General features: G+C 44.7%; 3 protein-coding genes across 4 annotated transcripts in view; all 3 read right to left on the reverse strand.

Moving 5' to 3' along the window:
- Positions 1-6,912: 6,912 nt before the first annotated feature.
- CZIB (CXXC motif containing zinc binding protein) lies at positions 6,913-97,550 on the reverse strand. Its single transcript, XM_088465556.1, has 8 exons — positions 97,460-97,550; positions 92,196-92,279; positions 32,119-32,175; positions 30,745-30,826; positions 29,721-29,752; positions 29,543-29,620; positions 8,256-8,321; positions 6,913-7,081 (listed from the first exon to the last, which is right to left on the reverse strand). The coding sequence occupies exons 1-8, from the start codon at positions 97,541-97,543 to the stop codon at positions 7,004-7,006; spliced, it is 561 nt and encodes a 186-aa protein (XP_088321682.1). The 5' UTR covers positions 97,544-97,550; the 3' UTR covers positions 6,913-7,003.
- A 6,237-nt stretch (positions 97,551-103,787) lies between these two features.
- On the reverse strand, positions 103,788-109,155 carry MAGOH (mago homolog, exon junction complex subunit). Its single transcript, XM_088465559.1, has 5 exons — positions 109,017-109,155; positions 108,378-108,436; positions 107,934-108,044; positions 106,321-106,403; positions 103,788-104,008 (listed from the first exon to the last, which is right to left on the reverse strand). The coding sequence occupies exons 1-5, from the start codon at positions 109,102-109,104 to the stop codon at positions 103,909-103,911; spliced, it is 441 nt and encodes a 146-aa protein (XP_088321685.1). The 5' UTR covers positions 109,105-109,155; the 3' UTR covers positions 103,788-103,908.
- Positions 109,156-128,532: 19,377 nt separating this feature from the next.
- LRP8 (LDL receptor related protein 8) overlaps positions 128,533-144,179 on the reverse strand; it is a 188,166-nt gene continuing 172,519 nt past the window's right edge. For both annotated transcript variants that reach the window (XM_088465558.1, XM_088465557.1), the window contains 3 exons: positions 143,724-143,792; positions 138,640-138,818; positions 128,533-135,453 (listed from right to left, as the gene is read on the reverse strand). In XM_088465558.1, the coding sequence (XP_088321684.1) occupies positions 135,415-135,453; positions 138,640-138,818; positions 143,724-143,792 (287 nt within the window). In that variant the 3' untranslated portion in view covers positions 128,533-135,414. The remainder of the gene's footprint in view (positions 135,454-138,639; positions 138,819-143,723; positions 143,793-144,179) is intronic.

A 144,179-nucleotide genomic window follows, 5' to 3' on the forward strand; every position in this document is an offset into this window, starting at 1 on the left:
TCATTCATGACATCATCACAACGCACAATTCCAGGAATAAATGGGGCACAACCTTACGCAGGAGAACAACAAGTACTGACAATCCCTAATAATAATATAGATAGAACTCAGTATTCACTATGAAGCCCGAGATAATATGCGCAATTACACGGAGGACGCAGCGATTAGAAAAGATACGATGCTGCTTGGAATGCCCCCCCCCCCCCCCCCCCCCCCCCCCCAAACGCCAGTGACATCCTGGTTACCTACCATACGATATAGCATCCGATATATTAGGCTGACGCGCATTGGAACAATATATATCGTACACCGTGTAGTGTGTACGTCCGATCAGTCGTTCCCGTTCATTGAATCGTCACAATGGATGAGCTACACGTCTGATAGGACAATTCAAGGAACGATGCGGTGCTGTTATATGCAGCATGCAATGATACATCACGCCGTCGTACAGCACAAACATTGTATTCTTAAATCGCTCGCCATATAGCACCGTTGTAAGGTGTGTACCTAGCTTTAGGGAAGCCGTGCAGAGGCAGATCCGCACTCTAGAGGTATACAGGACTGTAACGATGCGTTATCACTAGGACTGTGAAACGATTGCATGATTACAATGTCGTAATCGTACCGTCGTTCCCCATCCCCTGCTGTGCCTACACTGAGCAATCAGTCGTACATCCCTGAACATGGCCAATCTGTCGTTATCAGCAGGTTCGGGTTATGATGGATGTCAAAAACGACCCTGGTGGTTTTTTACATGAAGCTGCCCAATTAACAAGCAATTGAACATTAACGATGTCGTTATCATTTCAATCGCTCTGTTTAATTGGGTAGTGGATACGCGCCTTTAGGCACAACGCCTGTGTGACGACCCTAAAGAGGAACCTACAGTACTCATGGCTCACACTGACAGACACTAGATCTATAGTAACCGGTCACCGAATATCAAAGTGTGCAGGAAGTTTCTTATTGAAATGTTTTAATATGACTCTCTGTATTGGATAAATGTAGATTTAGGACATTGGATTAAAAATTAAATTAAAAGAAAAAAGTTATTTGGAATAAAATGTTTGCAAATAATTCTGTCTTGTTCAATTGTAACCTTGGAGAATAAGTCATTCCCTGCGGTGCAGCCCCAGAGACGGAAGCCTGGCCGTAGTTATGTTACCTGCCGGGCCCTGTTATAGTGACTGGAGCATAAGTGGGGACGGGTGTAGCAAGACCTGTGGGGGCCCCCTCCCCAATACAAATTATTTTGCAGTTTTAACCATTTTGAATGGTAGTGCAAATATTACATCATTATCTGCCTACTTAGCGGACATGCAGGATTTAATGAATGGTGATTGGCATGTAGTAAGTATTATGCACAAAATAATATATTTCCTAAAAAATGATATAGTCTACCTAATTTTAAATGATTACAATATATAACATGGAATATAAGACGGCTGTGATTACAATATATAACATGGAGTATAAGACGGCTGTGATTACAATATATAACATGGTGTATAAGACGGCTGTGATTACAATATATAACATGGTATATAAGACGGCTGTGATTACAATATATAACAGTGTATAAGACGGCTGTGATTACGATATATAACAGTGTATAAGACGCCTGTGATTACAATATATAACATGGAATATAAGACGGCTGTGATTACGATATAACATGGTGTATAAGACGGCTGTGATTACAATATATAACGTGGTGTATAAGACGGCTGTGATTACGATATAACGGAGTATAAGACGGCTGTAATTACGATATAACATGGTATATAAGACGGCTGTGATTACGATATAACATGGAATATAAGACGGCTGTGATTACGATATAACACGGTGTATAAGACGGCTGTGATTACGATATAACACGGTATATAAGACGGCTGTGATTACGATATATAACATGGAATATAAGACGCCTGTGATTACAATATATAACATGGAATATAAGACGGCTGTGATTACGATATAACATGGTGTATAAGACGGCTGTGATTACGATATAACGGAGTATAAGACGGCTGTAATTACGATATAACATGGTATATAAGACGGCTATGATTACGATATAACATGGAATATAAGACGGCTGTGATTACGATATAACACGGTGTATAAGACGGCTGTGATTACGATATAACACGGTATATAAGACGGCTGTGATTACGATATATAACATGGAATATAAGACGGCTGTGATTACAATATATAACATGGAATATAAGACGGCTGTGATTACAATATATAACATGGTATATAAGACGGCTGTGATTACAATATATAACATAGTGTATAAGACGGCTGTGATTACGATATAACGGAGTATAAGACGGCTGTAATTACAATATATAACATGGTGTATAAGACGGCTGTGATTACAATATATAACATGGTGTATAAGACGGCTGTGATTACGATATATAACATGGAATATAAGACGGCTGTGATTACAATATATAACATGGAATATAAGACGGCTGTGATTACGATATAACATGGTGTATAAGACGGCTGTGATTACGATATAACGGAGTATAAGACGGCTGTAATTACGATATAACATGGTATATAAGACGGCTATGATTACGATATAACATGGAATATAAGACGGCTGTGATTACGATATAACACGGTGTATAAGACGGCTGTGATTACGATATAACACGGTATATAAGACGGCTGTGATTACGATATATAACATGGATATAAGACGGCTGTGATTACAATATATAACATGGTATATAAGACGGCTGTGATTACAATATATAACATAGTGTATAAGACGGCTGTGATTACGATATAACGGAGTATAAGACGGCTGTGATTACAATATATAACATGGAGTATAAGACGGCTGTGATTACAATATATAACATGGTGTATAAGACGGCTGTGATTACAATATATAACATGGTATATAAGACGGCTGTGATTACAATATATAACAGTGTATAAGACGGCTGTGATTACGATATATAACAGTGTATAAGACGCCTGTGATTACAATATATAACATGGAATATAAGACGGCTGTGATTACGATATAACATGGTGTATAAGACGGCTGTGATTACAATATATAACATGGTATATAAGACGGCTGTGATTACGATATAACGGAGTATAAGACGGCTGTAATTACGATATAACATGGTATATAAGACGGCTGTGATTACGATATAACATGGAATATAAGACGGCTGTGATTACAATATATAACGTGGTGTATAAGACGGCTGTGATTACGATATAACGGAGTATAAGACGGCTGTAATTACGATATAACATGGTATATAAGACGGCTGTGATTACGATATAACATGGAATATAAGACGGCTGTGATTACGATATAACACGGTGTATAAGACGGCTGTGATTACGATATAACACGGTATATAAGACGGCTGTGATTACGATATATAACATGGAATATAAGACGCCTGTGATTACAATATATAACATGGAATATAAGACGGCTGTGATTACGATATAACATGGTGTATAAGACGGCTGTGATTACGATATAACGGAGTATAAGACGGCTGTAATTACGATATAACATGGTATATAAGACGGCTATGATTACGATATAACATGGAATATAAGACGGCTGTGATTACGATATAACACGGTGTATAAGACGGCTGTGATTACGATATAACACGGTATATAAGACGGCTGTGATTACGATATATAACATGGAATATAAGACGGCTGTGATTACAATATATAACATGGTATATAAGACGGCTGTGATTACAATATATAACATAGTGTATAAGACGGCTGTGATTACGATATAACGGAGTATAAGACGGCTGTAATTACAATATATAACATGGTGTATAAGACGGCTGTGATTACAATATATAACATGGTGTATAAGACGGCTGTGATTACGATATATAACATGGAATATAAGACGGCTGTGATTACAATATATAACATGGAATATAAGACGGCTGTGATTACGATATAACATGGTATATAAGACGGCTGTGATTACGATATAACATGGTATATAAGATGGCTGTGATTACGATATATAACAGTGTATAAAACGCCTGTGATTACAATATATAACATGGAATATAAGACGGCTGTGATTACGATATAACATGGTGTATAACACGGCTGTGATTACAATATATAACATGGTGTATAAGACGGCTGTGATTACGATATAACGGAGTATAAGACGGCTGCGATTACGATATATAACATGGAATATAACACGGATGAGATTACGATATATAACATGGTGTATAAGACGGCTGAGATTACGATATAACATGGAATATAAGACGGCTGTGATTACGATATATAACATGGTATATAAGACGGCTGTGATTACGATATATAACATGGAGTATAAGACGGCTGTGATTACGATATAACATGGAATATAAGACGGCTGTGATTACGATATAACACGGTGTATAAGACGGCTGTGATTACAATATATAACATGGTGTATAAGACGGCTGTGATTACGATATATAACATGGTGTATAAGTCGGCTGAGATTACGATATAACATGGAGTATAAGACGGCTGTGATTACAATATATAACATGGTGTATAAGACGGCTGTGATTACGATATATAACATGGAATATAAGACGGCTGTGATTACAATATATAACATGGAATATAAAACGGCTGAGATTACGATATATAACATGGAATATAAAACGGCTGTGATTACAATATATAACATGGTGTATAAGACGGCTGTGATTACAATATATAACATGGTATATAAGACGGCTGTGATTACGATATATAACATGGAGTATAAGACGGCTGTGATTACGATATAACATGGAATATAAGACGGCTGTGATTACGATATATAACATGGAATATAACACGGCTGAGATTACGATATATAACATGGTGTATAAGACGGCTGTGATTACGATATAACATGGAATATAAGACGGCTGTGATTACGATATATAACATGGAATATAACACGGCTGAGATTACGATATATAACATGGTGTATAAGACGGCTGAGATTACGATATAACACGGTATATAAGACGGCTGTGATTACGATATATAACATAGTGTATAAGACGGCTGTGATTACAATATATAACATGGTGTATAAAACGGCTGTGATTACGATATATAACATGGTGTATAAGACGGCTGTGATTACAATATATAACATGGTGTATAAGACGGCTGTGATTACAATATATAACATGGAATATAAGACGGCTGAGATTACGATATATAACATGGAATATAAAACGGCTGTGATTACAATATATAACATGGTGTATAAGACGGCTGTGATTACAATATATAACATGGTATATAAGACGGCTGTGATTACGATATATAACATGGAGTATAAGACGGCTGTGATTACGATATAACATGGAATATAAGACGGCTGTGATTACGATATATAACATGGAATATAACACGGCTGAGATTACGATATATAACATGGTGTATAAGACGGCTGTGATTACGATATAACATGGAATATAAGACGGCTGTGATTACGATATATAACATGGAATATAACACGGCTGAGATTACGATATATAACATGGTGTATAAGACGGCTGAGATTACGATATAACACGGTATATAAGACGGCTGTGATTACGATATATAACATAGTGTATAAGACGGCTGTGATTACAATATATAACATGGTGTATAAAACGGCTGTGATTACGATATATAACATGGTGTATAAGACGGCTGTGATTACAATATATAACATGGTATATAAGACGGCTGTGATTACGATATATAACATGGTATATAAGACGGCTGTGATTACGATATAACATGGAATATAAGACGACTGTGATTACAATATATAACATGGAATATAAGACGGCTGTGATTACGATATAACATGGAATATAAGACGGCTGTGATTACGATATAACGATTACGATATAACATGGTGTATAAGACGGCTGTGATTACGATATAACATGCTGTATAAGACGGCTGTGATTACAATATATAACATGGAATATAAGACGGCTGTGATTACAATATATAACACGGTGTATAAGACGGCTGTGATTACGATATAACATGGTGTATAAGACGGCAGTGATTACGATATAACGATTACGATATAACATGGTATATAAGACGGCTGTGATTATGATATAACATGGTATATAAGACGGCTGTGATTACGATATAACATGGTGTATAAGACGGCTGTGATTATGATATAACATGGTATATAAGACGGTAACGATTACGATATAACACGGTGTATAAGACGGCTGTGATTATGATATAACATGGTATACAAGACGGCTGTGATTACGATATAACATGGTGTATAAGTAGGGGGCGGTTGTGGGCGACGCAACAGTAGGGGGCGGAGGTGGGCCACGCAACAATAGGGGGCGGAGGTGGGTCACGCAACAATAGGGGACGGATGGGGGCCACGCAACAATAGGGGGCGGATGGGGGCCACGCAACAATAGGGGGCGGATGGGGGCCACGCAACAATAGGGGGCGGATGGGGGCCACGCAACAGTAGGGGGTGGATGGGGGCCACGTAACAGTACGGGGCGGATGGGGGCCACGTAACAGTAGGGGGCGGATGGGGGGCCACTTTACAATCAATAGGGGCTGATGGGGGCTACGTTAAATGTAGCAAGTTAAGTCTTGGATCCAGAACAATAACGTAAGATCCCTGTGTAGGAAGAAATGTAACAGAGGTTTATTCTTGCACTGAGGTAAGTAGATTACAGACCATCTTTTACTACTTGGGGAATATACATTTATAGCGGTAAATCCATCCACAGAAATCACAGAATATCATCCGGCTTTATTCCTCTGTGGTTTTATCAGATCTGAATAACGTTTGCGCTGCATGTAAAGGTTCTGTAATGTGCGTAACATCTCTTCCGGCGCTTGGTCTATTATTGCAGCTTTGCGCAGGCCCAAGTCTTTGCATTTAATGGTTTCCCAGCGATTACAGTAACTGCTAACATTTTTTAAACTGATGTGACACCTCGTAGACGCCCACAGACTCCCGCGCCTTCTCATCATAGTCCGTCCAGTCCTGCGGGGACACAAGGTGCGCAGATTAATACATAGTCACTTTATATCCTAGACTCTTCCAGAACCTAATATAATCGTGTGAGACGCGCCTCGCTATAACCAGACATAACACTCATTATACTAAATGTCTTATGTTGGGATTTTTTTTTCCCAATCATTTTATTTCCTCTATCGCTAGAATTGCGATTTCATCCAGAGTCACACAGTTCCCACCAAATCGCAGTGCATGCTGGGATATGTGATGAAACGGCAGCCGGGGAACAGAGGCCGCCACACATCGATATGAATGATCCATTTTCATATAACAACTATTTTTGTTTCTAATATGAAAGTAATTTAGTAAACGGTTTAGTGTGCGAGTTTCTGTTACTTGATAAAAGTTTTAGTTTTGCCACAAGATGCCTCTGCCTCCTCCTGACTACAGAGCTGGTGCTATCACTGCCTCCTCCTGACTACAGAGCTGGTGCTATCACTGCCTCCTCCTGACTACAGAGCTGGTGCTATCACTGCCGCCTCCTCCTGACTACAGAGCTGGTGCTATCACTGCCTCCTCCTGACTACAGAGCTGGTGCTATTACTGCCTCCTCCTGACTACAGAGCTGGTGCTATCACTGCCTCCTCCTGACTACAGAGCTGGTGCTATCACTGCCTCCTCCTGACTACAGAGCTGGTGCTATTACTGCCTCCTCCTGACTACAGAGCTGGTGCTATCACTGCCTCCTCCTGACTACAGAGCTGGTGCTATCACTGCCTCCTCCTGACTACAGAGCTGGTGCTATCACTGCCTCCTCCTGACTACAGAGCTGGTGCTATCACTGCCTCCTCCTGACTACAGAGCTGGTGCTATCACTGCCTCCTCCTGACTACAGAGCTGGTGCTATTACTGCCTCCTCCTGACTACAGAGCTGGTGCTATCACTGCCTCCTCCTGACTACAGAGCTGGTGCTATTACTGCCTCCTCCTGACTACAGAGCTGGTGCTATTGCTGCCTACAGCACATTTATAACACTCCCCTCCCAAAACTCCTGGTTACCCCTCAGAGTAGAGCAGGCCTGTTGATTGCAGGTGTGGCTTAGAGACTGGGCACATTGGGGGGATGTCGACTTGTAGCGTTGGGCGTATTATGGTGTATTCGCACTTTGCTGCCCCCAAGTGGCTGGTCATAAAACACAAACCTTTTCCTGCAGGTTAATGTCGGTGAAGGGAGAACCAGTGTCTGCTCCTTCTGCAGCAAATCCAGCCTGCGGGATAACGGATAATGTATTACACAGGTGCACAATATATAATAACTCCCTTATACACACAGCCCCAAATGTCTATAGCTCAGCTCTCTATATTATTATATATTATACAGTATTATACAAAGCGTCTCAGCAGCGTTACACAGGTGCACAATATATAATAACTCCCTTATACACACACACATAGCCCCAATGTCTATAGCTCAGCTCTCTATATTATTATATATTATACAGTATTATACAAAGCGTCTCAGCAGTGTTACACAGGTGCACAATATATAATAACTCCCTTATACACACATAGCCCCAATGCCTATAGCTCAGCTCTCTATATTATTATATATTATACAGTATTATACAAAGCGTCTCAGCAGTGTTACACAGGTGCACAATATATAATAACTCCCTTATACACACACACAGCCCCAATGTCTATAGCTCAGCTCTCTATATTATTATATATTATACAGTATTATACAAAGCGTCTCAGCAGTGTTACACAGGTGCACAATATATAATAACTCCCTTATACACACACACAGCCCCAATGTATATAGCTCAGCTCTCTATATTATTATATATTATACAGTATTATACAAAGCGTCTCAGCATTGTTACACAGGTGCACAATATATAATAACTCCCTTATACACACACAGCCCCAATGTCTATAGCTCAGCTCTCTATATTATTATATATTATACAGTATTATACAAAGCGTCTCAGCAGTGTTACACAGGTGCACAATATATAATAACTCCCTTATACACACACACACAGCCCCAATGTCTATAGCTCAGCTCTCTATATTATTATATATTATACAGTATTATACAAAGCGTCTCAGCAGTGTTACACAGGTGCACAATATATAATAACTCCCTTATACACACACACACAGCCCCAATGTCTATAGCTCAGCTCTCTATATTATTATATATTATACAGTATTATACAAAGCGTCTCAGCAGTGTTACACAGGTGCACAATATATAATAACTCCCTTATACACACACACACAGCCCCAATGCCTATAGCTCAGCTCTCTATATTATTATATATTATACAGTATTATACAAAGCGTCTCAGCAGCGTTACACAGGTGCACAATATATAATAACTCCCTTATACACACACACAGCCCCAATGTCTATAGCTCAGCTCTCTATATTATTATATATTATACAGTATTATACAAAGCGTCTCAGCAGTGTTACACAGGTGCACAATATATAATAACTCCCTTATACACACACACACAGCCCCAATGCCTATAGCTCAGCTCTCTATATTATTATATATTATACAGTATTATACAAAGCGTCTCAGCAGTGTTACACAGGTGCACAATATATAATAACTCCCTTATACACACACACACAGCCCCAATGCCTATAGCTCAGCTCTCTATATTATTATATATTATACAGTATTATACAAAGTGTCTCAGCAGCGTTACACAGGTGCACAATATATAATAACTCCCTTATACACACATAGCCCCAATGTCTATAGCTCAGCTCTCTATATTATTATATATTATACAGTATTATACAAAGTGTCTCAGCAGTGTTACACAGGTGCACAATATATAATAACTCCCTTATACACACATAGCCCCAATGTCTATAGCTCAGCTCTCTATATTATTATATATTATACAGTATTATACAAAGCGTCTCAGCAGTGTTACACAGGTGCACAATATATAGTAACTCCCTTATACACACACACAGCCCCAATGCCTATAGCTCAGCTCTCTATATTATTATATATTATACAGTATTATACAAAGTGTATCAGCAGTGTTACACAGGTGCACAATATATAATAACTCCCTTATACACACACACACAGCCCCAATGTCTATAGCTCAGCTCTCTATATTATTATATATTATACAGTATTATACAAAGCGTCTCAGCATTGTTACACAGGTGCACAATATATAATAACTCCCTTATACACACACACACAGCCCCAATGTCTATAGCTCAGCTCTCTATATTATTATATATTATACAGTATTATACAAAGCGTCTCAGCATTGTTACACAGGTGCACAATATATAATAACTCCCTTATACACACACAGCCCCAATGTCTATAGCTCAGCTCTCTATATTATTATATATTATACAGTATTATACAAAGCGTCTCAGCAGTGTTACACAGGTGCACAATATATAATAACTCCCTTATACACACACACAGCCCCAATGTCTATAGCTCAGCTCTCTATATTATTATATATTATACAGTATTATACAAAGCGTCTCAGCAGTGTTACACAGGTGCACAATATATAATAACTCCCTTATACACACACACATAGCCCCAATGTCTATAGCTCAGCTCTCTATATTATTATATATTATACAGTATTATACAAAGTGTCTCAGCAGTGTTACACAGGTGCACAATATATAATAACTCCCTTATACACACACACATAGCCCCAATGCCTATAGCTCAGCTCTCTATATTATTATATATTATACAGTATTATACAAAGCGTCTCAGCAGCGTTACACAGGTGCACAATATATAATAACTCCCTTATACACACACACACAGCCCCAATGTCTATAGCTCAGCTCTCTATATTATTATATATTATACAGTATTATACAAAGCGTCTCAGCAGCGTTACACAGGTGCACAATATATAATAACTCCCTTATACACACATAGCCCCAATGCCTATAGCTCAGCTCTCTATATTATTATATATTATACAGTATTATACAAAGCGTCTCAGCAGTGTTACACAGGTGCACAATATATAATAACTCCCTTATACACACACAGCCCCAATGCCTATAGCTCAGCTCTCTATATTATTATATATTATTATATATTATACAAAGCGTCTCAGCAGTGTTACACAGGTGCACAATATATAGTAACTCCCTTATACACACACACACACAGCCCCAATGTCTATAGCTCAGCTCTCTATATTATTATATATTATACAGTATTATACAAAGCGTCTCAGCAGTGTTACACAGGTGCACAATATATAATAACTCCCTTATACACACACACAGCCCCAATGTCTATAGCTCAGCTCTCTATATTATTATATATTATACAGTATTATACAAAACGTCTCAGCAGTGTTACACAGGTGCACAATATATAATAACTCCCTTATACACACACACAGCCCCAATGTCTATAGCTCAGCTCTCTATATTATTATATATTATACAGTATTATACAAAGTGTCTCAGCAGTGTTACACAGGTGCACAATATATAATAACTCCCTTATACACACACACAGCCCCAATGTCTATAGCTCAGCTCTCTATATTATTATATATTATACAGTATTATACAAAGCGTCTCAGCAGTGTTACACAGGTGCACAATATATAATAACTCCCTTATACACACATAGCCCCAATGTCTATAGCTCAGCTCTCTATATTATTATATATTATACAGTATTATACAAAGCGTCTCAGCAGTGTTACACAGGTGCACAATATATAATAACTCCCTTATACACACACACACAGCCCCAATGTCTATAGCTCAGCTCTCTATATTATTATATATATTATACAGTATTATACAAAGCGTCTCAGCAGTGTTACACAGGTGCACAATATATAATAACTCCCTTATACACACACACACACAGCCCCAATGCCTATAGCTCAGCTCTCTATATTATTATATATTATACAGTATTATACAAAGCGTCTCAGCAGTGTTACACAGGTGCACAATATATAATAACTCCCTTATACACACACAGCCCCAATGTCTATAGCTCAGCTCTCTATATTATTATATATTATACAGTATTATACAAAGCGTCTCAGCAGTGTTACACAGGTGCACAATATATAATAACTCCCTTATACACACACACAGCCCCAATGCCTATAGCTCAGCTCTCTATATTATTATATATTATACAGTATTATACAAAGTGTCTCAGCAGTGTTACACAGGTGCACAATATATAATAACTCCCTTATACACACACACACAGCCCCAATGTCTATAGCTCAGCTCTCTATATTATTATATATTATACAGTATTATACAAAGCGTCTCAGCAGTGTTACACAGGTGCACAATATATAATAACTCCCTTATACACACACAGCCCCAATGCCTATAGCTCAGCTCTCTATATTATTATATATTATTATATATTATACAAAGCGTCTCAGCAGTGTTACACAGGTGCACAATATATAATAACTCCCTTATACACACACACAGCCCCAATGTCTATAGCTCAGCTCTCTATATTATTATATATTATACAGTATTATACAAAGCGTCTCAGCAGTGTTACACAGGTGCACAATATATAATAACTCCCTTATACACACACACACACACAGCCCCAATGTCTATAGCTCAGCTCTCTATATTATTATATATTATACAGTATTATACAAAGTGTCTCAGCAGTGTTACACAGGTGCACAATATATAATAACTCCCTTATACACACATAGCCCCAATGTCTATAGCTCAGCTCTCTATATTATTATATATTATTATATATTATACAAAGCGTCTCAGCAGTGTTACACAGGTGCACAATATATAATAACTCCCTTACACACACACAGCCCCAATGTCTATAGCTCAGCTCTCTATATTATTATATATTATACAGTATTATACAAAGCGTCTCAGCAGTGTTACACAGGTGCACAATATATAATAACTCCCTTATACACACACAGCCCCAATGCCTATAGCTCAGCTCTCTATATTATTATATATTATTATATATTATACAAAGCGTCTCAGCAGTGTTACACAGGTGCACAATATATAATAACTCCCTTATACACACACACAGCCCCAATGTCTATAGCTCAGCTCTCTATATTATTATATATTATACAGTATTATACAAAGCGTCTCAGCAGTGTTACACAGGTGCACAATATATAATAACTCCCTTATACACACACACACACACAGCCCCAATGTCTATAGCTCAGCTCTCTATATTATTATATATTATACAGTATTATACAAAGTGTCTCAGCAGTGTTACACAGGTGCACAATATATAATAACTCCCTTATACACACACACAGCCCCAATGTCTATAGCTCAGCTCTCTATATTATTATATATTATACAGTATTATACAAAGCGTCTCAGCAGTGTTACACAGGTGCACAATATATAATAACTCCCTTATACACACACAGCCCCAATGTCTATAGCTCAGCTCTCTATATTATTATATATTATACAGTATTATACAAAGCGTCTCAGCAGTGTTACACAGGTGCACAATATATAGTAACTCCCTTATACACACACACAGCCCCAATGTCTATAGCTCAGCTCTCTATATTATTATATATTATACAGTATTATACAAAGCGTCTCAGCATTGTTACACAGGTGCACAATATATAGTAACTCCCTTATACACACACACACAGCCCCAATGTCTATAGCTCAGCTCTCTATATTATTATATATTATACAGTATTATACAAAGCGTCTCAGCAGTGTTACACAGGTGCACAATATATAATAACTCCCTTATACACACACAGCCCCAATGCCTATAGCTCAGCTCTCTATATTATTATATATTATACAGTATTATACAAAGCGTCTCAGCAGCGTTACACAGATGCACAATATATAATAACTCCCTTATACACACACACACAGCCCCAATGTCTATAGCTCAGCTCTATATTATTATATATATTATACAGTATTATACAAAGCGTCTCAGCAGTGTTACACAGGTGCACAATATATAATAACTCCCTTATACACACACAGCCCCAATGCCTATAGCTCAGCTCTCTATATTATTATATATTATACAGTATTATACAAAGCGTCTCAGCAGTGTTACACAGGTGCACAATATATAATAACTCCCTTATACACACACACACAGCCCCAATGCCTATAGCTCAGCTCTCTATATTATTATATATTATACAGTATTATACAAAGCGTCTCAGCAGTGTTACACAGGTGCACAATATATAGTAACTCCCTTATACACACACAGCCCCAATGTCTATAGCTCAGCTCTCTATATTATTATATATTATACAGTATTATACAAAGCGTCTCAGCAGTGTTACACAGGTGCACAATATATAATAACTCCCTTATACACACACACAGCCCCAATGTCTATAGCTCAGCTCTCTATATTATTATATATTATACAGTATTATACAAAGCGTCTCAGCAGTGTTACACAGGTGCACAATATATAATAACTCCCTTATACACACACACAGCCCCAATGTCTATAGCTCAGCTCTCTATATTATTATATATTATACAGTATTATACAAAGCGTCTCAGCAGTGTTACACAGGTGCACAATATATAATAACTCCCTTATACACACACACACAGCCCCAATGTCTATAGCCCAGCTCTCTATATTATTATATATTATACAGTATTATACAAAGCGTCTCAGCATTGTTACACAGGTGCACAATATATAATAACTCCCTTATACACACATAGCCCCAATGTCTATAGCTCAGCTCTCTATATTATTATATATTATACAGTATTATACAAAGTGTCTCAGCAGTGTTACACAGGTGCACAATATATAATAACTCCCTTATACACACACACAGCCCCAATGTCTATAGCTCAGCTCTCTATATTATTATATATTATACAGTATTATACAAAGCGTCTCAGCAGTGTTACACAGGTGCACAATATATAATAACTCCCTTATACACACATAGCCCCAATGTCTATAGCTCAGCTCTCTATATTATTATATATTATACAGTATTATACAAAGTGTCTCAGCAGTGTTACACAGGTGCACAATATATAGTAACTCCCTTATACACACACACAGCCCCAATGTCTATAGCTCAGCTCTCTATATTATTATATATTATACAGTATTATACAAAGCGTCTCAGCAGTGTTACACAGGTGCACAATATATAATAACTCCCTTATACACACACACACAGCCCCAATGTCTATAGCTCAGCTCTCTATATTATTATATATTATACAGTATTATACAAAGCGTCTCAGCAGTGTTACACAGGTGCACAATATATAATAACTCCCTTATACACACACACAGCCCCAATGTCTATAGCTCAGCTCTCTATATTATTATATATTATACAGTATTATACAAAGTGTCTCAGCAGTGTTACACAGGTGCACAATATATAATAACTCCCTTATACACACACACAGCCCCAATGTCTATAGCTCAGCTCTATATTATTATATATTATACAGTATTATACAAAGCGTCTCAGCAGTGTTACACAGGTGCACAATATATAATAACTCCCTTATACACACACACATAGCCCCAATGCCTATAGCTCAGCTCTCTATATTATTATATATTATACAGTATTATACAAAGCGTCTCAGCAGTGTTACACAGGTGCACAATATATAATAACTCCCTTATACACACACACACAGCCCCAATGTCTATAGCTCAGCTCTCTATATTATTATATATATTATACAGTATTATACAAAGCGTCTCAGCAGTGTTACACAGGTGCACAATATATAATAACTCCCTTATACACACATAGCCCCAATGCCTATAGCTCAGCTCTCTATATTATTATATATTATACAGTATTATACAAAGCGTCTCAGCAGTGTTACACAGGTGCACAATATATAATAACTCCCTTATACACACATAGCCCCAATGCCTATAGCTCAGCTCTCTATATTATTATATATTATACTATATTATACAAAGCGTCTCAGCAGTGTTACACAGGTGCACAATATATAATAACTCCCTTATACACACACACAGCCCCAATGTCTATAGCTCAGCTCTCTATATTATTATATATTATACAGTATTATACAAAGTGTCTCAGCAGTGTTACACAGGTGCACAATATATAATAACTCCCTTATACACACACACAGCCCCAATGTCTATAGCTCAGCTCTCTATATTATTATATATTATACAGTATTATACAAAGCGTCTCAGCATTGTTACACAGGTGCACAATATATAATAACTCCCTTATACACACACACATAGCCCCAATGTCTATAGCTCAGCTCTCTATATTATTATATATTATACAGTATTATACAAAGCGTCTCAGCAGCGTTACACAGGTGCACAATATATAATAACTCCCTTATACACACACACACAGCCCCAATGCCTATAGCTCAGCTCTCTATATTATTATATATTATACAGTATTATACAAAGCGTCTCAGCAGCGTTACACAGGTGCACAATATATAATAACTCCCTTATACACACACACTGCCCCAATGTCTATAGCTCAGCTCTCTATATTATTATATATTATACAGTATTATACAAAGCGTCTCAGCAGTGTTACACAGGTGCACAATATATAATAACTCCCTTATACACACACACAGCCCCAATGTCTATAGCCCAGCTCTCTATATTATTATATATATTATACAGTATTATACAAAGCGTCTCAGCAGTGTTACACAGGTGCACAATATATAATAACTCCCTTATACACACACACAGCCCCAATGTCTATAGCTCAGCTCTCTATATTATTATATATTATACAGTATTATACAAAGCGTCTCAGCAGTGTTACACAGGTGCACAATATATAATAACTCCCTTATACACACACACATAGCCCCAATGCCTATAGCTCAGCTCTCTATATTATTATATATTATACAGTATTATACAAAGCGTCTCAGCAGTGTTACACAGGTGCACAATATATAATAACTCCCTTATACACACACACATAGCCCCAATGTCTATAGCTCAGCTCTCTATATTATTATATATTATACAGTATTATACAAAGCGTCTCAGCAGTGTTACACAGGTGCACAATATATAGTAACTCCCTTATACACACACATAGCCCCAATGCCTATAGCTCAGCTCTCTATATTATTATATATTATACAGTATTATACAAAGCGTCTCAGCAGTGTTACACAGGTGCACAATATATAATAACTCCCTTATACACACACACATAGCCCCAATGTCTATAGCTCAGCTCTCTATATTATTATATATTATACAGTATTATACAAAGAGTCTCAGCAGTGTTACACAGGTGCACAATATATAATAACTCCCTTATACACACATAGCCCCAATGTCTATAGCTCAGCTCTCTATATTATTATATATTATACAGTATTATACAAAGTGTCTCAGCAGCGTTACACAGGTGCACAATATATAATAACTCCCTTATACACACACACACAGCCCCAATGCCTATAGCTCAGCTCTCTATATTATTATATATTATACAGTATTATACAAAGTGTCTCAGCAGTGTTACACAGGTGCACAATATATAATAACTCCCTTATACACACACACACACAGCCCCAATGCCTATAGCTCAGCTCTCTATATTATTATATATTATACAGTATTATACAAAGCGTCTCAGCAGTGTTACACAGACGCACAATATATAATAACTCCCTTATACACACATAGCCCCAATGCCTATAGCTCAGCTCTCTATATTATTATATATTATACAGTATTATACAAAGCGTCTCAGCAGTGTTACACAGGTGCACAATATATAATAACTCCCTTATACACACACACAGCCCCAATGTCTATAGCTCAGCTCTCTATATTATTATATATTATACAGTATTATACAAAGCGTCTCAGCAGTGTTACACAGGTGCACAATATATAATAACTCCCTTATACACACACACACAGCCCCAATGCCTATAGCTCAGCTCTCTATATTATTATATATTATACAGTATTATACAAAGCGTCTCAGCAGTGTTACACAGGTGCACAATATATAATAACTCCCTTATACACACACACAGCCCCAATGTCTATAGCTCAGCTCTCTATATTATTATATATTATACAGTATTATACAAAGCGTCTCAGCAGTGTTACACAGGTGCACAATATATAATAACTCCCTTATACACACACACAGCCCCAATGTCTATAGCTCAGCTCTCTATATTATTATATATTATTATATATTATACAAAGCGTCTCAGCAGTGTTACACAGGTGCACAATATATAGTAACTCCCTTATACACACACAGCCCCAATGTCTATAGCTCAGCTCTCTATATTATTATATATTATACAGTATTATACAAAGCGTCTCAGCAGTGTTACACAGGTGCACAATATATAATAACTCCCTTATACACACACACACAGCCCCAATGTCTATAGCTCAGCTCTCTATATTATTATATATTATACAGTATTATACAAAGCGTCTCAGCAGTGTTACACAGGTGCACAATATATAATAACTCCCTTATACACACACACACAGCCCCAATGTCTATAGCTCAGCTCTCTATATTATTATATATTATACAGTATTATACAAAGTGTCTCAGCAGTGTTACACAGGTGCACAATATATAATAACTCCCTTATACACACACACAGCCCCAATGTCTATAGCTCAGCTCTCTATATTATTATATATTATACAGTATTATACAAAGCGTCTCAGCATTGTTACACAGGTGCACAATATATAATAACTCCCTTATACACACACACACAGCCCCAATGTCTATAGCTCAGCTCTCTATATTATTATATATTATACAGTATTATACAAAGCGTCTCAGCATTGTTACACAGGTGCACAATATATAATAACTCCCTTATACACACACAGCCCCAATGTCTATAGCTCAGCTCTCTATATTATTATATATTATACAGTATTATACAAAGCGTCTCAGCAGTGTTACACAGGTGCACAATATATAATAACTCCCTTATACACACACACAGCCCCAATGTCTATAGCTCAGCTCTCTATATTATTATATATTATACAGTATTATACAAAGCGTCTCAGCAGTGTTACACAGGTGCACAATATATAATAACTCCCTTATACACACACACATAGCCCCAATGTCTATAGCTCAGCTCTCTATATTATTATATATTATACAGTATTATACAAAGTGTCTCAGCAGTGTTACACAGGTGCACAATATATAGTAACTCCCTTATACACACACACACAGCCCCAATGTCTATAGCTCAGCTCTCTATATTATTATATATTATACAGTATTATACAAAGCGTCTCAGCAGTGTTACACAGGTGCACAATATATAATAACTCCCTTATACACACACACACAGCCCCAATGTCTATAGCTCAGCTCTCTATATTATTATATATTATACAGTATTATACAAAGCGTCTCAGCAGTGTTACACAGGTGCACAATATATAATAACTCCCTTATACACACACACACAGCCCCAATGTCTATAGCTCAGCTCTCTATATTATTATATATTATACAGTATTATACAAAGCGTCTCAGCAGCGTTACACAGGTGCACAATATATAATAACTCCCTTATACACACACACATAGCCCCAATGTCTATAGCTCAGCTCTCTATATTATTATATATTATACAGTATTATACAAAGCGTCTCAGCAGTGTTACACAGGTGCACAATATATAATAACTCCCTTATACACACATAGCCCCAATGTCTATAGCTCAGCTCTCTATATTATTATATATTATACAGTATTATACAAAGTGTCTCAGCAGTGTTACACAGGTGCACAATATATAATAACTCCCTTATACACACACACAGCCCCAATGCCTATAGCTCAGCTCTCTATATTATTATATATTATACAGTATTATACAAAGCGTCTCAGCAGTGTTACACAGGTGCACAATATATAATAACTCCCTTATACACACACACACAGCCCCAATGTCTATAGCTCAGCTCTCTATATTATTATATATTATACAGTATTATACAAAGCGTCTCAGCATTGTTACACAGGTGCACAATATATAATAACTCCCTTATACACACACACACAGCCCCAATGCCTATAGCTCAGCTCTCTATATTATTATATATTATACAGTATTATACAAAGTGTCTCAGCAGTGTTACACAGGTGCACAATATATAATAACTCCCTTATACACACACACAGCCCCAATGCCTATAGCTCAGCTCTCTATATTATTATATATTATACAGTATTATACAAAGCGTCTCAGCAGTGTTACACAGGTGCACAATATATAATAACTCCCTTATACACACACAGCCCCAATGTCTATAGCTCAGCTCTCTATATTATTATATATTATTATATATTATACAAAGTGTCTCAGCAGTGTTACACAGGTGCACAATATATAATAACTCCCTTATACACACACATAGCCCCAATGTCTATAGCTCAGCTCTCTATATTATTATATATTATACAGTATTATACAAAGCCTCTCAGCAGTGTTACACAGGTGCACAATATATAATAACTCCCTTATACACACACACAGCCCCAATGTCTATAGCTCAGCTCTCTATATTATTATATATTATTATATATTATACAAAGCGTCTCAGCAGTGTTACACAGGTGCACAATATATAATAACTCCCTTATACACACACAGCCCCAATGTCTATAGCTCAGCTCTCTATATTATTATATATTATACAGTATTATACAAAGCGTCTCAGCATTGTTACACAGGTGCACAATATATAATAACTCCCTTATACACACACAGCCCCAATGTCTATAGCTCAGCTCTCTATATTATTATATATTATACAGTATTATACAAAGCGTCTCAGCATTGTTACACAGGTGCACAATATATAGTAACTCCCTTATACACACACACAGCCCCAATGTCTATAGCTCAGCTCTCTATATTATTATATATTATACAGTATTATACAAAGCGTCTCAGCAGTGTTACACAGGTGCACAATATATAATAACTCCCTTATACACACACACACAGCCCCAATGTCTATAGCTCAGCTCTCTATATTATTATATATTATACAGTATTATACAAAGCGTCTCAGCATTGTTACACAGGTGCACAATATATAATAACTCCCTTATACACACACAGCCCCAATGTCTATAGCTCAGCTCTCTATATTATTATATATTATACAGTATTATACAAAGTGTCTCAGCAGTGTTACACAGGTGCACAATATATAATAACTCCCTTATACACACACACAGCCCCAATGCCTATAGCTCAGCTCTCTATATTATTATATATTATACAGTATTATACAAAGCGTCTCAGCAGTGTTACACAGGTGCACAATATATAATAACTCCCTTATACACACACACACAGCCCCAATGTCTATAGCTCAGCTCTCTATATTATTATATATTATACAGTATTATACAAAGCGTCTCAGCATTGTTACACAGGTGCACAATATATAATAACTCCCTTATACACACACAGCCCCAATGTCTATAGCTCAGCTCTCTATATTATTATATATTATACAGTATTATACAAAGTGTCTCAGCAGTGTTACACAGGTGCACAATATATAATAACTCCCTTATACACACACACAGCCCCAATGTCTATAGCTCAGCTCTCTATATTATTATATATTATTATATATTATACAAAGTGTCTCAGCAGTGTTACACAGGTGCACAATATATAATAACTCCCTTATACACACACATAGCCCCAATGTCTATAGCTCAGCTCTCTATATTATTATATATTATACAGTATTATACAAAGCCTCTCAGCAGTGTTACACAGGTGCACAATATATAATAACTCCCTTATACACACATAGCCCCAATGTCTATAGCTCAGCTCTCTATATTATTATATATATTATACAGTATTATACAAAGCGTCTCAGCAGTGTTATGTTGATTTCTCATTACGGCCGATGGATAAAATTATCACCTTTGTATGGATATCAGGAGCAGCGATCTATTTATACTACAGTCACGTAATGATCCCCACATCTAATGGTCAGATCTCTCCAAGCCCTAAAGGTGTGTACACATTAGACGATATGTCACCTGATCCAGCTGATTGTGCCGACATATCGTCCACATCGGCAATTGTGTGCGCATTCCCGCAGGGTCGTTAATTGCATACATTTGCCTGCGGCTGGTGAACAACATATTGTGCGATGTGTACGGAACCGCACGATACGTCGTCATTCACACTGTGGGTCGGCTGGGTACACAGGTCGCGTAATCTGTACCCAGCGTTACAAAGCTGTGGTTCTGTGCGTCTGTAAATATAAAGAGGGTGGAAAACAGGATAAGAGGGGGATGGGAAGATAGAGAAAGACCACCACCCATGAGCACAATACCTTGGGGCCTGGCTAAATTCAGACGAGGGTCAAAACCATCAAAAGCCAATTCTGAAACCACTTGGAGGAAATCCACCCACACAGGTGAGAACATACAAACTCCCTGAGCAGAACAGGACCCTGGCACCGTGGTGCAGCAATGCTGACCATCCTGCCCTCTGGATGCAGAAAGTGGTATAGACCCAGCAGGTGGTGAGAGAGGGGGTGACAGAACATTACTGGTAGAGAAGCAGCCACGTCATGGAACACAATGGTGGGATCTCGGGATAGTGACAAGCACCAGGAGCTCCTACGTAACAGCCTGGAAACAGAACAGGGATTAATCTCTAATCTAATAATGGGATTAGGGGACAATGTACAGGAGAATAGAGAGATCAGGAGAGGGTCACAGACGCTGCGCTCGTTGCTTCTCCCGCTTCCACCAATAGTGTAACGTGTCCCATGTAATTAGATAATCCTGACATCATGGCCTGCACAGAAACCTCATCATTTAGAGCAGGCATGTCCAACACGCGGCCCACCCCCCCCCACCATGATGGGCTCACCTATATATTATATGCGGCCCACCCCCCCTGCCACGATCGGGCTCACCTATATATTATATGCGGCCCACCCCCCTGCCACGATCGGGCTCACCTATATATTATATGCGGCCCACCCCCCTGCCACGATCGGCTCACCTATATATTATATGCGGCCCACCCCCCTGCCACGATCGGGCTCACCTATATATTATATGCGGCCCACCCGCCTGCCACTTTAGTTAGCTGGCAACGCTGGTCTCTAAAGCGATCAAAAGTCTCTGATCTCTTCAGATGCCAGCGTTCCCAGTGATGCAGCGCAGGGGTGACGGCATGACGTTACCCGCGATGAGAGAAGCCTGCGCCTGGCGCTCTGGATCTAATTAGATCCAGTCAGCGGCAGCATCTACGCGGGATGGTGGGAGTGAAGACGGCGCGGACTGGAGCGTTACCCAGCGGCCATCATGAAGAAAGGTAAGTACTGCACAGGTGAGTGGGGCACAATTGAAGGGGCTCTGCATTAGGGGCATTACTGGGGGCTCTGCATTAGGGGCATTACTGGGGGCTCTGCATTAGGGGCATTACTGGGGGCTCTGCATAAGGGACATTACTGGGGGCTCTGCATAAGGGGCATTATTGGGGGCTCTGCATAAGGGGCATTACTGGGGGCTCTGCATAAGGGGCATTACTGGGGGCTCTGCATTGGTTTTTATTAATAATAAACCTTTAAAAATTGCATATAAGACTTTTTTTTTTTTCGTTGCGACCCCCACACTCTTAAGACCTTGGGCACGAATCTATTCAACGCGATGTAAATAGCGCCGGGAGTGAGCTCCCGGAGCTATTCAATACACCGCGCTGCCAAGTCCGACTAATGATCCAGGGATGAGAGAAGAAATCCAACAAAAGTCCCGGCGCGAGGCTGTTTTCTGCCTATTGCGCCTGGAAATCAGCCTCGCGCCGGGAAGTTAGGTCGGGGAATGCCCGTTATCTCGCCTAAACACCCTTTTTAAGGCGCGAGAATGAGCCTTCCCCGACCTAACATCGCAATGAATTGAATAGCTACGGGAGCTATCTCCCGGCGCTATTTACATCGCGTTGAATAGAATCGTGCCCCTTGAAAACAATAATATTCACGTCATTTAGTTTCTCTGTTACAGCTCATGTGCGAAAATCCCTTCAAACTCAGACGGCGCAGGCGTAATACATGGATCATACGCACAAAGGCGCAGCTGCGATTGAGACGCACCGTATCAGTAACATGTAGGAAAAGTGCCGGGCATTCCTGGGAAGTGGATTAGCGCGCGCACGGAGATGGGGGTAGATGTATTACAGTGGCACGTTAAGTGCCGCTATAACGCTTCCTGCTTCGCCTCTTTACCAAGCGAAGCAGGAAGCACTACCGGTGAGATGCGTGAACATCTCATGGGCCGGAGAGGGCGTCACAGCGTCTCGGTCCAAGTATGGCCTCCTATGTGGGCATTAGAGTGTCTGTGTACAAGTATGGCCTCCTATGTGGGCATTAGAGTGTCTGTGTACAAGTATGGCCTCCTATGTGGGCGTCACAGCGTCTCGGTACAAGTATGGCCTCCTATGTGGGCATTAGAGTGTCTGTGTACAAGTATGGCCTCCGTCACAGCGTCTCGGTACAAGTATGGCCTCCTACGTGGGCGTTCCAGCGTCTGTGTACAAGTATGGCCTCCTATGTGGGCGTCATAGCGTCTGTGTTCAAGTATGGCCTCCTATGTGGGCATTAGAGCGTCTGTGTACAAGTATGGCCTCCTATGTGGGCGTCATAGCGTCTGTGTACAAGTATGGCCTCCTATGTAGGCGTTCCAGCGTCTGTGTACAAGTATGGCCTCCTATGTGGGTGTCACAGTGTCTGTGTACAAGTATGGCCTCCTATGTGGGAATCACAGCGTCTGTGTACAAGTATGGCCTCCTATGTGGGCATTAGAGCGTCTCGGTACTAGTATGGCCTCCTATGTGGGCGTCATAGCGTCTGTGTACAAGTATGGCCTCCTATGTGGGCATTAGAGCGTCTGTGTACAAGTATGGCCTCCTATGTGGGTGTCACAGTGTCTGTGTACAAGTATGGCCTCCTATGTGGGTGTTAGAGCGTCTCGGTACAAGTATGGCCTCCTATGTGGGCGTCATAGCGTCTGTGTACAAGTATGACCTCCTATGTGGGTGTTCCAGCGTCTGTGTACAAGTATGACCTCCTATGTGGGTGTTAGAGCGTCTGTGTACAGTGTATGGCCTCCTATGTGGGCGTCATAGTGTCTGTGTACAAGTATGGCCTCCTATGTGGGCATTAGAGCGTCTGTGTACAAGTATGGCCTCCTATGTGGGCGTCATAGCGTCTGTGTACAAGTATGGCCTCCTATGTGGGCGTCATAGCGTCTGTGTACAAGTATGGCCTCCTATGTGGGCATTAGAGCGTCTGTGTACAAGTATGGCCTCCTATGTGGGCATTAGAGCGTCTGTGTACAAGTATGGCCTCCTATGTGGGCGTCATAGCTTCGGTGTACAAGTATGGCCTCCTATGTGGGCATTAGAGCGACATCCCCATAAAACACATTGGGGGAGATGTATGAAGCCCAGAAGCGGTATCAGTGCACGTTATGTGCGCTGATACCGCTTCTCCCCGATGTATGATCGGGGGTCTGGGCGGTAAATGACAGGGGCACTAGGCTGATTCGATGTGGTCTGCAGCGGGTAGCGCCGGAGCGGGGAGTTAACGCTCCCCCTCTCCGGCCCATGAGATGTTCACACATCTCACCGGTAGTGCTTCCTCACTTGTACCGAGACACTGTGACGCCCACATAGGAGGCCATACTTGTACACAGACATTCTAATGCCCACATAGGTCATACTTGTACCGAGATGCTCTAACACCCACATAGGAGGCCATACTTGTACCGAGACGCTGTGACGCCCACATAGGAGGCCATACTTGTACACAGACGCTCTAATGCCCACATAGGAGGCCATACTTGTACACAGACGCTATGACGCCCACATAGGAGGCCATACTTGTACACAGACGCTCTAATGCCCACATAGGAGGCCATACTTGTACACAGACGCTATGACGCCCACATAGGAGGCCATACTTGTACACAGAACCTGGAACGCCCACATAGGAGGCCATACTTGTACACAGACGCTATGACGCCCACATAGGAGGTCATACTTGTACACAGACACTATGACGCCCACATAGGAGGTCATACTTGTACACAGACACTATAACGCCCACATAGGAGGCCATACTTGTACACAGACGCTATGACGCCCACATAGGAGGCCATACTTGTACACAGACGCTCTAATGCCCACATAGGAGGCCATACTTGTACACAGACGCTGTGACGGAGGCCATACTTGTACACAGACACTCTAATGCCCACATAGGAGGCCATACTTGTACCGAGACGCTGTGACGCCCACATAGGAGGCCATACTTGTACACAGACGCTCTAATGCCCACATAGGAGGCCATACTTGTACACAGACGCTATGACGCCCACATAGGAGGCCATACTTGTACACAGACGCTCTAATGCCCACATAGGAGGCCATACTTGTACACAGACGCTATGACGCCCACATAGGAGGCCATACTTGTACACAGAACCTGGAACGCCCACATAGGAGGCCATACTTGTACACAGACGCTATGACGCCCACATAGGAGGCCATACTTGTACACAGACGCTCTAATGCCCACATAGGAGGCCATACTTGTACACAGACGTTGTGACGCCCACATAGGAGGCCATACTTGAACACAGACACTCTAATGCCCACATAGGAGGCCATACTTGTACCGAAACGCTGTGACGCCCTCTCCGGCCCATGAGATGTTCACGCATCTCACCGGTAGTGCTTCGCTTGGTAAAGAGGCGAAGCAGGAAGCGTTATAGGAGGCCATACTTGTACCGAGACGCTGTGACGCCCACATAGGAGGCCATACTTGTACACAGACGCTCTAACACCCACATAGGAGGGCATACTTGTACACAGACGCTCTAACGCCCACGTAGGAGGCCATACTTGTACCGAGACGCTCTAACGCCCACGTAGGAGGCCATACTTGTACACAGACGCTCTAACACCCACATAGGAGGCCATACTTGTACACAGACGCTGTGATGCCCACATAGGAGGCCATACTTGTACTGAGACGCTGTGACGCCCACATAGGAGGCCATACTTGTACACAGACACTCTAATGCCCACATAGGAGGCCATACTTGTACCGAGACGCTGTGACGCCCACATAGGAGGCCATACTTCTACACAGACACTCTAATGCCCACATAGGAGGCCATACTTGTACCGAAACGCTGTGACGCCCTCTCCGGCCCATGAGATGTTCACGCATCTCACCGGTAGTGCTTCGCTTGGTAAAGAGGCGAAGCAGGAAGCGTTATAGGAGGCCATACTTGTACCGAGACGCTGTGACGCCCACATAGGAGGCCATACTTGTACCGAGATGCTCTAATGCCCACATAGGAGGCCATACTTGTACCGAGATGCTCTAATGCCCACATAGGAGGCCATACTTGTACACAGACGCTCTAATGCCCACATAGGAGGCCATACTTGTACCGAGATGCTCTAATCCCCACATAGGAGGCCATACTTGTACCGAGACGCTCTAACGCCCACATAGGAGGCCATACTTGTACCGAGATGCTCTAATGCCCACCTAGGAGGCCATACTTGTACACAGACGCTGTGATGCCCACATAGGAGGCTATACTTGTACACAGATGCTTTAATGCCCACATAGGAGGCCATACTTGTACACAGACGCTCTAACGCCCACGTAGGAGGCCATACTTGTACACAGACGCTGTGACGCCCACATAGGAGGCCATACTTGTACACAGACGCTCTAACACCCACATAGGAGGCCATACTTGTACCGAGACGCTATAACATCCACATAGGAGGCCATACTTGTACACAGACGCTGTGATGCCCACATAGGAGGCCATACTTGTACCGAGACGCTGTGACGCCCACATAGGAGGCCATACTTGTACACAGACGCTCTAGCACCCACATAGGAGGACATACTTGTACACAGACGCTCTAACACCCACATAGGAGGCCATACTTGTACACAGACGCTCTAACGCCCACGTAGGAGGCCATACTTGTACACAGACGCTGTGATGCCCACATAGGAGGCCATACTTGTACCGAGACGCTGTGACGCCCACATAGGAGGCAATACTTGTACCGAGACGCTGTGACGCCCACATAGGAGGCAATACTTGTACCGAAACGCTGTCACGCCCACATAGGAGGCCATACTTGTACACAGACGCTCTAACGCCCACGTAGGAGGCCATACTTGTACACAGACGCTGTGATGCCCACATAGGAGGCCATACTTGTACCGAGACGCTGTGACGCCCACATAGGAGGCAATACTTGTACCGAGACGCTGTGACGCCCACATAGGAGGCAATACTTGTACCGAAACGCTGTCACGCCCACATAGGAGGCCATACTTGTACCGAGACGCTGTGACGCCCACATAGGAGGCCATACTTGTACACAGACGCTCTAGCACCCACATAGGAGGACATACTTGTACACAGACGCTCTAACACCCACATAGGAGGCCATACTTGTACACAGACGCTCTAACGCCCACGTAGGAGGCCATACTTGTACACAGACGCTGTGATGCCCACATAGGAGGCCATACTTGTACCGAGACGCTGTGACGCCCACATAGGAGGCAATACTTGTACCGAGACGCTGTGACGCCCACATAGGAGGCAATACTTGTACCGAAACGCTGTCACGCCCACATAGGAGGCCATACTTGTACACAGACGCTCTAACACCCACATAGGAGGCCATACTTGTACACAGACGCTCTAACGCCCACGTAGGAGGCCATACTTGTACACAGACGCTGTGATGCCCACATAGGAGGCCATACTTGTACCGAGACGCTGTGACGCCCACATAGGAGGCAATACTTGTACCGAGACGCTGTGACGCCCACATAGGAGGCAATACTTGTACCGAAACGCTGTCACGCCCACATAGGAGGCCATACTTGTACCGAGACGCTGTGACGCCCACATAGGAGGCCATACTTGTACTGAGACGCACCTGTCATAGAGATGGAGCGAGCAATAATGGAGTCTAAAGACCAATCAGTATTACAGCTGACAGTGGAGTCTCAGTCCTTGCACAATCGGTCGCACAGATGTGCACCAGGGAAGGGCGTTTGCATAAGCCACAGATGAGCGACCGGTAATAGACGCTGCGGCGGCCACTCGTGTGTCCTCCTCAGGATCAGGCCCTAAATGCTAATTCTACATCTTATGGCCAAGGTGTAATCATGTGAATATGTGTGATGGCGCCGTCACCCAGCGCTATGCCCACAGAACAGGACGGGTGAGCGCAGCGCAGGGATTTATACTAGAGAATAGTAATCACATCTGCAAACTGTACCTGTGGCTGAAAGTCGATGGGCTCCAGACCGCGGCACTCAAACTCCACAATAGTCTTATAGCGGTCAGTGTCTTCAGCCTGAGGACGACACGGAGAGCGATTATATACAACGCCATAACGGGCACAACGCCCAACCGATGAGAGGGAATGATGCCAGCCCCTCACCCCAGGCACTTACATTGTACGGCTGCAGCGAGGATCTCAGGATATCTGTATGGAAATAGATAGAACGTTTATTACACTGCGGCCTCATCATCATCATCATCATCTCTAAGGCAGAAGCAGGGACCAGAGGCTGGCAGGGCATGCTGGGATTTATAGTTAAACAACGATTAGAGGGGCAGCTTGCAGCTGATCGGTAGGAGGAAACTCATTGCCCAGAATTATTAGTAAATACGTTATCTTACGCTAACAGAGATTTCCTGCAACTGGGTAATACTTGTACAAGTTCCTGGTCACCACAACCAGCGCAGGGAGGAGGAATGAGCGCTCACTGGGCGAGGACGAGGACTCCTTCTATAGGTCAGATAGTGGGGACCTGGGTTACATAGGCTGCGTGCCCGGTGTGAGACCATTCTCATCTCTTATTATTACCAACTCGCTTTCCTAAAGCACAGAGACCAGAGCAGGTTATCAATAGTCCTGGCCAGCACCAGCCTCACTAGTATCTGCCCCCGATCTCCCCCCATCTGAGCCACAAGAGGTCCTGCACCACCGCAGTGTACAATATACAGGCAGTGCATGATGGGGGTTGTAGTTTAGTCATCCAGTAGTGTATACATACAGTGCATGATGGGGGTTGTAGTTTAGTCATCCAGCAGTGTATACAGACAGTGCATGATAGGGGTTGTAGTTAGATATCCAGCAGTGTATACAGTCAGTGCATGATGGGGGTTGTGGTTTAGTCATCCAGCAGTGTATACAGACAGTGCATGATAGGGGTTGTAGTTAGATATCCAGCAGTGTATAGACAGTGCATGATGGGGGTTGTAGTTTAGTCATCCAGCAGTGTATACAGACAGTGCATGATGGGGGTTGTAGTCTTCATATCTGCTCAGAGCGGTCAGGAGGAATACGTATAGCTATCCCGTCAGTATATACCTTATATGCAGTGTCAGCACAAAGCACTGTGTAATAAATCCTGGTGTCATTATATAATAAGTATTATTATGACCTCACTGGTTATGCGATAAGTCACTCACCTATGGAGTTCTCCCGCGAGCACAGCTTACACTTCTGCACCATGCTGGCGCTGCTTCTGCCACCTTTCAGGGGCACACTGTCCTGCGTGATAGGATGGAAATGCCGATCAATAGCCAATCTCAGCATGGTGATGTAGCGCCTGGTTCAGAGGTGGACGCAGTACGGATGTTGGGCGATTTGCTGTCCCGCGTGCATTTGTCGCACCGCGCATGTGTCCGTGCAGAGCGGCAGCTGTAATTTCAGGTGGACGCAGGCATAAGTGTAGTGACAATGTACTGGGCGTTCATGGGCGGAGACATGGCGGTGTATTAGTGTAAGCGCGGCGATGGTCGTGTTATAGGAGTGAGGCGGGCGTGAGAGTAACAGTCATTGCGTATACAGGGCTCAGCCGCTCACATAGGAGGCCGTACACAGGAGGAGAACCTGCGCACACGCAGTATTACAGCGTATACAGGGGCTCAGCCGCTCACATAGGAGGCCGTACACGGGCAGAGAACCTGCGCACACGCAGTATTACAGCGTACACAGGGGCTCAGCCGCTCACATAGGAGGCCATACAAGGGCAGAGAACCTGCGCTCACGCAGTTACAGCGTATACAGGGGCTCGTGCGCTCACATAGGATGCCGTACATGGGAGGAGAACCTGCGCAGATGCAGTATTACAGCGTATACAGGGGCTATTTGGCGTCTCAGTCCTTGCACAAGCGGACGCACACCAGAGAAGGGCTAAAGGCGCAGACAGGCAACCGCCAATAAAAGCAGCTGCGGTACTTCTGCGTCACCTTTGAATGAGGCCCATAAGCTTCAAAGCTCAATATAGCGAGAGCTCCGTCCATGTAACTAACCCCAATCACTAATAGTAATCTCCTGCTGAAGGGTGAGCCTGTGCTATGTCGTGTTCGAGTATGGCGTGTTCGAGTATGGCGTGTTCGAGTATGGAAGTGAAGTGATACGTTACAGTGTCAGCAGCTGTAACTGTGTAACGTAGCGTTTAGCATGCAGATCGTTGTGCAAATAAGACGAATTTGGGTAAAAAGACGCACGTAAAAACCCTCAGCTCCTCCGAGTCACACTGAGCTCCGGCGTTGTGTAGCGCACAGAGGATAGATGTATGTGGGCACATCTGTACGTATTTAGTGTAATAGTGTCATGGGGACATTCTGTTACTGTATCACTGACACCGGGGGCATTCTGTTACTGTGTCACTGACACCGGGGGCATTCTGTTACTGTATCACTGACACCGGGGGACATTCTGTTACTGCGTCACTGACACCGGGGACATTCTGTTACTGCATCACTGACACCGGGGACATTCTGTTACTGCGTCACTGACACCGGGGGGCATTCTATTACTGCGTCACTGATACTCACCATCATAGTGATGTACTGCCACTTGTCCGAGACTTCTCCACAGTTTCCACATTTTAGCTACAAAAAAGAAAAAAATTAAAAATGTCTGAAGATCTTAAGATTAAGTTATGTTATAATAAAGTGATAATGCGTTAGGTCAGCGCCATTCACATACATTATTACGTAGAACACGATGCTGTTAGTATCTCTCCTGAGACCTTTCCATGACACTTCAGATTTATAGTGCATCCGCAAAGTATTCGCAGCGCTTCACTTTTTCCACATTTTGTTATGTTACAGCCTTATTCCAAAATGGAATAAATTCATTTTGTCCTCAAAATTCTACACACAATACCCCATAATGACAACATGTAAAAAGTTTGAGATTTTTGTAAATTTCGTTAAAAAAAAAAAAAAAAAAACACTAAGAAATCACATGTACATAAGTATTCACAGCCTTTGCCATGAAGCTCAAAATTTAGCTCAGGGGCATCATGTTTCCACTGATCATCCTTGAGATGTTCCTACAGCTTAATTGGAGTCCACCTGAGGTAAATTTAGTTGATTGGACATGGTTTTGAAAGGCCTATACCCACATGTCAAAGCACAAACCAAGCATGAAGTCCAAGGAATTGTCTGTAGACCACCGGGATAGGATTGTCTCGAGGCACAAATCTGGGGAAGGGTACAGAAAAATATCTGCTGCTTTGAAGGTCCCAATGAGCACAGTGGCCTCCATCATCCATAAAGTGTAGAAGTTCGTAACCACCAGGACTCTTCCTAGAGTTGGCCGGCTGTCTAAACTGAGCGATCGTGGGAGAAGGGCCCTAGTCAGGGAGGTGACCAAGAACCCGATGGCCACTGTCAGAGCTACAGCATTCCTCTGTGGAGAGAGGAGAACCTTCCAGAAGGACAACCATCTCTGCAGCGATCCAATCAGGCCTGTATGGTAGAGTGGCCAGACGGAAACCACTCCTTAGTAAAAAGCACATGGCAGCCCACCTGGAGTTTGCCAAAATGCACCTGAAGGACTCTCAGACCATGAGAGACAGAATTCTCTGGTCTGATGAGACGAAGACTAAACTCTTTGTTTTTGGAGGGAACCAGGCACCGCTCATCACCAGGCCAATACCATCCCTAGAGGGAAGCATGGTGGTGGCATCATCATGCTGTGGGGATGTTTTTCAGCGGCAGGAACTGGGAGACTAGTCAGGATAAAGGGAAAGATGAATGCAGCAATGTACAGAGACATCCTGGATGAAAACCTGCTCCAGAGCGCTCTTGACCTCAGACTGGGGCGACGGTTCATCTTTCTGCAGGACAACGACCTAAACACACAGCCAAGATATCAAAGGAGTGGCTTCAGGACAACTCTGTGAATGTCCTTGAGTGGCCCAGCCTGAGCCCAGACTTGAATCCAACTGAACATCTCTGGAGAGATCCGAAAATGGTTGTGCACCGACGCTTCCCATCCAACCTGATGGAGCTTGAGAGGTGCTGCTAAGAGGAATGGACGAAACTGCCCAAAGATAGGTGTGCCAAGCTTGTGGCATTATATTCAAAAAGACTTGAGGCTGGAATTGCTGCCAAAGGTGCATCAACAAAGTATTGAGCAAAGGCTGTGAATACTTATGTACATGTGATTTCTTAAAGTTGTTTTTTTTAAATGTAATTAGCAAAAATCACAAAAAAATAAAAGTTTACACGTTGTCATTATCGGGTATTGTGTGTAGAATTTTGAGGACAAAAAACAAGAGATATGGTAAGAACTTACATTAGTTATCTCTGTTTCTACGAAGTCCATAGGGTTGACCTTGGGGTATAGGTTGGGAACCATTTCCGGGCACCACGCAGTTAAAGCTTTTAGCTCCCAGGATGCACTGGGTCCACTCTCCCTATAGCCCCGCCCCCAAGCCAGAGGCACCTCAGTTTGTAAGTAGCCAAAGGCCGAAGGAGGAAAGAAAGAGAGAAGACTGGAACACTCAAGAACCATACTCACAGAGAAGGAGACGGGAAAATGGTGACCAGTAACACAGCCAATATGAAGCCAGGTGCGTCAAGGCAGGTGCCCGGTGGACCCTATGGACTTCGTAGAAATAGAGATAACAAAAGGTAAGTTCTTACCATATCTCTTGTTTTCTACTGCAGGGTCCATAGGGGGTCCACAGGGTTGACTTTGGGGATGTCCCAAAACAGTCCTTATAAGGGTGGGGACGCTCCTGTGCTGAGAGGAGAATCAGTCACCCAAAAGGAAGCATCCTGAGAGCCAAAGAAACCAATGCATAGAACCTTAAAAAGTTGTGGACAGAAGACCATGTGGCCACCTAGCAAGGCAGAGCAGCCGATGCGCCACAGCGAGCCGCCCGCAGCCCGAGTTGAATAAGTATCAACCAGAACAGAAAGGCCTAGCCCTTGAAGGATGGACTGGATACCAGAGAGTGGAGCAATTCCACAGCCGAACCGTACTGACATTGCAGAGATCCGCACTCTCAGAAAGTCCAGGCAGAAGGAGAGACCCCAAGCCAGCTGGAAGGAATGCCAGAACTTCTGGAAATCCTAAACACCGGAGTATCGTAGCGACAGGGACGATACCATAAGAATTATGTATGCCACAGTCTGTGGTAGAACCCAGCAAAAGCTGGTCTACGTGCTCTAAACATTTCAATAATGACAGAGCCAGAGAAGCCTTAGGACCACAGTAGGGACATAGTAAAAGACAAACAAGCCAAGTCCAGGGAAAAAACCAAGGACCCTGAGACAACAGGTCCGGATAGTGAAGAGGCAACAACAGAGAATCGATGGGGAGACTCCGAAAAACTAAGTACCAGTGACGTCTGGGGCAATCTGGAGCCACCAGCAGGAAAGCACCTCCGTCTCGATTGAAAACTTCCGAAGACATCGAGGAAGAAGGGATAACGGAGGACACCGGTACACAAAGTGGAAAGTCTACTTCACTGACAATGCGTCACCGAAGGTAGCTTCAGTACCTGTAGTGCTGGACTCTAACACTGATAGCGTGTGATAGAGTCAGACGGCCATGAGGACCACCTCTGGGAGGCCCCCTCTGCTCACTAGGAGTTGAAATCTCCCTTGGAAAACAGATCAGTCCCCGGGAAGCACATTGTGACGGCTGAGGAAGTCCACTTCCCAATGGAGAACTCCTGGAATGAACACTGCAGAGACGGCCGGGAGGAGACCCTCGGATTATATCAGAACGGGTGACATTCCTGTCATTGCTACCTAACGACCAGTGTCTCCTAGATGGAAGCCACTGTTGTGACACTGTCGGACTGAACCTTTTCAGGTTCACCGTGAAGCATGTGTTAGGCCAGAGTGAAGGCCCAAGACAGCCTAAAGTTCCAACAAGTTAATTGGCAGGGTGGAATCGACAGACTTCCAACTGCCCCGAAACGAATGCGGACCAGACACTGTCCTCCAGAGACTGGCGTCCGTAGCAAAGAATACCCTGGACGAGATGGCCATAGCCACCCAGACAGAGACAGACTCGCCTCCGGAGATAGCATCGTCTGAACAGTGATTCAATGGAAAAACTCGTTCCATCTGGAGAGGAGCAGATTATGGAAAGGCCTGTAATGAGAATATTCCACCCTTCCGAAGGTAGACACTCTGGATTTTAGAACGCGCATTACAGAGTGTATAGACATTTGTCGACTGTGTAGACATCCGCGCACTCGAAGTTGAAGAGTGGAGATCTTGCCTTACCCCAGAAGAATTCTCAGGATTCTGAGAATCCCGCAGGGCTCCCAGATGAAGTATACCCTGTGAGGGATGCAGGGAGGACTTTTGCCCCTTTGATTAACCATTTGAGCCTGTGAAGAAGCAAAGGTTAACGTGACATGGTCGCAAAGTACCTCGGTGATCCTGCTAAGAGCAGGAGGCTGTCCAGATACTGGAGTAGTCGGATACACTGAACAGGTGAACTGTCAGAAAATCCATAAATCTGGGAAACCCCGGTGGGGCTGTGGACCGTCTACAGGGCAGAACCCAAAAATTGGAAGTGTTGCTGGGGCACAGCAAACCTGAGCCAACACTGATGAGAGGGCTCCATATGTACACGTAGGTACGTGTCCTGAATATTCAGAGATACTATAAAGTCCCCAGGTTCCAAACATCGGATGATGGCGCATCGGGGACTCCTCCAGAGTCCAGGCACCTTTAGAAACTGGTTCAGGGATTTGAGACAGAGGATAGGCCAATGAGGACCAGTCGGCCCCTGCCCCAGAAAGAAAGTAGAACAACCAGTCCCTCGCTGAGATAGTGAGGCTGGTCTAAATAGCTCTGCTTACCGCAAAGATATATCTTTCTGGATTTGTAAGGCCCTGATCGGGTCTGCAGAACGACCCATGTAACCACACATGTGATGAGGCCGCCTGAGCAATGAGAGGCCGCACCCGTGAGGGACTACAACTCCTACCCTAGCTCCCTGGTGACTTGACACCAGCACTGGGTGAACTGGGAAAGTCGGAATCCCCCAGATGTAGACCTGTCCCGTCAGGCTGAAAGTTTATCCTTAGGTTCAGAAGCAGGGTCGTCTGGAAGTCCTGGCCTGCTCGGAAGCAGATATGGGGGCCTTTGTGGAGGCCAACAACCTATGAAAAAACAGGCCTTTATGCTGACTCTGAGGACAAAAAGACTTAACAGATTTAGTCTGATTGTAGCGGTAGTAGCTGAAGGCGGTAATCCTGTATTAGTGATACTGCCAATGTTGCTACAAACTTGTCAAGGTCAGGAACAAACAAGATCTTCCCCATAGATGGTGTCTGCACCTCTGCTTTCCCAGAGCGCAGCCATAGGGTATAGCGGCGGATACCGTCGCAGCCGAAACCCTGAAGGTTAGGAAACTAGTATCCAATGTAGGTATTCCCATATATGACAACTGCATATCTTATGTGAGCGACAAAAGACATTTGAACCCCAGACGTGTTGGAGGGGAAAAACATTACAAATGCATCAGCCAATATGCAATAGTATTAACCAACCATGCGATAGCCATGTTAGGATGGGCAACAGCCCCTGAAAGCTAGTATATTGATTTCAGGTAAAGTTACCACCTACGGATCCATAGAATCCGTCCAGGCCGGAATGGGAGGCGTAGTAATGCCTGTAGTCCGACGAGTAACATGCAAATCCAACCCAGGAGGTGATTTCTATTACTGGTGATGACCCTCAGGGAATGGGAAACAGGAGGCCAAATCGCTTTTGTGACTCCTCGTATCTGGCGATAACCAGACTCCCGTCCTGAGATCCACCCGCTGGACAGTAACGAGGATCCCCATGTTAAACTGAGGGTGTATGGTACAGGTACAGGATCGACATTCTCTATAACCAGAATGGACCCGGCTACCAGCCCCAAAGCAGAGATAATACTTGAAATCGGCTCCCCCCATGTGAGAGGGAAAGAGCCCAATACAGCCTCCAGTCCACGGCAGAGCCACCAGGGAAGTAACCACAGGGCGTATATTACGCCATTATGTATTTGGTAGAAAACGACATCCACCAGGGTAGCTGTTGTGGTAATCCCTGCAAGGGGAATGACAGACCGTTGTGGTACTGGAGGTAATTCATGTACTGCGAAAAACACCTGCAAGGAGCGATAGTCTGTGTCACAGGAGTAGAGTGCAAGAAACTGCGAGATACCCTGAGTTGAGAAGGGCAGTATGGAGAAGTAACCCCAAGTGAGGTACAACAATGAGGCCCGCCCAGTGATCCGCAATGGAGAGGATCCTGAGAAACAAACCGCCCAAGGGAGTCGTGTTAGGGCCCGGCACCAGATGGCGCCACACACAGAACCCTTTATGAGTCAAATCCTCCGCACTAACACCTGCAGCACATGACTTACAGGAAAGCAAACATAGGTGCAGTATTGCGCTCTATCTCCTGGTCAGACATATCTGACTAACCATCTCGGCGGAAATATTAAGCAGCGCCATACCGGTCCTGACTGATGCTAAGATTAGCTGCAGGGAGCCATTGTCAGCATATGCAACACACAGTACCACCTAACATATGGCAACATGCAGCACGCAACAGTATGTGACAAACCTCACAAACACTGACAAATTATATTATATATATATATATATAATATATATATATATATATATATATATACACACACATACATACAGTCAGGTCCATAAATATTGGGACATTGACAGAATTTTCATATTTTGGCCTCTATTCACCACCACAATGGCTTTGAAATGAAACAAACAAGATGTGATTTATCTGCAGACTTTCAGATTTCATTTGAGGGTAATTACATCCAAATCAGGTGAACGGTGCAGGAATTACAACGGTTTCTATATGTGCCTCCCACTTTTTAAGGGGCCAAAAGTAATGGGACTATCAACTCAAAAGCTATTTCATGGACAGGTGTGGGCTATTCCCTCATTATTTCATTATCAATTAAGCAGGTAAAAGGTCTGGAGTTGATTCTAGGTGTCACATTTTCATTTGGAATCAGTTGCTGTCGACTCTCAATATGAGATCCAAAGAGCTGTCACTATCAGTGAAGCAAGCCATCATTAGGCTGAGAAATCAAACCAAACCCATCAGAGAGATGGCAAAAACATTAGGTGTGACCAAATCAACTGTTTGGAACATTCTTAAAAAGAAAGAACGCACCGGAGAGCTCAGCAACACCAAAAGACCCGGAAGACCACGGAAAACAACTGTGGTGGATGACAGAAGAATTATTTCCCTGGTGAAGAAAAACCCCTTCACAACAGTTGGCCAAATCAAGAACACTCTCCAGGAGGTAGGTGTATATGTGTCAAAGTCAACAATCAAGAGAAGACTTCACAAGAGTGACTATAGAGGGTTCACCACAAGATGTAAACCATTGGTGAGCCACAAAAACAGGAAGACAAGATTAGAGTTTGCCAAACAACATGTAAAAAAGCCATTACAGTTCTGTAACAACATCCTATGGACAGATGAGACAAAGATCAACTTGTACCAGAGTGATGGGAAGAGAAGAGTATGGAGAAGGAAAGGAACTGCTCATGATCCAAAACATACCACCTCATCAGTGAAGCATGGTGGTGGTAGTGTCATGGCGTGGGCATGTATTGCTGCCAATGGAACTGGTTCCCTTGTATTTATTGATGATGTGACTGCTGCCAAAAGCAGCAGAATTAATTCTGAAGTGTTTCGGGCAATATTATATGCTCATATTCAGTCAAATGCTTCAGAACTCATTGGACAGCGCTTCACAGTGCAGATGGACAATGACCCGAAGCCTACTGCAAAAGCAACCAAAGAGTTTTTTAAGGCTATAAAGTGGAATGTTATGCAATGGCCAAGTCAATCCCCTGACCTGAATCCGATTGAGCATGCATTTCACTTGATGAAGACAAAACTGAAGGGTAAATGCCCCAAGAACAAGCAGGAACTGAAGACATTTGCAGTAGAGGCCTGGCAGAGCATCACCAGGGATGAAACACAGCGTCTGGTGATGTCTATGCGTTCCAGACTTCAGGCTGTAATTGCCTGCAAAGGATTTGCAACAAAGTATTAAAAAGTGAAAGTTAGATTTAGGATTGTTTAGTTTGTCCCATTACTTTTGGCCCCTTAAAAAGTAGGAGGCACATATAGAAACCGTTGTAATTCCTACACCGTTCACCTGATTTGGATGTAATTACCCTCAAATTAAATCTGAAAGTCTGCAGGTAAAGCACAACTTGTTTGTTTCATTTCAAAGCCATTGTGGTGGTGAATAGAGGCCACAATATGAAAATTCTGTCAATGTCCCAATATTTATGGACCTGACTGTATATATATGTGAGGTCTCAGAACCAACCTAAGTACTTTAGCAGCATTAGGGCAGATAGTAAAGAAAAGGGATAGATATACACTGACAGGATAGAGAATAAAGCACAGACAGCCAGCACTAGCATAAGTCACATACAATGCATACATATACATACATTATATATATATATATATATATATATATATATACACACACTCACACACACATTACATATAATATACTGCACTATTACACTGCATTCAACTTACCCAGATTCAGTGTCTGGGAAGGCTACAGCGCTGTGTACACTGACCTGATGGTGAGGTACGCAGGGGGACTGGGCTCACTGCCATCTCCGGAGCTCTGCTGCTGCACATAGAAAATGGCGCCTGGAGATCTCAGAAGAAGCGTGGCCCGCGGAGGAAGCAGCTCAGCGACGCCAGACTATAATACTGAAAGACGCGCTGAGCTGAGGGAAGGAGCTGCTACAACAGGGAAGGCTTGCTACCCTGGCCAGCTATTAACCCCCGGGACACCGGCTCCCTGCGCAGATCGCTAAGTCCCTGATGGTGTAGAGGACACACGGGGTATGGGGGGGCCCGCCGCCACTGCCGGTGCCTCCGGTCTGTCCCCAGAGACCGGAGGCATCGGACTGCATTGGAAATGCACGGACCTTACCTGCTCCCCGTGGATCCGGCAGCAGTCCTGGGCGCCCGCAGAGTCCGGTTAGTACAGACTCTGGGGTCCCGCTGAGATCCCCATATCTGTACTGGCGTCTTAGCGCTGGCGGGGTGATGGAGTGGTATCTTGGACGTCCTATGGACAGTCCGACGCTGCCGCTCAGAAGAGTAAAAAGTAAAAATAAAAACTTTGAACTAAAAAAATTTAAATAAAGCCTAAGGGCTGCTAATCAGCCCCCCTGCGATAACGGTGACCCGACTCGAGCCGGGCACCAACTTAAACTGAGGTGCATCTGGCTTGGGGGTGGGGTTATAGGGAGAGTGGACCCAGTGCATCCTGGGAGCTAAAAGCTTTAACTGCGTGGTGCCCGGATTTTAGTTCCCAAACCTATACCCCAAGTTCAACCCTGTAGACCCCCTATGGACCCTGAAGTAGAAATGAATTTATTCCATTTTGAAATAAGGCTGTAACATAACAAAATGTGGAAAAAGTGAAGCGCTGTGAATACTTTCTGGACGCACTGTAAGTTATGGAACATTTTGTGGAACAGATGTGGTTTAGGTGCCGTGGTTACTGAGAATACAGCCTGCGCAATTAATTAACCCCATGCCGTTACCATATATCAGCAGCATTCTCACAACACAAATGGCCTAAACACCAGCTTTATGCTTGAACGCCATTAGGCTGGTTGGTGGATGATAACTACCACCATTGTCATAGTGCTAGCTCAATTATATTATAACAAGCGACCCGCCCCAGCTTCACACCGCAGCAATTTTGAATTTACGGCGATTGTCCAGTGTAACCAAGGTCTTATAAGATTGCCATGTAGATGACATTAGTCGTTTTTCCTCCTGACGTAAACACGAAAAGATTTAGTTATAACGTGGGACACAAAAGGTCCACGTAACGTTGTCCATGAGAAATCAGTCTCCATTACTGTACATCACTTCCAGCAACGTTACTGGTCTGTCCCTGCGCTTTATTTATGTCATACCAAGCCGACCGGGAATTGGACGTATTTGAAACTAAAGAATCATTTTTCACATAAAGGAAATAGAAACGGTAATAAAAGAGGAAAAAGTGAAAGTATCAGTAAAAAGGTCCATTGTTGTGATATTTCTATAATAGTTTAGGCAGCAACAGCCAAGAAAACGCTCGGACGTTCGTTTTTTCATTCACTTGTTTCACTAATATCATCACTGCTCTGCTCCCCTGTGTCATACATTACTGTGATCTACACCTAATCCTTCCCCCCACACATGCTCTATACACTAGTGACATCTACATCACTAATATCATCACTGCTCTGCTCCCCTGTGTCATACATTACTGTGTCCTACACCTAATCCTTCCTCCACACATGCTCTATACACTAGTGACATCTACATCACTAATATCATCACTGCTCTGCTCCTTTGTGTCATACATTACTGTGTCCTACACCTAATCCTTCCTCCACACATGCTCTATACACTAGTGCCAGCTACATCACTAATATCATCACTGCTCTGCTCCCTTGTGTCATACATTACTGTGTCCTACACCTAATCCTTCCCCCACACATGCTCTATATACTAGTGACAGCTACATCACTAATATCATCACTGCTCTGCTCCCTTGTGTCATACATTACTGTGTCCTACACCTAATCCTTCCTCCACACATGCTCTATATACTAGTGACAGCTACATCACTAATATCATCACTGGTCTGCTCCCTTGTGTCATACATTACTGTGTCCTACACCTAATCCTTCCTCCACACATACTCTATACACTAGTGACAGCTACATCACTAATATCATCACTGCTCTGCTCCCTTGTGTCATACATTACTGTGTCCTACACCTAATCCTTCCTCCACACATGCTCTATACACTAGTGACATCTACATCACTAATATCATCACTGCTCTGCTCCCTTGTGTCATACATTACTGTGTCATACACCTAATCCTTCCTCCACACATGCTCTATACACTAGTGACAGCTGTATCACTAATATCATCACTGCTCTGCTCCCTTGTGTCATACATTACTGTGTCCTACAGCTAATCCTTCCTCCACACAAGCTCTATACACCAGTGACATCTACATCACTAATATCATCACTGCTCTGCTCCCTTGTGTCATACATTACTGTGTCCTACACCTAATCCTTCCTCCACACATGCTCTATACACTAGTGACAGCTGTATCACTAATATCATCACTGCTCTGCTCCCTTGTGTCATACATTACTGTGTCCTACACCTAATCCTTCCTCCACACATGCTCTTTACACTAGTGACAGCTGTATCACTAATATCATCACTGCTCTGCTCCCTTGTGTCATACATTACTGTGTCCTACACCTAATCCTTCCTCCACACATGCTCTATACACTAGTGACATCTACATCACTAATATCATCACTGCTCTGCTCCCTTGTGTCATACATTACTGTGTCCTACACCTAATCCTTCCCCCACACATGCTCTATACACTAGTGACACCTACATCACTAATATCATCACTGCTCTGCTCCCTTGTGTCATACATTACTGTGTCCTACACCTAATCCTTCCTCCACACATGCTCTATACACTAGTGACAGCTACATCACTAATATCATCACTGCTCTGCTCCCTTGTGTCATACATTACTGTGTCCTACACCTAATCCTTCCCCCACACATGCTCTATACACTAGTGACAGCTACATCACTAATATCATCACTGCTCTGCTTCTTTGTGTCATACATTACTGTGTCCTACACCTAATCCTTCCCCCACACATGCTTTATACACTAGTGACAGCTCCATCACTAATATCATCACTGCTCTGCTCCCTTGTGTCATACATTACTGTGTCCTACACCTAATCCTTCCTCCACACATGCTCTATACACTAGTGACATCTCCATCACTAATATCATCACTGCTCTGCTCCCTTGTGTCATACATTACTGTGTCCTACACCTAATCCTTCCTCCACACAAGCTCTATACACCAGTGACATCTACATCACTAATATCATCACTGCTCTGCTCCCTTGTGTCATACATTACTGTGTCCTACACCTAATCCTTCCTCCACACATGCTCTATACACTAGTGACAGCTGTATCACTAATATCATCACTGCTCTGCTCCCTTGTGTCATACATTACTGTGTCCTACAGCTAATCCTTCCTCCACACAAGCTCTATACACCAGTGACATCTACATCACTAATATCATCACTGCTCTGCTCCCTTGTGTCATACATTACTGTGTCCTACACCTAATCCTTCCTCCACACATGCTCTATACACTAGTGACAGCTGTATCACTAATATCATCACTGCTCTGCTCCCTTGTGTCATACATTACTGTGTCCTACACCTAATCCTTCCTCCACACATGCTCTTTACACTAGTGACAGCTGTATCACTAATATCATCACTGCTCTGCTCCCTTGTGTCATACATTACTGTGTCCTACACCTAATCCTTCCTCCACACATGCTCTATACACTAGTGACATCTACATCACTAATATCATCACTGCTCTGCTCCCTTGTGTCATACATTACTGTGTCCTACACCTAATCCTTCCCCCACACATGCTCTATACACTAGTGACACCTACATCACTAATATCATCACTGCTCTGCTCCCTTGTGTCATACATTACTGTGTCCTACACCTAATCCTTCCTCCACACATGCTCTATACACTAGTGACAGCTACATCACTAATATCATCACTGCTCTGCTCCCTTGTGTCATACATTACTGTGTACTACACCTAATCCTTCCTCCACACATGCTCTATACACTAGTGACAGCTACATCACTAATATCATCACTGCTCTGCTCCCTTGTGTCATACATTACTGTGTCCTACACCTAATCCTTCCCCCACACATGCTCTATACACTAGTGACAGCTACATCACTAATATCATCACTGCTCTGCTTCTTTGTGTCATACATTACTGTGTCCTACACCTAATCCTTCCCCCACACATGCTTTATACACTAGTGACAGCTCCATCACTAATATCATCACTGCTCTGCTCCCTTGTGTCATACATTACTGTGTCCTACACCTAATCCTTCCTCCACAAATGCTCTATACACTAGTGACACCTACATCACTAATATCATCACTGCTCTGCTCCTTTGTGTCATACATTACTGTGTCCTACACCTAATCCTTCCCCCACACATGCTCTATATACTAGTGACAGCTACATCACTAATATCATCACTGGTCTGCTCCCTTGTGTCATACATTACTGTGTCCTACACCTAATCCTTCCTCCACACATACTCTATACACTAGTGATAGCTGTATCACTAATATCATCACTGCTCTGCTCCCTTGTGTCATACATTACTGTGTCCTACACCTAATCCTTCCTCCACACATGCTCTATACACTAGTGACAGCTGTATCACTAATATCATCACTGCTCTGCTTCCTTGTGTCATACATTACTGTGTCCTACACCTAATCCTTCCTCCACACATACTCTATACACTAGTGACATCTACATCACTAATATCATCACTGCTCTGCTCCTTTGTGTCATACATTACTGTGTCCTACACCTAATCCTTCCCCCACACATGCTCTATATACTAGTGACAGCTACATCACTAATATCATCACTGCTCTGCTCCTTTGTGTCATACATTACTGTGTCCTACAGCTAATCCTTCCTCCACACAAGCTCTATACACTAGTGACAGCTACATCACTAATATCATCACTGCTCTGCTCCCTTGTGTCATACATTACTGTGTCCTACACCTAATCCTTCCTCCACACATGCTCTATACACTAGTGACACCTACATCACTAATATCATCACTGCTCTGCTCCCTTGTGTCATACATTACTGTGTCCTACACCTAATCCTTCCTCCACACATACTCTATACACTAGTGACATCTACATCACTAATATCATCACTGCTCTGCTCCTTTGTGTCATACATTACTGTGTCCTACACCTAATCCTTCCCCCACACATGCTCTATATACTAGTGACAGCTACATCACTAATATCATCACTGGTCTGCTCCCTTGTGTCATACATTACTGTGTCATACACCTAATCCTTCCTCCACACATGCTCTATACACTAGTGACAGCTACATCACTAATATCATCACTGCTCTGCTCCCTTGTGTCATACATTACTGTGATCTACACCTAATCCTTCCCCCCACACATGCTCTATACACTAGTGACACCTACATCACTAATATCATCACTGCTCTGCTCCCTTGTGTCATACATTACTGTGTCCTACACCTAATCCTTCCTCCACACATGCTCTATACACTAGTGACAGCTACATCACTAATATCATCACTGCTCTGCTCCCTTGTGTCATACATTACTGTGTCCTACACCTAATCCTTCCTCCACACATGCTCTATACACTAGTGACAGCTACATCACTAATATCATCACTGCTCTGCTCCCTTGTGTCATACATTACTGTGTCCTACACCTAATCCTTCCCCCACACATGCTCTATACACTAGTGACAGCTACATCACTAATATCATCACTGCTCTGCTCCCTTGTGTCATACATTACTGTGTCCTACACCTAATCCTTCCTCCACACATGCTCTATACACTAGTGACAGCTATATCACTAATATCATCACTGCTCTGCTCCCTTGTGTCATACATTACTGTGTCCTACACCTAATCCTTCCCCCACACATGCTCTATACACTAGTGACATCTACATCACTAATATCATCACTGCTCTGCTCCCTTGTGTCATACATTACTGTGTCCTACACCTAATCCTTCCTCCACACAAGCTCTATACACCAGTGACATCTACATCACTAATATCATCACTGCTCTGCTCCCTTGTGTCATACATTACTGTGTCCTACACCTAATCCTTCCTCCACACATACTCTATACACTAGTGACAGCTACATCACTAATATCATCACTGCTCTGCTCCCTTGTGTCATACATTACTGTGTCCTACACCTAATCCTTCCTCCACACATGCTCTATACACTAGTGACATCTACATCACTAATATCATCACTGCTCTGCTCCTTTGTGTCATACATTACTGTGTCCTACACCTAATCCTTCCTCCACACATGCTCTATACACTAGTGACAGCTGTATCACTAATATCATCACTGCTCTGCTCCCTTGTGTCATACATTACTGTGTCCTACAGCTAATCCTTCCTCCACACAAGCTCTATACACCAGTGACATCTACATCACTAATATCATCACTGCTCTGCTCCCTTGTGTCATACATTACTGTGTCCTACACCTAATCCTTCCTCCACACATGCTCTATACACTAGTGACAGCTGTATCACTAATATCATCACTGCTCTGCTCCCTTGTGTCATACATTACTGTGTCCTACACCTAATCCTTCCTCCACACATGCTCTTTACACTAGTGACAGCTGTATCACTAATATCATCACTGCTCTGCTCCCTTGTGTCATACATTACTGTGTCCTACACCTAATCCTTCCTCCACACATGCTCTATACACTAGTGACATCTACATCACTAATATCATCACTGCTCTGCTCCCTTGTGTCATACATTACTGTGTCCTACACCTAATCCTTCCCCCACACATGCTCTATACACTAGTGACACCTACATCACTAATATCATCACTGCTCTGCTCCCTTGTGTCATACATTACTGTGTCCTACACCTAATCCTTCCTCCACACATGCTCTATACACTAGTGACAGCTACATCACTAATATCATCACTGCTCTGCTCCCTTGTGTCATACATTACTGTGTCCTACACCTAATCCTTCCCCCACACATGCTCTATACACTAGTGACAGCTACATCACTAATATCATCACTGCTCTGCTTCTTTGTGTCATACATTACTGTGTCCTACACCTAATCCTTCCCCCACACATGCTTTATACACTAGTGACAGCTCCATCACTAATATCATCACTGCTCTGCTCCCTTGTGTCATACATTACTGTGTCCTACACCTAATCCTTTCTCCACACATGCTCTATACACTAGTGACATCTCCATCACTAATATCATCACTGCTCTGCTCCCTTGTGTCATACATTACTGTGTCCTACACCTAATCCTTCCTCCACACAAGCTCTATACACCAGTGACATCTACATCACTAATATCATCACTGCTCTGCTCCCTTGTGTCATACATTACTGTGTCCTACACCTAATCCTTCCTCCACACATGCTCTATACACTAGTGACAGCTGTATCACTAATATCATCACTGCTCTGCTCCCTTGTGTCATACATTACTGTGTCCTACAGCTAATCCTTCCTCCACACAAGCTCTATACACCAGTGACATCTACATCACTAATATCATCACTGCTCTGCTCCCTTGTGTCATACATTACTGTGTCCTACACCTAATCCTTCCTCCACACATGCTCTATACACTAGTGACAGCTGTATCACTAATATCATCACTGCTCTGCTCCCTTGTGTCATACATTACTGTGTCCTACACCTAATCCTTCCTCCACACATGCTCTTTACACTAGTGACAGCTGTATCACTAATATCATCACTGCTCTGCTCCCTTGTGTCATACATTACTGTGTCCTACACCTAATCCTTCCTCCACACATGCTCTATACACTAGTGACATCTACATCACTAATATCATCACTGCTCTGCTCCCTTGTGTCATACATTACTGTGTCCTACACCTAATCCTTCCCCCACACATGCTCTATACACTAGTGACACCTACATCACTAATATCATCACTGCTCTGCTCCCTTGTGTCATACATTACTGTGTCCTACACCTAATCCTTCCTCCACACATGCTCTATACACTAGTGACAGCTACATCACTAATATCATCACTGCTCTGCTCCCTTGTGTCATACATTACTGTGTACTACACCTAATCCTTCCTCCACACATGCTCTATACACTAGTGACAGCTACATCACTAATATCATCACTGCTCTGCTCCCTTGTGTCATACATTACTGTGTCCTACACCTAATCCTTCCCCCACACATGCTCTATACACTAGTGACAGCTACATCACTAATATCATCACTGCTCTGCTTCTTTGTGTCATACATTACTGTGTCCTACACCTAATCCTTCCCCCACACATGCTTTATACACTAGTGACAGCTCCATCACTAATATCATCACTGCTCTGCTCCCTTGTGTCATACATTACTGTGTCCTACACCTAATCCTTCCTCCACAAATGCTCTATACACTAGTGACACCTACATCACTAATATCATCACTGCTCTGCTCCTTTGTGTCATACATTACTGTGTCCTACACCTAATCCTTCCCCCACACATGCTCTATATACTAGTGACAGCTACATCACTAATATCATCACTGGTCTGCTCCCTTGTGTCATACATTACTGTGTCCTACACCTAATCCTTCCTCCACACATACTCTATACACTAGTGATAGCTGTATCACTAATATCATCACTGCTCTGCTCCCTTGTGTCATACATTACTGTGTCCTACACCTAATCCTTCCTCCACACATGCTCTATACACTAGTGACAGCTGTATCACTAATATCATCACTGCTCTGCTTCCTTGTGTCATACATTACTGTGTCCTACACCTAATCCTTCCTCCACACATACTCTATACACTAGTGACATCTACATCACTAATATCATCACTGCTCTGCTCCTTTGTGTCATACATTACTGTGTCCTACACCTAATCCTTCCCCCACACATGCTCTATATACTAGTGACAGCTACATCACTAATATCATCACTGCTCTGCTCCTTTGTGTCATACATTACTGTGTCCTACAGCTAATCCTTCCTCCACACAAGCTCTATACACTAGTGACAGCTACATCACTAATATCATCACTGCTCTGCTCCCTTGTGTCATACATTACTGTGTCCTACACCTAATCCTTCCTCCACACATGCTCTATACACTAGTGACACCTACATCACTAATATCATCACTGCTCTGCTCCCTTGTGTCATACATTACTGTGTCCTACACCTAATCCTTCCTCCACACATACTCTATACACTAGTGACATCTACATCACTAATATCATCACTGCTCTGCTCCTTTGTGTCATACATTACTGTGTCCTACACCTAATCCTTCCCCCACACATGCTCTATATACTAGTGACAGCTACATCACTAATATCATCACTGGTCTGCTCCCTTGTGTCATACATTACTGTGTCATACACCTAATCCTTCCTCCACACATGCTCTATACACTAGTGACAGCTACATCACTAATATCATCACTGCTCTGCTCCCTTGTGTCATACATTACTGTGATCTACACCTAATCCTTCCCCCCACACATGCTCTATACACTAGTGACACCTACATCACTAATATCATCACTGCTCTGCTCCCTTGTGTCATACATTACTGTGTCCTACACCTAATCCTTCCTCCACACATGCTCTATACACTAGTGACAGCTACATCACTAATATCATCACTGCTCTGCTCCCTTGTGTCATACATTACTGTGTCCTACACCTAATCCTTCCTCCACACATGCTCTATACACTAGTGACAGCTACATCACTAATATCATCACTGCTCTGCTCCCTTGTGTCATACATTACTGTGTCCTACACCTAATCCTTCCCCCACACATGCTCTATACACTAGTGACAGCTACATCACTAATATCATCACTGCTCTGCTCCCTTGTGTCATACATTACTGTGTCCTACACCTAATCCTTCCTCCACACATGCTCTATACACTAGTGACAGCTGTATCTCTAATATCATCACTACTCTGCTCCCTTGTGTCATACATTACTGTGTCATACACCTAATCCTTCCTCCACACATGCTCTATACACTAGTGACAGCTACATCACTAATATCATCACTGCTCTGCTCCCTTATGTCATACATTACTGTGTCCTACACCTAATCCTTCCTCCACACATGCTCTATACACTAGTGACAGCTATATCACTAATATCATCACTGCTCTGCTCCCTTGTGTCATACATTACTGTGTCCTACACCTAATCCTTCCCCCACACATGCTCTATACACTAGTGACATCTACATCACTAATATCATCACTGCTCTGCTCCCTTGTGTCATACATTACTGTGTCCTACACCTAATCCTTCCTCCACACATGCTCTATACACTAGTGACATCTACATCACTAATATCATCACTGCTCTGCTCCCTTGTGTCATACATTACTGTGTCCTACACCTAATCCTTCCCCCACACATGCTCTATACACTAGTGACAGCTACATCACTAATATCATCACTGCTCTGCTCCCTTGTGTCATACATTACTGTGTCCTACACCTAATCCTTCCTCCACACATGCTCTATACACTAGTGACATCTACATCACTAATATCATTACTGCTCTGCTCCCTTGTGTCATACATTACTGTGTCCTACACCTAATCCTTCCTCCACACATGCTCTATACACTAGTGACAGCTCCATCACTAATATCATCACTGCTCTGCTCCCTTGTGTCATACATTACTGTGTCCTACACCTAATCCTTCCTCCACACATGCTCTATACACTAGTGACATCTACATCACTAATATCATCACTGCTCTGCTCCCTTGTGTCATACATTACTGTGTCATACACCTAATCCTTCCTCCACACATGCTCTATACACTAGTGACATCTACATCACTAATATCATCACTGCTCTGCTCTCTTGTGTCATACATTACTGTATCCTACACCTAATCCTTCCTCCACACATGCTCTATACACTAGTGCCAGCTACATCACTAATATCATCACTGCTCTACTCCCTTGTGTCATACATTACTGTGTCATACACCTAATCCTTCCTCCACACATGCTCTATACACTAGTGACATCTACATCACTAATATCATCACTGCTCTGCTCCCTTGTGTCATACATTACTGTATCCTACACCTAATCCTTCCTCCACACATGCTCTATACACTAGTGCCAGCTACATCACTAATGTCATCACTGCTCTGCTCCCTTGTGTCATACATTACTGTGCCCTACACCTAATCCTTCCCCCACACATGCTCTATACACTAGTGACAGCTCCATCACTAATATCATCACTGCTCTGCTCCCTTGTGTCATACATTACTGTGTCCTACACCTAATCCTTCCTCCACACATGCTCTATACACTAGTGACATCTACATCACTAATATCATCACTGCTCTGCTCCCTTGTGTCATACATTACTGTGTCATACACCTAATCCTTCCTCCACACATGCTCTATACACTAGTGACATCTACATCACTAATATCATCACTGCTCTGCTCCCTTGTGTCATACATTACTGTATCCTACACCTAATCCTTCCTCCACACATGCTCTATACACTAGTGCCAGCTACATCACTAATATCATCACTGCTCTGCTCCCTTGTGTCATACATTACTGTGCCCTACACCTAATCCTTCCCCCACACATGCTCTATACACTAGTGACAGCTACATCACTAATATCATCACTGCTCTGCTCCCTTGTGTCATACAGTACTGTGTCCTACACCTAATCCTTCCTCCACACATGCTCTATACACTAGTGACATCTACATCACTAATATCATCACTGCTCTGCTCCCTTGTGTCATACATTACTGTGTCCTACACCTAATCCTTCCTCCACACATGCTCTATACACTAGTGACAGCTACATCACTAATATCATCACTGCTCTGCTCCCTTGTGTCATACATTACTGTGTCCTACACCTAATCCTTCCTCCACACATGCTCTATACACTAGTGACATCTACATCACTAATATCATCACTGCTCTGCTCCCTTGTGTCATACATTACTGTGTCCTACACCTAATCCTTCCTCCACACATGCTCTATACACTAGTGACATCTACATCACTAATATCATCACTGCTCTGCTCCCTTGTGTCATACATTACTGTGTCCTACACATAATCCTTCCCCCACACATGCTCTATACACTAGTGACAGCTACATCACTAATATCATCACTGCTCTGCTCCCTTGTGTCATACATTACTGTGTCCTACACCTAATCCTTCCTCCACACATGCTCTATACACTAGTGACAGCTACATCACTAATATCATCACTGCTCTGCTCCCTTGTGTCATACATTACTGTGTCCTACACCTAATCCTTCCCCAACACATGCTCTATACACTAGTGACAGCTGTATCACTAATATCATCACTGCTCTGCTCCCTTGTGTCATACATTACTGTGTCCTACACCTAATCCTTCCCCCACACATGCTCTATACACTAGTGACAGCTCCATCACTAATATCATCACTGCTCTGCTCCCTTGTGTCATACATTACTGTGTCCTACACCTAATCCTTCCTCCACACATGCTCTATACACTAGTGACAGCTACATCACTAATATCATCACTGCTCTGCTCTCTTATGTGTTACATTACTGTGTCCTACACCTAATCCTTCCCCCACACATGCTCTATACACTAGTGACAGCTACATCACTAATATCATCACTGCTCTGCTCCCTTGTGTCATACATTACTGTGTCATACACCTAATCCTTCCTCCACACATGCTCTATACACTAGTGACAGCTACATCACTAATATCATCACTGCTCTGTTCCCTTGTGTCATACATTACTGTGTCCTACACCTAATCCTTCCTCCACACATGCTGTATACACTAGTGACAGCTACATCACTAATATCATCACTGCTCTGCTCCCTTGTGTCATACATTACTGTGTCCTACACCTAATACTTCCTCCACACATGCTGTATACACTAGTGACAGCTACATCACTAATATCATCACTGCTCTGCTCCCTTGTGTCATACATTACTGTGTCCTACACCTAATCCTTCCTCCACACATGCTCTATACACTAGTGACATCTCCATCACTAATATCATCACTGCTCTGCTCCCTTGTGTCATACATTACTGTGTCCTACACCTAATCCTTCCTCCACACATGCCCTATACACTAGTGACAGCTGTATCACTAATATCATCACTGCTCTGCTCCCTTGTGTCATACATTACTGTGTCCTACACCTAATCCTTCCTCTACACATGCTCTATACACTAGTGACATCTCCATCACTAATATCATCACTGCTCTGCTCCCTTGTGTCATACATTACTGTGTCATACACCTAATCCTTCCTCCACACATGCCCTATACACTAGTGACAGCTGTATCACTAATATCATCACTGCTCTGCTCCCTTGTGTCATACATTACTGTGTTATACACCTAATCCTTCCTAAACACATGCTCTATACACTAGTGACAGCTACATCACTAATATCATCACTGCTCTGCTCCCTTGTGTCATACATTACTGTGTCCTACACCTAATCCTTCCTCCACACATGCTCTATATACTAGTGACAGCTACATCACTAATATCATCACTGCTCTGCTCCCTTGTGTCATACATTACTGTGTCCTACACCTAATCCTTCCTCCACACATGCTCTATACACTGGTGACAGCTACATCACTAATATCATCACTGGTCTGCTCCCTTGTGTCATACATTACTGTGTCCTACACCTAATCCTTCCTCCACACATGCTCTATACACTAGTGACATCTCCATCACTAATATCATCACTGCTCTGCTCCCTTGTGTCATACATTACTGTGTCCTACACCTAATCCTTCCTCCACACATGCTCTATACACTAGTGACAGCTACATCACTAATATCATCACTGCTCTGCTCCCTTGTGTCATACATTACTGTGTCCTACACCTAATCCTTCCTCCACACATGCTCTATACACTAGTGACACCTAAATCACTAATATCATCACTGATCTGCTCCCTTGTGTCATACATTACTGTGTCCTACACCTAATCCTTCCTCCACACATACTCTATACACTAGTGACATCTACATCACTAATATCATCACTGCTCTGCTCCCTTGTGTCATACGTTACTGTGTCCTACACCTAATCCTTCCTCCACACATGCTCTATATACTAGTGACAGCTACATCACTAATATCATCACTGCTCTGCTCCCTTGTGTCATACGTTACTGTGTCCTACACCTAATCCTTCCTCCACACATGCTCTATATACTAGTGACAGCTACATCACTAATATCATCACTGCTCTGTTCCCTTGTGTCATACATTACTGTGTCCTACACCTAATCCTTCCTCCACACATGCTCTATACACTAGTGACAGCTACATCACTAATATCATCACTGCTCTGCTCCCTTGTGTCATACATTACTGTGTCCTACACCTAATCCTTCCCCCACACATGCTCTATACACTAGTGACAGCTACATCACTAATATCATCACTGCTCTGCTCCCTTATGTCATACATTACTGTGTCCTACACCTAATCCTTCCTCCACACATGCTCTATATACTAGTGACAGCTACATCACTAATATCATCACTGCTCTGCTCCCTTGTGTCATACATTACTGTGTCCTACACCTAATACTTCCTCCACACATGCTGTATACACTAGTGACAGCTACATCACTAATATCATCACTGCTCTGATGCCTTGTGTCATACATTACTGTGTCCTACACCTAATCCTTCCTCCACACATGCTCTATACACTAGTGACATCTCCATCACTAATATCATCACTGCTCTGCTCCCTTGTGTCATACATTACTGTGTCCTACACCTAATCCTTCCCCCACACATGCTCTATACACTAGTGACAGCTACATCACTAATATCATCACTGCTCTGCTCCCTTGTGTCATACATTACTGTGTCCTACACCTAATCCTTCCTCCACACATGCTCTATACACTAGTGACAGCTACATCACTAATATCATCACTGCTCTGCTCCCTTGTGTCATACATTACTGTGTCCTACACCTAATCCTTCCTCCACACATGCTCTATATACTAGTGACAGCTACATCACTAATATCATAACTGCTCTGTTCCCTTGTGTCCTACATTACTGTGTCCTACACCTAATCCTTCCTCCACACATGCTGTATACACTAGTGACAGCTACATCACTAATATCATCACTGCTCTGCTCCCTTGTGTCATACATTACTGTGTCCTACACCTAATCCTTCCCCCACACATGCTCTATACACTAGTGACATCTACATCACCAATATCATCACTGCTCTGCTCCCTTGTGTCATACATTACTGTGTCCTACACCTAATCCTTCCTCCACACATGCTCTATACACTAGTGACAGCTACATCACTAATATCATCACTGCTCTGCTCCGTTGTGTCATACATTACTGTGTCATACACCTAATCCTTCCTCCACACATTCTCTATACACTAGTGACAGCTACATCACTAATATCATCACTGCTCTGCTCCCTTGTGTCATACATTACTGTGTCCTACACCTAATCCTTCCTCCACACATACTCTATACACTAGTGACAGCTACATCACTAATATCATCACTGCTCTGCTCCCTTGTGTCCTACACCTAATCCTTCCTCCACACATACTCTATACACTAGTGACAGCTGTATCACTAATATCATCACTGCTCTGCTCCCTTGTGTCCTACACCTAATCCTTCCCCCACACATGCTCTATACACTAGTGACATCTACATCACCAATATCATCACTGCTCTGCTCCCTTGTGTCATACATTACTGTGTCCTACACCTAATACTTCCTCCACACATGCTGTATACACTAGTGACAGCTACATCACTAATATCATCACTGCTCTGCTCCCTTGTGTCATACATTACTGTGTCCTACACCTAATACTTCCTCCACACATGCTCTATACACTAGTGACATCTCCATCACTAATATCATCACTGCTCTGCTCCCTTGTGTCATACATTACTGTGTCCTACACCTAATCCTTCCTCCACACATGCTCTATACACTAGTGACAGCTACATCACTAATATCATCACTGCTCTGCTCCCTTGTGTCATACATTACTGTGTCCTACACCTAATCCTTCCTCCACACATGCTCTATATACTAGTGACAGCTACATCACTAATATCATAACTGCTCTGTTCCCTTGTGTCCTACATTACTGTGTCCTACACCTAATCCTTCCTCCACACATGCTGTATACACTAGTGACAGCTACATCACTAATATCATCACTGCTCTGCTCCCTTGTGTCATACATTACTGTGTCCTACACCTAATCCTTCCCCCACACATGCTCTATACACTAGTGACATCTACATCACCAATATCATCACTGCTCTGCTCCCTTGTGTCATACATTACTGTGTCCTACACCTAATCCTTCCTCCACACATGCTCTATACACTAGTGACAGCTACATCACTAATATCATCACTGCTCTGCTCCGTTGTGTCATACATTACTTTGTCCTACACCTAATCCTTCATCCACACATGCTCTATACACTAGTGACAGCTACATCACTAATATCATCACTGCTCTGCTCCCTTGTGTCATACATTACTGTGTCCTACACCTAATCCTTCCTCCACACATACTCTATACACTAGTGACAGCTACATCACTAATATCATCACTGCTCTGCTCCCTTGTGTCCTACACCTAATCCTTCCTCCACACATACTCTATACACTAGTGACAGCTGTATCACTAATATCATCACTGCTCTGCTCCCTTGTGTCCTACACCTAATCCTTCCCCCACACATGCTCTATACACTAGTGACATCTACATCACCAATATCATCACTGCTCTGCTCCCTTGTGTCATACATTACTGTGTCCTACACCTAATCCTTCCCCCACACATGGTCTATACACTAGTGACAGCTACATCACTAATATCATCACTGCTCTGCTCCCCTGTGTCATACATTACTGTGTCCTACACCTAATCATCCCTCCACACATGCTCTATACACTAGTGACAGCTACATCACTAATATCATCACTGCTCTGCTCCCTTGTGTCATACATTACTGTGTCCTACACCTAATCCTTCCTCCACACATGCTCTATACACTAGTGACAGCTACATCACTAATATCATCACTGCTCTGCTCCCTTGTGTCATACATTACTGTGTACTACACCTAATCCTTCCCCCACACATGCTCTATACACAGGTGACAGCTACATCACTAATATCATCACTGCTCTGCTCCCTTGTGTCATACATTACTGTGTCCTGCACCTAATCCTTCCCCCACACATGCTCTATACACTAGTGACAGCTACATCACTAATATCATCACTGCTCTACTCCCTTGTGTTATACATTACTGTGTCCTACACCTAATCCTTCCCCCACACATGCTCTATACACTAGTGACAGCTGTATCACTAATATCATCACTGCTCTGCTCCCTATTGTCATACATTACTGTGTCCTACACCTAATCCTTCCTCCACACATGCTCTATACACTAGTGACAGCTACATCACTAATATCATCACTGCTCTGCTCCCTTGTGTCATACATTACTGTGTCCTACACCTAATCCTTCCTCCACACATGCTCTATATACTAGTGACAGCTACATCACTAATATCATCACTGCTCTGCTCCCTTGTGTCATACATTACTGTGTCCTACACCTAATCCTTCCTCCACACATGCTCTATACACTAGTGACAGCTACATCACTAATATCATCACTGCTCTGCTCCCTTGTGTCATACATTACTGTGTCCTACACCTAATCCTTCCTCCACACATGCTCTATACACTAGTGACACCTAAATCACTAATATCATCACTGATCTGCTCCCTTGTGTCATACATTACTGTGTCCTACACCTAATCCTTCCTCCACACATACTCTATACACTAGTGACATCTACATCACTAATATCATCACTGCTCTGCTCCCTTGTGTCATACGTTACTGTGTCCTACACCTAATCCTTCCTCCACACATGCTCTATATACTAGTGACAGCTACATCACTAATATCATCACTGCTCTGCTCCCTTGTGTCATACGTTACTGTGTCCTACACCTAATCCTTCCTCCACACATGCTCTATATACTAGTGACAGCTACATCACTAATATCATCACTGCTCTGTTCCCTTGTGTCATACATTACTGTGTCCTACACCTAATCCTTCCTCCACACATGCTCTATACACTAGTGACAGCTACATCACTAATATCATCACTGCTCTGCTCCCTTGTGTCATACATTACTGTGTCCTACACCTAATCCTTCCCCCACACATGCTCTATACACTAGTGACAGCTACATCACTAATATCATCACTGCTCTGCTCCCTTATGTCATACATTACTGTGTCCTACACCTAATCCTTCCTCCACACATGCTCTATATACTAGTGACAGCTACATCACTAATATCATCACTGCTCTGCTCCCTTGTGTCATACATTACTGTGTCCTACACCTAATACTTCCTCCACACATGCTGTATACACTAGTGACAGCTACATCACTAATATCATCACTGCTCTGATGCCTTGTGTCATACATTACTGTGTCCTACACCTAATCCTTCCTCCACACATGCTCTATACACTAGTGACATCTCCATCACTAATATCATCACTGCTCTGCTCCCTTGTGTCATACATTACTGTGTCCTACACCTAATCCTTCCCCCACACATGCTCTATACACTAGTGACAGCTACATCACTAATATCATCACTGCTCTGCTCCCTTGTGTCATACATTACTGTGTCCTACACCTAATCCTTCCTCCACACATGCTCTATACACTAGTGACAGCTACATCACTAATATCATCACTGCTCTGCTCCCTTGTGTCATACATTACTGTGTCCTACACCTAATCCTTCCTCCACACATGCTCTATATACTAGTGACAGCTACATCACTAATATCATAACTGCTCTGTTCCCTTGTGTCCTACATTACTGTGTCCTACACCTAATCCTTCCTCCACACATGCTGTATACACTAGTGACAGCTACATCACTAATATCATCACTGCTCTGCTCCCTTGTGTCATACATTACTGTGTCCTACACCTAATCCTTCCCCCACACATGCTCTATACACTAGTGACATCTACATCACCAATATCATCACTGCTCTGCTCCCTTGTGTCATACATTACTGTGTCCTACACCTAATCCTTCCTCCACACATGCTCTATACACTAGTGACAGCTACATCACTAATATCATCACTGCTCTGCTCCGTTGTGTCATACATTACTGTGTCATACACCTAATCCTTCCTCCACACATTCTCTATACACTAGTGACAGCTACATCACTAATATCATCACTGCTCTGCTCCCTTGTGTCATACATTACTGTGTCCTACACCTAATCCTTCCTCCACACATACTCTATACACTAGTGACAGCTACATCACTAATATCATCACTGCTCTGCTCCCTTGTGTCCTACACCTAATCCTTCCTCCACACATACTCTATACACTAGTGACAGCTGTATCACTAATATCATCACTGCTCTGCTCCCTTGTGTCCTACACCTAATCCTTCCCCCACACATGCTCTATACACTAGTGACATCTACATCACCAATATCATCACTGCTCTGCTCCCTTGTGTCATACATTACTGTGTCCTACACCTAATACTTCCTCCACACATGCTGTATACACTAGTGACAGCTACATCACTAATATCATCACTGCTCTGCTCCCTTGTGTCATACATTACTGTGTCCTACACCTAATACTTCCTCCACACATGCTCTATACACTAGTGACATCTCCATCACTAATATCATCACTGCTCTGCTCCCTTGTGTCATACATTACTGTGTCCTACACCTAATCCTTCCTCCACACATGCTCTATACACTAGTGACAGCTACATCACTAATATCATCACTGCTCTGCTCCCTTGTGTCATACATTACTGTGTCCTACACCTAATCCTTCCTCCACACATGCTCTATATACTAGTGACAGCTACATCACTAATATCATAACTGCTCTGTTCCCTTGTGTCCTACATTACTGTGTCCTACACCTAATCCTTCCTCCACACATGCTGTATACACTAGTGACAGCTACATCACTAATATCATCACTGCTCTGCTCCCTTGTGTCATACATTACTGTGTCCTACACCTAATCCTTCCCCCACACATGCTCTATACACTAGTGACATCTACATCACCAATATCATCACTGCTCTGCTCCCTTGTGTCATACATTACTGTGTCCTACACCTAATCCTTCCTCCACACATGCTCTATACACTAGTGACAGCTACATCACTAATATCATCACTGCTCTGCTCCGTTGTGTCATACATTACTTTGTCCTACACCTAATCCTTCATCCACACATGCTCTATACACTAGTGACAGCTACATCACTAATATCATCACTGCTCTGCTCCCTTGTGTCATACATTACTGTGTCCTACACCTAATCCTTCCTCCACACATACTCTATACACTAGTGACAGCTACATCACTAATATCATCACTGCTCTGCTCCCTTGTGTCCTACACCTAATCCTTCCTCCACACATACTCTATACACTAGTGACAGCTGTATCACTAATATCATCACTGCTCTGCTCCCTTGTGTCCTACACCTAATCCTTCCCCCACACATGCTCTATACACTAGTGACATCTACATCACCAATATCATCACTGCTCTGCTCCCTTGTGTCATACATTACTGTGTCCTACACCTAATCCTTCCCCCACACATGGTCTATACACTAGTGACAGCTACATCACTAATATCATCACTGCTCTGCTCCCCTGTGTCATACATTACTGTGTCCTACACCTAATCATCCCTCCACACATGCTCTATACACTAGTGACAGCTACATCACTAATATCATCACTGCTCTGCTCCCTTGTGTCATACATTACTGTGTCCTACACCTAATCCTTCCTCCACACATGCTCTATACACTAGTGACAGCTACATCACTAATATCATCACTGCTCTGCTCCCTTGTGTCATACATTACTGTGTACTACACCTAATCCTTCCCCCACACATGCTCTATACACAGGTGACAGCTACATCACTAATATCATCACTGCTCTGCTCCCTTGTGTCATACATTACTGTGTCCTGCACCTAATCCTTCCCCCACACATGCTCTATACACTAGTGACAGCTACATCACTAATATCATCACTGCTCTACTCCCTTGTGTTATACATTACTGTGTCCTACACCTAATCCTTCCCCCACACATGCTCTATACACTAGTGACAGCTGTATCACTAATATCATCACTGCTCTGCTCCCTATTGTCATACATTACTGTGTCCTACACCTAATCCTTCCTCCACACATGCTCTATACACTAGTGACAGCTACATCACTAATATCATCACTGCTCTGCTCCCTTGTGTCATACATTACTGTGTCCTACACCTAATCCTTCCTCCACACATGCTCTATATACTAGTGACAGCTACATCACTAATATCATCACTGCTCTGCTCCCTTGTGTCATACATTACTGTGTCCTACACCTAATCCTTCCTCCACACATGCTCTATACACTAGTGACACCTACATCACTAATATCATCACTGATCTGCTCCCTTGTGTCATACATTACTGTGTCCTACACCTAATCCTTCCTCCACACATGCTCTATACACTAGTGACAGCTACATCACTAATATCATCACTGCTCTGCTCCTTTGTGTCATACATTACTGTGTCCTACACCTAATACTTCCTCCACACATGCTGTATACACTAGTGACAGCTACATCACTAATATCATCACTGCTCTGATGCCTTGTGTCATACATTACTGTGTCCTACACCTAATCCTTCCTCCACACATGCTCTATACACTAGTGACATCTACATCACTAATATCATCACTGCTCTGCTCCCTTGTGTCATACATTACTGTGTCCTACACCTAATCCTTCCTCCACACATGCTCTATACACTAGTGACATCTCCATCACTAATATCATCACTGCTCTGCTCCCTTGTGTCATACATTACTGTGTCCTACACCTAATCCTTCTCCCACACATGCTCTATACACTAGTGACATCTACATCACCAATATCATCACTGCTCTGCTCCCTTGTGTCATACATTACTGTGTCCTACACCTAATCCTTCCTCCACACATGCTCTATACACTAGAGACAGCTACATCACTAATATCATCACTGCTCTGCTCCGTTGTGTCATACATTACTGTGTCATACACCTAATCCTTCCTCCACACATTCTCTATACACTAGTGACAGCTACATCACTAATATCATCACTGCTCTGCTCCCTTGTGTCATACATTACTGTGTCCTACACCTAATCCTTCCTCCACACATACTCTATACACTAGTGACAGCTGTATCACTAATATCATCACTGCTCTGCTCCCTTGTGTCCTACACCTAATCCTTCCCCCACACATGCTCTATACACTAGTGACATCTACATCACCAATATCATCACTGCTCTGCTCCCTTGTGTTATACATTACTGTGTCCTACACCTAATCCTTCCTCCACACATGCTCTATACACTAGTGACAGCTGTATCACTAATATCATCACTGCTCTGCTCCCTTGTGTCATACATTACTGTGTCCTACACCTAATCCTTCCTCCACACATCCTCTATACACTAGTGACAGCTACATCACTAATATCATCACTGCTCTGCTCCCTTGTGTCATACATTACTGTGTCCTACACCTAATCCTTCCCCCACACATGCTCTATACACTAGTGACACCTACATCACTAATATCATCACTGCTCTGCTCCCTTGTGTCATACATTACTGTGTCCTACACCTAATCCTTCCCCCACACATGCTCTATACACTAGTGACAGCTGTATCACTAATATCATCACTGCTCTGCTCCCTTGTGTCATATATTACTGTGTCCTACACCTAATCCTTCCCCCACACATGTTCTATACACTAGTGACAGCTGTATCACTAATATCATCACTGCTCTGCTCCCATGTGTCATACATTACTGTGTCCTACACCTAATCCTTCCTCCACACATGCTCTATACACTAGTGACAGCTACATCATTAATATCATCACTGCTCTGCTCCCTTGTGTCATATATTACTGTGTCCTACACCTAATCCTTCCTCCACACATGCTCTATACACTAGTGACAGCTACATCACTAATATTATCACTGCTCTGCTCCCTTGTGTCATACATTACTGTGTCATACACCTAATCCTTCCCCCACACATGCTCTATACACTAGTGACAGCTCCATCACTAATACCATCACTGCTCTGCTCCCTTGTGTCATACATTACTGTGTCCTACACCTAATCCTTCCTCCACACATGTTCTATACACTAGTGACATCTACATCACTAATATCATCACTGCTCTGCTCCCTTGTGTCATACATTACTGTGTCCTACACCTAATCCTTCCCATACACATGCTCTATACACTAGTGACAGCTGCATCACTAATATCATCACTGCTCTGCTCCCTTGTGTCATACATTACTGTGTCCTACACCTAATCCTTCCCCCACACATGCTCTATACACTAGTGACAGCTACATCACTAATATCATCACTGCTCTGCTCCCTTGTGTCATACATTACTGTGTCCAACACCTAATCCTTCCTCCACACATGCTCTATACACTAGTGACAGCTACATCACTAATATTATCACTGCTCTGCTCCCTTGTGTCATACATTACTGTGTCATACACCTAATCCTTCCTCCACACATGCTCTATACACTAGTGACAGCTACATCACTAATATCATCACTGCTCTGCTCCCTTGTGTCATACATTACTGTGTCCTACACCTAATCCTTCCCCCACACATGCTCTATACACTAGTGACAGCTGTATCACTAATATCATCACTGCTCTGCTCCCATGTGTCATACATTACTGTGTACTACACCTAATCCTTCCTCCACACATGCTCTATACACTAGTGACAGCTGTATCACTAATATCATCACTGCTCTGCTCCCTTGTGTCATACATTACTGTGTCCTACACCTAATCCTTCCTCCACACATGCTCTATACACTAGTGACAGCTACATCACTAATATCATCACTGCTCTGCTCCCTTGTGTCATACATTACTGTGTCCTACACCTAATCCTTCCTCCACACATGCTCTATACACTAGTGACAGCTACATCACTAATATCATCACCGCTCTGCTCCCTTGTGTCATACATTACTGTGTCCTGCACCTAATCCTTCCCCCACACATGCTCTATACACTAGTGACAGCTACATCACTAATATCATCACCGCTCTGCTCCCTTGTGTCATACATTACTGTGTCCTGCACCTAATCCTTCCCCCACACATGCTCTATACACTAGTGACAGCTACATCACTAATATCATCACTGCTCTGCTCCCTTGTGTCATACATTACTGTGTCCTGCACCTAATCCTTCCCCCACACATGCTCTATACACTAGTGACAGCTACATCACTAATATCATCACTGCTCTACTCCCTTGTGTCATACATTACTGTGTCCTACACCTAATCCTTCCCCCACACATGCTCTATACACTAGTGACAGCTGTATCACTAATATCATCACTGCTCTGCTCCCTTGTGTCATACATTACTGTGTCCTACACCTAATCCTTCCCCCACACATGCTCTATACACTAGTGACAGCTACATCACTAATATCATCACTGCTCTGCTCCCTTGTGTCATACATTACTGTGTCCTACACCTAATCCTTCCTCCACACATGCTCTATACACTAGTGACAGCTACATCACTAATATCATCACTGCTCTGCTCCCTTGTGTCATACATTAGTGTCCTACACCTAATCCTTCCTCCACACATGCTCTATACACTAGTGACAGCTACATCACTAATATCATCACTGCTCTGCTCCCTTGTTTCATACATTTCTGTGTCCTACACCTAATCCTTCCTCCACACATGCTCTATACACTAATGACAGCTACATCACTAATATTATCACTGCTCTGCTCCCTTGTGTCATACATTACTGTGTCCTACACCTAATCCTTCCTCCACACATGCTCTATACACTAGTGACAGCTACATCACTAATATCATCACTGCTCTGCTCCCTTGTGTCATACATTACTGTGTCCTACACCTAATCCTTCCTCCACACATGCTCTATATACTAGTGACAGCTACATCACTAATATCATCACTGCTCTGCTCCCTTGTGTCATACATTACTGTGTCCTACACCTAATCCTTCCTCCACACATGCTCTATACACTAGTGACACCTACATCACTAATATCATCACTGATCTGCTCCCTTGTGTCATACATTACTGTGTCCTACACCTAATCCTTCCTCCACACATGCTCTATACACTAGTGACACCTACATCACTAATATCATCACTGCTCTGCTCCCTTATGTCATACATTACTGTGTCCTACACCTAATCCTTCCTCCACACATGCTCTATATACTAGTGACAGCTACATCACTAATATCATCACTGCTCTGCTCCCTTGTGTCATACATTACTGTGTCCTACACCTAATCCTTCCTCCACACATGCTCTATATACTAGTGACAGCTACATCACTAATATCATAACTGCTCTGTTCCCTTGTGTCCTACATTACTGTGTCCTACACCTAATCCTTCCTCCACACATGCTGTATACACTAGTGACAGCTACATCACTAATATCATCACTGCTCTGCTCCCTTGTGTCCTACATTACTGTGTCCTACACCTAATCCTTCCTCCACACATGCTGTATACACTAGTGACATCTCCATCACTAATATCATCACTGCTCTGCTCCCTTGTGTCATACATTACTGTGTCCTACACCTAATCCTTCCTCCACACATGCTCTATACACTAGTGACATCTACATCACCAATATCATCACTGCTCTGCTCCCTTGTGTCATACATTACTGTGTCCTACACCTAATCCTTCCCCCACACATGCTCTATACACTAGAGACAGCTACATCACTAATATCATCACTGCTCTGCTCCCTTGTGTCATACATTACTGTGTCATACACCTAATCCTTCCTCCACACATTCTCTATACACTAGTGACAGCTACATCACTAATATCATCACTGCTCTGCTCCCTTGTGTCATACATTACTGTGTCCTACACCTAATCCTTCCTCCACACATACTCTATACACTAGTGACAGCTACATCACTAATATCATCACTGCTCTGCTCCCTTGTGTTATACATTACTGTGTCCTACACCTAATCCTTCCCCCACACATGGTCTATACACTAGTGACAGCTACATCACTAATATCATCACTGCTCTGCTCCCTTGTGTCATACATTACTGTGTCCTACACCTAATCCTTCCTCCACACATGCTCTATACACTAGTGACAGCTGTATCTCTAATATCATCACTACTCTGCTCCCTTGTGTCATACATTACTGTGTCCTACACCTAATCCTTCCCCCACACATGCTCTATACACTAGAGACAGCTGTATCACTAATATCATCACTGCTCTGCTCCCTTGTGTCATACATTACTGTGTCCTACACCTAATCCTTCCTCCACACATGCTCTATACACTAGTGACAGCTACATCACTAATATCATCACTGCTCTGCTCCCTTGTGTCATACATTACTGTGTCCTACATCTAATCCTTCCCCCACACATGCTCTATACACTAGTGACAGCTACATCACTAATATCATCACTGCTCTGCTCCCTTGTGTCATACATTACTGTGTCCTACACCTAATCCTTCCTCCACACATGCTCTATACACTAGTGACAGCTACATCACTAATATCATCACTGCTCTGCTCCCTTGTGTCATACATTACTGTGTCCTACACCTAATCCTTCCTCCACACATGTTCTATACACTAGTGACAGCTACATCACTAATATCATCACTGCTCTGCTCCCTTGTGTCATACATTACTGTGTCCTACACCTAATCCTTCCCCCACACATGCTCTATACACTAGTGACAGCTGTATCACTAATATGATCACTGTTCTACTCCCTTGTGTCATACATTACTGTGTCCTACACCTAATCATCCCTCCACACATGCTCTATACACTAGTGACAGCTACATCACTAATATCATCACTGCTCTGCTCCCTTGTGTCATACATTACTGTGTCATACACCTAATCCTTCCTCCACACATGCTCTATACACTAGTGACAGCTCCATCACTAATATCATCACTGCTCTGCTCCCTTGTGTCATACATTACTGTGTCCTACACCTAATCCTTCCTCCACACATGTTCTATACACTAGTGACAGCTACATCACTAATATCATCACTGCTCTGCTCCCTTGTGTCATACATTACTGTGTCCTACACCTAATCCTTCCTCCACACATGCTCTATACACTAGTGACAGCTACATCACTAATATCATCACTGCTCTGCTCCCTTGTGTCATACATTACTGTGTCCTACACCTAATCCTTCCTCCACACATGCTCTATACACTAGTGACAGCTACATCACTAATATCATCACTGCTCTGCTCCCTTGTGTCATACATTACTGTGTCCTACACCTAATCCTTCCCCCACACATGCTCTATACACTAGTGACAGCTGTATCACTAATATCATCACTGCTCTGCTCCCATGTGTCATACATTACTGTGTACTACACCTAATCCTTCCTCCACACATGCTCTATACACTAGTGACAGCTGTATCACTAATATCATCACTGCTCTGCTCCCTTGTGTCATACATTACTGTGTCCTACACCTAATCCTTCCTCCACACATGCTCTATATACTAGTGACAGCTACATCACTAATATCATAACTGCTCTGTTCCCTTGTGTCCTACATTACTGTGTCCTACACCTAATCCTTCCTCCACACATGCTCTATACACTAGTGACATCTCCATCACTAATATCATCACTGCTCTGCTCCCTTGTGTCATACATTACTGTGTCCTACACCTAATCCTTCCTCCACACATGCTCTATACACTAGAGACAGCTACATCACTAATATCATCACTGATCTGCTCCGTTGTGTCATACATTACTGTGTCCTACACCTAATCCTTCCTCCACACATGCTCTATACACTAGAGACAGCTACATCACTAATATCATCACTGCTCTGCTCCCTTGTGTCATACATTACTGTGTCCTACACCTAATCCTTCCTCCACACATACTCTATACACTAGTGACAGCTGTATCACTAATATCATCACTGCTCTGCTCCCTTGTGTCCTACACCTAATCCTTCCCCCACACATGCTCTATACACTAGTGACATCTACATCACTAATATCATCACTGCTCTGCTCCCTATTGTCATACATTACTGTGTCCTACACCTAATCCTTCCTCCACACATGCTCTATACACTAGAGACAGCTACATCACTAATATCATCACTGCTCTGCTCCCTTGTGTCATACATTACTGTGTCCTACACCTAATCCTTCCTCCACACATGCTCTATACACTAGAGACAGCTACATCACTAATATCATCACTGCTCTGCTCCCTTGTGTCATACATTACTGTGTCATACACCTAATCCTTCCTCCACACATTCTCTATACACTAGTGACAGCTACATCACTAATATCATCACTGCTCTGCTCCCTTGTGTCATACATTACTGTGTCCTACACCTAATCCTTCCTCCACACATGCTCTATACACTAGTGACATCTACATCACCAATATCATCACTGCTCTGCTCCCTTGTGTTATACATTACTGTGTCCTACACCTAATCCTTCCCCCACACATGGTCTATACACTAGTGACAGCTACATCACTAATATCATCACTGCTCTGCTCCCTTGTGTCATACATTACTGTGTCCTACACCTAATCCTTCCTCCACACATGCTCTATACACTAGTGACAGCTGTATCTCTAATATCATCACTACTCTGCTCCCTTGTGTCATACATTACTGTGTCCTACACCTAATCCTTCCCCCACACATGCTCTATACACTAGTGACATCTGTATCACTAATATCATCACTGCTCTGCTCCCTTGTGTCATACATTACTGTGTCCTACACCTAATACTTCCTCCACACATGCTCTATACACTAGTGACATCTACATCACCAATATCATCACTGCTCTGCTCCCTTGTGTCATACATTACTGTGTCATACACCTAATACTTACTCCACACATGCTCTATACACTAGTGACAGCTGTATCACTAATATCATCACTGCTCTGCTCCCTTGTGTCATACATTACTGTGTCCTACACCTAATCCTTCCCCCACACATGCTCTATACACTAGTGACAGCTACATCACTAATATCATCACTGCTCTGCTCCCTTGTGTCATACATTACTGTGTCCTACACCTAATCCTTCCTCCACACATACTCTATACACTAGTGACAGCTACATCACTAATATCATCACTGCTCTGCTCCCTTGTGTCCTACACCTAATCCTTCCCCCACACATGCTCTATACACTAGTGACAGCTACATCACTAATATCATCACTGCTCTGCTGCCTTGTGTCATACATTACTGTGTCCTACACCTAATCCTTCCCCCACACATGCTCTATACACTAGTGACAGCTACATCACTAATATCATCACTGCTCTGCTCCCTTGTGTCATACATTACTGTGTCCTACACCTAATCCTTCCTCCACACATGCTCTATACACTAGTGACAGCTACATCACTAATATCATCACTGCTCTGCTCCCTTGTGTCATACATTACTGTGTCCTACACCTAATCCTTCCTCCACACATGTTCTATACACTAGTGACAGCTACATCACTAATATCATCACTGCTCTGCTCCCTTGTGTCATACATTACTGTGTCCTACACCTAATCCTTCCTCCACACATGCTCTATACACTAGTGACAGCTACATCACTAATATCATCACTGCTCTGCTCCCTTGTGTCATACATTACTGTGTCCTACACCTAATCCTTCCTCCACACATGCTCTATACACTAGTGACATCTACATCACTAATATCATCACTGCTCTGCTCCCTTGTGTCATACATTACTGTGTCCTACACCTAATCCTTCCTCCACACATGTTATATACACTAGTGACAGCTACATCACTAATATCATCACTGCTCTGCTCCCTTGTGTCATACATTACTGTGTCCTACACCTAATCCTTCCTCCACACATGCTCTATACACTAGTGACATCTACATCACTAATATCATCACTGCTCTGCTCCCTTGTGTCATACATTACTGTGTCCTACACCTAATCCTTCCTCCACACATGCTCTATACACTAGTGACAGCTGTATCACTAATATCATCACTGCTCTGCTCCCTTGTGTCATACATTACTGTGTCCTACACCTAATCCTTCCCCCACACATGCTCTATACACTAGTGACAGCTGTATCACTAATATGATCACTGTTCTACTCCCTTGTGTCATACATTACTGTGTCCTACACCTAATCCTTCCTCCACACATGCTCTATACACTAGTGACAGCTACATCACTAATATCATCACTGCTCTGCTCCCTTGTGTCATACATTACTGTGTCATACACCTAATCCTTCCTCCACACATGCTCTATACACTAGTGACAGCTCCATCACTAATATCATCACTGCTCTGCTCCCTTGTGTCATACATTACTGTGTCCTACACCTAATCCTTCCTCCACACATGTTCTATACACTAGTGACAGCTACATCACTAATATCATCACTGCTCTGCTCCTTGTGTCATACATTACTGTGTCCTACACCTAATCCTTCCTCCACACATGCTCTATACACTAGTGACAGCTACATCACTAATATCATCACTGCTCTGCTCCCTTGTGTCATACATTACTGTGTCCTACACCTAATCCTTCCTCCACACATGTTCTATACACTAGTGACAGCTACATCACTAATATCATCACTGCTCTGCTCCCTTGTGTCATACATTACTGTGTCCTACACCTAATCCTTCCTCCACACATGCTCTATACACTAGTGACAGCTGTATCACTAATATCATCACTGCTCTGCTCCCTTGTGTCATACATTACTGTTTCCTACACCTAATCCTTCCCCCACACATGCTCTATACACTAGTGACAGCTGTATCACTAATATGATCACTGTTCTACTCCCTTGTGTCATACATTACTGTGTCCTACACCTAATCCTTCCTCCACACATGCTCTATACACTAGTGACAGCTGTATCACTAATATGATCACTGTTCTACTCCCTTGTGTCATACATTACTGTGTCCTACACCTAATCCTTCCTCCACACATGCTCTATACACTAGTGACAGCTGTATCACTAATATCATCACTGCTCGGCTCCCTTGTGTCATACATTACTGTGTCCTACACCTAATCCTTCCTCCACACATGCTCTATACACTAGTGACAGCTACATCACTAATATCATCACTGCTCGGCTCCCTTGTGTCATACATTACTGTATCCTACACCTAATCCTTCCTCCACACATGTTCTATACACTAGTGACAGCTACATCACTAATATCATCACTGCTCTGCTCCCTTGTGTCATACATTACTGTATCCTACACCTAATCCTTCCTCCACACATGCTCTATACACTAGTGACAGCTACATCACTAATATCATCACTGCTCTGCTCCCTTGTGTCATACATTACTGTGTCCTACACCTAATCCTTCCTCCACACATGCTCTATACACTAGTGACAGCTACATCACTAATATCATCACTGCTCTGCTCCCTTGTGTCATACATTACTGTGTCCTACATCTAATCCTTCCCCCACACATGCTCTATACACTAGTGACAGCTGTATCACTAATATCATCACTGCTCTGCTCCCTTGTGTCATACATTACTGTGTCCTACACCTAATCCTCCTCCACACATCCTCTATACACTAGTGACAGCTACATCACTAATATCATCACTGCTCTGCTCCCTTGTGTCATACATTACTGTGTCCTACACCTAATCCTTCCTCCACACATGCTCTATACACTAGTGACAGCTACATCACTAATATCATCACTGCTCTGCTCCCTTGTGTCATACATTACTGTGTCCTACACCTAATACTTCCTCCACACATGTTCTATACACTAGTGACAGCTACATCACTAATATCATCACTGCTCTGCTCCCTTGTGTCATACATTACTGTGTCCTACACCTAATCCTTCCTCCACACATGCTCTATACACTAGTGACAGCTCCATCACTAATATCATCACTGCTCTGCTCCCTTGTGTCATACATTACTGTGTCCTACATCTAATCCTTCCCCCACACATGCTCTATACACTAGTGACAGCTGTATCACTAATATCATCACTGCTCTGCTCCCTTGTGTCATACATTACTGTGTCCTACACCTAATCCTCCTCCACACATGCTCTATACACTAGTGACAGCTACATCACTAATATCATCACTGCTCTGCTCCCTTGTGTCATACATTACTGTGTCCTACACCTAATACTTCCTCCACACATGCTCTATACACTAGTGACAGCTACATCATTAATATCATCACTGCTCTGCTCCCTTGTGTCATACATTACTGTGTCCTACACCTAATCCTTCCCCCACACATGCTCTATACACTAGTGACAGCTACATCACTAATATCATCACTGCTCTGCTCCCTTGTGTCATACATTACTGTGTCCTACACCTAATCCTTCCTCCACACATGCTCTATACACTAGTGACAGCTACATCACTAATATCATCACCGCTCTGCTCCCTTGTGTCATACATTACTGTGTCCTGCACCTAATCCTTCCCCCACACATGCTCTATACACTAGTGACAGCTGTATCACTAATATCATCACCGCTCTGCTCCCTTGTGTCATACATTACTGTGTCCTGCACCTAATCCTTCCCCCACACATGCTCTATACACTAGTGACAGCTACATCACTAATATCATCACCGCTCTACTCCCTTGTGTCATACATTACTGTGTCCTACACCTAATCCTTCCTCCACACATGCTCTATACACTAGTGACAGCTACATCACTAATATCATCACCGCTCTGCTCCCTTGTGTCATACATTACTGTGTCCTACACCTAATCCTTCCTCCACACATGCTCTATACACTAGTGACTGCTACATCACTAATATCATCACTGCTCTGCTCCCTTGTGTCATACATTACTGTGTCCTACACCTAATCCTTCCCCAACACATGCTCTATACACTAGTGACAGCTACATCACTAATATCATCACTGCTCTGCTCCCTTGTGTCATACATTACTGTGTCCTACACCTAATCCTTCCTCCACACATGCTCTATACACTAGAGACAGCTGTATCACTAATATCATCACTGCTCTGCTCCCTATTGTCATACATTACTGTGTCCTACACCTAATCCTTCCTCCACACATGCTCTATACACTAGTGACAGCTGTATCACTAATATTATCACTGCTCTGCTCCCTTGTGTCATACATTACTGTGTCATACACCTAATCCTTCCCCCACACATGCTCTATACACTAGAGACAGCTGTATCACTAATATCATCACTGCTCTGCTCCCTTGTGTCATACATTACTGTGTCCTACACCTAATCCTTCCTCCACACATGCTGTATACACTAGAGACAGCTGTATCACTAATATCATCACTGCTCTGCTCCCTTGTGTCATACATTACTGTGTCCTACACCTAATCCTTCCTCCACACATGCCCTATACACTAGTGACAGCTACATCACTAATATCATCACTGCTCTGCTCCCTTGTGTCATACATTACTGTGTCCTACACCTAATCCTTCCTCCACACATGCTCTATACACTAGTGACAGCTACATCACTAATATCATCACTGCTCTGCTCCCTTGTGTCATACATTACTGTGTCCTACACCTAATCCTTCCCCCACACATGCTCTATACACTAGTGACACCTACATCACTAATATCATCACTGCTCTGCTCCCTTGTGTCATACATTACTGTGTCCTACACCTAATCCTTCCTCCACACATGCTCTATACACTAGTGACAGCTACATCACTAATATCATCACTGCTCTGCTCCCTTGTGTCATACATTACTGTGTCATACACCTAATCCTTCCCCCACACATGCTCTATACACTAGAGACAGCTGTATCACTAATATCATCACTGCTCTGCTCCCTTGTGTCATACATTACTGTGTCCTACACCTAATCCTTCCTCCACACATGGTCTATACACTAGTGACAGCTACATCACTAATATCATCACTGCTCTGCTCCCTTGTGTCATACATTACTGTGTCCTACACCTAATCCTTCCTCCACACATTCTCTATACACTAGTGACAGCTACATCACTAATATCATCACTGCTCTGCTCCCTTGTGTCATACATTACTGTGTCCTACACCTAATCCTTCCTCCACACATGCTCTATACACTAGAGACAGCTACATCACTAATATCATCACTGCTCTGCTCCCTTGTGTCATACATTACTGTGTCCTACACCTAATCCTTCCTCCACACATTCTCTATACACTAGTGACAGCTACATCACTAATATCATCACTGCTCTGCTCCCTTGTGTCATACATTACTGTGTCCTACACCTAATCCTTCCTCCACACATACTCTATACACTAGTGACAGCTGTATCACTAATATCATCACTGCTCTGCTCCCTTGTGTCCTACACCTAATCCTTCCCCCACACATGCTCTATACACTAGTGACATCTACATCACTAATATCATCACTGCTCTGCTCCCTATTGTCATACATTACTGTGTCCTACACCTAATCCTTCCTCCACACATGCTCTATACACTAGAGACAGCTACATCACTAATATCATCACTGCTCTGCTCCGTTGTGTCATACATTACTGTGTCCTACACCTAATCCTTCCTCCACACATGCTCTATACACTAGAGACAGCTACATCACTAATATCATCACTGCTCTGCTCCCTTGTGTCATACATTACTGTGTCATACACCTAATCCTTCCTCCACACATTCTCTATACACTAGTGACAGCTACATCACTAATATCATCACTGCTCTGCTCCCTTGTGTCATACATTACTGTGTCCTACACCTAATCCTTCCTCCAAACATGCTCTATACACTAGTGACATCTACATCACCAATATCATCACTGCTCTGCTCCCTTGTGTTATACATTACTGTGTCCTACACCTAATCCTTCCTCCACACATGCTCTATACACTAGTGACAGCTGTATCTCTAATATCATCACTACTCTGCTCCCTTGTGTCATACATTACTGTGTCCTACACCTAATCCTTCCCCACACATGCTCTATACACTAGTGACATCTGTATCACTAATATCATCACTGCTCTGCTCCCTTGTGTCATACATTACTGTGTCCTACACCTAATACTTCCTCCACACATGCTCTATACACTAGTGACATCTACATCACCAATATCATCACTGCTCTGCTCCCTTGTGTCATACATTACTGTGTCATACACCTAATACTTACTCCACACATGCTCTATACACTAGTGACAGCTGTATCACTAATATCATCACTGCTCTGCTCCCTTGTGTCATACATTACTGTGTCCTACACCTAATCCTTCCCCCACACATGCTCTATACACTAGTGACAGCTACATCACTAATATCATCACTGCTCTGCTCCCTTGTGTCATACATTACTGTGTCCTACACCTAATCCTTCCTCCACACATACTCTATACACTAGTGACAGCTACATCACTAATATCATCACTGCTCTGCTCCCTTGTGTCCTACACCTAATCCTTCCCCCACACATGCTCTATACACTAGTGACAGCTACATCACTAATATCATCACTGCTCTGCTGCCTTGTGTCATACATTACTGTGTCCTACACCTAATCCTTCCCCCACACATGCTCTATACACTAGTGACAGCTACATCACTAATATCATCACTGCTCTGCTCCCTTGTGTCATACATTACTGTGTCCTACACCTAATCCTTCCTCCACACATGCTCTATACACTAGTGACAGCTACATCACTAATATCATCACTGCTCTGCTCCCTTGTGTCATACATTACTGTGTCCTACACCTAATCCTTCCTCCACACATGCTCTATACACTAGAGACAGCTGTATCACTAATATCATCACTGCTCTGCTCCCTTGTGTCATACATTACTGTGTCCTACACCTAATCCTTCCTCCACACATGCTCTATACACTAGAGACAGCTGTATCACTAATATCATCACTGCTCTGCTCCCTTGTGTCATACATTACTGTGTCCTACACCTAATCCTTCCTCCACACATGCCCTATACACTAGTGACAGCTACATCACTAATATCATCACTGCTCTGCTCCCTTGTGTCATACATTACTGTGTCCTACACCTAATCCTTCCTCCACACATGTTCTATACACTAGTGACAGCTACATCACTAATATCATCACTGCTCTGCTCCCTTGTGTCATACATTACTGTGTCCTACACCTAATCCTTCCTCCACACATGCTCTATACACTAGTGACAGCTGTATCACTAATATCATCACTGCTCTGCTCCCTTGTGTCATACATTACTGTTTCCTACACCTAATCCTTCCCCCACACATGCTCTATACACTAGTGACAGCTGTATCACTAATATGATCACTGTTCTACTCCCTTGTGTCATACATTACTGTGTCCTACACCTAATCCTTCCTCCACACATGCTCTATACACTAGTGACAGCTGTATCACTAATATGATCACTGTTCTACTCCCTTGTGTCATACATTACTGTGTCCTACACCTAATCCTTCCTCCACACATGCTCTATACACTAGTGACAGCTGTATCACTAATATCATCACTGCTCGGCTCCCTTGTGTCATACATTACTGTGTCCTACACCTAATCCTTCCTCCACACATGCTCTATACACTAGTGACAGCTACATCACTAATATCATCACTGCTCGGCTCCCTTGTGTCATACATTACTGTATCCTACACCTAATCCTTCCTCCACACATGTTCTATACACTAGTGACAGCTACATCACTAATATCATCACTGCTCTGCTCCCTTGTGTCATACATTACTGTATCCTACACCTAATCCTTCCTCCACACATGTTCTATACACTAGTGACAGCTACATCACTAATATCATCACTGCTCTGCTCCCTTGTGTCATACATTACTGTATCCTACACCTAATCCTTCCTCCACACATGCTCTATACACTAGTGACAGCTACATCACTAATATCATCACTGCTCTGCTCCCTTGTGTCATACATTACTGTGTCCTACACCTAATCCTTCCTCCACACATGCTCTATACACTAGTGACTGATACATCACTAATATCATCACTGCTCTGCTCCCTTGTGTCATACATTACTGTGTCCTACACCTAATCCTTCCTCCACACATGCTCTATACACTAGTGACAGCTACATCACTAATATCATCACTGCTCTGCTCCCTTGTGTCATACATTACTGTGTCCTACATCTAATCCTTCCTCCACACATGCTCTATACACTAGTGACAGCTACAACACTAATATCATCACTGCTCTGCTCCCTTGTGTCATACATTACTGTGTCCTACACCTAATCCTTCCTCCACACATGCTCTATACACTAGTGACAGCTACATCACTAATATCATCACTGCTCTGCTCCCTTGTGTCATACATTACTGTGTCCTACACCTAATACTTCCTCCACACATGTTCTATACACTAGTGACAGCTACATCACTAATATCATCACTGCTCTGCTCCCTTGTGTCATACATTACTGTGTCCTACACCTAATCCTTCCTCCACACATGCTCTATACACTAGTGACAGCTACATCACTAATATCATCACTGCTCTGCTCCCTTGTGTTATACATTACTGTGTCCTACATCTAATCCTTCCCCCACACATGCTCTATACACTAGTGACAGCTGTATCACTAATATCATCACTGCTCTGCTCCCTTGTGTCATACATTACTGTGTCCTACACCTAATCCTCCTCCACACATCCTCTATACACTAGTGACAGCTACATCACTAATATCATCACTGCTCTGCTCCCTTGTGTCATACATTACTGTGTCCTACACCTAATACTTCCTCCACACATGCTCTATACACTAGTGACAGCTACATCATTAATATCATCACTGCTCTGCTCCCTTGTGTCATACATTACTGTGTCCTACACCTAATCCTTCCCCCACACATGCTCTATACACTAGTGACAGCTACATCACTAATATCATCACTGCTCTGCTCCCTTGTGTCATACATTACTGTGTCTTACACCTAATCCTTCCTCCACACATGCTCTATACACTAGTGACAGCTACATCACTAATATCATCACCGCTCTGCTCCCTTGTGTCATACATTACTGTGTCCTGCACCTAATCCTTCCCCCACACATGCTCTATACACTAGTGACAGCTACATCACTAATATCATCACCGCTCTGCTCCCTTGTGTCATATATTACTGTGTCCTACACCTAATCCTTCCCCCACACATGCTCTATACACTAGTGACAGCTGTATCACTAATATCATCACCGCTCTGCTCCCTTGTGTCATACATTACTGTGTCCTGCACCTAATCCTTCCCCCACACATGCTCTATACACTAGTGACAGCTACATCACTAATATCATCACCGCTCTGCTCCCTTGTGTCATACATTACTGTGTCCTACACCTAATCCTTCCTCCACACATGCTCTATACACTAGTGACTGCTACATCACTAATATCATCACTGCTCTGCTCCCTTGTGTCATACATTACTGTGTCCTACACCTAATCCTTCCCCCACACATGCTCTATACACTAGTGACAGCTACATCACTAATATCATCACTGCTCTGCTCCCTTGTGTCATACATTACTGTGTCCTACACCTAATCCTTCCTCCACACATGCTCTATACACTAGAGACAGCTGTATCACTAATATCATCACTGCTCTGCTCCCTATTGTCATACATTACTGTGTCCTACACCTAATCCTTCCTCCACACATGCTCTATACACTAGTGACAGCTGTATCACTAATATTATCACTGCTCTGCTCCCTTGTGTCATACATTACTGTGTCATACACCTAATCCTTCCCCCACACATGCTCTATACACTAGAGACAGCTGTATCACTAATATCATCACTGCTCTGCTCCCTTGTGTCATACATTACTGTGTCCTACACCTAATCCTTCCTCCACACATGCTCTATACACTAGAGACAGCTGTATCACTAATATCATCACTGCTCTGCTCCCTTGTGTCATACATTACTGTGTCCTACACCTAATCCTTCCTCCACACATGCTGTATACACTAGAGACAGCTGTATCACTAATATCATCACTGCTCTGCTCCCTTGTGTCATACATTACTGTGTCCTACACCTAATCCTTCCTCCACACATGCTCTATACACTAGTGACAGCTACATCACTAATATCATCACTGCTCTGCTCCCTTGTGTCATACATGACTGTGTCCTACACCTAATCCTTCCTCCACACATGCTCTTTACACTAGTGCCAGCTACATCACTAATATCAGCACTGCTCTGCTCCCTTGTGTCATACATTACTGTGTCCTACACCTAATCCTCCCCCCCACACATGCTCTATACACTAGAGACAGCTGTATCACTAATATCATCACTGCTCTGCTCCCTTGTGTCATACATTACTGTGTCCTACACCTAATCCTCCCCCCCACACATGCTCTATACACTAGAGACAGCTGTATCACTAATATCATCACTGCTCTGTTCCCTTGTGTCATACATTACTGTATCCTACACCTAATCCTTCCACCACACATGCTCTATACACTAGTGACAGCTACATCACTAATATCATCACTGCTCTGCTCCCTTGTGTCATACATTACTGTGTCCTACACCTAATCCTTCCTCCACACATGCTCTATACACTAGTGACAGCTACATCACTAATATCATCACTGCTCTGCTCCCTTGTGTCATACATTACTGTGTCCTACACCTAATCCTTCCCCCACACATGCTCTATACACTAGTGACAGCTACATCACTAATATCATCACTGCTCTGCTCCCTTGTGTCATACATTACTGTGTCATACACCTAATCCTTCCCCCACACATGCTCTATACACTAGAGACAGCTGTATCACTAATATCATCACTGCTCTGCTCCCTTGTGTCATACATTACTGTGTCCTACACCTAATCCTTCCTCCACACATGCTCTATACACTAGAGACAGCTGTATCACTAATATCATCACTGCTCTGCTCCCTTGTGTCATACATTACTGTGTCCTACACCTAATCCTTCCTCCACACATGCTCTATACACTAGAGACAGCTGTATCACTAATATCATCACTGCTCTGCTCCCTTGTGTCATACATTACTGTGTCCTGCACCTAATCCTTCCCCCACACATGCTCTATACACTAGTGACAGCTACATCACTAATATCATCACTGCTCTGCTCCCTTGTGTCATACATTACTGTGTCCTACACCTAATCCTTCCTCCACACATGCTCTATACACTAGTGACAGCTACATCACTAATATCATCACTGCTCTGCTCCCTTGTGTCATACATTACTGTGTCCTGCACCTAATCCTTCCCCCACACATGCTCTATACACTAGTGACAGCTACATCACTAATATCATCACCGCTCTGCTCCCTTGTGTCATACATTACTGTGTCCTGCACCTAATCCTTCCCCCACACATGCTCTATACACTAGTGACAGCTACATCACTAATATCATCACCGCTCTGCTCCCTTGTGTCATACATTACTGTGTCCTACACCTAATCCTTCCTCCACACATGCTCTATACACTAGTGACTGCTACATCACTAATATCATCACTGCTCTGCTCCCTTGTGTCATACATTACTGTGTCCTACACCTAATCCTTCCCCCACACATGCTCTATACACTAGAGACAGCTACATCACTAATATCATCACTGCTCTGCTCCCTTGTGTCATACATTACTGTGTCCTACACCTAATCCTTCCTCCACACATGCTGTATACACTAGAGACAGCTGTATCACTAATATCATCACTGCTCTGCTCCCTTGTGTCATACATTACTGTGTCCTACACCTAATCCTTCCTCCACACATGCTCTATACACTAGTGACAGCTACATCACTAATATCATCACTGCTCTGCTCCCTTGTGTCATACATGACTGTGTCCTACACCTAATCCTTCCTCCACACATGCTCTATACACTAGTGACAGCTACATCACTAATATCATCACTGCTCTGCTCCCTTGTGTCATACATTACTGTGTCCTACACCTAATCCTTCCTCCACACATGCTCTATACACTAGTGACAGCTACATCACTAATATCATCACTGCTCTGCTCCCTTGTGTCATACATTACTGTGTCCTACACCTAATCCTCCCCCCCACACATGCTCTATACACTAGAGACAGCTGTATCACTAATATCATCACTGCTCTGTTCCCTTGTGTCATACATTACTGTATCCTACACCTAATCCTTCCACCACACATGCTCTATACACTAGTGACAGCTACATCACTAATATCATCACTGCTCTGCTCCCTTGTGTCATACATTACTGTGTCCTACACCTAATCCTTCCTCCACACATGCTCTATACACTAGTGACAGCTACATCACTAATATCATCACTGCTCTGCTCCCTTGTGTCATACATTACTGTGTCATACACCTAATCCTTCCCCCACACATGCTCTATACACTAGTGACAGCTACATCACTAATATCATCACTGCTCTGCTCCCTTGTGTCATACATTACTGTGTCCTACACCTAATCCTTCCTCCACACATGCTCTATACACTAGAGACAGCTGTATCACTAATATCATCACTGCTCTGCTCCCTTGTGTCATACATTACTGTGTCCTACACCTAATCCTTCCTCCACACATGCTCTATACACTAGAGACAGCTGTATCACTAATATCATCACTGCTCTGCTCCCTTGTGTCATACATTACTGTGTCCTGCACCTAATCCTTCCCCCACACATGCTCTATACACTAGTGACAGCTACATCACTAATATCATCACTGCTCTGCTCCCTTGTGTCATACATTACTGTGTCCTACACCTAATCCTTCCTCCACACATGCTCTATACACTAGTGACAGCTACATCACTAATATCATCACTGCTCTGCTCCCTTGTGTCATACATTACTGTGTCCTACACCTAATCCTTCCTCCACACATGTTCTATACACTAGTGACAGCTGCATCAATATCCGTCTAGTGGTTCTCGAGCAGATATATTTAAAGTGTCAGTAGTTTGGCTGCTAAAGCCTTGGCTGGGTGCAGCTTTTCTAAGTGCAGTGTTTTAAGTGCATAACTAGCGTTAGACCTGCGCTATTTTTATTAGTGAATTCTTCTGCTGATCTTGAATGAATTGACACCGCCTCTCTCCCTATCTACAGGTAACTGAAGTTGACTGTGACTGCAAAGTTTCTCACCTCCTGTGCCTCCTTTATTAATTATAATCATAGGTAGCTAGCTTATTCTTTACTGAATCCTTATGCTATAGTTTCTAATGCCTTATGATTTCAAATAGTTAAATTGTTTTAAGGATTCTCTCAGTCTATTGACTAATGTGAATGCTTGATTTATTTGTAGCCTTAGATGTATGGTATGTGGTCATTGTTGGCTTAAGCCATCTTTATTGCTAGCTTTCTCTGGCTGGCCAATTGGGGGTTTTCATTAATTAGTGTCCACACTTGCCTGCATCTCTGTTTAAAGTGTCAGTAGTTTGGCTGGGGAAGCCTTGGCTGGGTGCAGCTTTTCTAAGTGCAGTGTTTTAAGTGCATAACTAGCGTTAGACCTGCGCTAAACCGAGGAGAAACAGAAGGAGAAAAGGTCCATCAAGCAACAAACCTCAACAATCTAAAGACTACAACTGGACTCCCTGTACAATCACGCCAAGAACACTTCTATTGCTATTCATAATGCTGGCCTACTGATTCTCGCATACAATTCAATGCTTATCCTACTTTTTGCCATGTCAGTTTACATCTATCTACTTTGAAACACTGTCCTTTATCCCAGCTCTCTTGCCTAGCCTCACATCCTCTATCCCAGCTCTCTTGCCTAGCCTCACATCCTCTATCTCAGCACTCCTGCCTAGCCTCACATCCTCTATCTCAGCTCTCTTGCCTAGCCTCACATCCTCTATCTCAGCTCTCTTGCCTAGCCTCACATCCTCTATCTGCTTACATTCGGCATTAATTTTCACATTTGAACCCCACTTTTAATCCTCCCTATAACAATCTTGTTAATCTGCATACATATTGATACACTGTTTTTTGATACATCACTGTTTTTTTTTTCACTTGCATTCCTACAAATCTCTTGCACTCATACCTCATTTACATTTCCGAATTTCATTCCTCTTGTTTACTTATAAACACCATGACAAGGTTTTCGTCAACTCCCTCCTTCACTCAGTCTCTACCTAATCCTCTATTCTGCCCCCTGCTTCCACCTTTATCCTTTCCCCCTTATCTCTTCCACCTCCTCCTCCCCTTCTCCCCCCTTCCTCTGTCTGCCTACTCTCCCCTCCTCTCCCTTTACTCCACTTTCTTCCTGTTCTACCCCCCCCTCTGTCCTACTACCCCACCACCAAACCCTCCTCCTACACTCCTCTCCCTGTCACTTCACCCCACTGCCATCCACATCTCTCTCCCTACCCACCTCCTACATATTCCCTTTCTAGCTCAGGTGCCCGCACCATCACTAAACTCGCTTCATATCGGTCCTCCAAATTAAGCTTACCTCCATGTTACAGCAACCCGGATAATCTAATTCACATCTCCCCCACAAATGCTATCTCTCTATCCTGTGCCCTCTGGAATGCCAGGTCAGTCTGTAATAAACTGGTCCCCACCCATGACCTTTTTATCTCCAACTCTCTGAATCTCCTAGCCATCACTGAAACTTGGATCTCACCCTCTGACACCACTTCTCCTGCTGCTCTATCCTCTGGGGGCCTCGCCTTCTCCCACACCCCCCGGCCTGGGGGTCGCCATGGTGGTGTTGGGGTCTTCTAGCCACCAGTTACTCCTACCAGCTAATACCCTCTGAACCATCCCTTACATTCCCCACATTTGAGGTTCATGCTATACGCCTCTTCCAACCAGTAAACCTCAGAGTAGCTGTCATTTACCGTCCCCCTGGCTCTCCCTCCAAATTCCTTGACAACTTCGCTTCCTGGCTCCCTCACTTTCTCTCCTCAGACCTTCCCTCCATTATCCTAGGTGATTTTAATATTCCTATTGACATTCCCACTGAATCATCTGCAGCTAAACTCCTTACCCTCACCTCTTCATTTGGTCTCACCCAATGGACCTCCTCACCCTCCCATTTGAGTGGGCACTCACTTGACCTGGTCTTTACGCACCGTTGTGATATTTCTGATTACTCCAATTGCCCATTCCCCCTCTCTGACCATCACCTTCTCTCTTTTAACCTTTCCCTCTCTCCTTCCCCTCCTCTAACTCCTAAGGCTACAATTACTAAGCGTAATATTGAGGCTATTGACACTGTTGCCTTTTCCTCCCTGCTGGACTCTCTTCTCTCCCCTATCATTTCTCTCTCCTGTCCTGAACAAGCTACTTCCCTCCCTTACTTCTGCTCTTGATTCTGTTGCTCCAGCAATAACCACTCACCCTCGCAGATCCACACCACAACCCTGGCATTCCAAATGCACCAGATACCTACAAAAGTGTTCAAGAATTGCAGAGCGTCAGTGGAGAAAGTCACGCTCTAAGGCTGACTTCCTCCATTTCAAATTTATTCTCTCTTCCTACAGTGCTGCCTTGTCTCTCTCCAAACAAACATATTTCAAGAACCTCATCTCCTCCCAGTCCTCAAACCCCCGGCGTCTCTTTGCCACTTTCAACTCCCTACTCTGCCCTTCCCCTCCTTGCCTTCCCTCCTCGCTCTCTGCCCTCGACTTTGCCACCTACTTTACATCTAAAATTGACTCCATACGTGAGGACATCATATCCCATCAGACCCTCAGCACTCCTCCCCCTCCTTGCCCTTACCACCCCTCCTCTTCTGTCTCACCAACTCTGACATCCTTCTCCCCTGCTTCTGGAGAGGAAGTCATGGCCCTCATCTGGTCCTCCCCCCCTTCCACCTCCACTCTTGACCCTATCCCTTCCCGTCTCCTCTCCCACCTGTCTCCTTCTGCCTGTTCCCATCTGGCTCACCTCCTTAATCTCTCCCTATCATCTGGCACTGTCCCTTCTGCATTCAAACATGCTCTTGTCTCCCCCATTCTTTAAAAACCTACCCTTGATCCTAACATACTTTCCAACTATCTACCCATCTCACTTCTCCCTTTTGCTTCCAAACTCCTTGAGCGTATTGTCTACAACCGCCTTACCACCTTTCTTTCTTCCCACTCCCTCCTTGATTCATTTCAATCTGGCTTCCGATCTCTCCACTCCACTGAAACTGCCCTCACGAAAGTCAGCAACGACCTCCTTGCTGCCAAATCCAAGGGCCACTACTCTCTGCTCATTCTCCTTGACCTCTCTGCTGCATTTGACACTGTAGACCACCCTCTCCTCCTGCAAATCCTTTACTCTCTCGGTCTACGTGACACTGCCCTCTCCTGGCTTTCCTCCTACCTCTCTGATCGTTCCTTCACTGTGTCCTCTCATGACTCCTCTTCCCCTCCACTTCCACTAAAGGTAGTTCCCCAAGGTTCTGTTCTTGGACCTCTCCTTTTCTCCCTATATACATCCTCTTTGGGTGAACTCATTAACTCCTTTGACCTCCAATATTATCTCTATGCAGATGATACTCAAATTTACCTTTCCACCCCTGAGCTCCTTAACCGTATCTCCAACTGTCTCTCTGCTGTCTCTTTGTGGATGTCCCAGCGCTTTCTTAAACTTAACATGTCTAAGACTGAGCTGATCATCTTCCCACCCTCTTCCACTACATCACTTTCCACAATTTCATTATCTATTGATGGCACAACTATCTCCTCTAGCCCCAAAGTGCGCTGTCTTGGAGTTATCCTAGACTCCTCCCTCTCGTTTAAACCGCACATTCAGCACCTCTCGCAGTCCTGCCGTTTTCACCTAAAAAATATCTCCAGGATTGGACCCTTCCTCACCCAGGATGCCACTAAAACCCTCATCCACTCACTGGTCATATCCAGATTGGACTACTGTAACCTTCTCCTAGCTGGCCTCCCAGTCTCTCACCTCTCTCCACTACAATCGGTTCTTAATGCTGCTGCTCTGCTCATCTTCCTCTCCCGACGTTCTACATCTGCTTCCCCTCTCCTTCAAGCCCTACACTGGCTCCCCTTCCCCTTCAGATACCAATTCAAGGTTCTTACATTCGCCTACAAAGCCCTCACCAAATCCTCTCCCGCATACATTTCTGACCCTCTCTCCCTTCACACTCCCGCCTGCCCACTTCGCTCAACTAATGCATGCCGCCTCTCTTGCCAACTGATTACTTACTCCCACTCCCGCATCCGAGATTTTGCCCGTGCTGCTCCCTACCTTTGGAATGCTCTCCCTCTCCTCATCAGACTCTCCACCTCTCTACAAATCTTCAAACGGGCTCTCAAGACCCACTACTTCATCAAGGCCTTCCAGCACTCATCCTAACCCACCTCATGCTCTTTCCTTCCCATCTTCCCCTTCTGTGTCACGCCTGTCTATCTGCCCCTCCCCTTCTGTGTCACGCCTGTCTGTCTGCCCTCCCCTTCTGTGTCACGCCTGTCTGTCTGCCCCTCCCCTTAGAATGTAAGCTCTCACGAGCAGGGACCTCTTCCTTCATGTGCTTCTCTTTACATTTTCTTCTACTCTCTACTCCCCATTAGGGCACCTAACACGGGACCGCCAATTCCCGGCAGCTTATTGTGAGTGCTTTAATCACTATTGCAGCAATGTATATAAGTTGTGTCCTTGTCCTGTACTGTAATGTACTGTATGTTACTTGTTTCTTGTTCACCTATTAGTTCTATGTACTATGTAAGGCGCTGCGGAACACTTGTGGCGCCATATAAATAAAGGATAATAATAATAATAATATAACTGGTGTCTGTTTGCTTACCAGCTAGTTTCCCAGACTTTATAAATTTGAACTTGGCACCGAATTGAAGTCCTTACAGCCTGGAGAACAGGGCTATAAGATTACTGACAGACAGCGTACTAAGCAGGTGTCACAATTGGTGTTTGTGATTTACCTGACTCTGGTGATGAACCGGATTCGGCGGAGACAGACTTGACTGGAACCATGGGTAACGTGAATAGCTCTTGTAACATAAGAATTGGATAGCAGTGAGAACTGCCTTTGATGATGAATGACTGGAACTGGAACTGGAACCTTGGAACGTTGGAGTGGGACCAGAAGGAATTTGGAGGAACCGGACTGGGACCGGTAGGAAGGCTTACTGAGCTGGACGGGGTACCAGTAGATGGGCTTGCTGACAGATGGTAGCACAGAAGCTACTTGGTGCGGTTGGGAAGCAGTGTAGACTGATGGTAGCATGGGAGCTATATGGAGTGGCTAGTGAGCAGTGAGGTGAACGGTGGAAGCTACTTGTTGCGGCTTGGGAGCCGTAGATGACAGATAGTAGCGTGGAAGCTACTTGTTACGGCTTGGGAGCCGTAGTTTATAGGTGGTAGCGTAGGAGCTACTGGTTGCGGCTTGGGAGCCGTAGATGATTGGTGGTAGTGTGGAAGCTACTGGTTGCGGCTTGGGAGCCGTAGTTGATAGATGGTAGCGTGGAAGCTACTGGTGGCAGCTTGGGAGCCGTAGTTTATAGGTGGTAGTGTAGGAGCTACTGGTTGCGGCTTGGGAGCCGTAGATGATAGATGGTAGCGTGGAAGCTACTGGTGGCAGCTTGGGAGCCGTAGTTTATAGGTGGCAGCGTAGGAGCTACTTGTTGCGGCTTGGGAGCCATAGCTGACAGATGGTAGCGTGGAAGCTACTTGTTGCGGCTTGGGAGCCGTAGTTTATAGGTGGTAGCGTAGGAGCTACTGGTTGCGGCTTGGGAGCCGTAGCTGATAGATGGTAGCGTGGAAGCTACTTGTTGCGGCTTGGGAGCCGCAGTTTATAGGTGGTAGCGTGGAAGCTACTGGTGGCAGCTTGGGAGCCGTAGTTTATAGGTGGTAGTGTAGGAGCTACTGGTTGCGGCTTGGGAGCCGTAGATGATAGATGGTAGCGTGGAAGCTACTGGTGGCAGCTTGGGAGCCGTAGTTTATAGGTGGCAGCGTAGGAGCTACTTGTTGCGGCTTGGGAGCCATAGCTGACAGATGGTAGCGTGGAAGCTACTTGTTGCGGCTTGGGAGCCGTAGTTTATAGGTGGTAGTGTAGGAGCTACTGGTTGCGGCTTGGGAGCCGTAGCTGATAGATGGTAGCGTGGAAGCTACTTGTTGCGGCTTGGGAGCCGTAGTTTATAGGTGGTAGCGTGGAAGCTACTGGTGGCAGCTTGGGAGCCGTAGTTTATAGGTGGTAGTGTAGGAGCTACTGGTTGCGGCTTGGGAGCCGTAGATGATAGATGGTAGCGTGGAAGCTACTGGTGGCAGCTTGGGAGCCGTAGTTTATAGGTGGCAGCGTAGGAGCTACTTGTTGCGGCTTGGGAGCCATAGCTGACAGATGGTAGCGTGGAAGCTACTTGTTGCGGCTTGGGAGCCGTAGTTTATAGGTGGTAGCGTAGGAGCTACTGGTTGCGGCTTGGGAGCCGTAGCTGATAGATGGTAGCGTGGAAGCTACTTGTTGCGGCTTGGGAGCCGTAGTTTATAGGTGGTAGCGTGGAAGCTACTGGTGGCAGCTTGGGAGCCGTAGTTTATAGGTGGTAGTGTAGGAGCTACTGGTTGCGGCTTGGGAGCCGTAGATGATAGATGGTAGCGTGGAAGCTACTGGTGGCAGCTTGGGAGCCGTAGTTTATAGGTGGTAGCGTAGGAGCTACTGGTTGCGGCTTGGGAGCCGTAGATGATGGTAGCGTGGAAGCTACTGGTTGCGGCTTGGGAGCTGTAGATGATAGATGGTAGCGTGGAAGCTACTTGTTGCGGCTTGGGAGCCGTAGTTTATAGGTGGTAGCGTAGGAGCTACTGGTTGCGGCTTGGGAGCCGTAGTTTATAGATGGTAGCGTGGAAGCTACTGGTTGCGGCTTGGGAAGCCGAATGGAGATGGCGGTAGCAGGATTGCTGGACACAGCAGGTTTTCAGATAGAACTGGTCTGGGAACCAGAAGGAGCCTGGGATATACTTGTACTCAGAGGTACAGCTATACACCACAGAACGTAACGAGATGTTCAGGCCCAGAATGCTATCAGGGGAGGATATATATACCCTGGGTCTGGCTGCAATTGGTGGATATGGACAGGTGGTCTGGCAGTAGTATTCTGAGTGGTGGGAGGCACAACATGCAGAGGGAGTATTCATCTCTGCAGCCTTTGAGAATCAGGACCACACCTGCGATTCCAATTAAGACTAGCAATACTCACAGACAGAGGAGAGTCCAGGTGATTAATCAGTGTGGGAAGGAGAGCAGTCTGCACACACAGAGATGTCACAGCCAGCATGATTCAGCCAGAGCAGATGTCCCAGGAGAATTACAGACACAGATCCATGGAGCAGCTGGCAGAGGTAAGTCTCAAAGCAAAGGAAAAAACTAGCCAGGGTTGTGACAGCAGGGCACAAGTGGATACCTTGTATTGGGCAACACAGGGACATGCTGGGCACAACAGTGAATGTACTGTGGGTTCCCCCTGGGTATGTGTGCTAAGCACTGATGGTATATGCTGGTGTTTTGGGCACAGCTAGGTTAACACATTGGGATGATGGGCACTGCTACTACATGGTCATTGTTACGTAGGGATGAAACAACGAAACCCTAACATCGATGTTAGCATTGACATCGAGGTACAGCGAGCGATGGTGATGCCTCTTGCACTCGATATGGGGGATGTTCCCTTCGTACTTTAACATCTAACCATCAACGTCATTACTGTCTTCTCAGAGAGGCCGGCCAATCAGAACGCAGCAGAAACTAGAATAAAAACGAGCATCGGTACAAACCTACAGTCGCTGGTACGGCTACATCGCCAACGACCCGTCAGCAATTACACAACAATAAGGGAAAATGGTTTATACAAGAAAATACATAAGAATCAGTCAGAATAGGAGAACACCGCCACCGATACATGTTACCAACACTAAAGCTACTAGTTTGTCCCCAATATTTTAGTAATATAAATGTGTACATATGGGAATGGCAGGAATGATACCTAATGAATGACAGAACGTGCGCTTGCATTCAGGATGAGAACTCCACACAGCAGATGGCGATTACGGTGCCCCTAGAATACAGAGTCCAGCTCTGCGGCCATCTATCTCCAGGACCTTGTGCAAAGAGGGGCTACCGATATAGCCTGCGGTCTGTATGACAGAACTTACCAGGAGAGCCTGGAAGCCGGCAATATGTATAGACTGGAGCAGAGACCTATTAGGATATGAACCCTCCATAGTGAATAGGTGAAGGGCAGCCTTTAGTACAAGTGCTGGATATAACATGATGATTTCTAGCGTCTCACATAATACAGACTTATGTACCTGATAATGAGGCTCATTCAGCATCGGACGGAATTCCACGCAGGCGGCTTTGTAATTCCATCCCTGCTAATATGCAAATGCAGCAATATGACACCTCCCCCCCCCCTGTATGACGCCCCCCCCCCCTGTATGACGCCTCTCCCCCCCCTGTATGACACCTCTCCCCCCCCTGTATGACACCTCTCCCCCCCCTGTATGACACCTCTCCCCCCCCTGTATGACACCTCTCCCCCCCCCTATGACGCCTCTCCCCCCTGTATGACGCCTCTCCCCCCCTGTATGACGCCTCTCCCCCTGTATGACACCTCCCCCCCCCTGTATGACACCTCTCCCCCCCTGTATGACACCTCCCCCCCCCCTGTATGACACCTCCCCCCCCGTATGACACCTCTCCCCCCCCTGTATGACACCTCTCCCCCCCCCTGTATGACACCTCTCCCCCCCTGTATGACACCTCTCCCCCCCTGTATGACACCTCCCCCCCTGTATGACACCTCTCCCCCCCCTGTATGACACCTCCACCGTTGCATTTGCGGTCCCATGGTCGATGGTTGCGATGGCGGACGACACCAGACAGCTGAGTAAGCCTCAGCTTACTCAAACTGGTCGTCTTGTGATGCCAGGAAAATGCGTTGGTCGCCGCAGTCCCTGGCCTTGCCACGCCCGGACAATGGGGCTGACACACCCGTTTCCGGGAACGCCAGCCGACCCCACCCATTAAATGCCTCTGCCTGTCAATCAGACAGAGGCATCGAAGGGGTTGCGTGCGATTACGCAGGACCCATTATGCACACTCACAGCATAGGTCGATAATCGGGAATCTGCGCTCAGCGCTGTACTTGTGTGCAATGCTGAATCAGCCCCAATGTAATTTCCTCATAGCAGCCCTTACAATGGGATAGGTGTATACTAGGACAGGTAGAGAGAGGGGCACCAGCCTCTACCCAACACTGAGGGGTCTTTACCCATTGTAATGGCTGCCATGGGGAACCAATGGAGGAAGACGGCATTATGTACTAACAGGTCTATATTTGGCATGAATAGAGCCAGCATGTGGAAGGCATAAGTCCTCATACCTTCAGGAACCAGCGGAAATCGTCCCCTACCGGCCGCAGCCGAGTGACGTTCTCCAGATTAGCCTTAAACTGTAGCGCAAACTTCTACACGTAATCAGGAGACAAAAGAAATAATAATAATAAATAATAATAAATAAAATGGTACAGAACTGCCCATTGGTGATCTGCAATTATTCACCCAGCAGCAGTGCGGATCCCACTGGGATTATAGTATAGCATTCCCAATACTCCCAACGTTACTCATTATATATCATAGGGAAGTGATGATAATGAGGGTGATGTGAAAGTGTCCGCTGCACGGATCGCAGACTCCATGCCAGAGAGGACGCAGAATATGGGGAAGGAAGAGAACTACAGGTACAGCATCTATAGGGGTACAGTACCAATAAGAGTACAGTATATACAGGGGTACAGTACCTATACATGTACAGTACCTATACGTGTACAGCGGTACAGTACCCATAAGAGTACAGTATATACAGGGGTACAACACCTATACATGTACAGCAACTATAGGGTACAGTACATGTGTACAGTAACTATACTTGTATGTAACCTATAGGGTACAGTACCTATACATGTACAGTGTCTATAGGGTACAGTAACTAAATGTTTACAGTAACTATAGTGGTACAGTATCTAAACGTGTACAGTACCCATACGTGTATATTAATTATAGGGTTACAGTACCTATATGTGTACAGAATCTATACGTGTACAGAATTTATAGGGGTACAGTACCTATGTGTACAGTATCTATACAAGCATAGTAACTATAGGGGTACAGCATGCACAGGGGTACAGTACCTACACATGTACAGTACCTATATGTGCACAGTATCTATAGGGATACAGTACCTATAGGGGTACAGTACCTAAACGTACACAGTACCTATGTCTACAGTATCTATAGGGGTACAGTACCTATATGCGCACAGTATCTATAGGGGCACAGTACCTATATGTGTACAGTATCTATAGGGGTGCAGTACCTAAACATGTACAGCAACTATAGTGGTACAGTACCTATACGTGTACAGTATCTTAAGGGGTACAACACCTATACATGTACAGCAACTATAGAGGTGCAGTACCTAAACGTGTACAGTAACTATAGTGGTACAGTACCTATGTGTGCAGTATCTATAGGGGTACAGTACCTATGTGTGCAGTATCTATAGGGGTACAGTACCTATGTGTGTACAGTATCTATAGGGGTACAGTATTTATACATGCATAGTAACTATAGGGGTACAGCATGCACAGGGGTACAGTACCCATACATGTACAGTACCTATAAGGGTACAGTACCTATGTGTACAGAATCTATAGGGGTACAGTACCTAAACGTGCACAGTATCTATGTACAGTATCTATAGGGGTGCAGTACCTAAATGTGTACAGTAACTACAGTGGTACAGTACCTATGTGTACAGTATCTATAGGGGTGCAGTGCCTATACGTGCACAGTATCTAGAGGGGTACAGTACCTATGTGTACAGTATCTATGGGGTAAAGTACCTATACGTGTACAGTAACTATAGGGTACAGTAACTATAAGTGTACAGTATCTATACGTGTACAGGATCTGCAGAGGTACAGTGCCTATACCTGTACAGTATTTATAGGGGTACAGTATATGTGCACCTTATCTATACGTACATAGTAACTATAGGGATACAGTATGCACAGGGGTACAGTACCTATACATGTGCAGTATCTACAGGGGTACAGTACCTATATGTGTACAGTATCTATAGGGGTACAGTGCCTAAATGTGTACACTATCTATAGGGGTACAGTACCTAAATGTGTACAGTATCTATAGGGGTACAGTACCCATGTGTACAGTATCTATAGGGGTACAGTACCTATACGTGTACAGCACCTACAGGGGTACAGTACCTATACGTGTACAGCACCTACAGGGGTACAGTACCTATACATGTACAGCACCTACAGGGGGTACAGAATCTATAGGGTACAGTACCTATGTGTACAGTAACTATAGGGTACAGTGCCTATGTGTGTGCAGTATCTATAGGGTACAGTGCTTAAACGTGTACGTAAACTATAGGGTACAGTACCTATACATGTACAGTGTCGATAGTGTACAGTACATATACAGTAACTGTAGTGGTACAGTAACTATACGTGTACATTAACTATAGGGTAACAGTACCTATACATGTACAGTATCTGCAGTGGTACAGTGCCTATACGTGTACAGTATTTATAGGGGTACAGTACCCATGTGTACAGTATCTATAGGGGTACAATGCCTATGTGTGTACAGTATCTATACGTGTACGTAAACTATAGGGTACAGTACCTATACATGTATAGTGTACAGTACCTATACATGTACATTAACTATAGGGTTAGAGTACCTATACATGTACGGTGTCTATAGTGTACAGTACCTATACGTGTACAGTAACTATAGGGTACAGTAACTACAGGGGGTGGCAGTACCTAAACATGTACAGCAACTATAGGGGTGCAGTACCTAAACATGTTAAGTAAACTATAGTGGTACAGTACCTGTGTGTACAGTATCTACAGGGGTCCAGTACCTATGTGTGTACAGAATCTATAGGGGTACAACACCTATACGTGTTACATTAACTATAGGGTACAGTATCTTACATGCATAGTAACTATAGTGGGTATAGGCATGCACAGGGGTACAGTACCTATACATGTACAGTACCTATAGGGGTACAGTACCTATGTGTACAGAATCTATAGGGGTACAGTACCTATAAGTGTACAGTACCTAAACGTGTACAGAATCTATAGGGGTACAGTACCTATATGTGTACAGTACATAAACGTGCACAGTATCTATGTGTACAGTATCTATAGGGGTACAGTATCTATGGGGTAAAGTACCTATGGGGTAAAGTACCTATACGTGTACAGTAACTATAGTGGTACAGTATCTAAACATGTACAGTATCTGCAGAGGTACAGTGCCTAGTGTTCCCTCTAGCTCCGGCGGGACGGCAGGGCGCCGGAGCTAGAGAGGGGCATGACCGAGAAGGGGGCATGGTTATCGAAAAGGGGGGCGTGTCTATAAGACGCGTCCCCTTTTCGTCACTCTTGGGGGCGTGCCTGGCACTTACGGACACAACCCGGGCAGCCCCCAAGCTCCTGCAGACAGGGAGAATAGATGCCCGGGCGCATGCGCCCGGCGTCTATTTCTCCGGCGGTGGCCGAGTCACCGCACATTTCTTCACGCCCGGGACACTGCGACCCGCGGGTGAAGACGGTTCCCGCAGGCTTGTTAAGGGCAGGGCGCTTTTTGCCTTCCAGAAAGAGGGCAGGGCGCCGCGCCACGCTAAAACAGCCTAGCGGGAACGCTAAGTGCCTATACGTGTACAGTATTTATAGGGGTACAGTACCTATATGTGCACAGTATCTATACGTACATAGTAACTATACGTGTACAGTATCTACAGGGGTACAGTACCTATAGGTGTGCAGTATCTATAGGGGTACAACACCTATTTGTGTACAGCACCAATAGGGGGTACAGAATCTGTAGGGTACAGTACCTATAGGGGCACAGTGTCTATAGTGTACGGTACCTATACATGTACAGTATCTGCAGAGGTACAGTGCCTATACGTGTACAGTATTTAAGGGGTACAGTGCCTATACGTGTACAGTATTTTATAGGGGTACAGTGCCTATACGTGTACAGTACCTATAGGGGCACAGTGTCTATAGTGTACGGTACCTATACATGTACAGTATCTGCAGAGGTACAGTGCCTATACGTGTACAGTATTTATAGGGGTACAGTGCCTATACGTGTACAGTAACTATAGGGTACAGTAACTACAGGGGGTGCAGTACCTAAACATGTACAGCAACTATAGGGGTGCAGTACCTAAACATGTTAAGTAACTATAGTGGTACAGTACCTGTGTGTACAGTATCTACAGGGGTCCAGTACCTATGTGTGTACAGAATCTATAGGGGTACAACACCTATACGTGTACATTAACTATAGGGTACAGTATCTATACATGCATAGTAACTATAGGGGTATAGCATGCACAGGGGTACAGTACCTATACATGTACAGTACCTATAGGGGTACAGTACCTATGTGTACAGAATCTATAGGGGTACAGTACCTATAAGTGTACAGTACCTAAACGTGTACAGAATCTATAGGGGTACAGTACCTATAAGTGTACAGTACATAAACGTGCACAGTATCTATGTGTACAGTATCTATAGGGGTACAGTATCTATGGGGTAAAGTACCTATGGGGTAAAGTACCTATACGTGTACAGTAACTATAGTGGTACAGTATCTAAACATGTACAGTATCTGCAGAGGTACAGTGCCTAGTGTTCCCTCTAGCTCCGGCGGGAGGCAGGGCGCCGGAGCTAGAGAGGGCATGACCGAGAAGGGGGCATGGTTATCGAAAAGGGGGCGTGTCTATAAGACGCGTCCCCTTTTCGTCACTCTTGGGGGCGTGCCTGGCACTTACGGACACACCGGGCAGCCCCCAAGCCCTGCAGACAGGGAGAATAGATGCCGGGCGCATGCGCCCGGCGTCTATTCTCCGGCGGTGGCCGAGTCACCGCACATTTCTTCACCCGCGGGACACTGCGACCCGCGGGTGAAGACGGTTCCCGCAGGCTGTTAGGGCAGGGCGCTTTTTGCCTTCCAGAAAGAGGGCAGGGCGCCGCGCCACGCTAAAACAGCCTAGCGGGAACGCTAAGTGCCTATACGTGTACAGTATTTATAGGGGTACAGTACCTATATGTGCACAGTATCTATACGTACATAGTAACTATACGTGTACAGTATCTACAGGGGTACAGTACCTATAGGTGTGCAGTATCTATAGGGGTACAACACCTATTTGTGTACAGCACCTATAGGGGGTACAGAATCTGTAGGGTACAGTGCCTATAGGGGCACAGTGTCTATAGTGTACGGTACCTATACATGTACAGTATCTGCAGAGGTACAGTGCCTATACGTGTACAGTATTTATAGGGGTACAGTGCCTATACGTGTACAGTATTTATAGGGGTACAGTACCTATACGTGTACAGTATTTATAGGGGTACAGTGCCTATACATGTATAGTAACTATAGGGGTACAATATGCACAGGGGTGTGTAGCGCACAGAGTACTGCACTGAGCATACCCTGAGTATTCTGCATGCACTAAGTATACTGAGCTGTGATCACTATGGCAGCACACACACACTCAGCACATCACCACACTTACCACCATGGCTGCCCTCAGTACAGTGAGGAGTAGATGGGTGTCTGCTTTACGGCAGCAAATCTCCAGCCGTAAAAAGTGCAACATCACGTGACAACAGGATAAGTCGACGAGAAGCGAGAGTGAGAGAGCGCCACCTGGCGGAGGAAGGTGTTACTGCTACAGAGCACAAACAGGTTCCCCCATACATAGCACAGGGGTGATGCTGGGGGTATTACTCTGTATTAGGTGTCAGGTCCCCATACATAGCACAGGGGTGATGCTGGGGGTATTACTCTGTATTAGGTGTCAGTTCCCCCATACATAGCACAGGGATGATGCTGGGGGTATTACTCTGTATTAGGTGTCAGTTCCCCCATACATAGCACAGGGGTGATGCTGGGGGTATTACTCTGTATTAGGTGTCAGTTCCCCCATACATAGCACAGGGGTGATGCTGGGGTATTACTCTGTATTAGGTGTCAGCTCCCCCATACATAGCACAGGGATGATGCTGGGGGTATTACTCTGTATTAGGTGTCAGTTCCCCCATACATAGCACAGGGGTGATGCTGGGGTATTACTCTGTATTAGGTGTCAGCTCCCCCATACATAGCACAGGGATGATGCTGGGGGTATTACTCTGTATTAGGTGTCAGCTCCCCCATACATAGCACAGGGATGATGCTGGGGGTATTACTCTGTATTAGGTGTCAGTTCCCCCATACATAGCACAGGGGTGATGCTGGGGGTATTACTCTGTATTAGGTGTCAGTTCCCCCATACATAGCACAGGGGTGATGCTGGGGTATTACTCTGTATTAGGTGTCAGCTCCCCCATACATAGCACAGGGATGATGCTGGGGGTATTACTCTGTATTAGGTGTCAGTTCCCCCATACATAGCACAGGGGTGATGCTGGGGTATTACTCTGTATTAGGTGTCAGCTCCCCCATACATAGCACAGGGATGATGCTGGGGGTATTACTCTGTATTAGGTGTCAGCTCCCCCATACATAGCACAGGGATGATGCTGGGGGTATTACTCTGTATTAGGTGTCAGTTCCCCATACATAGCACAGGGATGATGCTGGGGGTATTACTCTGTATTAGGTGTCAGTTCCCCCATACATAGCACAGGGATGATGCTGGGGGTATTACTCTGTATTAGGTGTCAGTTCCCCCATACATAGCACAGGGGTGATGCTGGGGGTATTACTCTGTATTAGGTGTCAGTTCCCCATACACAGCACAGGGGTGATGCTGGGGGTATTACTCTGTATTAGGTGTCAGTTCCCCCATACATAGCACAGGGATGATGCTGGGGTATTACTCTGTATTAGGTGTCAGTTCCCCATACATAGCACAGGGGTGATGCTGGGGGTATTACTCTGTATTAGGTGTCAGTTCCCCCATACATAGCACAGGGGTGATGCTGGGGGTATTACTCTGTATTAGGTGTCAGTTCCCCCATACACAGCACAGGGGTGATACTGGGGGTATTACTCTGTATTAGGTGTCAGTTCCCCCATACATAGCACAGGGGTGATGCTGGGGGTATTACTCTGTATTAGGTGTCAGTTCCCCATACATAGCACAGGGGTGATGCTGGGGGTATTACTCTGTATTAGGTGTCAGTTCCCCATACATAGCACAGGGGTGATGCTGGGGGTATTACTCTGTATTAGGTGTCAGTTCCCCCATACATAGCACAGGGGTGATGCTGGGGTATTACTCTGTATTAGGTGTCAGTTCCCCCATACATAGCACAGGGGTGATGCTGGGGGTATTACTCTGTATTAGGTATCAGTTCCCCCATACATAGCACAGGGGTGATGCTGGGGGTATTACTCTGTATTAGGTGTCAGTTTCCCATACACAGCACAGGGGTGATGCTGGGGGTATTACTCTGTATTAGGTGTCAGTTCCCCCATACATAGCACAGGGGTGATGCTGGGGATATTACTCTGTATTAGGTGTCAGTTACCCCATACATAGCACAGGGGTGATGCTGGGGGTATTACTCTGTATTAGGTGTCAGTTCCCCCATACATAGCACAGGGGTGATGCTGGGGTATTACTCTGTATTAGGTGTCAGTTCCCCCATACATAGCACAGGGGTGATGCTGGGGGTATTACTCTGTATTAGGTGTCAGTTCCCCATACATATCACAGGGGTGATGCTGGGGTATTACTCTGTATTAGGTGTCAGCTCCCCCATACATAGCACAGGGATGATGCTGGGGGTATTACTCTGTATTAGGTGTCAGTTCCCCCATACATAGCACAGGGATGATGCTGGGGGTATTACTCTGCATTAGGTGTCAGTTCCCCCATACATAGCACAGGGGTGATGCTGGGGATATTACTCTGTATTAGGTGTCAGTTCCCCATACATAGCACAGGGGTGATGCTGGGGGTATTACTCTGTATTAGGTGTCAGGTCCCCATACATAGCACAGGGGTGATGCTGGGGGTATTACTCTGTATTAGGTGTCAGTTCCCCCCATACACAGCACAGGGGTTATGCTGGGGATATTACTCTGTATTAGGTGTCAGTTCCCCATACATAGCACAGGGGTGATGCTGGGGGTATTACTCTGTATTAGGTGTCAGTTCCCCCATACATAGCACAGGGGTGATGCTGGGGGTATTACTCTGTATTAGGTGTCAGTTCCCCATACATAGCACAGGGATGATGCTGGGGGTATTACTCTGTATTAGGTGTCAGTTACCCCATACATAGCACAGGGATGATGCTGGGGGTATTACTCTGTATTAGGTGTCAGTTCCCCCATACATAGCACAGGGGTGATGCTGGGGGTATTACTCTGTATTAGGTGTCAGTTCCCCCATACATAGCACAGGGGTGATGCTGGGGTATTACTCTGTATTAGGTGTCAGTTCCCCCATACATAGCACAGGGGTGATGCTGAGGGGTATTACTCTGTATTAGGTGTCAGTTCCCCCATACATAGCACAGGGGTGATGCTGGGGGTATTACTCTATATTAGGTGTGAGTTCCCCCATACATAGCACAGGGGTGATGCTGGGGGTATTACTCTATATTAGGTGTCAGTTCCCCCATACATAGCACAGGGGTGATGCTGGGGGTATTACTCTGTAGTAGGTGTCAGTTCCCCATCCTGTAATGGCCACCAGGAAGTGGGACCTGTGAGACCCTGCATCTGAGACTCTCCTGTAATGGCCACCAGGAAGTGGGACCTGTGAGACCCTGCATCTGAGACTCTCCTGTAATGGCCACCAGGAAGTGGGACCTGTGAGAGAGACCCTGCATCTGAGACTCTCCTGTAATAGCCACCTGGAAGGGGGTCCTGTGAGAGAGACCCTGCATCTGAGACCCTCCTGTAATGGCCACCAGGAAGTGGGACCTGTGAGAGAGACCCTGCATCTGAGACTCTCCTGTAATAGCCACCGGGAAGGGGGTCCTGTGAGAGAGACCCTGCATCTGAGACCCTCCTGTAATGGCCACCGGGAAGTGGGACCTGTGAGAGAGACCCTGCATCTGAGACCCTCCTGTAATGGCCACCAGGAAGTGGGACCTGTGAGAGACCCTGCATCTGAGACTCTCCTGTAATAGCCACCGGGAAGTGGGACCTGTGAGAGACCCTGCATCTGAGACTCTGCTGTAATGGCCACCGGGAAGGGGGACCTGTGAGAGAGACCCTGCATCTGAGACTCTCATGTAATGGCCACCAGGAAGGGGGACCTGTGAGACCCTGCATCTGAGACTCTCCTGTAATGGTCACCGGGAAGGGGGACCTGTGAGAGAGACCCTGCATCTGAGACTCTCCTGTAATGGTCACCGGGAAGGGGGACCTGTGAGAGAGACCCTGCATCTGAGACTCTCCTGTAATAGCCACCGGGAAGTGGGACCTGTGAGAGAGACCCTGCATCTGAGACCCTCCTGTAATGGCCACCAGGAAGTGGGACCTGTGAGAGACCCTGCATCTGAGACCCTCCTGTAATGGCCACCAGGAAGGGGGACCTGTGAGAGACCCTGCATCTGAGACTCTGCTGTAATGGTCACCGGGAAGGGGGACCTGTGAGAGAGACCCTGCATCTGAGACTCTCCTGTAATGGTCACCGTGAAGGGGGACCTGTGAGAGACCCTGCATCCGAGACCCTCCTGTAATAGCCACCGGGAAGTGGGACCTGTGAGAGAGACCCTGCATCTGAGACCCTCCTGTAATGGCCACCGGGAAGTGGGACCTGTGAGAGACCCTGCATCTGAGACCCTCCTGTAATGGCCACCAGGAAGGGGGACCTGTGAGAGAGACCCTGCATCTGAGACTCTGCTGTAATGGCCACCAGGAATGTTCCTTCTACAGCCTGAGATAATATGCAGACTTCTGACACCTCCCTAAAACCAAAATTATTACCCTTGGGTCAATGTGGATACGGATGGGCAGCCCATATATATATATATATATATATATATATATATATATATATACACACACATACATATAATTATATATATATATATATATATATATATATACACACAAACATGAAAGTCTGGCTGAACACACAGAGGGTCTAATTCAGAGATATGCGCAAACACCAGAGGAGAGACAGTCTGCAGCCGATTAGGCACTGGGTGGCAAGGGAGGACGTTTTACAAAACAGGGGCGCATCAGCCAAGCCCAGGGTCTTCCTCTTCCCATGCAGCTGCTGTCCTGGCCCCAGTGGCGTGAATACACTGGCCATTCGGTGTAAGTTGAGTTACTCAGATGACCAGTGTGCACGCAGATGATCAGAGGCTGCAGATCACAGAAGCTTCCATTGGGCCAATAGTGATCACTAGTGTAGGGTCAGCTCTGTAGCTTCTGTGATAAACGTGAACACAAAGTGGTTTCTGGGCCTACAGCGTCTAATCCTTACACCAGGCTGAGTGTCAGCAGTGACACATCAGGGCAGATTAGGATGAAAGGCGACTATGTCCAAGAACTGCACCCATCGGTCCAACGTGATCAGAATTATTGGCATGATCCCTCTGATGAAGAAATACAGTATATGGATCAGTTTGTACCAGGGCAACTAGATTCCCAATGGCAGAACGTCCCCAAGCCCACTGACCAGATTCCAGAGCTATTGGTTGTAGTAGGATGTCCTCATATAGGATGGCCTGTGACCCCAGGGTATGGCGATCACACTGAGGGTGGTGTCACACGAACCCCACGCTAGTTATGGACACGGCCCTGGTGACCACAATGTACACCGATCATAGTAAGCGGGGAAAGGAGCTGCTCTCTGCAGTAATCTCAGCTACATATGGCTGGAGCATTGCTGGTGTGACGCCACCCTGAGTAACAGGAGACACAGGCAATCAGACTTAGGTGTCAGACGTGGTGCACAGGTGTCTATAGTTTAGCAGACGGTAATGTCCTGAGAGGGGGAGAGCCTTCATCTAAGGGGTATGGAACAGAAGGAAGGACGGACGTGGTCACTGCTGGTGGTTGCTGGGTCTCTTTGACCCTAAGACTTTCTACTTACTCAGACCAGGAAAATAATCAACGCTGCGTTTGCAAAATAGCTAATGAGCCCAAAGTGTCCGGTTCCAGTTCCCAGTAACCCCATCAGCGGCTCCACCTGTCTAATGATTTACAGAGATTCCCGTCCAGCTCAGTAATACCCTCAGACATGCGCCAGAGGCCGGGGGGCGAGCGGTCACAGCGAGGCCGGGGGGCGAGCGGTCACAGCGAGGCCGGGGGGCGAGCGGTCACAGCGAGGCCGGGGGGCGAGCGGTCACAGCGAGGCCGGGGGGCGAGCGGTCACAGCGAGGCCGGGGGGCGAGCGGTCACAGCGAGGCCGGGGGGCGAGCGGTCACAGCGAGGCCGGGGGGCGAGCGGTCACAGCGAGGCCGGGGGGCGAGCGGTCACAGCGAGGCCGGGGGGCGAGCGGTCACAGCGAGGCCGGGGGGCGAGCGGTCACAGCGAGGCCGGGGGGCGAGCGGTCACAGCGAGGCCGGGGGGCGAGCGGTCACAGCGAGGCCGGGGCGAGTGTATGGCAGTGACTGAATAAATCAGCGGCTCTGAACCTCAACTCTCAGGTTTGCCCAACAGGCCATGTTGTAAGGATTTCTGTCTGTGGAACCAGGAGGGATAACTACTGACCCAGCAACATAGAGTAACTCACCTGTGCATAATTAGACATCCACAAAACATGGCCTGTTGGTGGGACCCGAGGACAGGAGTTGAACCACAGCTTGACGGACAATAGGTTAGATATAGATAGCGTCCCAGATCATTCACTCCTGCGCCAACATGTAGGGGGTTAGACTGACGCATGGGGGGGGGGGGGAATATGGGTCACACAAACAATCTAAAAAGTTTAATCAACATTTTAATAAACAGTCAGATCTGTAAAAGAGACACATTACAAAACACAACATAACTATCAGCATTCGCATCCAAAATAAAATAAAATGCTCCTGTTCCACCAGAGAACTAGATGGGTTTGATTTTGAAGTGAAGTCCAATCAGGCTGAAGACCAGGCACTTCAGGTCCTGTACAAGGTAATAGAAAACTCTCAGTCCCTCAGGGTCCCTGGAAGATAGATGGACAGATATTAGGTGCTACATAAACATAACTCAATACTACAGTACAGGAACGTTTCCCTACAAGATGTGTATACCCTCTGTCCCCAGAGCCCCGTATACCCTCTGTCCCCAGAGCCCCGTATACCCTCCGTCCCCAGAGCCCCGTATACCCTCCGTCCCCAGAGATCTGCCCTCCCTTATATCAGAGCCCCGTATTACAGCCGGCCAGGTGCTCGCCCTCCCTTATATCAGAGCCCAGTATACCCTCCGCCCCCAGAGATCTGCCCTCCCTTATATCACAGCCCCGTATTACAGCCGGCCAGGTGCTCACCCTCCCTTATATCAGAGCCCCGTATTACAGCCAGCCAGGTGCTCGCCCTCCCGTATATATAAGAGCCCCGTATTACAGCCGGCCAGGTGCTCGCCCTCCCGTATATATAAGAGCCCCGTATTACAGCCGGCCAGGTGCTCGCCCTCCCGTATATCAGAGCCCCGTATTACAGCCAGCCAGGTGCTCGCCCTCCCTTATATCAGAGCCCTGTATTACAGCCAGCCAGGTGCTCGCCCTCCCATATATCAGAGCCCCGTATTACAGCCGGCCAGGTGCTCGCCCTCCCGTATATCAGAGCCCCGTATTACAGCCGGCCAGGTGCTCACCCTCCCGTATATCAGAGCCCCGTATTACAGCCAGCCAGGTGCTCGCCCTCCCGTATATCAGAGCCCCGTATTACAGCCGGCCAGGTGCTCGCCCTCCCTTATATCAGAGCCCTGTATTACAGCCAGCCAGGTGCTCGCCCTCCCTTATATCAGAGCCCCGTATTACAGCCGGCCAGGTGCTCGCAGCACCTTCTTGTGTACAGCGAGTCTGTTACTGTCACAGGATCTTCATGGTCACCCAACAGGATTATTTTGCGGCAAATGTACAATATTACCACCAGCTGTGATTGCGCTAATAAATAATTAAATTGGCTTCAAATGTGCCCTGAAATGGTCACATAATATATAGGAGCCTACAGAGCATACTGAGGACACCCCCTGCACCCCCACAGCGGGGAACTAGTATCAAACATGAGGCCTCTGTTCTACAGGAGGGTGAAGACACTCGTCCTTCCTGGGAAGGGGATGGAAGGAGGGGACTGTATACTCACTGACAGGGGCCATTCAGCCAAAACAAAGTACCTGCTGGGTACACGCTAGATGAGGAGTATCTGGGCGACATGCTGGCACGTCACCGAATTCCATATCATCCGGTTGGCTGTGTAGCACGGATGGCAGATCTCACACACGCAGATTGGCCGCACACACTGAACGATCCGGCAGATCTCACTAACGAGCGCACAGATTGGCCGCACACACTGTACGATCCGGCAGATCTCACTAACAAGCGCACAGATTGGCCGCACACACTGTACGATCCGGCAGATCTCACTAACAAGCGCACAGATTGGCCGCACACACTGTACGATCCGGCAGATCTCACTAACAAGCGCACAGATTGGCCGCACACATTGTACGATCCGGCAGCTCTCACTAACAAGCGCACAGATTGGCCGCACAAACTGTACGATCCGGCAGATAGGTAATTTCAATTCGGCCGGAAACCACGCCTCAGGCCAATATCGCTCCCGTGTGTACCCAGGACCCTAGAAAGAGTCTAAGATCAGCTGCAGCTAAAGTCTCTTCTCAGTGGGACGGGGCGTATACAGCAGCTCCCTATAGAAATACAGCGCTCGCTAATCTGGGGACAGCAATACGCAGCACAAAGCGCAGATCTACCACCAACCCCCGGAGAAAGACCCTGCAGCTGTGCGTAGTGCATGACACATAACACCAGGAATTGTGGGACGTATTCGTACATCTGGGCAAAGGCGGCTTCATAAAAGTGACTTAGGCTCCAGCACCACGGGGGAAACCCAGTCCTCCCCAATGTCCTGCTGCAAATCATTACCCCTTATTACAGTAGCCCATCGCACACCCTCTATGGGGTGAATGGAAAAATCTGCGCAGATACAGAAAAACGCAGTGCGACCATTCCGGATGCACGCCGAGTACCCTATAGAATATTTATATGTGCAACCGAACAGCGTCACAGCCAATTAACCGCAAACGCACACTGTGCTTATTGTACTGTACCCGGTATATACGTACAACACCCCGGCCACACAAAGCCGATCCGCCATGCAGGTCAATGGATGCTCATCCCAACCCTATGTACTTACCCAACACTCCCATTATATAATGACTTTATGGAAAACCAGCCAAAAAAAGAACAAAATAAAAAATAAAACGACAGACAGACAGACGCGCAACGACACTTACTTTGACTGATTCACATCTATAAGGGAACCAATTTTCGACGTGGTAAAAGAGATGTGCTCATCCCCAATGACGATTTCCAGCTCCTGCAGCATAGAGGACGAGAGGGGGTTATGTGCAGGAACAGACACTGCCATCATCACATACAGGAGGGCGAGAGGGGGTTATGTGCAGGAACAGACACTGCCATCATCACATACAGGAGGGCGAGAGGGGGTTATGTGCAGGAACAGACACTGCCATCATCACATGAGGGAGGGAGGGGGTTATGTGCAGGAACAGACACTGCCATCATCACATGAGGGAGGGAGGGGGTTATGTGCAGGAACAGACACTGCCATCATCACATAAGGGAGGGAGGGGGTTATATGTGCAGGAACAGACACTGCCATCATCACATGAGGGCGAGAGGGGGATATGTGCAGGAACAGACTCTGCCATCATCACATGAGGGAGGGAGGGGGTTATGTGCAGGAACAGACACTGCCATCATCAGATAACATTTTCCCAATTCAACATTGCCTGGATCTTGAGAAAATTACTATAACTTGTGGCTACGTCTACTTAGTCGTAATTGTTAGAGTACCGATATAATTTACACCGTTATACTCCATTCACCTCACACTGTAACCTCTAATTGTAGTTGACAATTGAATGTTTTTAATGAAAATGTGAAGACAAAAGTAAAATAAACCTACTTACATACAGCACTGAATTTGTATCTGAAATTATTTTCCGCTACCAGACCAGCAGAGTAACACAATGCCCTATACCAGTGGTCTGCAGGACCCCACACAGGTCATGTTTTCCTGGTCATCCTGACACATTTTAAAAGATCCACAGATGGAGCTAATTATTTTACTTGTGATTCTGAAGAGACCTGGAAAACATGCGCTGTTTTAGGTCCTGAGGACAGAGTTTGTGATCTACAGCATTTCATTAGTGACTTATTACATTACTGCAGACCCCGTCCCCAGCAACAACTTCATCTTTATACAAAAAAAGTACAAGATTTTGTTTTCAGGACAATTTCACTTTTTATTTATTTGTGACCCCATGTGAACTGCGCAGTCAGACAGGATGTGTGTGTAGTTACACTAAGTGTTGGTGTGTTGCCTAGCCCCTATAATGTAATGGGGAGTGGTAAGCTATGTATTATAATTAGTAATCAGTAGCTATCATTAATGGGCAGAGGCAGCATAGGCTCATAGCGGGGGTCCCAGCACACCCATCTCATGTGGAAACTGGAGACCTGGTTCCGCTGTGACCAGGGAGGTCCTCTCACCATGAATACTAACCTCTGATGCTTATAATACAGAGGGGTCCTCACTTTCCATTACTTTGGAGAAAAAGGGTCAACATGTTATTGTTAAATAATAAAAATAATCTTATATATGAATAGTACATATAGATATTTTGGTGACCTGTGCGAGGGGTTACGTAGTCACTACCAGATTAAAGCACCATCATCGTACTCCCTGTAGGGGATCTGACAGCGATTAGACGCCATGACAAGACTCCTGGGCAGCGTGGGTACCATACAGGTTAGAGGCACCAGTGTGCTGAGGACGTCAGCCCGGAGCCTGCACATATTTCAGGATAGGAACAGAACACACCTGTCGGCCAACTCTGTCAGGCGGAGGCCACAAGGCATCGTCTTCTTTTGTTATTTCACTGTCATCTATGATCCGCTTCAGTTCCTCCATCACGCTCTTGTGTACGTACGCCTGGAACGAGAGCCAGCACAATCCGTTAGCAGATGGGGGGCAGGGAGGCTTGCCGGTCTATTTACTAAGCGGCAGCTTACCACACAGGGCGATTTGCCAACACTGACTTTTTACATTTTAGGCTTAAACACAGCGAGACGTCGCGGCTTGTACATGAACCCCTCGTAGTCATTTACAGGGTGAGAGGCTGAAACATATGGGAGGAAAAGGATGAGTCTTTTATAGCCAATCACCGCTGTAATGAGGGCGTAAGCGGGGCTCACTCATCAGGCCGTAGCCACACTCACAGCCGGCGTAACGGGGACATGGCGGCAGCGCTAACACAAGACTCACCTCCTTTCTGATCATTACGTCATTCTTGTAGTTACTGTTGTTGGCGTATCGCAGTTTACCTGTAAAATAAAGGGATTTGGTAAATAGACGGATATTCGCCTTGGAAGGGGCAGAGCTACGCAGCGGGCACATTACACGCAGACTGGCGCCTGCAGGTTATTACACATCACTTATGTCAGAGCCATTATTACATCGCGCTCTGCATTGGGAACGGTTACATATAATGACGCGTTAGGAAACGATGGGATCAGAGTACAGAGCGAGTCGCAGCCACAGATCATCATAAGCGGGCACCACGGCGCTCCCAGGAGGCCGCGCCGGCGCTAGACCGCCCCCAGGAGGCCGCGCCGGTGCTACAATGTGTGTGTGTGTGTGGGGGGGGGGGGGGTCACTGCTCATGAACACAAGCACAAGACCACGCAATATCTCCAGAAGGTCCCCCCTGCCCCTCCCCCAGGGCTCCCCCCACACCAGTGCCCCAATGTGCCCCCCAATGCTACCCCCACACCAGCCTCAATGTGTCCCCTGCCCGCTATGTCCCCCCCATTGTGTTCCCCTTCCGGTCCCCCTGCCGCCCCCCGCCGATGCTCCGGCTGTGTTGGCGGCGGCTGTACAGCACACACCCCCCCCGGGTCTCACCGTCCGGCCGGAACTCGAACTCCAGGAACTCGTGCCCGAATTTCCCCTTGTGCCCCACATAGTAGCGGAGATAGAAGTCGCTGCCCATGATGTTACCGTACGCGCTCCTAAATGACGACACCGCACACAACGTCGCACACCAGTGACGTAATAACTGTACGGACAGGAGACGCAGCCAGCGACCATTGGTTGGGCCGGAAAGAGCAGACCAATGGGAGAAAGAGGCGGGTCTTACATCGTCCTATGGCGGGCAGGCACTAGAGGCCGCGCTGCACCGTGTCCCCTCCCTGTGTGATGTCATTGGGACCCCATAGAGTTTGGTCTGCGGAAACATGGCGGGCTGCAACCAGCACAGAGTGAGGGACCCGGAGTCGCTCCTCCTAGTGCTGCAGGATAATGGCGTCTCACACCAGAGAGGGGCAGGTGTAATAATGTATTATCAGGGGACCTGTCACTCCCCAGCTGCTGTAGAACTACAAGTCCCACCATGCTGCCTCATCCAGCCATTTATCTGCTCCACAACTTTGATGTGTAAAAAATGAAACTTAGGGGTCAGCAGCTCAGCTGCGATTAGACGGCTGGTCCAGGGCGCAATGTACAGGCGCAGTGCGCACAAATCCGGTGCATATGGCCAGCTTACATTGCGCCTCTTCCTGCGCTCCCCTATGGGGCTGGGAGGTGAAACGCGTCGTGTAGGGAGCCGGTGCTGCGCCTCCACGGCAGCCGTCAGTATGGGAAGAATGAAAATGGAGGCGATGCAGCACTGGGAGTAAAATGGGCGACTATAAGTGTATAGTAATGTGTATAATAATAGCGATACGTGTATTGGAAAGTAGCATAAAGAGTCCGCACATATGCAGCTACGCTTAGCGCAAGATACGCCGCACAAATGGCCGCACGTCCAACCGCACTAACCCCGGTAAGTATTGGAAACTCAGATGATGTGGAAAATGGCGGCCACCTGACGCGATGTGCGTACATTAGTCTCCTTATAATGTCACTTGTGTGGGTAATAAGCGGCTTTTCTCACCAGCATCTCTGACAGTGACTATTACAGATCAGTACATGGAGCTTTATAGCACATTTCCTATTATTGTACAGTCGTGCTTTCACCTAGGTCAGGGGTCATCCGCCCACGACACACGTGTGCCAGACGTGACACGGATCACTTATGCTGGCCATACACTAGCGCCATGTAGCGCGATTCATCTTACCATTTCCCCGGCGCTCCTGACTCCACGATTTGGTGCTTGTTACACACACGATCTGCATACGATTACGATGGATATTATGGGCTGCACTGATCATACGAGACGATAGAACAGCAGCGGGAGCGCGCATCAGATCGTATCCCACCTTAATACTACACGATTTCCACACGATTCTTCGTACGACGTGCCTAAAACCGGTCAGTCGGCCCGAAAATTGTACTAGTGTATGGCCAGCATTAAAGCGGCACGGCGTCCACCGGACTCCTGGATTTGGAATCGTGGTTGTGCCGTTGGCTGATGGAGGACCCGCAGGCACATCACATGACCTCCTCTGCACTACCTGTGGCAGTCAGGGTCAGTGCGCTCCGGGGAGAGTCGGAAGAAGAAAGTTCCACCTCATCTCTGCATGGGCTCTAGTCTCATAGGTAAATGGGGGGATTCTGGTAGCATATATGAATTATTAGGGGCATGTGGAGAAGTCGCATGACATATAAAGGTCATTTAGAGAAGGGTGATGGCAGATAAGGGGCACCTGGAGAGGACTAATGGCATTAAAGGGGCACGTGGAGAGGTATAATGACATAAGATGCAGCTGGAGGGGTCAGACCTAGATTATAGGGACAATCACATCATGTCATTCATGGGCCTATGACACAATATATCACCATGCTGCTGTAGGGTATGATTACCCTCTGCCCCTCCCTCCCCAGTGACAGGTGGGTATAACGTCCGCTCCACAGTACAACGGTAACAGGACATAAACTCCCAACATTCCCAGCAGGCCAGGCAGACATCCTCGTTGTGGGGACAGGAGGACCGGACCTCAGTTATCAGGACAGGTAGGGGGGTAAGCAGAGGCACCAGTATGTAATTATATGTGTAAAGCAGATACAAAGAGGAGTCACCGCACTGACGTATCTATAATAGGTGCAGCAGGGGCATTTCTAGAGAGGAGGCAGCCCGTCTGCAGTCTCCGACACAGGCCCCTTCCTCTTCGCCCGGCGGCCGGCAGCGTACTGAGCTGAGCGCGGCGTTATAGACTCTGGGCACTAGAGTGTGCCCAGAGTCTATACTGTTGTCAAAGCTGGATAATTGGCTATGACAGAATCAGTTTAAAATTAGATTGTAACGACCCCATCTTGCGAATGGCCACAAGACACCATCTTAAAAATGAGGTCTGCACGATGCCATTTTGCGAATGGCCGCTCAGCGCCATTTTAGAGAAACTCACACTTAAGTACATACGGCGATGCTATTATTAGCATCATGTGATCGCATATTCCACCGTTGCGCTATTAACACGACGCACATTAGCGAATGCATAATACCCCGCATGCGAACGCTGTTTATTAGCTTCATGCGTACGCATCTTCCCCAAGTTAAAAGTCCTCACTACATAAATACAGAAGCGCCCTTTTTCCCAAACCCCTAATACTTAAACACTGCACACTTACATAAAAGGTTCCATAGTTTCAAAGTGTAATATTCAAGGTTTATTCATTTATTACTAATGTTGTAAAATAAAGACTATTTGATAGCTAAGGTTTAGTACATGATAAGCAAACCGTGTTTGGTGTTGTACTGATCTACTCTGTCTCAACAGCTTTCCGGTGTCATCGGGGAGAAGATCGCAACATGCATTCTCAACTTATGAATTGTAGAGAGTTAAAAGACTAAAATGTACTATGTAATGTTAGCTTAGATTTGCATGCAGAGGAAATAAGGAGACAGAAGGCTGTCAGAGGCTGATCTGTGTCCATTTGAATCAACCTGTTAAATGTCCTGTAACAGAGGAACAAGATCAATAGATGGCTAACTGAAACTACAACCTAATTAGCATTTGTATACCAGTGGCCTGCTCTCACACTGTTGGGATAGGAGTTTCAAGGTGGGGGTTTGGGAGGCCCTTCTTATGGAAACGGCCTCACAGGTGAGGGGAGGAGTATGGCATTCACACTGGGGACACTCCCAGAGAAATAGGCTGAGAACACACATGATGGCAGACACTTGGAGCAGGGAACTGAGAGAGAGAGAGAGGTCGTCCTCTCACAAGACAACCAAAAATGGGACTTTGGCCCTGATTCGCTCGCAAGTGGGTCGATGGTCTGCACTGCGCATGCGCACGACGGAGGTGTGATCAAAGGGGGCGTGCTGTCGATGTTGACTGACAGCACGCCCCCTTTGGTGGGCGTGCCGGGGGCGTGCCTGCCAGACGGACGCGTTCCCAAGGGAACGCCTACCGTCAGAAGCCGGCCCCACTGACATCACTAGTGATGTCAGTGGGAGTGATTTTGGCTCTGATAGAGCCAAAATCACTCCAGGGCTTGCGGTTGAGAAACTCAACCGCAGGCTTCTGCTCGCAGTGGCGATGGTCTTGACCATCGCGACCATCATCCTGCACGCTCGTATATGCTGTGGGTGGTGACCCACAGCTATACGAGCATCCAGGAGGACGCTCCATATTTATGGAGGTGGGCCCTGATTCAGAGCGAGCGCTCTGGTCAGAGCGTCCGGCTCTGAATCAGGGCCTTTGTACCCCTGGAATATGGCTAAGTATATTGTTGTTACACTGTACAGTAGTTAGTCTATTTGGGTATCTGTAGCTATTTGTGTATTAATCTGTAATGTAGCTTATATAAAATTGTATGTAACAAGTTTGTAGTTAAAGGAATTCATAAGTCTGTGTTAGTATACAGTGGATGATATAGAGTGATCTAGCCTGTAAGATTATCATCCACGCTGCAGGGTACAATTGTTTTTGTAATGTGTGAAACAGAACTATGGTATTTGTAATGATCGGTGCTGGTTGATATAATTGTTTGAGACCCACTGGTGAGCTGTGTTAGGACCTGGAACCAAGTACTTGATTCATTGGAATGGTGAATTACTAGTAGTGTGATCATGGCAATAAGACTGGTATAGGTTTGGTGTTATTTCAGTGTTATGACAGAATTATGTACTGTGAGTACTGGTATTGTGGCTACTATACGGTAATTACTATCTGAATAAGTTTGTATAGTAACATGAATGTAATCCTAGGCTGGTATCATTGTTATATCATGGAAGTTTAATTAATAACAGCTTTGTATGGTACAAGTAATAACCGTGTGTAACGTAGTCTGCAGTTTTGTTAAAGATGGCTGCCAGCACATGGGTTAGACAATGGCATCACATGTGATACTCCCCTCCCCCCCCCCATTGAAACATGTGCTTGATTCATGGAAGTTGTCAATTAATAGTCTTGTGATTATAGTTATAATTCTACCCAGTTTTGTTGTTGTATAGTACAAATAGGTTCTTGTAGTTATTAGAATTGTGATCATTAATGGATACATGATTTACAGAGTTATAACATAATGTGAGTTTTCTTACTTCCAAAATGGAGTGTATTATGTGAGTTTTCAAAATGGAGTTTGTCTAGAGACCACGCGGTTTGGACAATAGGGCATGTGTCATTCTCAACCCCCCACACACCCATACTTGCCTACCCTCCCGATTTGGTCGGGAGCCTCCCGGAAAGGTAGGCAAGCCTCCCGGTACCCGGCGATCTATCTGCCCCCCCCCCCCCCCCGCGAATACAGTATAAACCCCGGTAGTGGGGGGGGGGCGGTGACATGATTCGCGCTGAATCGCGTCATCGTGGCCCCGCCCCCTGCTTCACAATGCCATTTATCGGCATTCTGAAGAGGGGTCGGGGCAGCGATCGCGCTGTCATGCCCCGCCCCCATTGTCGAGTCATTTTCTGGGACACGCCCCCTTTGGTGTGGCACGCCCCACTGCTGAGGACGCCGGACAGCTCACTCCCGGAAGGAGGGAGCTAGAAGTCGGCAACTCTGCACACACCCCCTCATCAGCCATCTTGAACATGTGCTCTCTCTCTCATATTGTATGATTGTATTTTGAAGTTTAATCACTGTTTTATACATATGTATATCAACTGTACCTAGTCATAGTATAAATTTATTTGCGCTTATTGTATTTAGATCATAGCATGTAACTATCTGAACTTTTCTTGAATAATAACCTTTGTGCATTGGAAACACATTTCAAAGTCTGAAGGCATTTATTTACTATATGACTGCGTACGCAAATAGCGACAATTTTAGAAGGTATAGGCAGGAGCGTATAGAGGTTTAAATCTAGTATCGTTACTGTATGCACAGGTCACCGGGAAAATGGCCACAGACTCAGGAGCACACAGATATACAGGTGTCACATATCACATTACTCAGCGCAGTCTCCCATATACAGACTCAGGAGCACACAGATATACAGGTGTCATATATCACATTACTCAGCACAGTCTCCCATATACAGACTCAGGAGCACACAGATATACAGGTGTCACATATCACATTACTCAGCGCAGTCTCCCATATACAGACTCATGTGACACCTGTATATCTGTGTGCTCCTATCACATTACTCAGCGCAGTCTCCCATATAGAGACTCAGGAGCACACAGATGTACAGGTGTCACACATCACATTACTCAGCGCAGTCTCCCATATACAGACTCAGGAACACACAGATGTACAGGTGTCACATATCACATTACTCAGCGCATTATACAGGTGTCACATATCACATTACTCAGCACAGTCTCCTATATACAGACTCAGGAGCACACAGATATACAGGTGTCACACATCACATTACTCAGCACAGTCTCCATATACAAACTCAGGAGCACACAGATATACATGTGTCACATATCACATTACTCAGCACAGTCTCCCATATACAGACTCAGGAGCACACAGATATACAGGTGTCACATTACTCAGCACAGTCTCCATATACAAACTCAGGAGCACACAGATATACATGTGTCACATATCACATTACTCAGCACAGTCTCCCATATACAGACTCAGGAGCACACAGATATACAGGTGTCACATTACTCAGCACAGTCTCCCATATACAGACTCAGGAGCACACAGATATACAGGTGTCACACATCACATTACTCAGTGCAGTCTCCTATATACAGACTCAGGAGCACACAGATATACAGGTGTCACATTACTCAGCGCAGTCTCCTATATACAGACTCAGGAGCACACAGATATACAGGTGTCACATATCACATTACTCAGCGCAGTCTCCCATATACAGACTCAGGAGCGCACAGATATACAGGTGTCACATATCACATTACTCAGCAAAGTCTCCTATATACAGACTCAGGAGCACACAGATATACAGGTGTCACATATCACATTACTCAGCGCAGTCTCCTATATACAGACTCAGGAGCGCACAGATATACAGGTGTCACATATCACATTACTCAATGCAGTCTCCTATATACAGACTCAGGAGCGCACAGATATACAGGTGTCACATATCACATTACTCAGCGCAGTCTCCTATATACAGACTCAGGAGCGCACAGATATACAGGTGTCACATATCACATTACTCAGCGCAGTCTCCTATATGCAGACTCAGGAGCGCACAGATATACAGGTGTCACATATCACATTACTCAGCGCAGTCTCCTATATACAGACTCAGGAGCACACAGATATACATGTGTCACATATCACATTACTCAGCACAGTCTCCCATATACAGACTCAGGAGCACACAGATATACAGGTGTCACATTTCTCAGCACAGACTCCATATACAGACTCAGGAGCACACAGATATACAGGTGTCACATATCACATTACTCAGCGCAGTCTCCCATATTCAGACTCAGGAGCACACAGATATACAGGTGTCACACATCACATTATTCAGCACAGTCTCCCATATACAGACTCAGCAGCACACAGATATACAGGTGTCACATTACTCAGCACAGTCTCCCATATACAGACTCAGGAGCACACAGATATACAGGTGTCACATATCACATTACTCAGCAAAGTCTCCTATATACAGACTCAGGAGCACACAGATATACAGGTGTCACATATCACATTACTCAGCGCAGTCTCCCATATACAGACTCAGGAGCGCACAGATATACAGGTGTCACATTACTCAGCGCAGTCTCCTATATACAGACTCAGGAGCGCACAGATATACAGGTGTCACATATCACATTACTCAGTGCAGTCTCCCATATACAGACTCAGGAGCGCACAAATATACAGGTGTCACATATCACATTACTCAGCAAAGTCTCCTATATACAGACTCAGGAGCGCACAGATATACAGGTGTCACATATCACATTACTCAGCGCAGTCTCCTATATACAGACTCATGTGACACCTGTATATCTGTGCGCTCCTGAGTCTGTATATAGGAGACTGCGCTGAGTAATGTGATATGCGACGCCTGTATATCTGTGCGCTCCTGAGTCTGTATATAGGAGACTGCGCTGAGTAATGTGATATGTGACGCCTGTATATCTGTGCGCTCCTGAGTCTGTATATAGGAGACTGCGCTGAGTAATGTGATATGTGACACCTGTATATCTGTGCGCTCCTATCACATTACTCAGCGCAGTCTCCTATATACAGACTCAGGAGCGCAGATATACAGGCGTCACATATCACATTACTCAGCGCAGTCTCCTATATACAGACTCAGGAGCGCACAGATATACAGGCGTCACATATCACATTACTCAGCGCAGTCTCCTATATACAGACTCAGGAGCGCACAGATATACAGGCGTCACATATCACATTACTCAGCGCAGTCTCCTATATACAGACTCAGGAGCGCACAGATATACAGGTGTCACATATCACATTACTCAGCGCAGTCTCCTATATACAGACACAGGAGCACACAGATATACATGTGTCACATATCACATTACTCAGCACAGTCTCCCATATACAGACTCAGGAGCACACAGATATACAGGTGTCACATTTCTCAGCACAGACTCCATATACAGACTCAGGAGCACACAGATATACAGGTGTCACACATCACATTATTCAGCACAGTCTCCCAAATACAGACTCAGCAGCACACAGATATACAGGTGTCACATTACTCAGCACAGTCTCCCATATACAGACTCAGGAGCACACAGATATACAGGTGTCACACATCACATTACTCAGTGCAGTCTCCTATATACAGACTCAGGAGCACACAGATATACAGGTGTCACATTACTCAGCGCAGTCTCCTATATACAGACTCAGGAGCACACAGATATACAGGTGTCACATTACTCAGCACAGTCTCCCATATACAGACTCAGGAGCACACAGATATACAGGTGTCACATATCACATTACTCAGCAAAGTCTCCTATATACAGACTCAGGAGCACACAGATATACAGGTGTCACATATCACATTACTCAGCGCAGTCTCCCATATACAGACTCAGGAGCGCACAGATATACAGGTGTCACATTACTCAGCGCAGTCTCCTATATACAGACTCAGGAGCACACAGATATACAGGTGTCACATATCACATTACTCAGTGCAGTCTCCCATATACAGACTCAGGAGCGCACAAATATACAGGTGTCACATATCACATTACTAAGCAAAGTCTCCTATATACAGACTCAGGAGCGCACAGATATACAGGTGTCACATATCACATTACTCAGCGCAGTCTCCTATATACAGACTCAGGAGCGCACAGATATACAGGTGTCACATATCACATTACTCAGCGCAGTCTCCTATATACAGACTCAGGAGCGCACAGATATACAGGCGTCACATATCACATTACTCAGCGCAGTCTCCTATATACAGACTCAGGAGCGCACAGATATACAGGCGTCACATATCACATTACTCAGCGCAGTCTCCTATATACAGACTCAGGAGCGCACAGATATACAGGCGTCACATATCACATTACTCAGCGCAGTCTCCTATATACAGACTCAGGAGCGCACAGATATACAGGCGTCACATATCACATTACTCAGCGCAGTCTCCTATATACAGACTCAGGAGCGCACAGATATACAGGTGTCACATATCACATTACTCAGCGCAGTCTCCTATATACAGACTCAGGAGCGCACAGATATACAGGCGTCACATATCACATTACTCAGCGCAGTCTCCTATATACAGACTCAGGAGCGCACAGATATACAGGCGTCACATATCACATTACTCAGCGCAGTCTCCTATATACAGACTCAGGAGCGCACAGATATACAGGTGTCACATATCACATTACTCAGCACAGTCTCCTATATACAGACTCAGGAGCACACAGATATACAGGTGTCACACATCACATTACTCAGCGCAGTCTCCCATATACAGACTCAGGAGCACACAGATATACAGGTGTCACATTACTCAGCACAGTCTCCCATATACAGACTCAGGAGCACACAGATATACAGGTGTCACACATCACATTACTCAGTGCAGTCTCCTATATACAGACTCAGGAGCACACAGATATACAGGTGTCACATTACTCAGCGCAGTCTCCTATATACAGACTCAGGAGCACACAGATATACAGGTGTCACATATCACATTACTCAGCACAGTCTCCCATATACAGACTCAGGAGCACACAGATATACAGGTGTCACATTTCTCAGCACAGACTCCATATACAGACTCAGGAGCACACAGATATACAGGTGTCACACATCACATTATTCAGCACAGTCTCCCAAATACAGACTCAGCAGCACACAGATATACAGGTGTCACATTACTCAGCACAGTCTCCCATATACAGACTCAGGAGCACACAGATATACAGGTGTCACACATCACATTACTCAGTGCAGTCTCCTATATACAGACTCAGGAGCACACAGATATACAGGTGTCACATTACTCAGCGCAGTCTCCTATATACAGACTCAGGAGCACACAGATATACAGGTGTCACATTACTCAGCACAGTCTCCCATATACAGACTCAGGAGCACACAGATATACAGGTGTCACATATCACATTACTCAGCAAAGTCTCCTATATACAGACTCAGGAGCACACAGATATACAGGTGTCACATATCACATTACTCAGCGCAGTCTCCCATATACAGACTCAGGAGCGCACAGATATACAGGTGTCACATTACTCAGCGCAGTCTCCTATATACAGACTCAGGAGCACACAGATATACAGGTGTCACATATCACATTACTCAGTGCAGTCTCCCATATACAGACTCAGGAGCGCACAAATATACAGGTGTCACATATCACATTACTAAGCAAAGTCTCCTATATACAGACTCAGGAGCGCACAGATATACAGGTGTCACATATCACATTACTCAGCGCAGTCTCCTATATACAGACTCAGGAGCGCACAGATATACAGGTGTCACATATCACATTACTCAGCGCAGTCTCCTATATACAGACTCAGGAGCGCACAGATATACAGGCGTCACATATCACATTACTCAGCGCAGTCTCCTATATACAGACTCAGGAGCGCACAGATATACAGGCGTCACATATCACATTACTCAGCGCAGTCTCCTATATACAGACTCAGGAGCGCACAGATATACAGGCGTCACATATCACATTACTCAGCGCAGTCTCCTATATACAGACTCAGGAGCGCACAGATATACAGGCGTCACATATCACATTACTCAGCGCAGTCTCCTATATACAGACTCAGGAGCGCACAGATATACAGGCGTCACATATCACATTACTCAGCGCAGTCTCCTATATACAGACTCAGGAGCGCACAGATATACAGGCGTCACATATCACATTACTCAGCGCAGTCTCCTATATACAGACTCAGGAGCGCACAGATATACAGGCGTCACATATCACATTACTCAGCGCAGTCTCCTATATACAGACTCAGGAGCGCACAGATATACAGGCGTCACATATCACATTACTCAGCGCAGTCTCCTATATACAGACTCAGGAGCGCACAGATATACAGGTGTCACATATCACATTACTCAGCACAGTCTCCTATATACAGACTCAGGAGCACACAGATATACAGGTGTCACACATCACATTACTCAGCGCAGTCTCCCATATACAGACTCAGGAGCACACAGATATACAGGTGTCACATATCCAAATAATCAGCGCAGTCTCCTATATACAGACTCAGGAGCGCACAGATATACAGGTGTCACATATCACATTACTCAGCGCAGTCTCCTATATACAGACTCAGGAGCGTACAGATATACAGGTGTCACACATCACATTACTCAGCGCAGTCTCCCATATACAGACTCAGGAGCGCACTGATATACAGGTGTCACATTACTCAGCGCAGTCTCCTATATACAGACTCAGGAGCACACAGATATACAGGTGTCACATATCACATTACTCAGCACAGTCTCCTATATACAGACTCAGGAGCACACAGATATACAGGTGTCACATATCACATTACTCAGCGCAGTCTCCCATATACAGACTCAGCAGCACACAGATATACAGGTGTCACATATCACATTACTCAGCGCAATCTCCTATATACAGACTCAGGAGCACACAGATATACAGGTTTCACATTACTCAGCGCAGTCTCCTATATACAGACTCAGGAGCACACAGATATACAGGTATCACACAGTACATTACTCAGCGCAGTCTCCCATATACAGACTCAGGAGCGCACAGATATACAGGTGTCACATATCACATTACTCAGTGCAGTCTCCCATATACAGACTCAGGAGCGCACAGATATACAGGTGTCACATATCACATTACTCAGCAAAGTCTCCTATATACAGACTCAGGAGCACACAGATATACAGGTGTCACATATCACATTACTCAGCGCAGTCTCCTATATACAGACTCAGGAGCGCACAGATATACAGGCGTCACATATCACATTACTCAGCGAAGTCTCCTATATACAGACTCAGGAGCGCACAGATATACAGGCGTCACATATCACATTACTCAGCGCAGTCTCCTATATACAGACTCAGGAGCGCACAGATATACAGGTGTCACATATCACATTACTCAGCGCAGTCTCCTATATACAGACTCAGGAGCACACAGATATACAGGTGTCACACATCACATTACTCAGCGCAGTCTCCCATATACAGACTCAGGAGCACACAGATATACAGGTGTCACATATCCAAATAATCAGCACAGTCTCCCATATACAGACTCAGGTGCACACAGATATACAGGTGTCACATATCACATTACTCAGCACAGTCTCCTATATACAGACTCAGGAGCACACAGATATACAGGTGTCACATATCACATTACTCAGCGCAGTCTCCCATATACAGACTCAGGAGCGCACAGATATACAGGTGTCACATTACTCAGCGCAGTCTCCTATATACAGACTCAGGAGCACACAGATATACAGGTGTCACATATCACATTACTCAGTGCAGTCTCCCATATACAGACTCAGGCGCGCACAGATATACAGGTGTCACATATCACATTACTCAGTGCAGTCTCCTATATACAGACTCAGGAGCACACAGATATACATGTGTCACATATCACATTACTCAGCACAGTCTCCCATATACAGACTCAGGAGCACACAGATAAACAGGTGTCACATTTCTCAGCACAGACTCCATATACAGACTCAGGAGCACACAGATATACAGGTGTCACATATCACATTACTCAGCACAGTCTCCTATATACAGACTCAGGAGCACACAGATATACAGGTGTCACACATCACATTATTCAGCACAGTCTCCCATATACAGACTCAGCAGCACACAGATATACAGGTGTCGCATTACTCAGCACAGTCTCCCATATACAGACTCAGGAGCACACAGATATACAGGTGTCACATATCACATTACTCAGCAAAGTCTCCTATATACAGACTCAGGAGCACACAGATATACAGGTGTCACATATCACATTACTCAGCGCAGTCTCCCATATACAGACTCAGGAGCGCACAGATATACAGGTGTCACATTACTCAGCGCAGTCTCCCATATACAGACTCAGGAGCGCACAGATATACAGGTGTCACATATCACATTACTCAGTGCAGTCTCCCATATACAGACTCAGGAGCGCACAGATATACAGGTGTCACATATCACATTACTCAGCAAAGTCTCCTATATACAGACTCAGGAGCACACAGATATACAGGTGTCACATATCACATTACTCAGCGCAGTCTCCTATATACAGACTCAGGAGCGCACAGATATACAGGTGTCACATATCACATTACTCAGCGCAGTCTCCTATATACAGACTCAGGAGCGCACAGATATACAGGTGTCACATATCACATTACTCAGCGCAGTCTCCTATATACAGACTCAGGAGCGCACAGATATACAGGTGTCACATATCACATTACTCAGCGCAGTCTCCTATATACAGACTCAGGAGCGCACAGATATACAGGCGTCACATATCACATTACTCAGCGCAGTCTCCTATATACAGACTCAGGAGCGCACAGATATACAGGCGTCACATATCACATTACTCAGCGCAGTCTCCTATATACAGACTCAGGAGCGCAGATATACAGGCGTCACAAATCACATTACTCAGCGCAGTCTCCTATATACAGACTCAGGAGCGCACAGATATACAGGCGTCACATATCACATTACTCAGCGCAGTCTCCTATATACAGACTCAGGAGCGCACAGATATACAGGTGTCACATATCACATTACTCAGCGCAGTCTCCTATATACAGACTCAGGAGCATACAGGTGTCACACATCACATTACTCAGCGCAGTCTCCCATATACAGACTCAGGAGCACACAGATATACAGGTGTCATATCACATCACTCAGCGCAGTCTCCCATATACAGACTCAGGAGCACACAGATATACAAGTGTCACATATCACACTACTCAGCGCAGTCTCCATATACAGACTCAGAAGCACACAGATATACAGGGGTCACCTATCATATTACTCGGCGCAGTCTCCCATATACAGACTCAGGAGCACACAGATATACAGGTGTCACATATCACATTACTCAGCGCAGTCTCCCATATACAGACTCAGGAGCACACAGATATACATGTGTCACATTACTCGGCGCAGTCTCCATACACAGACTCAGGAGCACACAGATATACAGGTGTCACATATCACATTACTCAGCGCAGTCTCCTATATACAGACTCAGGAGCACACAGATATACAGGTGTCACATATCACATTACTCAGCGCAGTCTCCCATATACAGACTCAGGAGCACACAGATATACAGGTGTCACATATCACATCACTCAGCGCAGTCTCCCATATACAGACTCAGGAGCACACAGGTATACAGGGGTCACCTATCATATTACTCGGCGCAGTCTCCCATATACAGACTCAGGAGCACACAGATATACAGGTGTCACATATCACATTACTCAGCACAGTCTCCATACACAGACTCAGGAGCACACAGATATACAGGTGTCACATATCACATTACTCAGCGCAGTCTCCCATATACAGACTCAGGAGCACACAGTTATACAGGCGTCACATTACTCAGCGCAGTCTCCCATATACAGACTCAGGAGCACACAGATATACAGGTGTCACATTACTCAGCGCAGTCTCCATACACAGACTCAGGAGCACACAGATATACAGGTGTCACATATCACATTACTCAGCGCAGTCTCCATATACAGACTCAGGAGCACACAGATATACAGGTGTCACACATCACATTACTCAGCGCAGTTTCCATATAGACTCAGGAGCACACAGATATACAGGTGTCACACATCACATTACTCAGCGCAGTCTCCTATATACAGACTCAGGAGCACACAGATATACAGGTGTCACACATCACATTACTCAGCACAGTCTCCCATATACAGACTCAGGAGCACACAGATATACAGGTGTCACATATCACATTACTCAGCGCAGTCTCCTATATACAGACTCAGGAGCACACAGATATACAGGTGTCACATATCACATTACTCAGCGCAGTCTCCATATACAGACTCAGGAGCACACAGATATACAGGTGTCACATATCACATTACTCAGCGCAGTCTCCATATACAGACTCAGGAGCACACAGATATCCAGATATACAGGTGTCACATATCACATTACTCAGCACAGTCTCCTATATACAGACTCAGGAGCACACAGATATACAGGTGTCACATATCACATTACTCAGCGCAGTCTCCTATATACAGACTCAGGAGCACACATATATACAGGTGTCACATATCACATTACTCAGCGCAGTCTCCCATATACAGGCTCAGGAGCACACAGATATACAGGTGTCACATATCACATTACTCAGCACAGTCTCCCATATACAGGCTCAGGAGCACACAGATATACAGGTGTCACCTATCACATTACTCAGCGCAGTCTCCTATATACAGACTCAGGAGCACACAGATATACAGGTGTCACATATCACATTACTCAGCGCAGTCTCCCATATACAGACTCAGGAGCACATAGATATACAGGTGTCACATATCACATTACTCAGCACAGTCTCCCATATACAGACTCAGGTGCACACAGATATACAGGTGTCACATATCACATTACTCAGCACAGTCTCCTATATACAGACTCAGGAGCACACAGATATACAGGTGTCACATATCACATTACTCAGCACAGTCTCCCATATACAGGCTCAGGAGCACACAGATATACAGGTGTCACATATCACATTACTCAGCGCAGTCTCCATCTACAGACTCAGGAGCACACAGATATACAGGTGTCACATATCACATTAGTCAGCGCAGTCTCCCATATGCTATGTAATGTATTGTAATGCTATGTAATGTAATGCTATGCAATGTAGGGCTATGTAATGCAATTCTATGTAATGTAATGCTATGTAATTAATGCAATGTACTGCAATGTAATGCTATGTAATGTAATGCAATGCTATGTAATGTACTGCTATGTAATGTAATGCTATGTAATTATATGTAATGTAATGGTATGTAATGTAATGTAATGTACTGCTATGTAATGTAATGCTATGTACTGCTATGCAATGTAGTGCTATGTAATGTAATGCTATGTAATGTAATGTACTGCTATGTAATGTACTGCAATGCAATGTAATGCAATTCTATGTAATGTAATGCTATGTAATGTAATGCTATATAATGTAATGCTATGTAATGTAATGCTATATAATGCTATGTAATGTACTGCTATGTAATGTAATGTAATGTACTGCAATGTACTGTAATGTACTGCTATGTAATGCAATGCTATGTAATGGTATGCAATGCAATGCTATGTAATGGTATGCAATGCAATGCTATGTACTGCTATGTAATTAATGTAATGTACTGCAATGTAATGCACTGCAATGTAATGTAATGCAATGCTATGTAATGTAATGCTCTGTAATGTAGTGCTATGTAATGTAGTGCTATGTAATGTAATGCTATGTAATGTAGTGCAATGTAATGCTATGTAATGTAATGCTATGTAATGCTATGTAATGCTATGTAATGTAATGCTATGTAATGCTATGTAATGTAATGCAATGTACTGCTATGTAATGTACTGCTATGTAACGTAATGTACTGCAATGTAATGTAATGGTATGTAATGTAATGCTATGCAATGCTATGTAATGTAATGCTATGTAATGTACTGCTATGTAATGCTATGCTATTTAATGTAATGCTATGTAATGTAATGTACTGCAATGTAATGTAATGCTATGTAATGTAATGCTACGTAATATAATGTACTGAAATGTAATGTAATGGTATGTAATGCAATGTAATGTAGTACTATGTAATGTAATGCTATGCAATGCAATGTAATGCTATGTGATGTAATGCAATGCTATGTAATGTAATGGTATGAAATGTACTGTAATGGTATGTAATGTAATGGTATGTAATGTAATGTACAGTAATGGTATGTAATGTAATGCTATGTAATATAATGCTATGCAATGTAATGTAATGCAATGCTATGCAATGTAATGCTATGTAATGTAATGTACTGAAATGTAATGTAATGGTATGTAATGCAATGTAATGTAGTACTATGTAATGCTATGTAATGCAATGTAATGTAATGCTATGTGATGTAATGTAATGGTATGTAATGTACTGTAATGGTATGTAATGTAATGCTATGTAATGTAATGTACAGTAATGGTATGTAATGTAATGCTATGTAATATAATGCTATGCAATGCTATGTAATGCAATGCTATGTAATGTAATGCTATGTAATGCAATGCTATGTAATGTAGTACTATGTAATGTAATGTACTGCAATGTAATGTTATGTAATGTAATGTACTGCTATGTAATGTAATGCTATGTAATGTAATGCTATGCAATGTAATGTAATGCTATGTAATGTAATGCTATGCAATGTAGTGCTATGCAATGTAATGCTATGTAATGTAATGTAATGCTATGTACTGTAATGTAATGCTATGTAATGTAATGCTATGCAATACTATGTAATTTAGTGCTATGTAATGTAATGCTATGCAATGTAATGCTATGTACTGTAATGTAATGCTATGTAATGTAATGCTATGTAATGTACTGCTATGTAATGTAATGCAATGCTATGTAATGTACTGCAATGTAATTAATGTAATGTACTACAATGTAATGTAATGTAATGTACTGCTATGTAATGTAATGTAATGTACTGCTATGTAATGCAATATATTGTAATGTAATGTTATGCTATGTAATGGAATGCTATGCTATGTAATGTAATGCTATGTAATGTAATGTACTGCTATGTAATGTAATGCTATGTAATGCAATGTAATGGAATACTATGTAATGGAATACTATGTAATGTAATGCTATGTAATGTAATGTACTGCTATGTAATGTAATATAATGCTATTTAATATACTGCTATGTAATGTAATGTAATGCTATGTAATGTACTGCTATGTAATGCTATGTAATGTACTGCTATGTAATGTAATGCTATGTAATGTAATGTACTGCTATGTAATGTAATGCTATGTAATGTAATGCTATGTAATGTAATGTACTGCTATGTAATGTAATGCTATGTAATGTACTGCTATGTAATGTAATGCTATGTACTGCTATGTAATGTACTGCTATGTAATGTAATGCTATGTAATGTAATGCTATGTAATGTAATGCTATGTACTGCTATGTAATGTACTGCTATGTAATGTAATGCTATGTAATGTAATGCTATGTAATGTACTGCTATGTAATGTACTGCTATGTAATGTAATGCTATGTACTGCTATGTAATGTACTGCAATGTAATGTAATGCAATGTTATACTATGTAATGCAATGTAATGTAATGTAATGCTATGTAGTGTACTGCTATGTAAATGTAATGCTATGTAATGTACTGTAATGCTATGTAATGTACTGGTATGTAATGCAATGTAATGTAATGCTAAGTAATGCTATGTAATGTAATGTTATGCTATGTAATGCAATGTAATGTAATGTAATGGAATGCTATGTAATGTAATGCTATGCTATGTAATGTTATGCTATGTAATGCTATGTAATGGAATGCTATGCTATGTAATGTACTGCTATGTAATGTACAGCTATGTAATGTAATGCTATGTAATGTACTGCTATGTAATGTACTGCTATGTAATGTAATGTAATGCTATGTAATGTAATGCAACTTAATTAATGTACTACAATGTAATATAATGCTATTTAATGTACTGCTATGTAATGTAATGTAATGCTATGTAATGTAATGCTATGTAATATAATGTAATGCTATGTAATGTAATGCTATGTAATATAATGCTATGCAATGCTATGTAATGCAATGCTATGTAATGTAATGCTATGTAATGCAATGCTATGTAATGTAGTACTATGTAATGTAATGTACTGCAATGTAATGTTATGTAATGTAATGTACTGCTATGTAATGTAATGCTATGTAATGTAATGCTATGCAATGTAATGTAATGCTATGTAATGTAATGCTATGTAATGTAATGCAACTTAATTAATGTACTACAATGTAATATAATGCTATTTAATGTACTGCTATGTAATGTAATGCTATGTAATGTAATGCTATGTAATATAATGTAATGCTATGTAATGTAATGCTATGTAATGTAATGTACTGCTATGTAATGTAATGCTATGTAATGTAATGCTATGTAATGTACTGCATTGTAATATAATGTAATGCTATGTAATGTAATGCTATGTAATGTAATGCTATGTAATGTAATGTAATGCTATGTAATATAATGTAATGCTATGTAATATAATGTAATGCTATGTAATGTAATGCTATGTAATGTAATGCTATGTAATGTAATGTAATGCTATGTAATGTAATGACTGACTAGGAATCATGCAAATAACCACACACAGGATGCAGGGTAAAAAAGTTTATTTTTGTAGAAACAGGTCATTATTGTACAAGTTAAGAATATGGGTTAAGACATTGAATTTATTTACAAATGTTCCTAAACCCCAGTAGCAGGTACCACAGCGCACGGCATTCACATCGTCCTCACAACTCCACACTCACTAGTGGCAACGCAGTGATAGAATCACCTCCCAACGGCGTCATATCAAGGGAACAGCAGGGGATAAAAAAACAGCTCAGTATATATAGTATAAGTAATTCAACCCTTATTTATAAAATATGAACAACTTTGGCTGACCTGTACCTATATTAGTTAAATGAATATACAGTGGCCTCATACAATGCTGGGCCAGCCTGCAATGCACCTACTCACCGACAGAGCTGTATGACGTGTGCTGCCTGTACCCATTCACACGGACATATACACCCAAACATACATAAATATACATACGCCAACACATGCAGTACATGGAATTATATCTGTGCTCATCACCTTACTGTTGGCAATACTGTTTCAGCCATTTTGTTTGACCAAAAACATTCTGTGCTCTAAACAGGAGCCCTATGAGATTTCAAAAAAGTAATGTCTACGGAGTAGTGAATGAGCCCCAATAAGTATCCAACCAAGTAATGTCCACTGAGGAGAGAATGAGCCCCTATGAGTATCCAACCAAGTATTGTCCACCGAGGAGTGAATGAGCCCCTATGAGTATCCAACCAAGTAATGTCTACCAAGGAGTGAATGAGCCCCTATGAGTATCCAACCAAGTAATGTCTACCGAGGAGTGAATGAGCCCCTATGAGTATCCAACCAAGTAATGTCTACCAAGGAGTGAATGAGCCCCTATGAGTATCCAACCAAGTAATGTCTACTGAGAAGTGAATGAGCCCCTATGAGTATCCAACCAAGTAATGTCCACTGAGGAGAGAATGAGCCCCTATGAGTATCCAACCAAGTATTGTCCACCGAGGAGTGAATGAGCCCCTATGAGTATCCAACCAAGTAATGTCTACCAAGGAGTGAATGAGCCCCTATGAGTATCCAACCAAGTAATGTCTACTGAGGAGTGAATGAGCCCCTATGAGTATCCAACCAAGTAATGTCTACCGAGGATTGAATGAGCCCCTATGAGTATCCAACCAAGTAATGTCAACCGAGGAGTGAATGAGCCCCTATGAATATCCAACCAAGTAATGTCTACTGAGGAGTGAATGAGCCCCTATGAGTATCCAACCAAGTAATGTCTACTGAGGAGTGAATGAGCCCCTATGAGTATCCAACCAAGTAATGTCTACTGAGGAGTGAATGAGCCCCTATGAATATCCAACCAAGTAATGTCTACTGAGGAGTGAATGAGCCCCTATAAGTATTCCATCTACTGAGGAGCCTTCTGCTTTATATATAATATGGCTTTTATGAGTACAGACATCTCATTACAGAGACCCTGTATAGCGACTACTTGTGTAACGTACTCTATGATAGAAACTCACCAACCTCCTCACCATAAACTAAACTCTAGTAACATGAACATGTAAGGACAGGAGAGCCCGGTGTTCTGACTGCGCACGTAGCGGCCATTGGCGGGGCTGACATGGATCCCTCTCATGGTAAATGTTAGGCTACAATGGCTAATGCCATCTGAAGACCAAGTTGGTACATCTCAGACACCTATGGGGGCTGCTATTGCAATCGGAAACGGGGAAGCACAGCAGATATCTCCAAAATCTGCTGCAGTAACAACTACACACATCCTGGGAATGCTCAGTAACTTGTATAATAAGCCCCTTAGGCCTTTCCGTTCATATTTTCTTTTTACACCAATTTCTCCTCTTCCCTTGAAAAAAAGTAAAATGTGAGTTTTCTGGCAATTACATCCCCGAGAATGATGGGAGCCCAATATTGCCATTTTCCTGTGCACCTCTGTGGGGTATGAGGGCAAATTTATGTTATTGGGGTCCACAAGGTGCTTGGACCGTCCCCGCGGCGTTCCGATGACACTTCGTGGGCATTGCTGAGAACTGTACTCCTTATGTACTAAGGAGATCATTGAATCATCATGGTACAGCCCTACGTCCACGTTATTTTCCTAGCAGTACAAATACTGAAACAATCCGCGGACTTGCAGGAAACGAATGAGGCGCTCAGCGAGGACATGGTGACATCTGTTCTCCTAGTGACTGTAGATAAAGGGAATGTCTGTGGTTGCTATTGGCAACTTTACTTTTTCTAGACAATTTCCATGAATGTCCCCAGGTTTATTTAAGGCATTATCAGAATATGAAGCAAAATAAACCAGACACTTATGACCGTGTTAGAGAAATGGAGCCGTTTAACAAAAACACAACAATAAAAAATAAAGTTTAAAAAAATAAAAAAACATTTCTACCCTCATTAAAGCAAAAATATAATTTTGAAATAAACCAGAAATCAGATGGCAAAGACACGTGCCCACAGGGCGGTGAGACGGATAGGAGCCTCCTAATCTTTAGCCTAGAGCTATGTACTATAGTGCGAGATATGGCGGGAATTCCTGTATAATAACATATAATAACACAGCTGCAATAAGTGTGACAATATGCTGGTTACTGCTCTGTGCTGCCAAATACAAGATGGCAGGAAAACGTTGCAACATTTCCTGGTGGGTGGAGTCACACAAATATCTACGCTCTGCGCTGATAAAAGATACGTAACTGCATGTGGCACACAAGTGATATCCCATCCAGGCAGTTCCCTAATAATGTTGCTTCATAAGGGGGTGTTCCGGCCAATGCAGGAGCGGCATGTGATAAGGGGGTGTTCCGGCCAATACAGGACCGGCATGTGATAAGGGGGTGTTCCGGCCAATGCAGGAGCAGCATGTGATAAGGGGGTGTTCCGGCCAATGTAGGACCGGCATGATAAGGGGGTGTTCCGGCCAGTGCAGGAGCGGAATGTGATAAGGGAGTGTTCCGGCCAGTGCAGGAGCGGCATGTGATAAGGGAGTGTTCCGGCCAATGCAGGAGCGGCATGTGATAAGGGGGTGTTCCGGCCAGTGCAGGAGCGGCATGTGATAAGGTGGCGTTCCGGCCAGTGCAGGAGCGGCATGTGATAAGGTGGTGTTCCGGTCAGTGCAGGAGCGGCATGTGATAAGGGGGTGTTCCGGCCAGTGCAGGAGCGGCATGTGATAAGGGGATGTTCCGGCCAGTGCAGGAGCGGCATGTGATAAGGGGATGTTCCGGCCAGTGCAGGAGCGGCATGTGATAAGGGGGTGTTCCGGCCAGTGCAAGAGCGGCATGTGATATGGGGGTGTTCCGGCCAGTGCAGGACCGGCATGTGATAAGGGGGTGTTCCGGCCAATGCAGGAGCGGCATGTGATAAGGGGGTGTTACGGCCAATGCAGGAGCGGCATGTGATAAGGGGGTGTTCCGGCCAATGCAGGAGCGGCATGTGATAAGGGGGTGTTCCGGCCAGTGCAGGAGCGGCATGTGATAAGGGGGTGTTCCGGCCAGTGCAGGAGCGGAATTTGATATGGGGGTGTTCCGGCCAATGCAGGAGCGGCATGTGATAAGGGGGTGTTACGGCCAATGCAGGAGCGGCATGTGATAAGGGGGTGTTCCGGCCAGTGCAGGAGCGACATGTGATAAGGTGGTGTTCCGGCCAATACAGGACCGGCATGTGATAAGGGGGTGTTCCGGCCAATGCAGGAGCAGCATGTGATAAGGGGGTGTTCCGGCCAATGTAGGACCGGCATGATAAGGGGGTGTTCCGGCCAGTGCAGGAGCGGAATGTGATAAGGGAGTGTTCCGGCCAGTGCAGGAGCGGCATGTGATAAGGGAGTGTTCCGGCCAATGCAGGAGCGGCATGTGATAAGGGTGTGTTCCGGCCAGTGCAGGAGCGACATGTGATAAGGTGGTGTTCCGGCCAGTGCAGGAGTGGAATTTGATAAGGGGGTGTTCCGGCCAGTGCAGGAGCGGCATGTGATAAGGGGGTGTTCCGGCCAGTGCAAGAGCGGCATGTGATATGGGGGTGTTCCGGCCAGTGCAGGACCGGCATGTGATAAGGGGGTGTTCCGGCCAATGCAGGAGCGGCATGTGATAAGGGGGTGTTACGGCCAATGCAGGAGCGGCATGTGATAAGGGGGTGTTCCGGCCAATGCAGGAGCGGCATGTGATAAGGGGGTGTTCCGGCCAGTGCAGGAGCGGCATGTGATAAGGGGGTGTTCCGGCCAGTGCAGGAGCGGAATTTGATATGGGGGTGTTCCGGCCAATGCAGGAGCGGCATGTGATAAGGGGGTGTTACGGCCAATGCAGGAGCGGCATGTGATAAGGGGGTGTTCCGGCCAGTGCAGGAGCGACATGTGATAAGGTGGTGTTCCGGCCAATACAGGACCGGCATGTGATAAGGGGGTGTTCCGGCCAATGCAGGAGCAGCATGTGATAAGGGGGTGTTCCGGCCAATGTAGGACCGGCATGATAAGGGGGTGTTCCGGCCAGTGCAGGAGCGGAATGTGATAAGGGAGTGTTCCGGCCAGTGCAGGAGCGGCATGTGATAAGGGAGTGTTCCGGCCAATGCAGGAGCGGCATGTGATAAGGGTGTGTTCCGGCCAGTGCAGGAGCGACATGTGATAAGGTGGTGTTCCGGCCAGTGCAGGAGTGGAATTTGATAAGGGGGTGTATTGGCCACAATGATTCTCTGCTAGTCTAAACCAAACATAACCACCCTGCATAATACCAAACTGTTCCACTGAGCGCTCTACATTATTAGTGTATAGCAGGTATAGGTCATAACTCCTGCGATAAGAGAATCACTCTCTCTATTACAGCAGAACAGGTCTCTTTAGGATAAACCCTGCCATGGAGAAGCCTCCTAATCTAATGCCACGCACACACTGCACTTTATAACCCAGGTACAGCAGAATGGCACGGCTAGCAGAGGATGGCGCAAACGCCACGCCATGTGAGAGACGCCCGATTGTGCCCTTTGTCCACAAGAGAAAGTGACCAATTTGTATATTTGTTGAGCTAGACTGTAAATATTATAAGAATTTGATATAAATTAAGTTCTGATCTGATTGTAGCAGATAGAAATTAGTCCTGAGAAAGTAAGATGTACCCAGAGCGGCTTCTATTCAGATGACCTCACTGTGTGGCCCCCACAAAATTCACTCTAATCTACAATTCACAAGAGGAAATGATAAACTACTTCCAGCTAACACAAGTGACCGTTGCCTGGAGCCATTACTGGCAGCCATTTTGTGGGCAGAAGCGATATTTATAAGAAAGCAGCCAATTGCTGCCCCAGGAACCAGTGATGCTAGAAAACCATGAAATAACAATGGTACATGTGTGTTGTGTGTCAATGACACTGGTTCCAAGTGGAGGGACCGTCTGCATGTTCATGGATATTACCTCAACCTACAAAATGGCTGCCTCTATTCCGGGCAGACAATGTTACATGTTGCTCCTAGAACAGCCTATCAGAGAGCTGGATAAGGGAGATCTCTGTAATGACCAGTAACACAAATATATAAGTAACATCTACTCAATTTGGTCCAAAACGGACGTACCACCTCACCTCAGTAGTAAAATGCGAACTTGAGCACTACAAGGGGTAAATTCTGGGCTCCCAAGATTACTGTGTGTTCAGTCAGGGATGTAGTCGGCATGCAGACAGTCAGAATCCCGACGCTCGATATACTGACCGCGGGATCCCGATAGGTCAAAATGCAGACAAATTACAATGGTAAGTATTAGGGGGAGGGTTAGGGTGCAGGAGGGGAGGGTTAGGGTATAGATGGGGAGGGTTAGGGTGCAGGAGGGGAGGGTTAGGGTGCAGGAGGGGAGGGTTAGAGTGCAGGAGGGGAGGGTTAGGGTGCAGGAGGGGAGAGTTAGGGTGCAGGAGGGGAGGGTTAGGGTGCAGGAGGGGAGGGTTAGGGTGCAGGAGGGGAGGGTTAGGGTGCAGGAGGGGAGGGTTAGGGTGCAGGAGGGGAGAGTTAGGGTGCAGGAGGGGAGGGTTAGGGTGCAGGAGGGGAGGTAGGGGGGCGGCTGGGGTTAGCCTTAGAATACTTACTGAAAATCACCGGCATTATCAGTCGGGATTCCGACCGTCAGGATGCTGTACATAACCCGTTCAACATTGTTTCTAATATAATTTATGTTCTATTCCCAATATATTAGTAAATGTATTTTCTACTAGACGATAGTTTTAACTATATTCTGAGACAAGGAGACAGTGACAAATAATGGAGGCTCCCAACCATCAACCAAACAAAGAGGTGACCCGATGCCGGGGGTCTACTGCAAACATACAGAAAATAAATACTCTCAGCCCCATCATATTTACAGAGCCCACAACCCTTCCTCATCTGCCCCACACACACCCGGGTTAATAAATATCCTACAAAATTCTAAGTTTCATCATTAATTTAATATATATGTTGATGGACAACCACAAAGTTTTGTTAAGTTATGTACAAAAAGACTTCTATAAATATAATATTTTAAAACGGTAGCTCGTCCCTAGAGGCTGCTATATACACAGGGAGGGGCACTGCCTCAGATCAGGTACAAATCTGTATAAAAGATTATACGTACAAACCTTTACATCCTTTGGATGTTTGAAACGTGGAATTTTTGTGGTTGTCCATCAGCAAAATAAATAAGAAACGGTTCAGTTTGTTTTAGAAAAATCCAGGAATGAGTCGGTCAAATTTATCTGCTGCCTGTAACACAAGTTCTACGCAATGTTGTGATCCCGATGAGAAGCGGATCCGTGACATCCAGCGCACGTGACGCAATCCGTTACGTGCTGAGGTTTGTAAGAAATGGCTTGTCTGGTGGCGTAATATGTAGCCCGTTATGCTCGTCATGTTCACGCTGGGAAAAGACGGGAACGGCTGCAGTTTTGTGATGTTCAAGGTAAACCGTCATCTTCTAAGCTTAATGCCACTCGCTGGGGGAGAGAAAATGAGAATAGGAAATGTGATCGTTACCACTATACATGGTACATACATGATACACAGAGCAGCACGCCTGCTATTGTCTGTACCCATATGTATGTACACATCAGTCATAGCTCCCAGCTGTGTGTCTGCACATGAGAGGGCTCCTATCACTATACATGGTACATACATGATACACAGGGCAGCACGCCTGCTATTGTCTGTACACATATGTATGTACACATCAGTCATAGCTCCCAGCTGGGTGTCTGCACATGAGAGGGCTCCTATCACTATACATGGAACATACATGATACACAGGGCAGCACGCCTGCTATTGTCTGTACACATATGTATGTACACATCCGTCATAGCTCCCAGCTGGGTGTCTGCACATGAGAGGGCTCCTATCACTATACATGGTACATACATGATACACAGGGCAGCACGCCTGCTATTGTCTGTACCCATATGTATGTACACATCCGTCATAGCTCCCAGCTGGGTGTCTGCACATGAGAGGACTCCTATCACTATACATGGTACATACATGATACACAGGGCAGCACGCCTGCTATTGTCTGTACCCATATGTATGTACACATCCGTCATAGCTCCCAGCTGGGTGTCTGCACATGAGAGGGCTCCTATCACTATACATGGTACATACATGATACACAGGGCAGCACGCCTGCTATTGTCTGTACCCATATGTATGTGCCCATCAGTCATAGCTCCCAGCTGGGTGTCTGCACATGAGAGGACTCCTATCACTATACATGGTACATACATGATACACAGGGCAGCACGCCTGCTATTGTCTGTACCCATATGTATGTACACATCAGTCATAGCTCCCAGCTGGGTGCCTGCACATGAGAGGACTCCTATCACTATACATGGTACATACATGATACACAGGGCAGCACGCCTGCTATTGTCTGTACCCATATGTATGTACACATCAGTCATAGCTCCCAGCTGTGTGTCTGCACATGAGAGGACTCCTATCACTATACATGGTACATACATGATACACAGGGCAGCACGCCTGCTATTGTCTGTACCCATATGTATGTACACATCAGTCATAGCTCCCAGCTGGGTGTCTGCACATGAGAGGACTCCTATCACTATACATGGTACATACATGATACACAGGGCAGCACGCCTGCTATTGTCTGTACACATATGTATGTGCCCATCAGTCATAGCTCCCAGCTGGGTGTCTGCACATGAGAGGACTCCTATCACTATACATGGTACATACATGATACACAGGGCAGCACGCCTGCTATTGTCTGTACACATATGTATGTGCCCATCAGTCATAGCTCCCAGCTGGGTGTCTGCACATGAGAGGACTCCTATCACTATACATGGTACATACATGATACACAGGGCAGCACGCCTGCTATTGTCTGTACCCATATGTATGTACACATCAGTCATAGCTCCCAGCTGGGTGTCTGCACATGAGAGGGCTCCTATCACTATACATGGTACATACATGATACACAGGGCAGCACGCCTGCTATTGTCTGTACACATATGTATGTGCCCATCAGTCATAGCTCCCAGCTGTGTGTCTGCACATGAGAGGGCTCCTATCACTATACATGGTACATACATGATACACAGGGCAGCACGCCTGCTATTGTCTGTACCCATATGTATGTACACATCAGTCATAGCTCCCAGCTGGGTGTCTGCACATGAGAGGGCTCCTATCACTATACATGGTACATACATGATACACAGGGCAGCACGCCTGCTATTGTCTGTACCCATATGTATGTGCCCATCAGTCATAGCTCCCAGCTGGGTGTCTGCACATGAGAGGGCTCCTATCACTATACATGGTACATACATGATACACAGGGCAGCACGCCTGCTATTGTCTGTACACATATGTATGTACACATCAGTCATAGCTCCTAGCTGGGTGTCTGCACATGAGAGGGCTCCTATCACTATACATGGTACATACATGATACACAGGGCAGCACGCCTGCTATTGTCTGTACACATATGTATGTACACATCAGTCATAGCTCCCAGCTGGGTGTCTGCACATGAGAGGGCTCCTATCACTATACATGGAACATACATGATACACAGGGCAGCACGCCTGCTATTGTCAGTACACATATGTATGTGCACATCAGTCATAGCTCCCAGCTGGGTGTCTGCACATGAGAGGGCTCCTATCACTATACATGGTACATACATGATACACAGGGCAGCACGCCTGCTATTGTCTGTACACATATGTATGGGCATAATGATAAAGTATAAAACTTGTCACTGTAAGGAAATATGAGATATATATATTAAAGGTTGCAAAGTGCGCGGCATGTCTTGATAAAGGAGCAACGACTCTGAAAAGTCGATTATAAGAGCGGCGCTGTCAGAGTCTTTCATGATGTGATTTACTTCTGAGTGCCGACCACTTTGCAACCTATACTTTTAACCTGGGTATGGCATCAAAACAGGCTGTTCTGTACCTGAGTGCCGGATTCAACGAGGCATATTATATATATATATATATATATATATATATATACATCTTCCAATAGACCGGCACTCGCGTAGGCAGTGCTAATGGCACTAAATATGCTCCGGTGCCCTCCTTTAGGGGTTTAGGCAAACTCCAAATAGCTAGACTGGAAGGCGGCACTCAGAGACTGGCAATCAAGGTGAAAATCTTCATTTAATGGTTCATCGTTTCGGAGGACGGACCTCCTTTATCAAGACACCAACATAAATATAAAAATAAAACCATGAGGGATATTAAACCTGAATCTGGAACCAGAAAATCACCTGATCAGGATTAAAACTGAATCAATATTTATTTTTAATAATATGGTTTGAACTGGTTTACACATACATTCTGCTATTGTTGGCACCCGTAATTCTACTTAAAGACACTAACACAGAAGACGAAATTGTAAAGCACGAAGGAATTTGTTGCGCTATATAAGACACTATTAATAAATAAATGACCAGCACCTCTAAGCGACGGGCAGACACACCAGTGTGAGACGGCTGGTCTGAGATTACGATTGTTATACAGTTCTAGAGATGGGAGTTTCATCCCAGGTGATAATGAGCTACAGACGCCGACTCTGGCAATAGGGAGTAATAACCGTTTAGGCGGTTTTATAGCCTATAATTGTACACATTGTTATACTTACAGCTGGGTAGACATGTCCAATCTGCGAAGTCCGACCAATGTGAATCTCTTCTTCCTCCTCCTCTTCCTCTTCAGTTGTTTTCCGATAGACAGGATTATCAAAATTCATACTCTTTGTATTCTTTCGTTTCCAGTTCCTCCAGATGAGATACCCAGACAAGCAAAGAAGGACGAGGACGGCTAGGGAAAGAGATTGGGGTAACGGTGGTAACATTGGTACATTAATTTCATCAAGGGATGAAAGGTTGGCATCATAATGAGAATACCGGTAAGAGAAACCTATCTGGATGACGGGATTGGTGAATGAGTAAGAATGGCCATGGGAAGAACAGCTAGAGGAGATTGGTGTAACAGTGGGTGATGGGTTTGGTGAATGAATGAGAGTGGTCATGGGAAGCACAGCTAGTGGAGGAGATTGGTGTAACAGTGGGTGATGGGTTTGGTGAATGAATGAGAGTGGTCATGGGAAGCACAGCTAGTGGAGGAGATTGGTGTAACAGTGGGTGATGGGTTTGGTGAATGAATGAGAGTAGTCATGGGAAGCACAACTAGTGGAGGAGATTGGTGTAACAGTGGGTGATGGAGTTGGTGAATGAATGAGTGAGAACGGTCATGGGAAGCACAGCTAGTAGAAGAGATTGGCGTAACATTGGGTGATGGGGTTGGTGAATGAGTAAGAACGGCCATGGGAAGCACAGCTAGTGGAAGAGATTGGTGTAACAGTGGGTGATGGGTTTGGTGAATGAATGAGAGTGGTCATGGGAAGCACAGCTAGCAGAGGAGATTGATGTAACAGTGGGTGATGGGGTTGGTGAATGAGTAAGAACAGCCATGGGAAGCACAGCTAGTGGAGGAGATTGGTGTAACACTGGGTGATGGGGTTGGTGAATGAGTGAGAACGGCCATGGGAAGCACAGCTAGTAGAAGAGATTGGTGTAACAGTGGGTGATGGGGTTGGTGAATGAATGAGTAAGAACGGTCATGGGAAGCACAGCTAGTAGAAGAGATTGGTGTAACAGTAGGTGATGGGATTGGTGAATGAAAGTGGTCATGGGAAGCACAGCTAGTAGAAGAAATTGGTGTAACAGTGGGTGATGGGGTTGGTGAATGAATGAGTGAGAACGGTCATGGGAAGCACAGCTAGTAGAAGAGATTGGTGTAACAGTGGGTGATGGGGTTGGTGAACGAATGAGAGTGGTCATGGGAAGCACTGCTAGTAGAAGAGATTGGTGTAACAGTGGGTGATGGGGTTGGTGAACGGATGAGTGTGGTCATGGGAAGTACAGCTAGTAGAAGAGATTTGTGTAACAGTGGGTGATGGGATTGGTGAATGAGTAAGAGCGGCCATGGGAAGCACAGCTAGTAGAAGAGATTGGTGTAACAGTGGGTGATGGGGTTGGTGAATGAGAGTGGTCATGGGAAGCACAGCTAGTAGAGGAGATTGATGTAACAGTGGGTGATGGGGTTGGTGAATGAGTAAGAACGGCCATGGGAAGCACAGCTAGTGGAGGAGATTGGTGTAACATTGGGTGATGGGGTTGGTGAATGAGTGAGAACGGTCATGGGAAGCACAGCTAGTAGAAGAGATTGGTGTAACAGTGGGTGATGGGGTTGGTGAATGAATGAGTAAGAACGGTCATGGGAAGCACAGCTAGTAGAAGAGATTGGTGTAACAGTGGGTGATGGGGTTGGTGAATGGATGAGTGTGGTCATGGGAAGTACAGCTAGTAGAAGAGATTGGTCTAACAGTGGGTGATGGGGTTGGTGAATGAATGAAAGTGGTCATGGGAAGCACAGCTAGTGGAGGAGATTGGTGTAACAGTGGGTGATGGGGTTGGTGAATGAGAGTGGTCATGGGAAGCACAGCTAGTGGAGGAGATTGGTGTAACAGTGGGAGATGGGGTCGGTGAATGAATGAGAGCGGTCATGGGAAGCACAGCTAGTAGAAGAGATTGGTGTAACAGTGGGTGATGGGGTTGGTAAATGGATGAGTGTGGTCATGGGAAGTACAGCTAGTAGAAGAGATTGGTCTAACAGTGGGTGATGGGGTTGGTGAATGAATGAAAGTGGTCATGGGAAGCACAGCTAGTGGAGGAGATTGGTGTAACAGTGGGTGATGGGGTTGGTGAATGAGAGTGGTCATGGGAAGCACAGCTAGTGGAGGAGATTGGTGTAACAGTGGGAGATGGGGTCGGTGAATGAATGAGAGTGGTCATGGGGAGCACAGCTAGTGGAGGAGATTGGTGTAACAGTGGGTGATGGGTTGGTGAATGAATAAAAGTGGTCATGGGAAGCACAGCTAGTGGAGGAGATTGGTGTAACAGTGGGTGATGGGGTTGGTGAATGAATGAGGGTGGTCATGGGAAGCACAGCTAGTGGAGGAGATTGGTGTAACAGTGGGTGATGGGGTTGGTGAATGAGAGTGGTCATGGGAAGCACAGCTAGTGGAGGAGATTGGTGTAACAGTGGGAGATGGGGTCGGTGAATGAATGAGAGTGGTCATGGGTAGCACAGCTAGTGGAGGAGATTGGTGTAACAGTGGGTGATGGGTTGGTGAATGAATAAAAGTGGTCATGGGAAGCACAGCTAGTGGAGGAGATTGGTGTAACAGTGGGTGATGGGGTTGGTGAATGAATGAGGGTGGTCATGGGAAGCACAGCTAGTGGAGGAGATTGGTGTAACAGTGGGTGATGGGATTGGTGAATGAAAGTGGTCATGGGAAGCACGGCTAGTAGAGGAGATTGGTGTAACAGTGGGTGATGGGATTGGTGAATGAATGAGAGTGGTCATGGGAAGCACAGCTAGTGGAGGAGATTGGTGTAACAGTGGGTGATGGGGTTGGTGAATGAATGAGGGTGGTCATGGGAAGCACAGCTAGTGGAGGAGATTGGTGTAACAGTGGGTGATGGGATTGGTGAATGAAAGTGGTCATGGGAAGCACGGCTAGTAGAGGAGATTGGTGTAACAGTGGGTGATGGGATTGGTGAATGAATGAGAGTGGTCATGGGAAGCACAGCTAGTGGAGGAGATTGGTGTAACAGTGGGTGATGGGGTTGGTGAATGAGTGAGAACGGCCATGGGAAGCACAGCTAGTGGAGGAGATTGGCGCAACATTGGGTGATGGGGTTGGTGAATGAGTGAGAATGGTCATGGGAAGCACAGCTAGAGGAAGAGATTGGTGTAACAGTGTGTGATGGGGTTGGTGAATGAATGAGTGAGAACGGTCATGGGAAGCACAGCTAGTAGAGGAGATTGATGTAACAGTGGGTGATGGGGTTGGTGAATGAATGAGTGAGAACGGTCATGGGAAGCACAGCTAGTAGAGGAGATTGATGTAACAGTGGGTGACTGGATTGATGAATGAGCAGGAACGACCATAGGAAGCACGGCTAGTTGAAGAGCTTAGTAGCATAGTCTGCACATTAGCAGGAATGTATATCCTATAAATTATAAACTTGTGAGCAGGGCGCTCTTTCTGCTGTCAGCACGTGTTCTACAGCTGAGGACCTCTATGGGTAGGGAGGAAGATAATACTTGGAATCTGATGGGTTGCTATGGGCAACATCACTTCTTAATAGAACTGCCATCTTAGTAAATTTACCCCTATGTACTGATTAGGTGAATTAATGTACACACAGCAAAAGTAAGCCTCACACTCCTACCCCACTAAGTTTTACTGAATCACTGTGGCAGGAAATAGAAGAATCTGGAATGGGAGCATAAGCTGATACATTTTGTCCCACTTCAGTCTGGTTCTCGATTCCTCCACTCCATAGAAATGGTCCTCTCTAAGGCTCAAAGAGATAAGAGATCTTCTAACTGCAAAATTCACTGCTCGTTTCTCTATAATCTTTGTCCTGCACATATCTGCAGCCTTTGGTGAACTAACCTCTCCTTCTTCGGACACTCCAGGCCCTTTGGTCTCTGTGACTCATTAACTGGTTCCACTCTTACCTAAGTAACTGCTCCTTCACTGTACACTCCTCTGACTCCCCCTCCCTCCCTCAACCGGATGGTGTTCCCCAAGGGTTTGTTCTTGGCCCCCTTCTCTTTGCTCCTCCTCACTTGTAGATCTCAGCTCCTTCAGTCCCCAATACCACCTACAAACCGATGACCCACAAATTTACCTTCATCCTTTCTAACGTCTCTGTCTTTCTACCAACTCCTCCTGTCCCACCTTCTCAAACTTAACCTGGCTAAAACTGAACTCATGGTATTCCCCACATTCAGGACTCCATCATCTCCCCTGTCTCTACCTGTTGGCAACTCCACCCTGACCTCTGTCCTCCCATGTCTGCTGCCTCCATCCTCTCCTCCACTCCCCCCAACCAGTCTGTCTCACTATCATTCCATTTCCACCTTTGTAATATCTCTGGAATCAGACCCTTCCTCAGCATCGATGCCCACAAACTGCTCTTCCCTCCACTTATCATTTCCCACCTAGATTACTGTAATCTCCTCCTCTCTCTCTCTCCTTTCTCCCCTACTGTTATCGACCATGAATGCTGCCGCTCATCTCATTTACCTCTCTCCACATCCTGATCCTGCTTCCCCCCCATTCTCTGCAAACTGCTTCACTGGCTCCTCGCCCACCACAGAATAATCTTACACACGTCACCCTCACTTATTAATCCCTAAATTGCTTCACTTTCTCCTACATTTCCAATTGGATCTCTCTGCTCATCTTCTGCGCTCCTCCATTGACAACCGCCTCTATCTGCTCTGATCACCTCCTCTCACTCCCACATCCAAGATTCTTCGATGCGGCCTCACTACTCCGGAACTTACTCTCGCTCTATCAGACTCTTGGACAGTCTCTGCTCCTTCAAAAGAGCCCTGAAGACTCACTACTTCATCAGCCATCCTAACCCCCTACTCAGCACCTCTGACCACTCAACTACCCTCTCTTTCAGTTCACTTACTGGTTCCTACCACTTACACTGTAAGCCATGACAGACAGGGCCCTCTTCCCTCGTTCTCTCCGCCCAGCACATTTGTTCCCGTCTCCATTCTTCCCACCAGTGACTCTGATCCTCTGCATGTCTATAGCTCACTGAGTGTATAACATGTATACATATTACTCACCTACAGGCACAGCTACACCGATCACTGCAGCAGTCAGTGTGGACCTGAGGTCAGAATCCGCATTTCCATCTGTAAGGAGGAGGGGACAATAAGATCTGGTGCAGCACCGCCCACATGAAGTTAAATGTTAAGACAGAGTTCCGCGAGTTTCATGGAGACCCTCATGGGCCGCCCACGATCCAGCTTTCTCATAGAGAAAGGGGAGACGGACCATAGCACTAGAGTGCTGGGCAAGCCAGATTGTTGCAGTGCACCTGATACCAGCTGCTAAAGGTTTACAGAGGCATGAAAAGGTATCAAACCCTGCACCACTGGCAACCGTCCATCTTGGGCACCTCTGGGCTATTGCCCATGCTGTCAATCCTGCACTGACAGCCTACTGAGGCCATGGGTGGGCACAACATGACTGGTGAAGGATCTAAGCATAACCAACACAAAGTAGCTCTTCCTGGGTAT

The sequence above is a fragment of the Taudactylus pleione genome, unplaced genomic scaffold (genome assembly GCF_031769625.1).
Source record: "Taudactylus pleione unplaced genomic scaffold, aTauple2 ptg001992l, whole genome shotgun sequence".
Taxonomy (NCBI): domain Eukaryota; kingdom Metazoa; phylum Chordata; class Amphibia; order Anura; family Myobatrachidae; genus Taudactylus; species Taudactylus pleione.

What these genes read in the sequence shown, in the direction of transcription:
- CZIB (XM_088465556.1), bottom strand. Translation starts at nt 97,543, where the DNA reads ATGTTGCACTTTTTACGGCTGGAGATTTGCTGCCGTAAAGCAGACACC. An exon ending in ATTTCCGCTGGTTCCTGAAG is followed by an intron (nt 32,176 to 92,195) that starts GTATGAGGACTT and finishes TCTTTTTTGTAG; the next exon opens with CTAAAATGTGGAAACTGTGG. An exon ending in CCTCGCTGCAGCCGTACAAT is followed by an intron (nt 29,621 to 29,720) that starts GTAAGTGCCTGG and finishes TGTCGTCCTCAG; the next exon opens with GCTGAAGACACTGACCGCTA.
- MAGOH (XM_088465559.1), bottom strand. Translation starts at nt 109,104, where the DNA reads ATGGGCAGCGACTTCTATCTCCGCTACTATGTGGGGCACAAGGGGAAA. An exon ending in GTTCGAGTTCCGGCCGGACG is followed by an intron (nt 108,437 to 109,016) that starts GTGAGACCCGGG and finishes TTTATTTTACAG; the next exon opens with GTAAACTGCGATACGCCAAC. An exon ending in CTGACAGAGTTGGCCGACAG is followed by an intron (nt 106,404 to 107,933) that starts GTGTGTTCTGTT and finishes TCTATGCTGCAG; the next exon opens with GAGCTGGAAATCGTCATTGG.